The following is a 144,179-nucleotide window of genomic DNA, read 5'->3' as shown; positions in this document are numbered from 1 at the left end:
ACAAAAATATGACGGGTCTAATCAACCAAAAAGTCAACCTAAAAGAAAATATGGCGAAGGGTATCTTGCTCTTGGATTCACGGCAGCGGAGGTGGGGGCAGAGGAGAGACCCCTGTGTGTTCTTTGTCTAAAACGGCTAGCAGCAGACAGCCTGAGACCCAACAAAGCAAAGAGACAACTCGAGACCACACATGATGTCCAATAAATTGTTTTGTTGGGGCGATGGGGGTAGGTGGGCCTTGAGTCTAAAGTGCTGATGACAGAAAAAAAAAAAGTTTGAGAAGCCCTGACCTAATTGTACGGATCTCACTTTAAACGGCAAACCGATCATTTAAATGTTTTCACTTTGAGTATGAAACGAGGAGTAAAATGTACAATATTATCAATTATTTCACAAGGACATGTTTTAAGGATATTGTACAGTATAATTAAATCTAAAATGAATGTGATCACTTTCAGGATCATTTTATTTTTAGCCAGTAAACAACTGTTATGTACTTTTGAATCGGGTTTTCAAAAAAAAAGAAAAAGGGAGGGACAATCAAGGATCAACAATGGCACGACTTTCACTAGCTTGCGTGAGGTCAAAAGACAAGAGATTTTAGACCAATGCTGCTTTGGATCTGTTCCTGCTAAACTAGTAAGCGACTTTCAATGCTCAAATCAGAATAATAATACTAATTTTAGCTACTGGAAATTTGTGTGGTAGCAATAAATACCCACCAGCGCGATACTTTGCAGTTCCACACTGACCAACCACGCAACAAACTCAAAAGAACTGTACAAGGAAAAAACAATGCAGTGACTTCAAACTGCAAATATAAGGTTTGAGTAAAATATGTAGGTTGGTGTGAATGTTGTCCGTCTATCTATGTTGACCCGGCAATGAGGGGGCGACTTGTCCAGGGTGTACACCTCCTTCCACCCGATTGTAGCTGAGATAGGCGCCAGCGACCCCCACGTCCCCAAAAGGGAATAAGTGGTAGAAAACGAATGTAGGTTCCTACTGTGGAAAGTTCAGTAATACAGAATCATTGTGGCATTATCGTGTCAGTTGGACGCTATATGCGCTAGTCCTCATGGTAAATGTGGTTTTCCTTTTGGGAAAACGCCATCGCTTTGGTTCACTGGTGCGGCCAATATAAACCAAAACTGAAAATTCTTAAGTGGGGCTTTAAGTAGAGTTTATAAATCTTGTATCTGTGCCACATATAGCCTTATTTCAGTGTCAACAGTCTCCAGCTTACTTGCTACACATGTTTTGGCTCTGCCCATCCCTGTGCAGTTATTGGACCGACATTTTTAATACTTTGTCTCTTGTTGTAATTACCTACTAGGCCTTCTTTGCCTTTATTTGATGTTGTATCTTTATGTTAGCAATTGGGACTTTTTGAATGAAATTGTCTGTGGCTCCATGTTAACGAAGTTGCCTGTACTATTTGACTGATGCATTTTATTGATTGATTTATTATTTTTCTTTCTTTTTCGTTTTGTCTCCTCAGAAAAAAAATTTGGTAACTTTGTTTGTTTTATAATTTGTGCCAGGATAGCAGTAATTGCACAAAGGCATTCTTCTTCTTTTAGTTTTCTGACAGCACGTAGGCGTTCGCATCAACTTTCGTCTTTTTAACAAATGGGTAAAGGGGGAATGATGTATGCCGTAAAACTAGTTGGCACATTTAATATTTAATAATAATGAATATTGTAAAATTCTATAATTTTTGTTATTTAAAGGGGAAAACCCGATTCAAAAGTACATAACAGTTGTTTACTGGCTAAAAATAAAATGATCCTGAAAGTGATCACATTCATTTTAGATTTAATTATACTGTACAATATCCTTAAAACATGTCCTTGTGAAATAATTGATAATATTGTACATTTTACTCCTCGTTTCATACTCAAAGTGAAAACATTTAAATGATCGGTTTGCCGTTTAAAGTGAGATCCGTACAATTAGGTCAGGGCTTCTCAAACTTTTTTTTTTTCTGTCATCAGCACTTTAGACTCAAGGCCCACCTACCCCCATCGCCCCAACAAAACAATTTATTGGACATCATGTGTGGTCTCGAGTTGTCTCTTTGCTTTGTTGGGTCTCAGGCTGTCTGCTGCTAGCCGTTTTAGACAAAGAACACACAGGGGTCTCTCCTCTGCCCCCACCTCCGCTGCCGTGAATCCAAGAGCAAGATACCCTTCGCCATATTTTCTTTTAGGTTGACTTTTTGGTTGATTAGACCCGTCATATTTTTGTTTCTCCGCAGACCTTTGAGGTGCGAGTTGCAAATGTATCCATTTTGTGTAATTGTGGTTCGCACATTAGCCTGCTACCCATCCGCGCGAAAGTTTGTTCCTCTTAGCCTCGCCTGCAAAAGTTACTGTTGCTATGTCTGTCAAACTTTCGCTCCTGCCGAGAAATTTAAAGCCTACAGGAAAAATAAGTAATTTACATTTATTTATACGGCGGATTTCACAGACAGAATCACAAAGTGATTTACAGTGTGTATAGAAAATGAAAGCATAGTAAAAAAAAATCAAAAATAAAAAATGTCCTCCCTTTCCTCGCGCCCCACCTGTCATGTCTCTATTCCCCACACTTTGAGAAATGCTGAATTAGGTCAACATTTTTCGACCCGTATGTACGGTCACCGTGTGCTCGGAGAAGAGGTAGGATTAAATATAAGTTTTACTTCTTAATATTCCTTTTCAGATTTGTTGAAAGGTGCAAATGGAACCATGTGATGTTACTTGACGTAAACATGTCTGTAACAAATACATCAAAACCATAGCCGCGTGTGTAATGACTAACATTTACATAACATTTTGTAGATGGCATTGCATGTCTTGACTTGTTCTATTCTGTCTTTTGAACGTACAAGTCAATGTCTTGTTTTTAGTGTGAGGTTTAACTGTTGTGTTTATTTTGTGTCATTGTGAAGTTTTTTGTACCTGAAAATCAGATATCCCGGCCCCCCAGACACATTTTTTCCTCTATATCTGCTCCCCAGGTCAAAATAATTGCCGAGTGTGACCGTGTGTGACCGTGTGTGACCCTGTGTGACCGTGTGTCTTGGCTACCACTCTTTACCGCATCTCTCCATGAACCCCGAAAAAAACATCCGACCAGGAGCGTTGGGCTGCAGTGCATTGTGGGTAGGCGAGTCTTGTACATGATCATGTTCTGTCGGTTCATTTGCAAAATAAACCAGAGAGCACAACTCAGCTTTGATACAAAATGAAAGTAAAAATAAGACTGAGAAGATCAAAATAATTGTCAAAGCAGCATCAAAGTTGTTGAAAGAACTATCTTGGTACCGGGTGCAAGCTGTACTACGGAGAGTAGACGTGACGGAGTCATGTCACCACATTCCAACACCCTGTTAATTGTCCGGTGGAATGCCAGAAGTTTGATAGCAACCGAACATGAATTAAAGGGATATATTAAAAATATGAAAACTAAACCACGTATAATTTGTATTCAAGAAACAGGGCTGAAGCCAAAATTAAACTTTATAATAAAAGGATATATAACGATTCGTAAAGATAGGAATGAAGGGTAAAGAGGATGATGTGCCACATTTATCAAAGAAGATGTAGTCACGGGTAAAGAAACAGCAGAACCTTTAGCAAAAACATTTGTTGAAGTGCAAGGTAATGATAATTTGAGAAATGTGGAAAAACAAAAGAGAGAAAAAACAATGAGTTTAAATATTGGGGAAATGATGGAAGACAACGTTAATAGCTTTACCAACACTATGGATATGACATTTTCTTTGAATGAAATGGTTCGAATTTTGAAAAAGGTTAAAAATACGTCACCGGGGAAAGACCTAGCGGGTTATCAAATGATCAAAAACTTAGGTGGCATCGTCAAAGAAGTGGTCTTGAAATGATATGACAGGATATATGAAGAAGGAGAATGACCGGCAGAGGGGAAAATTAGCGGTAACAATTCCAATATGCAAGTCAGGGTAAGACCCGGAAGAGGCAGGAAATTATAAATTTGGGGAAAAGTAACGGAAAAAAAAAAAAGATTAATGAAAGACTAGTATATTATTTAGAGTCAAAAGAAATAATCAAAAAACTAACAAAGTGGTAAATAATGTTCAAGACTGGGGAACGGCTTGAGGTTTAAGATTCTCTGTTGGAAAGACAAAAGTCATACATTTTACAAAGACAAAAGTACCAAACAAGCTCCAAATAAAAACTCTAAGGTGAAAATATAGAAGAGGTACAAGTATTTAAATATTTAGGAATATGGTTTGATAAAAATATGAACTAGTCAACCCACATCAGCAAAATAGATTTGATTAGATTAGATTAGATAGTACTTTATTTATTCCTTCAGGAGTGTTCCTTCCGGAAAATAAAAAAATAGGGGAAAAAGTAAAAAGGTGTTAAATATAATGAGGTCTTTGAGGGGTAATGATTGGGGGGCTGATAGGTTAACGTTGAAAACAATACATGTATATATTTATAACTTTAATTCCATCTGTTATTGATTACGGATGCATTATTTACCAATCTGCTTCAAAAACATGACTTGGGAAAATAGACCGGATCCAGTCACAGGCTTTAAGGTTATGTTGTGGAGCTACTACATCAACCCTAGTGCCAGTATTACAAGTAAAAATGAACGAAAAACCTTTGGACAAGAGGAGAGATCAACTCTCAGCAGTTTATCGGGCAACTTTAAAAGGATCCAAGCAAGGATATCCGACTTGTCCAGTGCTACCAATCTGCCAAGAAAAAGAGAAAACAAAAAAGAATAGTTTTGGGTGGATTATAGGAGACATATGTAATAAAGTTAAAATTGACAATATTAAAGTTAGTCCTACAGTACCAATGCCTGCAATACCACCGTGGATGTTTGATAACCCAAAAGAAAACATGCAATTACTAAAGAATAGAAATTTAAATAGTTACCGGATAGAAAAATGGTTTGAGATATGATATATACGGATGCATCAAAAACTATATAAAAAAAAATAAAGGTAAGAGCTGTAGCAGTTATCCCACAAGGAAACATAGTATTAAATAAAATAATCAGTGATAAACTATCTGTTTTTACGGGGGAATTGGTAGCAATTTATATGGCAGTTAACTGGATAGAGGAAAACAAAGCAAGGAAAGTAGTTGTGTGCTCGCAGTCCAACAGTGCATTGATGAGCATAAAAAACATAGCATCAGAAACAAGACAAGATTTAGTTTATGAAATAGTTCAGGCAATCTATAGAATAAATAAAGCGGGAGGTGTGGTAACATTTCTTTGGGTTCCTTGGAAGATATTGTAGGATGGAATTCACAACACATAGGATATAAAGCATTATACACGTATTTAAAAAACATTGGGTTAAATAAAAGAATATAGAGTAGGGATCCATCTTGATCCACACTCCATTTCAACCAGAAGGTTGCTTGGCGGAAACAACCGCCCACCTCCGGAATCAGTCCCCGCCCATTCCCCTTAGGCGCGAAATTCATTTGAGCGAAAGACATTGGAATGAGAGGAGCTCTTTAAAGCTCCTGAGAATCTTAAAAAGCTTACAGAAAACGAGAAAAACTTACAGCGGGTGCCTGTTGGACATTCACCGTCGTTTTCGATGATTTCCCCACGGAGCAAGGATTCGATGTCTGGAGTCTTTGGCGCAATCAAGCCTTCTCCTCTGCCTGGAATGGCCGTTGACGGATCCTCCAGCGTTAAGGGAGACCAGTGAGCAAGAGATGTAAACGGAAAATCTGTAAGTAAATATATGTATATATGTATCGTATACCGCATGTTTTTTTTTCTTGTAAAAATGAGAATTATTTGACTCACCAGACTGCGATTGTGTTAAAACGATCGCGTTAGGATCTTACGGCAAATCCTCTATGAAACTAAATAATGAATACACATAATATTAAATAATTTGAAGGTTTAAACACACCTCGATAATCATCTTCCAACTTTGTAAGATCGTTTAAGCAAAGTTCATCGTCTTTCACTTCGTCGTCATCGGCTGTAAAAAAAAAAAGGTATTACATCGTCGTACAAGTGCAATGCTTTTAACGTTTAAATGCTTAAATGGAGTTAAACCAATGTCTAATAACATGGTAAAGCAGAGGTAATGGTGTGTGTGTGTGTGTGTGTGTGTGTGTGTGTGCGTGTGTGTGTGTATGTGTGTGTGTGTGTGTGTGTGTGTGCGTGCGTGCGTGCGTGCGTGTGTGCGTGCGTGCGTGTCCTGTTGTTTCAGACGATCGTAAACATTTAAACTGTCAGATGGGAAGTCAGTAAAAACTGAACCCTGCTTTGTCCCCCAAACTGACCTGTTGTTTCAAACGACCGTAAAGACCAGTTGCTACGTGACACTGTGTTCTGCGATAGTTTTTTCCATCTGTTTAAATATGTTTTCGTGAGGTATGGAAGTTGTTTCAGACGATCGTAAACATTTAAACTGTCAGATGGGTGGTCACATGCTGCTCAGATGACATTGCTTTCTTAAAAAACTGAACCCTGCTTTGTTCCCTGTCAGGTCTTAACGATGTGTGCGTACGAATGTGTGTGTGTGTGTGTGTGTGTGTGTGTGTGTGTGTGTGTGTGTGTGTGCGTGTGTGTGTGTGTGCGTGTGTGTGTGTGTGTGTGTGTGCGTGTGTGCGTGTGTGTGCGTGTGTGTGTGTGTGTGTGCGTGTCCACCAATAACTTCCCAATCCACGGTAGATAACGATGAAAATATCGAGAAAGGGCTTCCGTCTCTTCTTTCTTTTAGCTGAAATAAGCAGATATCCCCCATTTCGTATCTGAATACAAATCCAAAAGATCCCTCCATCCCGTACGCTTCCAACTCCCATTTCTCACGCAAAGATTCGGTCGGCGGCATCTGAATACGATTTAGAAACACTCGACTTTTTTGCGGAGCGTCAATGTAAGTTTTATTATTTTTATAAATCGACACAGGCGTTTCACTAATCATGACCGAATCGAACAAAGTCTTTACGCTAACGTATAAAGCTCCAAATAATGACTAAGCCTTACACCGCCCTTTTGTACCCTTCCTCTGCGTGTGTGTGTGTGTGTGTGTGTGTGTGTGAAGTGCGTGCGTGTCCACATCTCCACACGTAACATTCCCAGCCATCAATACATCGAAATCTGGAAGATGTTTCAAACGATCGTAAACATTTAAACTATCAAATATATGGTCACATGCTGCTCAGATGACATTGCTTTCTTAAAAAAACTGAACCCTCCTTTGTTCCCTGTCAGGTCTTAACTCCACCCTCTTCCTGGTTTAACCACTCCCACCGCAGGTCTTAACTCTGCCCTCTTTCTGTTTAAAACTCCACCCTCTTCCTGGTTTAACCACTCCCACCGCAGGTCTTAACTCCACCCTCTTCCGGGTAAGCCACACCCACTTGACCTTGACATTTGAACCTGACCTTTGACTTTGACCTTTGACTTTGACCTTTAACCTTGACCCCTCATAAATCATTAACCTTTGAACTTGAGGGGTCATAAATCATTGACCTTTGACCTTGAGGGTCATAAATCATTGATTTATGGGGGTCATAAATCACTTTTGACTAAAGGTAGGGACTTAAATTCTCTTACATCAACTAAATGATTTGCCTGAGAAGCTGGACAGGACAAAAAAATAAAAATATAAAATAAAATAAAAAAATAAATAACACTGCATATAAAGTTTTCTTTTTGCTTTGTGCTATGTATAAACAAACTATGATGGGTTACGTTTATGAAATCAATGAACGACTGCAGAAAAAATTAAATGAAATTTCTGCATGCAACCAAACGTTTTTAATTCCGAAAAAGACGTCGGTTTGAAGGCTAAGTAAAATACTTAATGTCTATTTAAGTCTTCCTTGTAGTAATGGAAAAACAAAACGCCAAACTTAAATTATTCACTGGCAGAAAACCAAAAATGCCGTCCTCTCTCTCTGTGTCGTCATCCTTTTACTGGCGCCGTGCATCAGCTGCCAACCTAAATGATAAAATGTCTATTTCACTGAACAACTAAAAAATGTGAATATATGCAAAATTATAGGAAATTAAAATATGTATCATACGTAGTCAATGTGATTTCTGCTCCTGAACCGCAGAGCACAGCGTCTCCACTTCCGGGCTGTATGACGTCACCTTTATCTTCACACAGGATTGTAAACTTTCATCTGTGAGGCGTGTGCCATGTTTGTTTTTAATAAAGTTCATGTTGGAGAAAATCTGCTCACATGCATATGTGGATCCAAAGATCGACAGGACTCCAAGTGCATACTTTTTCATGTTCACATAAAAGTCGGAGATAGTGTTCCAAGTTTCGAACACAAGATTGTCTGGTTTGAGGAGGTTTTCAATATCACACTATTTGTGATTCTGGGCAAGAACGGCCTTTTGGCGTGAAACATCTTCAAGGTCCGCTGTCAGGCGCTTTAACTTGGACACCCACATGTCTTTGTCCTGCGGCAGCTGGCGGCTGCTGCAGGACGGAGACGCGCGCGGCCGTGGGCGTGTCCCGAGGTTTGACAAGCACGATGACAAGCTGAGCTGGTCGTGACAAGCTGAGCCGCATCAGAGTGATCAAAGAGCCGCCGGTTGCCAACCCCTGGTCTACGAGTTGTTCCTAAAGATCACTTGCAATGTCGCATATACGTCTCGCAACTGTGGGACAGCTTTTAATTTTGCTGCGCTTGTCTCGTCAAGCATGACTGACACCATGACTATTGCAGCGGGGAGAATCAGCTGCTCGGCAATTGTGTGAGCTTTTTTGCATTGAGCAATTCTGTATGCAACTCTATATGAAGCCAATTTATCCATTTTGTGTAATTGTGGTCCACATATTAGCCTGCTACCCATCCGGACAAAAGTTTGTTCCGCTTAGCCCCGCCCCCATTAGTTACTGTTGCGTCTGTCAAACTTTCGCTTCTACCTAGAAATTTGAAGTCTACAGGAAAAATACGTAATTTACATTAATTTGTATATCGGATTTCACAGACAGAATCACAAAGTGATTTACAGTTTGTATAGAGAATGGGGTTGTAAAAAAAAAAAATCTAAGAATTAAAAAAAAAAAAAAAAAGTTAAATTTCCTCCCGTTCTTCGCGCCCCACCTGTCATGTCTCTATTCCCCACACTTTGAGAAAAGCTGATTTAAACAAAGCTGAGTGCTCTCCTGTCTTAGAGGATGTAGATAACCCTTTAAAAAAAGTAAAGCACTCCTGTCATGTACAGGATATTTGATTAGTGTTCTGGCTGTAGGTATTTAAAACAGCAATTTTCCCCCCGCATGCAGCTGAGATAGCTCCTGTTATATACAGGAGCTTTGACGAGCATTTTTACAGTAGGTATTTATTATTTGATCAAAGCAGAGTGCTCTCCGGTCTTAGAGGATCGTTGACAAGTGTTTTTGCTGTAAACTTGCTAAAAACAGCAAAGCACTCCTGTCATATACAGGATCTTTGATTAGTATTCCTGCTGTAGGTATTAAAAAACTGCTGGGTGCTACTGTCAGAAAATAACTTTGCCTAGCAATTTTTTTGAGTTAAAGTCTTCCTGTTATGTACATGATCTTTGACTGTATAGCAGGAGGTCTGAGTCCAGTCCTCCTACAGTATTTGCCAAAAACAGCAAAACACACCTGTTAGGAGTTCAAGTACCTAGGAGTCTTGTTCACGAGTGAGGGAAGAGTGGATCGTGAGATCGACAGGCGGATCGGTGCGGCGTCTTCAGTAATGCGGACGTTGTACCGATCCGTTGTGAAGAAGGAGCTGAGCCGGAAGGCAAAGCTCTCAATTTACCGATCGATCTACGTTGCCATCTTCACCTATGTTCATGAGCTTTGGGTCATGACCGAAAGGATAAGATCACGGGTACAAGCGGCCAAAATGAGTTTTCTCCGCCGGGTGTCGGGGTTCTCCCTTAGAGATAGGGTGAGAAGCTCTGCCATTCGAGAGAAGCTCAAAGTAAAGCCGCTGCTCCTCCACATTGAGAGGAGCCAGATGAGGTGGTTCGGGCATCTGGTCAGGATGCCACCCGAAAGCCTCCCTAGGGAGGTGTTTAGGGCACGACCAACCGGTAGGAGGCCACGAGGAAAACCCAGGACAGTTGGGAAGACTATGTCTCCAGGCTGGCCTGGGAACGCCTCGGGATCCCCCGGGAAGAGTTAGACGAAGTGGCTGGGGGGAGGGAAGTCTGGGCTTCCCTGCTTAGGCTGCTGCCCCCGTGACCCAAGCTCGGATAAGCGGAGGACGATGGATGGATGGATGGATGGATGGATGGATGGATGGGGTAACATTTTTCCAGTGGGACCTAAAAACTTCAAAGTGCTCCTGTCTTATACAGGATCTTTGACGAGCATTTTTGCAGTAAAGTTCTCACAAACAAAAAAGCGCTCCTTTGATAAAGAGGATCTTTGACTAGCTTTCTTCAAACGGGGTGACTTAGTTCTGGGCTCATGAACAAATCTGTATTGATCATTTTTGCAGTACCATTTTTGCAAGTGTAACAAGAAGTTAACCACTGTATAATGAAATATGTGACTTTTGAGGCCTATTATGAAATATTGCAATGAAAGAGCGCTAACGTGTGCACAGCAGAGCTACAAGTGCAGCAGCAGCTACACGGACGCCAAGTTGTACCATCTTCCCTTCGGGCAGTCCAGCGTGTCGCTGAACGGCACCATGCAGAGCGCCAAGAGCCAGCACAGCTACGTGCCCTTCTTGCTGAGGTCAGGGAGCCATGAAGAGTCCACTCTGTCGCTGCTGCAGGAGCAACCTTAAAGACTCTCCTGCCTTTTTTTAGGGAGGACAGGATGAGCAGCAGCCAGGCGCACATCGCTCTCAACGACCACTCATCGCTCTTCCATGAAGACCCTCAGCACGGCCATGACGGTAAGACACAAAAAAAAAAAAGAGTCCGAGTTTCGTGCTACTTCATTGTTAGCCCATGTGTTTGTTTCCAGACCACGACAGCGACTCTGACAGCGACTTGTCCTTGGAGGACGACCAGAGCGGCTCCTACGCCTCCACACACTCCTCTGACAGCGAGGGCGACGAGGGTCCCTTCCCTCCAGAGGAGTGCTGGGAAAACCTGGGGTCCAACGGCGTCAAGAGGCCGCAGACCCACGGTAGGTCTCTACCCCTGGTCACCATCAATCAATCAATCAATTGTTTATTCAAATAGCCCTAAATCACAAGTGTCTCAAAGGGCTGCACAAGCCACAACCACATCCACATATCACCGCCCAAGGGCAAGGAAAAACTCACAACCCAAAGGGAAGTGGATGAGAATGACTATGAGAAAGCTTATAGAGGACCGCAAATGTGGGTAAGCCCCCCCCCCCCCCCCCCCCCCCCACACACACACCCCTCTAGGGGAGACGGGATGCAATGCAATGATATCCTATTGTGAGAGTCCAGTCCATAGTGGATCTAACATAAAAGTGAGAGTCCAGTCCATAATGGATCTAACATAATAGTGAGAATCCAGTCCATAGTGGATCTAACATAATAGTGAGAGTCCAGTCCATGGACGTTCTAACATAATAGTGAGAGTCCAGTCCATAGTGGATCTAACATAATGGTGAGAGTCCAGTCCATAGTGGATCTAACATAATGGTGAGAGTCCAGTCCATAGTGGATCTAACATAATGGTGAGAGTCCAGTCCATAGTGGATCCAACATAATAGTGAAAGTCCAGTCCATAGTGGATCTAACATAATGGTGAGAGTCCAGTCCATAGTGGATCCAACATAATAGTGAAAGTCCAGTCCATAGTGGATCCAACATAATAGTGAGAGTCCAGTCCATAGTGGTTCTAACATAATAGTGAGAGTACAGTCCATAGTGGATCTAACAGAATAGTGAGAGTCCAGTCCATAGTGGATCTAACATAATAGTGAGAGTCCAGTCCATAGTGGATCTAACATAATAGTGAGAGTCCAGTCCATAGTGGATCCAACATAATAGTGAGAGTCCAGTCCATAGTGGATCTAACATAATAGTGAGAGTCCAGTCCATAGTGGTTTTAACATAATAGTGAGAGTCCAGTCCATAGTGGATCTAACATAATAGTGAGAGTCCAGTCCATAGTGGGTCCAACATAATAGTGAGAGTCCAGTCCATAGTGGATCTAACATGATAGTGAGAGTCCAGTCCATAGTGGATCTAACATAATAGTGAGAGTCCAGCCCATAGTGGTTCTAACATAATAGTGAGAGTACAGTCCATAGTGGATCTAACATAATAGTGAGAGTCCAGTCCATAGTGGGTCTAACATAATAGTGAGAGTCCAGTCCGTAGTGGATCCAACATAATAGTGAGAGTCCAGTCCATAGTGGATCTAACATAATAGTGAGAGTCCAGTCCATAGTGGATCTAACATAATAGTGAAAGTCCAGTCCATAGTGGATCTAACATAATAGTGAGAGTCCAGTCCATAGTGGATCTAACATAATAGTGAGAGTCCAGTCCATAGTGGATCTAACACAGGTGTCGGGAACCTTTTTGGCTGAGAGAGCCATACAAGCCAAATATTTTTAAAAGTATTTCCATGAAAGCCATATAATTTTTTTTTAAACTGAATACAAATAAATGCGTGCATTTTTAAGTAAGACCAACTTTTTTAGAGTATAATAAGTCTCTTATTTTTTTTAACAACATTTTTATTCTGAAGCTAACCAACAATAAATAAAAAAATTCTTACCATTAATGCGACTTCTTGAACAGGTGCGGTAGAAACCGGATGGATGGATTAAATGCATGAGAATGTTTTATATTTTGAACGTTATTTTTGACACTGTGATTACCAGCGGAATTATTCATTACTCACCGTAATAAGCAATGTCCATTACGATTTATCCGAGAGCCAGATTCAGTCATCAAAAGAGCCACATCTGGCTCTCGAGCCATAGGTTCCCTACCCCTGATCTAACATAATAGTGAGAGTCCAGTCCATAGTTGATCTAACATAATAGTGAGAGTCCAGTCCATAGTGGATCTAACATAATAGTGAGAGTCCAGTCCATAGTGGGTCTAACATAATAGTGACAGTCCAGTCCATAGTGGATCTAACATAATAGTGAAAGTCCAGTCCATAGTGGATCTAACATAATAGTGAGAGTCCAGTCCATAGTGGATCTAACATAATAGTGAGAGTCCAGTCCATAGTGGATCCAACATAATAGTGAGAGTCCAGTCCATAGTGGATCTAACATAATAGTGAGAGTCCAGTCCATAGTGGGGCCAGCAGGAGACACCATCCCGAGCAGGGATACTACATTAGGGATACTTTTTTACAACGATATGAAATAAGATAACAAACAATACAATCAACGGCTCATAATCCTTTAAAATTCTTCTCATTTATCCATTTTTCATGAATTAATTGATTTATTTACGCTGTAATTCACGTCCTCCACTTTTCACATTCCATTTTCACGTGGTGGTGCGAGGTTTTGTTCTACCGGAATGCAGAACGGACGGCTCCGGACGACAGCATGTGATAGGAGATGATTTATTGCTCATAAATCATGAATGTACCCAAAGACAGAACAAACAAAAGAAAAGCGTGTTGATTGCACGGGAAGCTAAGGTGACAACTTAGCACAGGAAACACAGGACAGGAATACACCAACATAACAGTTGCATCCCGCAAAACAATCAAGCCACCGCCACTGTGGCGACTAAATAGCTCTCTGTTTAGTGCTCAACAGCAGGCGAACGTGCAGAGCACTAATCAGAGGCAGGTGAAACCAATTAGTACCCATGGAAACCAAAACAAACACCCAAAGTGCACATAACAGGAAATAAAGAAGTCCAAAACTAACAGAACACACTAAACAAAACATGATCCGGATCACGGATCGACATCCATAAGCTGCAGCATTATGAAATCAAAAGCCGTTACTTACATCTGTGATTAAATAAATAGTCATTTAGAATTGTATTTGATCAAATAAATTCAAAAGCCTGAAATAATGTTGGAAAAAAGCAACACAAATATTTGTGAATTAAAAAAATTCTATTGAATAGAAAATAGCATGACATGTTCATACAATAGTTGTTAACTAGATTCACTTTAATAACGCATACATTATATATAATATACAATAATATATTATTTCATATCACATTTCATAAGAAAATAAATGTATTGTTAAAATATTTGAATTAAATATTTAAATAAATTAGTGATTTTATTAATAATTATGTATTTACTGGAATTGAAATAAAAAAGGTCATCTGCAGTTTTTTTTAATCAGAATTATCTTTTTTTAAACTCCCTTTTGCATCTCTTTGACAGCTTACAATGCCATCAATTATGCAAATTGGGCGTTGACGTCATCGAGCGACTTTTAGGACAGCCGATAGCTACTCCCCCTTGCTGGGCAGTTGGCAACACTGATTGCAGCCACTGCTCCGTGATGTCAAGAGAAGACTAAAGCAGGTTGATCCTTCAAAGGCAGCTTCCTTACATCCCCTTGACCAGACCTGGGCAAATTAAGGCCCCCTAAGATTTTCAATCTGGCCCGCCAGACATTCCCAAATATTTTTTTTAGATCTTTAAGATGGAAACTGTAGCTGCCATTATGATGTGCAGTGATGTTTTCAAATGAGCGTAAGTCTTGAACTATACAAAGTATTTCAATGGTTGGAATCTGCGCTTTTGCATGTTATGCTAGTTACTATGGTAATCTAATTAGTTACTATGGTAATCTAATTAGCTACTATGGTAATCTAAGTCACAGCAGCTCAGACGAGGCACCAAGCAGTGTGGGTGGGGAGCGTTTCCACAGAGTGTTTCCAGAGCGGCCAGCCTGAAATGCGGGTGTCAGGGACAGACGTGGAAGAAGATTTTCACAACAAAGTTCTAAAGCTCAGTGATGTATCAGATTGTAGGTGTTTTTTGTGTTTTTTTAACCCTTTGTGTTCATATTTCGCTGTGTTTGTTGCATTTTTGTCGATTTTCACTTGATTGTAAAATATGTTGATGGTGAAGGGGTGTGACGTTCATATGTTGTCAATATTCAGCGTTTTATCGTTCATAGTTAATATTGTAAATCCCTCAATCTTTATTTTCATGTACATTCTGGGTGTCTCATTCAGTAAAAAAAAATTATATTCCGTTGTAAGGCAGTCTTTCATAACGTTTTTAGCTTTCAATAAGACGTTATTGTGAGGTTATGTATTAGTGTTCCCAAAAATCAGAAATACTGGCACCCAGACACATTTTTCTCTGTAAATTTGACCCTCCCGAGTCAAAATAATTGCCCAGGCCTGCCTTTGACACACTCCCAGCCTGTGGGTCTGCCTGCCCTGCATGGGGGTCCCGTCGGTTCAGTGTCTAAGTCAGTGGTTTTTAACCTTGTTGGAGGTATCGAACCCCACCGGTTTCATAAAAGGTCTTGTTGTTTTCAAATTCAAGACAAAGTTGTATGTTTTTGGTACCACTTTAGTATGTGGAACACATTCTAAGTAACACACACTTAATTTAGAGTTATTTGGACACTAGGGGAACATATTCTAAGTAATGAAGACTTAATTTAGAGTTATTTGGTTAGGGTTGGGGTTGGGATTAGAGGGTTAGGGTTATAATAACGCCATGCCGAATAAAGCATTAATAAGTACTTAATAGTTAAGAGCCAATATGTTACTAATTTGCATGTTAAAAAGCAACTAATTAATGTTGAATATCTTCCCCATACTAAAGTGTTACCATGTTTTTTTTACTGGTGCACAAAATGAACCGTGCATGAACATCACCTTGTTCAAACAACAAAACCAACTGTTAACTCACAACTGTTACGACTCGGAGTAAGGAGAGGACCCAGATGCAGAGAAGAAGTTCAAAAAAATAAAGCTTTTATTTTGAAACAACTTTTTACTTCCAACGCAAAAAGTTTTTCACAAGAATAATCAACACTCGGAAAAATAATTCCGAGGATAAACAATTAACTTAAAATCACTCCACAAAAATAAGGAGGAATACTAATCTAAGGAAATTCTAACAAAAAAAGAATATTAATAAGAATAAACGAAAAGCGCTCCAACAGGAGGAAAAAACACCAAAACGACCTATATATAAACACTAACTATAAATAACAAAAAATCACTCAATCAATGAGGCAAAAAATTCGAAATTTGGATAAACAAAAACTCACCAATTAGGAAGACGAAGGATAACCAACGACCCTCAAAGAAAGAAAAAGTAAACTCAAAATTACAGCAAAAACTAGGGTAACTAGGAAAACAGGAGCAAGACAAGGAGCTAATCAAGGACATGGACATGGACGCTAGAAAGGCACGATAGACGAGACGATCTGGCAAAGGACAAACGGAGAAGTGAGCTTAAATAAGATGTGGGAGTGATGGGGAACAGGTGGAAACAATCAGGAATCAGGGATGACGTCAGACTGGTGACACAAGAGGAAGGGCCCGTGGTCTGAAACAAGAGGGTAGCTTTTCAAAATAAAACACGTAAATCACAAGACAGAAAAAACAAAACAAGACTTCCCTCACCGCGGTGTGACAACAACAAATTACACACCTGCAAATCAGTCAGCTGTTGCCGTATCCGTAATACACCGATAGGGAGAAGTTTTTATTTGCCTGATGAGTCAGGTGTGTTTTGACTTCCGCCGAACCCCTGAGCCCGACTCACCGAACACCTAGGGTTTGATCGAACCCAGGTTAAGAACCACTGCTCTAGGTGCCCTCTAAATGCGAAAAAACATGCTTCCATCATCCATCCATCCATTTCCTACCGCTTATTCCCTTTTTTGGGGGGTCGCGGGGGGCGCTGGCGCCTATCTCAGCTACAATCGGGCAGAAGGCGGTGTACACCCTGGACAAGTTGCCACCTCATCCCAGGGCCAACACGGATAGACAGACAACATTCACACTCACATTCACACACTAGGGCCAATTTAGTGTTGCCAATCAACCTATCCCCAGGTGCATGTTTTTGGAAGTGGGAGGAAGCCGGAGTACCCGGAAGGAACCCACGCAGTCACGGGGAGAACATGCAAACTCCACACAGAAAGAGCCCGAGCCTGTTGCTTCCATCTTGCTTTGGCGAAAAACTTTAAATATCCAAAAATGTCAAAATGCACCTCATTAGAGTGCCAAAATGTTTTTGCGATATTTGAAATTTTTTTTCTAAATATGTGTGTTTCCGTTACCAGTTTTTTATTGCAATATTTGGGTTTTGCGCATTCCTAAGGGTAATGGAAACATAGCTACTGTAGTATGACAGCGCTGACTGCTGGTGTGACGGCTGCAGTGATCCTATTTGACCAGCAGATGTCGCCATTTCCCCACTTTGTTGATCTCTTGTCCTCAGATCTGACAGACGCAGGACTCAACCTCCAGGTTGACCAAAGTGTCAGCAGCACGTCAGAGCAGCGCGGGGAAGACGCCGAGGTCTCCATGCTGCTGCCTCACTTCAACACTCATCCTCACAAAGGTGACTGGACGACTTGCCCTTTGACCTCGGCGACACCTTTGACCTCCGCGTCACATTTGTTCCCGGCAGGGATCCTAAAAAAGAAGCAGCTTTCTCCCATTATCGAGAGGAACGGCCTCAACCGCATCCACAACCAGCTCTGTGACGGCGCTCACAACTCGCCGTCCCCTCACGACTCGCCGTCCCCTCAAGACTCGCCGTCCCCTCAAGACTCGCCGTCCCCTCAAGACTCGCCGTCCCCTCAGGCCTCGTCCTGCAATGAGCGGCGAGGAAAATGCATCCCGCCTGAGCAGCTGAACGGCGTCGCCATGAGCATCAAGGCGGGGACAGTGGATGGCGACTCGTCAGGATCCGAGTGAGTGTTGACATGTTGTCTACATGGTCGCTGTCCTTCTCATTTCATGCGTTATGACACACCTTAGGACAATATAATTATCAACACGTCAGCAATTACATTTTGATCATGCTAAATAAATCATTAAGATCCAAATATTACAAGAAAAAAGGTTGACAATCAAAAGTTTTATGTCATTTTACAAGCATACAAGAAAATCATGGAAACTACATTTTTTGATTAAATAACCTAATTCATACAAAAAATGTTATATTTATACAAATAAAAATAAAATGTATCAAATCAGAAAATGCATACAAAACCGCAAAGTTCAAAAGCCAGCATCTGTGATGGTATGGGGGTGCATTAGTGCCCAAGGCATGGGTAACTTACACATCTGTAAAGGCACCATTAATACTTAAAGGTACATACAGGTTTTGGAGCAACATATGTTGCCATCCAAGCAACGTTAGCATGGACGCCCCTGCTTATTTCAGCAAGACAATGCCAAGCCACGTGTTACAACAGTGTGGCTTCATAGTAAAAGAGTGCGGGTACTAGACTGGCCTGCCTGTAGTCCAGACCTGTCTCCCATTGAAAATGTGTGGCGCATTATGAAGTCTAAAATACCACAACAGAGACCCCGGACTGTTGAAGAACTTAAACTGTACATCAAGCAAGAATGTCAAAGAATTCCACCTGAAAAGCCTAAAAAATTGGTCTCCTCAGTTCCCAAACGTTTACTGAGTGTTGTTAAAAGGAAAGGCCATGTAACACAGTGGTAAAAACGCCCCTGTGGAAACTTTTTTGCAATGTGTTGCTGCCTTTAAATTTCTAAGTTAATGATGATTTGCAACAACAAAAATAGTTTCTCAGTTCCAACATGAAATATCTTGTCTTTGCAGTCTATTCAATTGAACATAAGTTGAAAAAAGATTAGCAAATCGTTGTATTCTGTTTTTATTTAACATTAACACAATGTTCCAACTTCACTGGTTTTGGGTTTTGTACATAGGAGCTCATATTGTTTGTTTTTTAAATGCCAATTAAATCCTTCATTAAACCTTTAAAACATTTAATCATTATGAAATGCGGTAGGAAATGGATAGATGGATGGAAATGTACACTATAAACATAAACAAAATATATTGTTTATATTTTCAATGACTCAATCCATGTGAAACCTTTCAAACTTGGATATATAAAGAATGTTTATGGTAGTAGATGACATCATTGTTGGCCCACAAGCTGTGGTACTTAGTTGTAATACACGTTTCCACCACTTGTGGCAGTAATGGCAATTTCAAACTAGCAGGGATGTTTTGTAGTGCAAATATTATGACTAAAGTGGAGAAGCTGAATTTTTTTATTTACACTTTCATTTAGTTTAGGTAACATATTTATTATGAATTTGGTTTATTTTAGCACAGTAATATTATATTATTATTATTATTATTATTATGATGATATGTACATTTATTTGGACTCCCTTCATATTTAGTTAGTACAATACATATTTCCCATCAGCCTGACGTAAGCCTAATGTTTATGTTCATTCTTAGTTATCTCTAATGAATTAAAACTGTCAAGAAGGAGGAAGTTGTCCTTGCAAATTAATAATTGATCATTGGTATTAAAAGTATGTTTTTTTTTGCTGCTAATAAAACTAATCTACCCTTTTTTCTCACTTCTGCGTTTACAAAATATATTAAGATTTGTATGTGTGTGTGTGTGTGTGTGTGTGTGTGTGTGTGTGTCATTGTTTCATATTTGCTTTTACTTTGTTTTTGTGTGTTTCTCATTGTTTCATATTTGCTTTTACTTTGTTTTTGTGTGTGTCTCATTGTTTCATATTTGCTTTTACTTTGTTTTTGTGTGTGTCTCATTGTTTCATATTTGCTTTTACTTTGTTTATTTTGCTTGTCCATGACTCTTGTTTTTTTGTTTTTCCCAGCAGCCACTGCAACACCTCAATGTGAGCCTCCGGCCTTTTCGCTGGGATTTCCTCTTTAAAGACTTTTTTAATGGAATCCCTTAATATCGAAGGTGTGTGTGTGTGTGTGTGTGTCAAATGTGCAGTCTCCCTTTAGAGACATTGTTTCGTTACATACTTGAATTTTTTTTAATTAAAAAAATGCACTTTTTATTTTATTTGCTGTCCTAATTTCATTGATTTGTGATTTTAGTTTTTTTTTAGCGTGTTTGTGTTCTAGCGGTTCCATTTTGTGGAACGATTAAGTTGTCATTCAGGGAAGGTTACGCTAAAACTCCTTTGTAACATGTCTGGACTGCGCTCCGTGTGTGTGTGTGTGTGTGTGTGTGTGTGTGTGTTCTGGCAATGCTTATGTGACAGCCTTCTGTCGTAGGGTTCTTCTCTGGACCAACAAAAGGTGCCAGGGGTTTAGCCAAGTGTACAATTTTTAATTTTGAAGGTGTAAGCAGTCTTTTCTTGCCTCTGGTTTCCTCCTGGCTTTTCAGCCCCGTCTGTGGTCACCAACGCTGCTAATAAAGAGACAGGTGATTAGATAACTCGTTCCAGCTGAGTAATCCACTCACCTGCCATCTGCTTCCAGCCGGCTCCAGGTTACTTAATGGGGACATCGCTCTGTTTACACAGTCACCTTTAGGGGACCTCTGACGGTATGAGGACAAAAAAACAGATCCCCTAAAGGGAAACATTTTCAAATGACAGTCAGATCTATTCTGAAAATGCCAAAGTGATTTTTAAGCTTTGGCCCATAAAACATGTTTATCTAATTTGAACTTTTTTTTTTTTTTTTTTTTTTTTTTTAAATGGTCCTCAGTAGTCACATACAAATGTGTGTGAATTATACAAAATGATTTATATTTGGTCCCTACGAACCTTATTACTTTCCCCAGGGTCCCTAGTAAGAATGATCAGCACAATACATCAATCCAGAGATTTCAAGATGTCAGGCTTGGACAAAGGAATGAACTCAGATGCAGAGTAGGGCTTTTATTTTGACGGGTCTTTCACCTCCAGAGTCAGAGTAATACAATATCTACAAAAAACAAAACCTGTCGGCGAAAAAGGTTCCGAATAACCAAGAATCACTTCTAAAAGAAGGAAAATACAAAAACAAACTATAATTTGTGCCGTATCTGCTATAAAACTTAACATAAAACGCTCCAACAGGATGAAGAAAACAATGTCTATGAACATTTCTACACTTAATTTTAATCTGATAATGGTTAACAAAAAAAACACTCAAAAAATTTGAGTAAAGAAAGAATTGTAGGAAAAAATAACTCACCACTTTGGTTGAAAAAAATAGAGAACAAAATCCCTCTACTGAGGAGGAGAAAAGTCAAACTCAAAATAGCAGCATGGGAATTCAGGATCCAGGAAAACAAGCGTGGGCATGGACATGGAAGCGAGACAGGCACAAAAACTCGAGACAATCTGGCACAGAACAAGGGGAGGGGTGGGCTTATATGACACATGAGGTTAATGGTAAACAGGTGGAAGCAATCAGGGGTCAGGGATGACGTCAGACTGATGACACAAAAGAAAGGGCAAGTGATCTGAAACAAGAGGAGTTACTTTTCAAAATAAAACATGCAATTCACAAGACAAAAGAAACCAAGAAAAGACATCCCTCACCACGGTGTGACAAAAGACGTGTATGAGCTAACTGGGCAGTGGCCATTTTACCTCATTTTTTATGCCTCCACAACCTGTAGAAAGGGTGGTCCCCACAAGTGATGATCAAAAACTTGGTCCGCATTCCAAATTATAACCTGTGTGTGTGTGTGTGTGTGTGTGTGTGTGTGTGTGTGTGTGTGTGTGTGTGTGTGTGTGTGTGTGTGTGTGTGTGTGTGTGTGTGTGTGTGTGTGTGTGTGTGTGTGTGTGTGTGTGTGTGTGTGTGTGCGTCAGCCATCAATCAAGTGAAGGTTATTATCAGTTTGTTTTAATGTCTTAATGAGAGCACATTTTTTGGGACTTGACATGCTCGTCCTTTTTTTTTTGTTTTGAGAGACGAGAGGACACTTATTTCCGTCCCTGAATTAACAGCCGTGTTTTTCTAGATTAGCTGTGCGGCGTTTGTAAAATACTACCCAGGATGAACACTTTGTGTGTACTGTACAGCGTGGCCTGTAAATATGTAAACTTGTTTGTAGAGATGATCACTCATTGAATTTCATCAATTGTGTCATAAAAAAACATTTTGAATTTGAATCCTTGCCTTTTTTTGTCAATATTTTTTCTATGCCAAGGCGAAAATGTGTCAGAATTGCCTGAAAGGGTCAGAGGTCACAGCCATCACGTGGTAATCCGGATGTTTGTCCCTGCAGACGACGCTCCTGTCCAGACTACAAGCCATTTCCCACATGACGTGATCATGAGTTTATGCTCATCATTTCTGAACAACGTCCATCAGCTTCTCCGCTCTCCTCTCACAGGCGACCTTTTGTGCTCATCAAAGCTTTTCTCCAAATTGACGTGACAGGACTTTTTGATTTGTTTTTTCGCTGCAGACAAACCACGTCAGCAAGCAGACAGACGGCATGTAAGAGCCGAAGTATTTGTGTGAACTCCGGCAAAGATCAAACAATCTCATTAGGCACAACATATGATCTTCTGCAAGAATTAAAAATAATTATAATATGGAAAATATGGTGTTGTTTTTTACTGTCTGGTTCCCAATCAAAGTACTAAAAAAGTGAGCTCATTTCAACGTTGCTGTCATAATTGATTATTAAATATATGTATGTACTGTATAATACTACTTTAATAACTTCGGATGAAAAAACTATTCAAATATTTAAAAGCAGTTTTGTTGCCTTCCTGAAGGCTGCATTTTTTTTTATTTTGAAATTCAGAATCCGAATCAAACATAACATTAAAATAAAATAAAATAAAAAAATCGGTCTAAGTCTGGGACCCCTCCTAAAAAATAGCATTTTGAAAAATGACATATACACACAAAAAAGAAATGCTAATAGTTTTGTCTCTGATATTTAATATACATTAATGCAACATAAAAAGTAACTTTTTTTGAGTGTTAGCTTGTCATTTTTCTTTAATGTATTTGTTCAAAGTTTTTATTATAATAGTCATATAAAATGACATCATGTAAAATATTCTGAATAATATACACAAGCGGTAGAAAATGGATGAATTAATATAATGTAACATCCATCCATCCATTTCCTACCGCTTATTCCCTTTTGGGGTCGCCTATCTCAGCTACAATCGGGCAGAAGGCGGAGTACACCCTGGACAAGTCGCCACCTCATCGCAGTATAATGTAACAATATTTTATTATATACTATAAATATAATATATATTTGAATGTATTAATATTATTGTATCATTGATTTAGATTTAAACAAACTTTATTGAACCACAAGGGAAATTGTTCCACACAGTAGCTCAGTTGCAAAGGATGGAAAGGATAATTCAGGTATAAAGTAGACTAAAAATATACCATAGTAGCAGTATAAAATATAACATATATGTAATATTTACATAATATATATACATTATATAATATTTAGTGATAGATTATACTATAATATATATTATAATTGTATATAAAATATACAATATATAACATCCCAATCACCATGTACAATATTACAGTCCATGTAACAACTGCAGCAAAAAAGGGCAGCATAAAATAAAGTAGATCCAGCAGAAAATATAAATTATAAACACAGAGAAGCAGCCAATAATAAATATATTTATAAAATATAATTAATTATAAAATAATAATACAAAAATAAAATCAAAATAAATATATATAATGTTATTTAATGTTATATTATATCACAACATAAAATGTAATATATTTTACAATATATATTATTACATGTAATGTAATGAAATAATATTAACAATACATGTTAACGTATTTTATAACAGTTTTATTATAATCATACATTATATGCATCAATCACTATATATTATTACCTAACATATCTACAATGTGGAAGTATATATATATATATATATATATATATATATATATACACACAGTGGGGCAAAAAAGTATTTAGTCAGCCACCGATTGTGCAAGTTCTCCCACTTAAAATGATGACAGAGGTCTGTAATTTTCATCATAGGTACACTTCAACTGTGAGATACAGAATGTGAAAAAAAAATCCAGGAATTCACATTGTTGGAATTTTAAATAATTTATTTGTAAATTATGATGGAAAATAAGTATTTGGTCACTTCTAACAAGGAAGATCTCTGGCTCTCACAGACCTGTAACTTCTTCTTTAAGAAGCTCTTGTGTCCTCCACTCATTACCTGTATTAATGGAACCTGTTTGAACTCGTTATCTGTATAAAAGACACCTGTCCACAGCCTCAAACAGTCAGACTCCAGATTCCACTATGGCCAAGACCAAAGAGCTGTCGAAGGACACCAGGAAAATAATTGTAGACCTGCACCAGACTGGGAAGAGTGAATCTACAATAGGCAAGCAGCTTGGTGTGAAAAAATCAACTGTGGGAGCAATTATCAGAAAATGGAAGACATACAAGACCACTGATAATCTCTATCGATCTGGGGCTCCACACAAGATCTCATTCCGTGGGGTCAAAATGATCATGAGAACGGTGAGCAAAAATCCCAGAAATACACGGGGGGACCTGGTGAATGATCTGCAGAGAGCTGGGACTAAAGTAACAAAGGTTACCATCAGTAACACACTATGCCGACAGGGAATCAAATCCTGCAGTGCCAGACGTGTCCCCCTGCTTAAGCCAGTGCATGTCCAGGCCCGTCTGAAGTTTGCCAGAGAGCACATGGATGAGACAGCAGAGGATTGGGAGAATGTCATGTGGTCAGATGAAACCAAAATAGAACTTTTTGGTATAAACTCAACTCGTCGTGTTTGGAGGAAGAAGAACACTGAGTTGCATCCCAAGAACACCAAACCTACTGTGAAGCATGGGGGTGGAAACATCATGCTTTGGGGCTGTTTTTCTGCTAAGGGGACAGGACGATTGATCCGTGTTAAGGAAAGAATGAATGGGGCCATGTATCGTGAGATTTTGAGCCAAAACCTCCTTCCATCAGTGAGAGGACACTTATTTGATTTTTGGTTGACCATATACTTATTTTCAACCATAATTTACAAATAAATTCTTTAAAATTCCTATAGTGTGAATTCCTGTTTTTTTTTCACATTCTGTCTCTCACAGTTGAAGTGTACCTATGATGAAAATTACAGACCTCTGTCATCATTTTAAGTGGGAGAACTTGCACAATCGGTGGCTGACTAAATACTTTTTGGCCCCACTGTGTGTATATATATATATATATATATATATATATATATATATATATATATATATAAATAATAACTCTTAATCTTCTTCCCTTTATGCGATTTCAGATTACCGGTACTGAAATCAGCCTCCCCCATTTTGAAGTGTCACTCGTGACATCACGAGTTTGACCAGGCGGTAATACTAAGCATGCGCTAATTAGTTTGCGAAGCGAGTTTGACCCGGCAGTAATTCAAGGCAGGCGCATACTATATGCTCTGCGGCAATTCAAGGAAATATGGTGTGTATGTATATGTGTATATATATATATATATAAACACATGCGCACACACATCCATCCATTTTCTGCCGCTTATTCCCTTTGGGGTCGCGGGGGGCACTGGAGCCTATCTCAGCTACAATCGGGCGGAAGGCGGTGTACACCCTGGACAAGTCGCCACCTCATCGCAGCACACACCTACAGTATATACATATAAAATGGAACCTAAAATAATTTGTTGTGTTACATGGTCACAGTATATGAATATAACCAATTTTAACATTTCTCTTAAAATAATATAAAGTATTATGACAATGTTATGTTTTAATATGTATTATAATACACATGTTATAATTGTGTAAAAACTATGGACATACAAACATTAAGTAGAGCAAATATTTATAAAACTTTTTTCAAGTGTCAAATGTCACCAACTGGGCCAAACAGAATTTGACCTTTGACCCTGAAGCCAGGTTCTCACGCACTTCCAAGGTCATGTGGCCCTCAGCCCACAGCACATGCACATGATGTTATCTTATGTTAAAAAAACATCTTTTTAGAAGAACTAGTGTCAAAGTGAGCTTAATAACTTCAAATTGGTGGAAATTTATATTTATTAAAAAGTTGATTAAGAAAAAAGTGTTGAGAGGCAGCTAAAGGTCAATCACATAACAGCCATGTTGCAAAGTAAAAAAAAAAAAAACTGGGATTTGTTGTAACAGATCATTTTTATTAAAAAAAAAAAAGATGCTTGTATGTAGGCAGACATTAAATACAATCTAAAATATTTGATGAATAGATTTTTTTCATAACACTGGACTTATTTAAAAGTTGCATCTGGTAACGTTTTCTTTAACGAGCACGAGTGCACAACAATAAAACATTTCTTCTTCATAAATTACATCAACGGTGAGTCGGGAGGACGACGGCCCTCCGTTCATAAATACGACAAAAACACTTCGACTGCGTCACCTTCTGTGCGCTTCTTTTACTCTGCGGGGAGTGCTTTTTTGTTTTGTTTTGTTTTGTTTTTTCAGTTCGAGTCCTCCAGACTGCTGCTTTTCAGGTCTGAGTCGTAGCTGCAGAGGCGGACCATGATGCTTTGCAGGCTGGGCTCCACGATGCCCAGCAGGGGCCTCTGTGAAGGGTCGCCGTTCCAGCAGGCCTCCATCAGCTGCCAGCACTCCTCGTCAAACGACGATAAGCGCTCGGGTCGGGCACCTGGGGGGGAACGAGGAGTCAAATACTTCAGAGCAGAGTTTTTCAACCTTTTTTGAGCCATGGCACATTTTTTGCCTTGAAAAAATCCGGAGGCACACCACCAGCAGAAATCGAAACTCAGTTGACAGTAAAAAGTCGTTCTCGGAATTGTTGGATATGACTTTAAACCATCATCAAGCATGCATCACTATAGCTCTTGTCTCAAAGTAGGTGAACTGTCACATCACGCCATTTTTTGCCTTTTTCCTACATGTAGTGTTTTAGTTCTTGTCTTGCGCTCCTATTTTGGTGGCTTTTTCTCTTTTTTTGGGGTATTTTCCTGTATCAGTTTCACGTCTTCCTTTGAGTGATATTTCCCGCATCTACTATGTTTCAGCCATCGAGAATATTTCAATAGTTTTTATCCTATTTTTGTGGGGACATTGTTGATTGTCATGTCATGTGCGGATGTATGTTGTGGACGCCACCTTTGCTCCACAGTAAGTCTTTCTGTCGTCCAGCATTCCGTTTTTGTTTACTTGTTTACTACTATCTATCTACTACTGGTAGATATATATATCTACTATCTATCTATATCTACATGTATCTACATATACAGTGGGGCGAAAAAGTATTTAGTCAACCACCGATTGTGCAAGTTCTCCCACTTAAAATGTTGACAGAGTTCTGTAATTTTCATCATAGGTACACTTCAACTGTGAGAGACAGAATGTGGAAAAAAAATCCAGGAATTCACATTGTTGGAATTTTACAGAATTTATTTGTAAATTATGGTGGAAAATAAGTATTTGGTCAACCATTCAAAGCTCTCACTGATGGAAGGAGGTTTTGGCTCAAAATCTCATGATAGAATAGAATAGAATAGAGTTTTATTGTCATTATTGCAATGAACAGGTTCAAAGAACAACGAAATTGGAGCAGCTCCTCCTAAGGTGCATATACAATATGGTAGTATAAATTTAAAAAAAAAAAAAAAAATAAATAAATAAATAAATAAAAAAATAAATAAAAAAAAAAGATAGAGATGACAGATGTATCTATGTATACATACATAAAACATTATTTCACATTGTAGTCCAAAAAAATAGAAAAACATTTAAACATTACACATGAGGACATGATGGACATATGGACACTCAGTGCCTGTTTAGTGCTACTATGGCTCTTGGGTAAAAGCTATTTTTTAGTCTATTGGTGCTCGCTTTTAGCACCCTGATACATGGCCCCATTCATTCTTTTCTTCACAAGGATCAATCGTCCTGTCCCCTTAGCAGAAAAACAGCCCCAAAGCATGATGTTTCCACCCCCATGTCACAGTAGGTGTGGTGTTCTTGGGATGCAACTCAGTATTCTTCTTCCTCCAAACACGACGAGTTGAGTTTATACCAAAATGGATACATGGATGATACAGAAGAGGATTGGGAGAATGTCATGTGGTCAGATGAAACCAAAATAGAACTTTTTGGTATAAACTCAACTTGTCGTGTTTGGAGGAAGAAGAATACTGAGTTGCATCCCAAAAACACCATACCTACTGTGAAGCATGGGGGTGGAAACATTATGCTTTGGGGCTGTTTTTCTTCTAAGGGGACAGGACGATTGATCCGTGTTAAGGAAAGAATGAATGGGGCCATGTATCGTGAGATTTTGAGCCAAAACCTCCTTCCATCAGTGAGATCTCTGAATGGTTGACGAAATACTTATCTTCCACCATCATTTACAAATAAATTCTTTAGAATTCCTGGATTTTTTTTTCACATTCTGTCTCTCACAGTTGAAGTGTACCTATGATGAAAATTACAGACCTCTGTCATCATTTTAAGTGGGAGAACTTGCACAATCGGTGGCTGACTAAATACTTTTTTGCCCCACTGTATATATACTATCTATCTATATATCTATTATATAGACGGCTAGTAGCTAGTATATTATACAGATACTATCTATATAAATAGATAGTATTTTATATAGATACTATCTATCTATATATCTATATCTAGCTCCTATCTATCTATATCTATCTATGTATATATATATATATATATATATATATATATATATATATATATATATATATATATATATATATATATATCTACTATCTATGTACTACTGGCAGGTGTCAGCTGCCACCTACTGATATGGGAGAGTATTGAATGGTTACTCTGCCGAGCTCCAGACAGCACCGACACTCTACAGCAACACATCATTGGCAGATTATAAATACTGGTTTGCAAAAAATATTTTTATCCCAAATAGGTGAAATTAGATCATCTACCACGGCAGACTAGACTGTATCTCACGGCACACCGGGGGTTGAAAAACACTGCTTTAGAGGAGTCGGCGTGCAGCTTGTAAAACAGCATAGATTTACTATCTGATGAAAATGAGTCAAAAGAAAACACAATTGCAGCGAAACAATATTTGTCCTTGCAGCTATTTGCACAAGACTTCCTGTAAGATGACTCAATGTGAGTGCATAGTAGATCTAAACAAGCTGCACACTGACTACTCTTAAGTGTACTTTGAGCCATGTTTACCTTTCTTGACATTATTCCACAGCTGGTCCTTGCTGGAGCATTTCTCAAAGGCTTCCGGGAGTTTGACGGAGCCGGTGCAGAGGTACCAGAAGAGGATCCCGAAGGCGTAAACGTCGACGGAGTTGTCGTACTTCCCTGTGAGGCGCAGAGCGCTAACGTTAGCAAGGGCGTGGCTTCGGGGTGCGTTTAGGGACGGCGGGAAGAAGTCGAGCTGCGGTACCCGTGAAGAGCTCCGGGGCCATGTGGATGGGGGTCCCGACGATGCTGCCGGACATCATGGCCTCCGGTTTACAGAAGCCCAAGTCGGTGATCTTTGCTCGGTTCTGCTTGTCGAGCTGCAAAAGAGAAAGTGCACACGTGCGCTGACGACAGAGCAGTTGTATCTTCCACAAAAATCCGGAGGAAAACCGCAATGTTTGTTTACTCAACTGCAGAGAGTAGCAGGCATTTACTTGAACACAGGGGAATCCCGGTTAACAAACTCCTCTATATGCAAACTTGTAGGTCAAGCTAAATATGTCTCTTGTACCACGCCTTCATTCAGGCGCCTGCAGGCAAGAAAGCAGGGCGAAACATTTGTGGGGAGATGGAATCATTTACTTAACTTGGGGACGGTGTGGCGCGGTTGGGAGAGTGGCTGTGCCAGCAACCTGAGGGTTCCTGGTTCAATCCCCACCTTCTACCAACCTCGTCATGATTGTTGTGTCCTTGAGCAAGACACGTCACCTTCGTGGTTAGGTCCTTGCATGGCAGCTCTCTCCATCAGTGTGTGAATGTGTGTGTGAATGGGTGAATGTGGAAATAGTGTCAAAGCGCTTTGAGTACCTTGAAGGTAGAAAAGCGTTATACAAGTATAACCCATTTATTTACAATTTAACTTGAAAACTCACGTCTACACTACAGGACGTGTGCCTTTTCTTTGTTTTTCACCTTTTTGACAAGTTTTGTCCATTTTGCCCACAAAAAAGTCTCAAAACCTCAACAGACCAGTGAGGAAAGGAAGAGCGAATCGGTGTGAAGTTATAAAAAAAATTAAAATAAATAAAAAAATAAAATTTATTTACGAGGAGCATATTTGAGGTGAATACAGACAATTAATTTTGTAATAAAAAACACTGATGTAATCATTGTAGTATTGACTATATACAGCTCTTGGACTTGGTATCGTTAGAGTCGATGTCTGTATCATGTGTTTACATATAGGAGTGCTAGCTTGCTAAAATTTAAGCAGTTAGCTATACACTGCAAAAACTGAAATCTAAGTAAAATTAAATATCTCAAATAAGGGTGATATTTGCTTATTTGCTGTCTGATAAGATAATTCTTCTCACTAAGCAGATTTTATGTTAGAGTGTTTTACTTGTTTTAAGGGTTTGGGTCCTAAATGATCTCAGTAAGATATTACAGCTTGTTGCTGAGATGTTATGACCTATATTGAGTAAAACATGCTTGAATAGAATATCGACTGTTGCAAAGCTGTGTCATCAACACTCACAAGTATAAAACTACTTTTTTAAAGTAATGATTTCTTATTTCAAGCATGAAAAGAAAAATCACGACTTTGACACAATTGTCTCTGTTAATTAAAACGGATGACATCCGATGGACTTTGCTTTTTTATTTTCAATGAAACAAGAGAAAATATGTACCGTATTTTTCGGACTATAAGTCACAGTTTTTTTCATAGCTTGGCCAGGGGTGCGACTTATACTCAGGAGCGGCTTATGTGTGAAATTATTTACACATTACCGTAAAATATCAAATAATATTATTTGTCTCATTCACGTAAGAGACTAGACGTATAAGATTTCATGGGATTTAGGGATTAGGAGTGACATATTATTTGGTAAACGTATAGCATGTTCTATATGTTATAGTTATTTGAATGACTCTTACCATAATATCTTACGTTAACATACCAGGCACCTTCTCAGTTGGTTATTAATGCGTCATATAATGTACACTTATTCAGCCTGTTGTTCACTATTCTTTATTTACTTTGAATTGCCTTTCAAATGTCTCATCTTGGTGTTGGATTTTATCAAATAAATTTCCCCCAAGAATTCCAGTGCGACTTGTATATAAATAAATAAATAAATAAATGGGTTGTACTTGTATAGCGCTTTTCTACCTTCAAAGTACTCAAAGCGCTTTGACACTACTTCCACATTTACCCATTCACACACACATTCACACACTGATGGAGGGAGCTGCCATGCAAGGCGCCAACCAGCACCCATCAGGAGCAAGGGTGAAGTGTCTTGCTCAGGACACAACGGTCGTGACGAGGTTGGTACTAGGCGGGATTTGAACCAGAGACGCTCGGGTTGCGCACGGCCACTCTCCCACTGCGCCACGCCGTCCCAATGTTTTTTTCCTTCTTTATTATGTATTTTTGGCAGGTGCGACTTATACTCCGGAACGACTTATACTCCGAAAAATACGGTACTCATATAGTAGTACAGTTGGAACAGTACAGTAAACGGACAGTTAATATTTAAACATTTAACATGTGATATTTCTAACAATTTAGAAAAGGTTCGTGCACATTGTGTGCCAATCATTGGTACTTTAACTTTAACATTCAGAGAAATTCTTCAAAATTACAATTAAAAAAGTTTTAGCCGGGGGCCGGGCTGTATATATGTGCACTAATTAACTGAAAGAGCACGCACTTAGCTTGATGATGTCATGTTGTCGATGGAACAATGCATTTTTAGACCATACGAATTGCCTGAGCGGCTAGGAGACCCCGAGAGTAACAAGCAGTTGCCTTGGTGCCTTTCCATTCAGAACAATAAATTATTTTTTTATTGTAAGTTTGCTGGTTTTAAGAATTCTAATGCTGAGCGCATATCATTATGTCAAAATAATGGCACTGGCATTTACTTAATTTAAGAATATTTTTCAACATATTGAGCAAAAAGTTATCTTTTTTTTCTACCAAGAATAGTGCACTTGTTACTAGTGAGAATATATTTATTTTAAGGTATTTGGGTTCATTGAGGTTAGCTAATTTTACTTGTTTTGGAAAGTTTTGGCAAGCCAATTTTTTTTGTTGTGTTGGCAGATAATTTTGCTTAGTTCAAATAAAATACCCCTCTTTTTTTTTTTTCTTGCTTTTGAACACTGACTTTTTGCAGTGTAGTATCGTCTTACAGTGTGTAGTGAAGCATGTTTAGCAATTCCTTGTCCTGCAGGGATTATATTTGTAAGAAACTCACTTTATTTGTCGCCATGGAGAGAAAAATGAGTGATTTAAAAAGTGCAAAAACATTGCTAACAGCAGATGGACGTTAGCCGCTAGATAACAACCCATGTTTTAAAGCACCTCTTGCTGAGTGGTGCTTCAGCGTTATGGCTTCACCTTTATTGTTAGTTTTTAAGCCAAAATGCAGCCTTTCTGTCCATTCTTACTTTTCTGTCTACACACTGTTTCTGCTTATAAGTACTCTGTCTGTGTGCGTTGCCGAACATGCGCCTCTGCTCGTAAAACAGGACGCAAGGATGGCGCGCCGTCATATCCATAAAATAAAAAAGTACCAGTATTTTTTAGAGGGAGTAGGGTACTGTTTTTAATTCAATAGTACCGTAGTACTTTATTAGTACCAGTATACTGTACAACTGTACTTGGTATAAAAACCCTAACCTATTTATTATTAAAGGAGCCATATGTAATAATTTCATGTCAAGTCATCATTAAATGGCCCTGATATGTCAAAAAGCATTAATAAATCATGTTGTTTTCCAATACCTTTATAACTGATAACGGTAGTTCAGCCATGATATTCTCATTTCCAAATTACATTTACAGCCCCGAAATCTTGTTATTGTTTTCATTTCACTGTTTGACCAATTAGAAAGTCCGTGAGTGTGTTACATCAAGGTTGCCAGTTACGCTACTGCCACTGGTAAAGTTACTAAACATGTCAGACCTTAGTAAATCTAAATGGTGTCGTTACAATTCTCAACTTATTCATGACAAAGTCAGGAACAGAATGAAGATTTGTATCAGGGATGCCTTTCTAAGATGGAGACGATTGAAGGCAGAGAAGTTTTTCAATCTGACGCCAAGCTGATAAAATAATTCCTCACTCATGTTTGCATATTGTGGACTACATGTACCAAATTATATGGCAATCTGAAACATTTGAAACAGTAACCTACAGGCATATCTTGGTAGAATGTCTCCTCTTTAGTTTTGGGCGTACATTAGGCTGCTAAGCATGCTCCACTTACTTTCACCAGTATAACCATTGCTAGCGTTGGTTGTAGTTAGTTTTAATCTTTGTTTTCTGATAGTACTGACAATAACCATATGATTGCCATTTGTTGTGATATTGCATGACGTACTTGTTCCTGATAATAGCCTAATTTCTGTGTAAAATGTGTTGGTTAGAGATTTTTTATTGACTTGTCTATTCAGCTATTATGGTCCTAGCACCTCAACCCCTAGTAAGAGGCATCTTAAGGTTCCAGGGAGTTGCCCAGTAGATTGAGCTGGATTCGGCTGTGTATGTGGCAACCCCAGTCAGGGAGAGGGGGAGGGGATGACAGAATTTTGACCGTGATTGCAGTACCATTTCTGGCCAGATTTTAAAATATCATAAATCAGAATCAGAAATACTTTAAATGGCTCCTATAACTGTCTGGAATGGACTTATGCTGTCTTTAAGTTGAAGTGGAGTGGTAATATGTTTTTTGTGATACCTAGTGGTAACAATAATTCATCAAGTAAGCTCCTGACGCAGTAAGTTGGAGGATGCGGACAGGTTTGTTACTGGATATTTTCTAATACTCTTCTGCATTGTATGTGCATGGAATATGCAACTATAATTCTTTGATACTTGTTTTCATTGACAAATGTGCTATTTTAGGCAGCAATATTGTGCAATTATTGTTAATTTTGTCTAGCTTGCCTGCTAATGTGTGGTTAGCTTTTATGTACCTGCTAGCTCCTAGTAGCCTATAGCCTTGTTGATTGGTTGATTGAAACTTTTATTAGTAGATTGCACAGTACAGTACATATTCCGTACAATTGACCACTAAATAGTAACACCCGAAGAAGTTTTTCAACTTGTTTAAGTTGGGGTCCACGTTAATCAATTCACTACCGTGTTTACTTTTTGTAAATGACTTGATTAAAATATTTTAAAAAGACCAACCTTGTGTGCTTATTTGAGGACATTTACATGTTAACTGTTAGTCCAGCTCAGCCCAAGTAAGCACACGGCAGGACTACTTGTATCGGACATTTTACATCAAGCCGATATCATCCCATACTTGTTTTTTCTGCAATCAATATCAGATCGGGACTCCCCTACTGGATAGTATCGGTATGACAGCCAATGTGGGTCTCTCGAGCAGTCCGAAATCTTATTTGTAGTGCACTTACCAGGACATTCTTGAGCTTAATATCTCTGTGCAGGAGACCTTGACTGTGCAGGAAGCGAATCCCCTCCACCACGTCCAGAGCGATCTGCAGCCTCTCCCGCAGGGACAAACCAGCCTGGCATGCAAACAAACCACAACGTTTGAGTCAACATTTGGGGTGGGATCAACGTGAGCCGCACCTTGAGGCCAGTGTAGAGGTCTTTGTGCAGCCGCTCCATGATGAGCAGCACGGCAATGCTGGAGCCGCCGCCATACGTGTGGTCGATGACGGAGCCGTGCAGGTCAACAAGCCGCTCGTGTTTGGGCAGGGTCCTGCGCACAAAGTGTCACCGCTTGTCAAGAACATCCCATTCCTTGCCTTTGTGACACTTTAGGCAGCCACGTGCTAAGAGTCATTTGTTCGAAGGAAAACGTCAGCAACACAAAATGACAACTCTTAGAAGCTATAGAATATATTTGAAAAATGCTTAATTAGTTTTCGACGCACACAAATGCACGCACACACACTATTGACAATAACAGCTGGCATGGCACTATGAATTGAGGCAAAATGCCTTTATGGTAACCAGAGATGTCCCGATCAACATTTTTGGACTTCGATCCAATTTTTTGGCATCGGATTCGATCAGATTTCAAATCCAGATCTGACACTTTGACAATAGATCATAGACTTAAAAAAATATATACAACCTATACACATATATATACATACACAGATAAATACGTACATGTACATATACACACATAAATACGTACATGTACATATACACACATACATACGTACATGTACATATACACACACACATACGTACATGTACATATACACACACACACATATATATATATATATATATATATATATATATATATATATATATATATATATGTTAGGGCTGCGAATCTTTGGGTGTCCCACGATTCGATTCAATATCGATTCTTGGGGTCCCGACTCAATTATATATTGATTTTTTTGATTGAACACGATTCTCGATTCAAAAACTATTTCTTTTCCGATTCAAAACGATTCTGTATTCATTTAATACATAGGATTTCAGCAGGATCTACCCCAGTCTGCTCACATGCTAGCCGAGTAGTAGATTTCTTAAAAAAAGCTTTTATAATTGTAAAGGACAATGTTTCATCAACTGATTGCAATAATGTAAATTTGTTTTAAATATTAAACGAACCAAAAATATGACTTATTTTATCTTTGTGAAAACATTGGACATAGTGTGTTGTCAAGCTTATGAGATGCGATGCAAGTGTAAGCCACTGTGACACTATTGTTCTTTTTTTTTAATTTTTATAAATGTCTAATGATAATGTCAATGAGGGATTTTTAATCACTGCTATGTTGAAATTATAACTAATATTGATACTGTTGTTGTTAATATTCATTTTTGTTTCACTACTTCTGGTTTGATCTGTGTTGTGTTTGTGTCTTCTCTCAATTGCTCTGTTTATTGCAGTTCTGAGTGTTGCTGGGTCAGGTTTGGTTTTGGAATTGGATTGCATTGTTATGGTAATGCAGTGTATTGTTTTGTTGGATTGATAAAAAAATATATAATTTTTTTAAAAAATCGATTTAAAAAAAAAAAAGAGAAACGATTCTGAATCGCACAACATGGGAATCGCGATTCTTATTCGAATCGATTTTTTCCCACACTTCTAATATATATACATATATATATACATATACATACGTACATATGTGTGTATATATATATATATATATATATACAAATATATATATTTATATATATATATATACATATATATAAATAATATATATGTATTTACACACATACTGTATATACATATCATAAATATACACATATATATAAAAATATACATACACACATATATATATATATATATATACACAGATACACACATATACATATATATAAACATATATACATATATATAAACAGATACACACATATACATATATATAAACATATACACACATATACATATATATATACACACACACATATACATATATATACACACACATATACATACACACATATACATATATATATATATATATACACACACACATATACATATATATACACACACACGCAGATACATATATATACACACACACACACGCAGATATATATATATATATATATATATATATATATATATATATATATATATATATATACGTATATGTGTGTCCAAGATGGCGGCGCCCGGATGGGCGGCGGCGTGGAGAAGCTCTTGGTAGAAATGGAACATATGGCAAAAAATACCAGACAATTCTGCAAATTTCATGGCTGGCTTACAGCGTGGACACTCCATGATCACTTACGACCGCCAGACAATTCTGGATGTGGATAGATCGGGCCGTTTTGGCCTGAAAGACGCGTGTTTGTTGGACCGCATAGCTAGCATGGGAACACTTCGCCGGCTACAATCAGCGGCCTGTGAAGCAGCGGAGTATAGTACCAGGGGGGGCCGTCAACGGAACTGACGCAAGCGGTGTGATCGGAAGCAGAAACGTGGATGCCGAGCGGGTCTAACAACAAAGCAAAAGGCTAATCCCCACAGAACACCGCTTCCCTCAATCCTGAAGCTGGATTCAAATGGAAGACACGAGCCTACTGGTTTAGGTAAGGAGTCAGTTAAGTTAGAACAAGTTTTTTCTGCTATGACTGTTTCAGAGCTGGACATGCGTTCTACTGATGTGGCAAATTATGATGCGTTCAGTTTATCACAGCACCAAGGAAACAATCGGAAAATTCCTGTCATATCAATTCCTAGATATGGTCGTAATTATTTTAAGTGCACTACGCATAATAAACGCAACATTATTAAAATTTTACTACGGATAATTTGATCAAAAACTCCTTAAAACAGCCCACTACCTATAATATAAGCTTTTTAAACATTAGATCATTGTCTCCTAAAATTGTATTAGTTAATGAGGTCATGAGAGACAACAATCTTAACGTCATCGGTCTCAGTGAAACCTGGCTTAAAACAGACGACTTTTTTGCGTTAAATGAGGCATCTCCTCCTAACAATACGTATGCGCATATTGCCCGTCCCCTTAAAGGGGGGGGGGGAATCGCACTAATATACAACTAAAACTTTAACCTTAGTCCTAACATAAATAATAAATATAAATCGTTTGAGGTGCTTACTATGAGGTCTATCGAACCGCTGCCTCTATACCTGACTGTTATCTACCGCCCCCCAGGACCCTATTCGGACTTTAGCAATGAATTATCAGAGTTCGTTGCTGATCTAGTGACGCACGTCGATGATATAATTATAATGTGGGACTTTAATATCCATATGAATACCCCATCGGACCCACCGTGCGTGGCGCTCCAGATTATAATTGATAGCTGTGGTCTTACACAAAAAATAAATGAACCCACGCATCGCAACGGAAATACGATAGACCTAGTGCTTGTCAGGGGTATCACCGTTTCCAAAGTTATGATACTCCCGTATACTAAAGTAATGTCCGATCATTACCTTATAAAATTCGAGGTTCAAACTCATGTTCGGCAAGCTAATAATAATAATAACTGCTATAGCAGCCGCAACATTAATGCTGCCAAAACGACAACTCTTGCTGACCTACTGCCCTTGGTAATGGCACCATTCCCAAAGTATGTGGGCTCTATTGATAAACCATTGATAGTATAGCAACGCTGAAGTTAAAAAAGGCTCCAAAAAGGCATACCTCATGGTTTACAGAAGAAACTACAGCTCATAAATTATCATGTAGAAAGCTGGAACGCAAATGGCGCGCGACTAAACTTGAGGTTTTCCATCAAGCATGGAGTGATAGTTTAATAACTTATAAACGCATGCTTACCTTAGCTAAAGCTTAATATTACTCAAATCTCATCCACTTTAATAAAAACGATCCTAAATTTTTGTTTACTACGGTAACATCGCTAACCCAACAAGGGACTCCTTCCAGTAGCTCCACCCGCTCAGCAGATGACTTTATGAAATTCTTTAATAAGAAAATTGAAGTCATTAGAAAGGAGATTAAAGACAATGCGTGCCAGCTACAACTGGGTTCTATTAACACTGATACGATGGTATATAGGGCGGATACTGCCCTCCAAAATAGTTTCTCTCGTTTTGAGGAAATAACATTAGAAGAATTGTTACAACGTGTTAATGGAATAAAACAAACAATATGTTTACTTGACCCACTTCCTGGGAAACTTATCAAGGAGCTCTTTGTATTATTAGGTCCATCAGTGCTAAATATTATAAACTTATCACTTTCCTCTGGGACTGTTCCCCTAGCATTCAAAAAAGCGGTTATTCATCCTCTCCTTAAAAGACCTAACTTCGATCCTTACCTCATGGTAAACTCACCTTCCCTTTATTTAAAAAATCTTCAAAAAATTTGTTGCAGAGCAGCTAAATGAACACTTAGCGTCTAACAATCTATGTGAAACCTTTTAATCTGGTTTCAGGGCAAATCACTCTACGGCAGTGGTTCTTAACCTTGTTGGAGGTTCCGAACCCCACCAGTTTAATTTGCGCATTCACCGAACACTTCTTTTGTGAAATGTATTTATTTATTTTTCAAATTCAAAACAAATGTATATGTTGTTTTTTTTCCTGATGTACAAAATGAACCGTGCATGAACTCACAACCAATTACACACCTGCAAATCAGTGTGACTTCTGCTGTTGCCGTATCCATGATACGCCGATATGGAGAAGTTTTTATTCACACAATGAGTCAACACTTGCCAACCCTCCCGATTTTTCCGGGAGAATCACGGATTTCAGTGCCCCTCCCGAAAATCTCCCGGGGCAACCATTCTCCTTTAGCGTCCTCTACAACTTACACGACAAGTTGAGTTTATACCAAAATGGATACATGGATGATACAGCAGAGGATTGGGAGAATGTCATGTGGTCAGATGAAACCAAAATAGAACTTTTTGGTATAAACTCAACTCTTTGTGTTTGGAGGAAGAAGAATACTGAGTTGCATCCCAAGAACACCACACCTACTGTGAAGCATGGGGGTGGAAACATGCTTTGGGGCTGTTTTTCTGCTAAGGGGAGAGGACGATTGATCCGTGTTAAGGAAAGAATGAATGGGGCCATGTATCGTGAGATTTTGAGCCAAAACCTCCTTCCATCAGTGAGAGCTTTGAATGGTTGACCAAATACTTATTTTTCACCATAATTTACAAATAAATTCTTAAAACTTCCTACAATGTGAATTCCTGGATTTTTTTTTCACATTCTGTCTCTCACAGTTGAAGTGTACCTATGATGAAAATTACAGACCTCTGTCATCATTTTAAGTGGGAGAATTTGCACAATCGGTGGCTGACTAAATACTTTTTTGCCCTACTGTGTATACATAAATATATGTATGTACAAAAACCCAAAACTACTGAAGTTGGCACGTTGTGTAAATCTGAAAAAAAAAAAAGAATACATTAAATTGCCAATCCTTTTCAATCTATATTCAATTGAATGGACTGCAAAGACAAAATACTTCACGTTCGAATTAGTAAACTTTGTTATTTTTTGCAAATTTGATGCCTGCAACATGTTTTTAAAAAAAGCTGGCACATGTGGCAAAAAAGACCGAGTAGTATTGAGGAATGCTCATCAAACCCTTATTTGGAACATCCCACAAGTGAAAAGGTTAATTGGTGGGTGCCATGATTGGTTATAAAAGCAGCTTCTATGAAATGCTCAGTCATTCACAAACAAGGATGGGGCGAGGGTCACCACTTTGTCAACAAATGAGCAAAGTGAGCAAATTGTCGAACAGTTTGAGAACAACATTTCTCAACGAGCTATTTCAAGGAATTTAAGGACTTCACCATCTACGATCCGTAATATCATCAAAAGGTTTAGAGAATCTGGAGAAATCACTGTACGAGGGACGAAAACCAACATTGAATGCCGTGACCTTCGATCGCTCAGGCGCTACTGCATCAAAAACTGACATCAGTGTGTAAAGGATATCACCACATGGACTCAGGAACACTGCAGAAAACCACTGTCAGTAACTACAGTTCGCTGCTGCATCTGTAAGTGCACGTTAAAACTCTACCGACTTCGCTGGGCCCGAGCTCATTTAAGGTGGACTAATACAAACAGGACAAGTGTTCTGTGGTCTAATAAGTCCACATTTCAAATTGTTTTTGGAAATTGTGAACGTCATGTCCTCATGACCAAAGAGGAAAAGAACCATCCGATTGTTATAGGCGCAAATTTCAAAAGAAACCCCATACCAGGAATTCCGGGAATTCTCAGAATTCCCTTTTTTTCAAACCCTTTTTTATAGAAACTACTCCTCCTACATTCTTCAACTCACTTTAACTGTTCCACCGTCCAAAAATTCTTCCAAATCAGGACAAAAAACTAAATAGTTTTTTTTTAAACTGGAAACATTCCAGGTTTTCCTGGAATTCCTTAATACCATTTCTCAATTACAAATCTTATAACTTCAATATTTCTTGACCGATTTGAAAAATTCCAGCACTAACCATTTCACCTTATTCAGAACATTCAAGTCTTTTAACATTTTCTAAAAAATCCTGCTTTTTCCAAAATTCCCATTGAAATTAATAGGACATTTTTCAAAGTTCCACAATTTCCACATTTTTCCTCCGATTCAAGCCGTTCCAACTTCCAACTATTCAGCCGGTTTAAAATTGTGTGCTCCACTTCAACGGTTAAAACATTTCCATGAATTCCCAGTTTTCAGGGAAGTTTTCCCCATTCTAAATGAATTGTCCATTTTTTAAAACTTCCACAATACGCACATTTTTCAACCTATTGAAACCATTCCAAGATCAACACATTCCACTCATCCAACTAACCCTTTCCCAAATTCCAAACCAAATCCCGTTTTTCCGAAAAATTTTAACTCTTCGACATTCAAACTATTCATTTATTCATTCATACTACATTCTGTCAGCATTTCAGTTCAACTTCAGCGATGGAGGATTCACACACAATTTCTTCAGGATTTGTCTCAGCTAGTTATTTATTGAGTTTATTTATTTTCATTGTTCAATATCAAATGATTTAGATCGATCTAAAATGTTTAAGGATTTTAATTTTTTTTTTTCAAATTTCAGGCATATTGATGCGCTTTAAATCTTTACTGTTACAGACTTAAAAACAAGGTTAATAAAGTTACTCTGCATTGTAAATTAATCTATATTTCCTTTTTTTCCTTTAATATTAATGACAATACGGTGCTACGCAGAGGTGTACTTAAAACAATGGTATAGACAAATGATGCTATTTATAATCACGGAGGAGAGTGGAGATGGGGTGGTGGTGTCCTGAAGTGTTTTCTTCTTTCTGGGAGGCGTCACCTTTCTTTAGCATAGCAATGAGGATTTCTACCTATTCTCCAAGGGTAAGCAGCTTCCTCTGGTCATAGATTCTGTGGTAGAAGCCTTCGAGGGCGCGGAAACATTTGGAAGACATGGTAGGTATTAAAATGAAGACCAATGTTCTCCGCATAAAAAAGCAAAGCAAACGCTACATGGAGCTCAGCGGAAACAAACAGTTGTCTCGATGGAGCTGAGCCAATCAGCAGCCAGGAAAGAGATCACTGTGATTGGTCCACCAATAGCATTGTCACGTGGTCAGCTGCTTCACGACTGAATAGACAGCTGGCAATATAAAATAAATAATATTTGTAAAAATCCCTATTTACTGAGCATGCATAACCCTTTACTGTCCGCTTGTTATAGTTTCTTAATAAGAGAGGTATTTTATAGGGTAACATACATTTATTTGTGGCGGCCCACCACAGTCATGTTTGGAGTTTAAGATACTGAGGGTTTTCAGAGCGTCGGACGTCACAGACTCACCTTGTGTAGTGAAACTCCAAAGCCAGGTCATTCCAGTGTTTATCATCCGGCGGCACCACAGACTTCAGGGCACATGGATAGTGTCCCCCCCAACTGTCACACAAGTACACAACTCCATACTGGCCCCGCCCCAACTCCCGGCCCAGCTTAGGTTTGCCTGTTGGGAAACAAACATGCAGGTTATTAATATGGCAGTAGTGCACTCAGTTGTGCCTAAGCTGCTTCAAAAAATCCTCAATCAACAATCAGCTGACTTTTTAATTGATTACTATGCACGGAAGTTTTTTTTTTTTTGGTGTTGGTTTTTAGCTTTCTTGATGCATACAATCTCCATTTTAAGTCATTTAAAACAGCGGCACGGAGGGAAAATATGTTTTATAAATCACATTTTAACCTTTTTGTTTGAACACATAAAAAGCATATTTTTCATATCACAGTGTAAATTGTCATCTTCCTAAGTGAAGTGAACTATATTTATATAGCGCTTTTTCTCTAGCGACTCAAAGCACTTTACATAGTGAAACCCAATATCTAAGTTACATTTTAAACCAGTGTGGGTGCCACTGGGAGCAGATGGGTAAAGTGTCTTGCCCAAGGACACAACGGCAGTGACTAAAATGGCGGAAGCAGGGATCGAACCTGCAACCCTCAAGTTGCTGGCACGGCCGCCTTACTAACCGAGCTATACCACCCCAAGCAAATTATTTCAAAAGCATGCCTACCGTATATTGTCTCTTGCTTGGATTGATTACTGTTGTTAATGCAACTTTACTCTAGTTTCTGAACAAGTGATGAAGCTTTATTTTCATTTGCATTTTAATTGTATTGACAATTTATTTAAGAAACATACACATTATTATTTATTAGATTAGATAGTACTTTATTTATTCCGTTAGGAGAGTTCCTTCAGGAAAATTACAATTTTCAGCACAATCCCATTTATTATTAATTTAGTAAAATAATAATTATTCATATTATTTGTGTAATTACATAAAACATTTATTTTCATCTATTTTAATAAGTTTATTCTTTTGCAGTATATTTGGTTTGTATTCATTTTGTAATCAGCCTGACCTGAGCCTTAATAATAATCGTTGTGATTAATTAACATTTGCTTTATATATCATTTGACAAGGTTTATCCTGTTAAAATGTAAATGGGTTAAATGTAACTCGGAAATTTCCGCGGAAATTTTGATGGGCCTGCTATCTGTGCCCTGAACCTCTGGCCGGTGGAATGTTAGCATGCTAACATTAGCATGTTAACAATTAGTTTGTGTCACATACCAAGTTATATGACTCTAAGGTGTATGGCTTTGGAATTAGAGAAAAAAGTGTAAAATCAGCTGAAAAAGTTAGCATGCTAGCATGCTAACATTAGAATGCTAAAAGTTAGCATGTGTCATATACCAAGTTATATGACTGTGGAATTAGAGAAAAAAAGTGTAAAAATAATAGAAAAAGTTAGCTTGCTAATGTTAGCATGCTGACATTATAATGCTACCACATGACTGGGTGAGAAGAAATACAGAAATGCAGTATTTGTTGGTGTAAACATATAAATGAACAAACAGCAAGCAAAAAAACTTTAGCCTGCTAACGTTTTTAGAAGTATGCTACAGTTCACATGCTAACAATTACCGTGCTAACAGTAAGTGTCACACCAAGTTACATGACTCTGGGGTAAAAGGCTGCCAAATAAGCTTAAAAGGTTAGCATGCTAATGTTAGCAAGCTAGCATGTTAACGTCAACACGCTAGCATCTGTCATATACCAAGTTACATGACCTAAGGCTGTATGGCTGCAGAATTAGAGAAAACAGTGCAAATATGGCAGAAAAGGTTAGCTTGCTAATGTTAGCATGTCAGCATTACAATGCTAGCACATGAATGGGTGAGAGGTAACACCAAAATGCAGTATTTGTTGGTGTAAACATAGAAAGATGTAAAAAAGCAAGCAAAAAAACGTTACCATATTAGCGTTTATAGAAGTATGCTAACAGTCAATGTACTAACAGTTAATAAGTGTCACATACCAAGTTATATGACTCTGGGATAAACGGTTGCAAAATCAGCTCAAATAGTTAGCATGCTAATGTTAGCATGCTAACAGTTAGCATGTGTCATATACCAAATTATATGACTCTAAGGTGCCAAGCAACACCTATTGGGACAACAACATTGTCGTGGAGAAAATTTAATTAGAGATAACAGTAGTGTGCCAACAGCTGCATTTCATGCAACAAGATAACACTAACTTGAACAAATTCAAATCAAATCAAATCAATTCAAATCAAATTTATTTATGAAGCACATTTGAAATTTACCACAGGGGTAGCCAAAGTGCTGTACAATGGGCAGGTTAAAAGATAATACAAGAACCGAGCAAACAACACAACACAAACAGAACATGATAAAAAATAAATAAAACAAACTTCAGGGAGGAGATGGCTGCATAGAGACAATAGCTCAGATGACATGGACGCTGCTTCAACAGAGCAACAAGTGGTCAATTTTCTGCAATCAAAGGGAATTGATGTTGATATTAATACCATTGATTGGTGCATTTTCCTGAATAGAAGAGGCAACAACAACAACGCCTGTCACCAATGTTAAGGTCGCCAGCAGGAAATGGTATTGCTGACACAGGGAAAAAAGCTGAAGGGCAAAAATGTGTACACGAACGAGAACCTCCCTAATCGCAATGTTGAAATCGCCAAAAAAAGCACGCGACTTGAGGAAACGGGGAAATTCAGGGAACTTGGAGCGCCACCTGCAAAATTTACATAAAGCTGAATGCAAGAGTCCTCGTTGTCAAAGACATTAAGCATCTGTATGAATATCACAACTCCAAGCAACCACAATAATAACAGCAATAAAGTCTGACAGAAAACAAACATTGACATTCGACTACAAAATGACAACTCTCCAAGGGATTAACGAACAAGAAGATCTTTACATTCATCTACAAACCCAAAACCAGTGAAGTTGGCACGTTGTGTAATTCGTAAATAAAAACAGAATACAATGATTTGCAAATCCTTTTCAACTTACATTCAATTGAATAGACTGCAAAAACAAGATATTTCATGTTCGAACTGAGAAACTTCCATCCATTAATTTTCTCCGGCTTAGTCCCTTTGGGGTCGCAGGGGGCACTGGTGCCTATCTCAGCTACAATCGGGCGGAAGGCGGTGTACACCCTAGACAAGTCGCCACCTCATCGCAGGGCCAACACAGATAGACAGACAACATTCACACTCACATTCACACACTAGGGCCAATTTAGTGTTGCCAATCAACCTATCCCCAGGTGCATGTCTTTGGAAGTGGGAGGAAGCTGGAGTACCCGGAGGGAACCCACGCATTCACGGGGACGACATGCAAACTCCACACAGAAAGATCCCAAGCCCGGGGATTGAACCCTGATTACTCAGGACCTTCGTATTGTGAGGCAGACGCACTAACCCCTCTTCCACCGTGAAGACTGAGAAACGTATTTTTGCAAATTATCATTAACTTAGAATTTAATGGCAGCAACTGGGTGTTGTTGATCTTTTGGCTTTTGCTTTGCATAGTAGAGCTTCAACTTGCACTTACAGAAGTAGTGACAAACTGTAGTTACTGACAGTGGTTTTCTGAAGTGTTCCTGAGCCCATGTGGTGATATCCTTTACACACTTACAGTATGTTGGTTTTTGATGCAGTACCGTAGGGATCGAAGGTCACGAACATTCAATGTTGGTTTTCAGCCTTGCTGCTTACATGCAGTGATTGCTCCAGATTCTTTGAACCTTTTGATGATATTACGGACCGTTGAGGTTGAATTCCCTAAATTTCTTGCAATAGTTTGTTGAGAAATTATGTTCTTAAACAATTTGCTCAGGCATTTTTTCACAAAGTGGTGACCCTCAACCCATTTTTGTTTGTGAATAGACTGAGCATTTCATGGAAGCTGCTTTTATGCCCAATCATGGCACCCACATGTTCCCAATTAGCCTGTTCACCTGTAGAATGTTCCAAATAAATGTTTGATGAGCATTCCTCAACTTTCTCAGTCTTTTTTGCCACTTGTGCCAGCTTTTTTGAAACATGTTGCAGGCAACAAATTCCAAATGAGCTAATATTTGAAAAAAATAAAGTTGTCCAGTTCAGACATTAAATAACTTGTCTTTGCAGTCTATTGAATATAGGCTGAAAATGATTTGCAAATCACTGTATTCTGTTATTATTTAAGATTTACACAACGTGCCAACTTCACTGGCTTTGGGTTTTGTACACTTATGGACATTCGTAAAGTAACACAAATGATTGGTGAACAGGAATTTATGGATTTAAAAAATATCAGCAGCATAGATCGCAATAGTCCAGAATTAGATAAGGATATAGATCCCAAAAAAATGGTTTCTTTCACACCAGGAATAATTGATTTTATTGTATAGACGAACAATATAACGGAAATATTAAAGTAGACAACAAACTGTTGATTATTGATTTAAACAGCAGAAGTTTGTAGCTGAGATAGGCACCAGCTCCCCCACAACCCGAAAGGGAATAAGCGGTAGAAAATGGATGGATAAATGGAAGTTTGTATGCAAACTAACACGTGAAGCATTTTTTTTTTTTAACATTTCAACAAACCTTCCAAAGTTATTGCTATCTCAGAAACATGGATGGATGCTAAAAAAGGAATGGATTTTGACCTGGAAGGATATTAACTAAATTGTATCAACCAAACCAACAATAAAGGAGGGGGAGTGATAAAGAACTTAAACTACAAAGTGGTAAAAAATATGTCACTAGCTCTTGATAATATCTTAGAATGTATACCCGTGTACGAAAAAATCAAAAACACACTGATCAGTTGTATATAGGGACGTCGTGACAAATTGGGGAGAGTGGCCGTGCTAGCAATCTGAGGGTTACTGATTCAATCCCCACCTTTTACCATCCTAGTCACGTCCGTTGTGTCCTTTGGCAAAACACTTCACCGAAAAACAATTTAGTAAGAAGCAAAATAAAAACAATCAACCATGGATGACAAAAGGACTGAACAATGTTTGCAACAAGAAGAATATATTATATAGAACTTTTATAACACAGAAAAACTACAGAGCCAAAAAACAAGCACCGTACAAAACATATAAGAACAAGCTGACTGGCATACAATGAACACAGAGGAAAGAGTATTACAGTCAGTTATTGGACCAGAACAAAAACAATATGAAAGTATCATGGAGCATCCTAAATAGCAACATTAAAATGGTGCTAAGAAGTATTATCCTAAATACTTCTCAGATGGAAATGTAAAAAATGACAATATGAACAAAGTAGTTGAAAGCCTCAATAAGTACTTTGCGAACATTGGTGCAAACTTGAAGGAAAATATTCCAGATCCCAAGTCAGTTGAGTACTTGAATGACACTATAGACAGCACTCACAAATTAATGTTCCTCAAAGGTGTGACAAAAGAGGAAATTATCAATATGGTGAAAAAATGTAAATCAAAGACCTTAACTGAGGAAGATTTCAGAACCTTTAACATATATCAGCAACTTGTCATTTCAAACCGGAAAATTCCCAGATAAAATGAAAATAGCAAAAGTCGTACCAATTTATAAGACTGGTGACAAACAGCAGTTTACAAAATAAAGAATAAGCGGTAGAAAATAAATGGATGGATGGGCCTGATTCTCTACTTCCACAATTTTCAAAAATTATTTATGAACTGTTCAAAAGATTGGCCAAATTCATAAATAAAAATTAAACAGTCACAGACAACCAATACGGATACAGAGCCAACATCTCAACATCAATGACATTAATCGAAATAACGGAAGAGATCACAAATGCAATAGATAGTAAAAAATGTGCTCCTGCAGTGTTTATGGATTTAACAAAAGCATTTGACACAATTAATCATAATATCTTAATAAACAAATTAGAAAGGTATGAAACCAAAGAGTCGGTCTTGAACTGGGTAAGAAGATACTTAACCAACAGGAAGCAATACATGAATACAGGCGAACACACTTCCACAGAGGTGAAAATATTTTGAGGTGGACTTCAGGGGTCAATACTTGGACCAAAATTGTTCAATCTTTATAAAAACCACATTTGTAAAGTTACAAAGACTTAAAGTTAGTATTACTATATACCTGGCTGTTATCTACCGCCCCCCAGAGCCCTATTCGGACTTTAGCAATGAATTATCAGAGTTCGTTGCTGATGTAGTGACGCACGCCGATAGTATAATTATAATGGGGAACTTTAATATCCATATGAATACCCCATCGGACCCACCGTGCGTAGCGCTCCAGACTATAATTGATTGCTGTGGTCTTACACAAATAATAAATGAACCCACGCATCGCAACGGTAATACGATAGACCTAGTGCTTGTCAGGGGTATCACCGTTTCCAAAGTTACGATACTCCCGTATACTTAAGTATTGTCCGATCATTACCTTATAAAATTCGAGGTTCAGACGCATGTTCGTCAAACTACTAATAATAATAACTGCTATAGCAGCCGCAACATTAATACGGCCACAACGACAACTCTTGCTGACCTTACTGCCCTCGGTAATGGCACCATTCCCAAAGTATGTGGGCTCTATTGATAACCTCACTAACAACTTTAACGACGCCCTGCGCGAAACCATTGATAACATAGCACCGCTAAAGTTAAAAAAGGCTTCAAAAAAACGTACCCCGTGGTTTACAGAAGAAACTAGGGCTAAAAATTATTATGTAGAAAGCTGGAACGCAAATGGCGCACGACTAAACTTGAGGTGCACCATCAAGCATGGAGTGATGGTTTAATAACGTATGAATGCATGCTTACCTTTGCAAAAGCTAAATATTACTCAAATCTCATCCACCGTAATAAAAACGCTCCTAAATTTTTGTTTAGTACGGAAGCATCGCTAACCCAACAAGGAACCCCTTCCAGTAGCTCCACCCAATCAGCTGATGACTTTATGCAATTCTTTAATAAGAAAATTGAAGTCATTAGAAAGGAGATTAAAGACAATGCTTCCCAGCTACAACTGGGTTCTATTAACACAGATACGATTGTATATACGGCGGATACTGCCCTCCAAAATAGTTTCTCTCGTTTTGAGGAAATAACATTAGAGGAATTGTTACAACGTGTAAATGGAATAAAACAAACAACATGTTTACTTGACCCACTTCCTGGGAAACTTATCAAGGAGCTCTTTGTATTATTAGGTCCATCAGTGCTAAATATTATAAACTTATCACTTTTCTCTGGCACTGTTCCCCTAGCATTCAAAAAAGTGGTTATTCATCCTCTCCTTAAAAGACCTAACCTCAATCCTGACCTCATGGTGAACTACCGACCGGTGTCTCACCTTCCCTTTATTTACAAAATCCTCGAAAAAATTGTTGCGGAGCAGCTAAATGAACACTTAGCGTCTAACAATCGATGTGAAACCTTTCAATCCGGTTTCAGGGCAAATCACTCTACGGAGACAGCCCTCGCAAAAATGACTAATGATCTATTGCTAACGATGGATTCTGATGCGTCATCTCTGTTGCTGCTCCTTGATCTTAGCGCTGCTTTCGATACCGTCGATCATAATATTTTATTAGAACGTATGAAAACACGAATTGGTATGTCAGACTTAGCCCTGTCTTGGTTTAACTCTTATCTTACTGACAGGATGCAGTGCGTCTCCCATAACAATGTGACCTCTGTCTACATTAAGGTAAAGTATGGAGTTCCCCAGGGTTCGGTCCTTGGCCCTGCACTCTTCAGCATCTACATGCTGCCACTAGGTGGCATCATACGCAAATACGGTGTTAGCTTTCACTGTTATGCTGATGACACCCAACTCTACATGCCCCTAAAGCTGACCAACACGCCGGATTGTAGTCGGCTGGAGGCGTGTCTTAATGAAATTAAACAATGGATGTCCGCTAACTTTTTGCAACTCAACGCCAAAAAAACGGAAATGCTGATTATCGGTCCTGCTAGACACCGACCTCTATTTAATAATACAACTTTAACATTTGACAACCAAACAATTAAACAAGGCGACTCGGTAAAGAATCTGGGTATTATCTTCGACCCAACTCACTCCTTTGAGCCACACATTAAAAGCGTTACTAAAACGGCCTTCTTTCATCTCCGTAATATCGCTAAAATTTGCTCCATTTTGTCCACTAAAGACGCTGAGATCATTATCCATGCGTTTGTTACGTCCCGCCTCGATTACTGCAACGTACTATTTTCGGGTCTCCCCATGTCTAGCATTAAAAGATTACAGTTGGTACAAAATGCGGCTGCTAGACTTTTGACAAGAAAAAGAAAATTTGATCATATTACGCCTATACTTGCTCACCTGCACTGGCTTCCTGTGCACTTAAGATGTGACGTTAAGGTTTTACTACTTACGTATAAAATACAACACGGTCTAGCTCCAGCCTATTTTACCGATTGTATTGTACCATATGTCCCGGCAAGAAATCTGCGTTCAAAGGACTCCGGCTTATTAGTGATTCCCAGAGCCCAAAAAAAGTCTGCGGGCTATAGAACGTTTTCATTTCGGGCTCCAGTACTCTGGAATGCCCTCCCGGTAACAGTTCGAGATGCCACCTCAGTAAAAGCATTTAAGTCTCACCTTAAAACTCATGTGTATACTCTAGCCTTTAAATAAATGATAAATGATAAATGGGTTGTACTTGTATAGCGCTTTTCTACCTTCAAGGTACTCAAAGCGCTTTGACACTACTTCCACATTTACCCATTCACACACACATTCACACACTGATGGAGGGAGCTGCCATGCAAGGCGCTAACCAGCACCCATCAGGAGCAAGGGTGAAGTGTCTTGCTCAGGACACAACGGACGTGACGAGGTTGGTACTAGGTGGGATTTGAACCAGGGACACTCGGGTTGCGCACGGCCACTCTCCCACTGCGCCACGCCGTCCCTAAATAGACTCCCTTTTTAGACCAGTTGATCTGCCGTTTCTTTTCTTTTTCTCCTATGTCTCACTTTCCCTTGTGGGGGGGGGTCCGGTCCGATCCGGTGGCCATGGATGACGTACTGGCAGTCCAGAGTCGGGACCCAGGATGAACCGCTTGCCTGTGTATCGGCCTGGGGACATCCCTGCGCTGCTGATCCACCTCCGCTTGGGATGGTTTCCTGCTGGCTCCGCTGTGAACGGGACTCTCGCTGCTGTGTTGGATCCGCTTCGGACTGGACTCTCGCGGCTGTGTTGGATCCATTATAGATTGAACTTTCACAGTATCATGCTAGACCCGCTCGACAGCCATTGCTTTTGTCCTCTCCAAGGTTCTCATAGTCATCATTTTCACCGACGTCCCACTGGGTGTAAGTTTTCCTTGCCCTTATGTGGGCCTACCGAGGATGTCTTAGTGGTTTGTGTTGTGGTTTGTGCAGCCCTTTGAGACACTAGTGATTTAGGGCTATATAAGTAAACATTGATTGATTGATTGATTGAGACGATACAACTAAATTTTGCTCAAGGGAGAACACACAAAAGCTAATACAAAAATTTAAAGAATAAATTAACAAATAAAAGAGATGGTTTGACAAAAACAGACTCTTTGAATCTCAGTAAAACTAAAATAAAGCCATTTGGTAACAGTAGAAGGGAAAGTCAAACACCAATACAAATAGACCAAATAGACAAAGGGTAAAAAAACAAACACATTTTTGGATGTAGTAAGAGTTGATAAAAATGAACTGGAAACGTCATGTAAACAATATATAACAGAAAGTAGCAAGAAACATGTCAGTAATGGATAAAGCCAATTATGTTCTTGACCCAAAAAAAACTTCCTATTCTCTATTGCTCGCTAGTGTTACCATATCTGAGTTATTGTGTAGAAATATGGGTATAATATTTATTGAATCACAAATATTTAAATTCAACGACTTCGTGCATTTGCAAACTGCTAAAATTATGTACAAAGCTAACTATAACCAAGAATGTACAACAATTATTCTCAAAAAAATAAGAAGAGAAGAAATATAACCTTAGAGGAAAATCGAATTCTAAACATTTGTATGCACGTACAACAGTTAAACCCTTCAGCACATCCGTATGTGGAATTTAAATTATGGAATGGATTAAGCAAAGAAAACAAATAAAGCAACAATATGATTCAGTTTAAGAGACCGTTCAAACTACAAGCATACACAAAGTACAAAGAAGAAGAATTATGATGAACATCCTGAACCTTTTTTTTTTTTTTAAGATAATGATTATTGATGTACTTAATGTTTGCTAATTGTTAATCATTTATTCACTGTTCTGTTACAAACAGAGAACAAGGAAATGTAATAAAATTGCAAGGATATGAAAAGGGTTAAGATTAAACAAGCTCTGCTTCTTCCTACTCCTTTTCAGACATGCTGTAATGAAACAATTGGAAATATGTGATGCATTGCATTGTACCGTATGCATGTTTGAAATAAACTGAACTGAACTGAAAATTACCGAGTCGAAAAGTCCATGATTGATTAGTTTTGAAACACACAAAATTAGCTAAACAGCTAGCATACAACGTCAGCATGCTAATGTTCTCACAAGTATGCTAACAGTTAACATGCTCATAATAAACTGTGAAATATCAGGAAGAATAATATGGGCTGCTTACTTTGCACTGTAATATTACTAATTCAGGATTGATATTTGAGTGGGTTCTGGTCTCTTTTTTAATGAAAAAGTTGGGCCCCAGGTCAAAAAGGTTAAAAACTCCTCCTCTACAGTAGTTAATATGTATTGGATATGCTTTGGTATAAATTTTGCTCCACAGTAAGTCACTTTTCTAACCAACTTTTGGAGACTCTCTGCAAAGCGTTTGACTTTGGAGGTGTTCCCAAACTGCGAATGAAACCACACCCCACTCTCTCCAAAAGTATCATGATTTATCTTTCAAAAATGTACACTGTATAAATATTTATCTTGAAGTTGTCCCCGTTATTTTTTTTCCCTAGACACAGTCAAAAATAAACTTCACAAACATTATATAGATTCACCCGGTCACTACATTAAGTACACCTGCATACTCACCAATCGATGTGTCATGAGATATAAATTTAACTATGAAGCTTTAAGGCCTACTGAAACCCACTACTACCGACCACGCAGTCTGATAGTTTATACATCAATGATGAAATATTAACATTGCAACACATGCATTAAAATTGCAATTTTAAATTTTGCGCGGAAGCATCATGCTAAAACGTTGCGGTATGATGACGCGTGCGCGTGACGTCACGCATTGTAGAGGACATTTTGGTTCAGCACCGTTCACCGCTATTAGTCGTCTCTTTTCATCGCATAATTCCACAGTATCATGGACATCTATGTTGCTGAATCTTTTGCAATTTGTTCAATGAATAATGGAGACGTCAAAGAAGAAAGCTGTAGGTGGGAAGCGGTGTATTGAGGACGCCTTTAGCAACACAAACACAACCGGTGTTTCATTGTTTACATTCCCGAAAAATGACGGTGAAGCTTTACTATGGAACAGAGAGGTCAAGCGAACACGGTTGGATTGGACCACACACACAAAGTACGGTGTATTGAGTTGAGTTTGAGTTTATTTCGAACATGCAAGCATACAACATGATACATCACAATTTCCAGTTTCTCTTTTCAACATGTTCGAACATGCTCGATTCAGAAACATCTGTTTTTAGCAGCATTTATGTAACTGCATGTCAATGTGTGCAAGCCAAGATTAGACGATAATAATATTTGATCCTACCTTTTTTGTGTTTTTCCTCGTGGTCAGAAGATGAGAGGGAGAAGCTCCTCCCCCTCAGCTTATTATCTTATCTGATTATAAGTCTCCTTCAAACCACTTGAATGTTAGTGTTTGCAAGTTGGGACATGTGTAATAAACACAAATTAGATATATGACGAGTATGTGTGTGTGTGTGCGTGTGTATGTGCTTGTGAGTGTGTGACGAGAGAATGCATTGATAACTCACCATGTAGCAGCACATCTCGGAGGGACCGGCTCTCCAACGACAGGCGGGCGAGTCGAGGAGCGTGGTCCTTCCTTACGCGCAGCCACAGGTCCTCGGTGCGCTCCAGTCGCCCCGTGTGACCTTCCTCCAGCTGCACACAGTCAGCCCCAGGGTTAACATTCAAGACTTTCATTTATCAAGCAAGTTCTTTTTGGAGCAAAGATGCTGCCATGCTGGTCTGTTCTAAAGCGCTGTAATCACCATAGAAACTGTTGTCAATGGAGACAAGCTTCCATTTTTCAGAGAACAGCATTGACCTCACTGACGTTGCTGTCATTTGTCAAACTAATAAATGTAGACCTCCTCCTCGCAAACACAAACTAAGCCTGTGATGGATGTTATTTTGAGAAGACAACCACCATAAATCCATGTTTGTCCAAGATTTTGCTTCAAAGAACTCTTAGAGATTTTTGCGTTCCCATCAGTCTTGTGGAACAACCTCAAAGTCCGCATGGGAGCGTCCGTGAAGCCAAGTTCACACGGGGATGCACAGAGTTCCTCTTAATACTAAAAAGTGCCCGCTTCAATCAACATCAACTGCTTTTGTCAACAAAGGCATCATTCTATGAATAAGTCAGTTTATGTCGGTTTTTGTAAGCCTCATCATTACAGTTGAATCTAACATGAATACGGTCTGACTACACAGCATTAACATGTGCAAATAGGGACTTCCTGTTCAATGAGCAAGTTTTAAAAATAAAAGCATGGCAGTATTAACCTGGTTATTCCCACTAAATAAGATGAGGCATTCAATTATTTATTGAGTCATAATAAAGATGACAGTATATAAAGGGGGGTGGGGGGGGTTGATGAACTTGGACCCTGACTTAAACAAGTTGAAAAACTTATTGGGGTGTTTGCATTCAGTGGTCAATTGTACGGAATATGTTATGTGCTGTGCAATCTACTAATAAAAGTCTCAATCAATCAATCAAAAAAAGCACTTTATATGTAGAAAGGTTTTGTTAAGAAACCATTCTGAGCCTTATCTTATTTAGTTTTTATTTTATATATGTTGACCACATTAACCTTGGCAATGGACGCTATGTGTATATGTATGTTATGCCATTGTTTACACATTTGGTAAATAAATAACCAAAAAATGTATATTTTGTTGTTCTAACTGTAGCAAAAATTAACCGAACCGTGACCTCTAAATATATATATATATATATATACGTACCGAACCGGAATCTTTGTACCGTTACACACCTTATATATATATATATATATATATATGTATATATATATATATATATATATATACACACACATATACATATATGTACGCACACACACACACGCACACTCTACTCCTTTTCGGACCTGCTGTAATGAAACTGGAAATATGTGATGCAGTATATACATACTGTACATATACACATAAATGGTAAATGGGTTGTTCTTGTATAGCGCTTTTCCACCCCTTTTTAAGGAGCCCAAAGTGCTTTGACACGATTTCCACATTCGCCCATTAACACACTGACGGCGGGAGCTGCCATGCAAGGCACTCACCAGGACCCATCGAGAGCAAGGGTGAAGTGTCTTGCCCAAGGACGCAACAGACGTGACTAGGATGGTAGAAGGTGGGGATTGAACCAGTAACCCTCAGATTGCTGGCACAGCCACTCTACCAACTTCACCACAAGTTCCCCACATATACAGTACAGGCCAAAAGTTTGAACACATAACTCCACCTATTCATTAATGGTTTTGACGCCTTCAGTGACAATCTACAATGTAAATTTACGGGACACAGCTAGAATGTCATCAACATGCATTAACACAACATGATGATATTATTAAAAGCTTTACCGTCCGCCAAATTGCTATCATTTATATTGTATAGATCGTGATACCCTAACAACAAACAAAATACATTTTCATTCTACTCATGTCTGTGGTAAAAGTCATAAGTGAATGGGTAAGCATTAACTAGTATCGTTTATGTCGACAACCACTTATGCAGACTTGAGTCAGCCAGTCTAAGGGGCGTCAAAAATTAAAGGAATAATAATAATTCCACTGTAGAGAAAGATAATAGCGCGTGCATTATCTTAATTATGAAGAAACAAGTCTGTATTTTATGGTTATTTGGTATATGAAAAAGTATTCATGATCAGTTCTAGTGCACTTAAATAAAACTTTTGTTCTAAAAATGGATGATCACGTGTTGGCAAAACAAAGCTGAAATGATATAAAAATGGAATGCAGCATGTCCTTAAAGCTGAGCACAGCTATTCATCTCACTTACAGCACAGCACTGTGATTTACAACACCTTCATGACAACAGACTTTAGCAACTTTCTATTATTCACTTGCTGCTTTTACGGACACGGCCATGACGCCGTCAGGTTACCATCAATGTCACAAATTCAAGTGTCTTGGTCACACGTGCCTGGGCAGCGTGATGTTTCTAGCGAGCCAAACAAGCTCTCATGTGATGATAATATGATGCATGAACTGATTTGAGGCGGTCACAGCTATTTGATTACCTGAGTCAAATCGATTTGAGGACGAGCGATGCGGAAACCGGTGCTGGCGGACAATGATGTGGGATCTTTGTGTACGCTTTTTTCCTGACACAGTAAGATAAGTAAAGAATCCATGTTATGCTTACACAATGTTGTATCGTAACGTGACGATGTGAAGGCCTCGTGCGTACGTTGGAGCAAAACGATTATCCAAATAAGTCTTTTTTACATTTTTGTTGTGGGCTTTGAGGCAATTCCGTCTCCAATAAAAAGATTAAGTAAGTAAGTAAGTGCAGTCTTGAGGTTCTATGGACATTCTGAGGTGCCCATATACAAAGAGATCCGGTTCACTTCCAAAATCAAATTTAATGTTCTCTCTTTCATTTCGGACATTTCCTATCAGTTGAAAAATCTATATTTTATCATTAGAAAAATGGTAGGTAGGTAAGTCTTTATTGTCATTGCACAAGTACAAAGTTTTGTGATGTATTGTTGTTTCAATATTTTTTCCTACCCTTATTTACTTATTATTATTGAAACTCTTCTTATCTAAATAAAATATCAATAAATCAATCAATTAATGATTATTTATATAGCCCTAAATCACTAGTGTCTCAAAGGGCTGCACAAACCACAACACAAACCACTACGACATCCTCGGTAGGGCCCACATAAGGGCAAGCAAAACTCACAACCGGTGGGATGTCGGTGACAATGATGACTATGAGAAACCTTGGAGAGGACCGCATATGTGGGCACTAATTTTTAAAATTTAAAAATTGCAATGTAAATACTTTTTGTTGTAATACTGTTTTCTGTGGAGTTAAAAACATGTGACTTATTTTTTTAAATATTATTATGTCTATTTTACCTTGATTGTGAAATTTTGACTATTTGTTCAGGCTTTCTGGCATCATTTTAATACCGGTCTGTGTCTTGGGGCCGTGCAGCGTTCACATTTGAGATCAAGTCAACCGATCTGCTTCTTCCAACTCCTTTTCAGACATGTTGAAAAATGATATTCCTGATTCCAACTTAGTAAGTATATTCAAAACCAACTAAACCATTAGCATTTTTTGCCTACCAGGGGTCATCACAGTGAGTCAGTTGCATGAATGGTTTTGGCTTTGTTTTTACTTACTGTATACAACCCAGGCAGGGAATCATACCCTCATGATGTCATTATCGGCACACAAAAGTGTGCAGTTACATCAGCATGAGGAAAAGTGAGTGAACATTTTTAAATAATGTTAACCTGGCGTAAAGATGCAGCAAAGGCCTCGTGGGAGCTGTTGAGACGGGTTCTGAACTGGGAGCAGATGCTTCGGGCCAGTTTGGCAGCGCTGAGACTTTCAATGGCATCCTGGGCTACTTTGCGCTTCCATTCTGGCGAGATGGCGGGAGGATTCACGAACGTTATCCTGTGGATGATCTGGGAGAGACGCGTGACACGTTAGCTGCGTGGTGTCCAAATTTCAGCACGAGATCAGCAAATTGTACACCTGTTTGATTTGTTCCCAGACGAGTCGTGTAACCGAAGATCCCGAATGGAAGGTTACTTCCACGTGGTAGGCGGCGTTCAATAGCTGCAGGAAGGAAACAAACATCGTTATACTACAAGTTTGCAAAGCGACGCCAAGGAGACAGAAGGTGTGCTCGCCTGTTTCAGGTGATTGGAGGTGATGTTGTGCACGGACGAGTCGTTGTGGGACTTCTCCAGACTGCTGAGACATCGCTCCAATGTGCCGACAAAGCTTTCTCTCAAGTAGTCCACGGAGCTGATGAGCTTGTTGGCCACAGCCTGATTCAAACGCACCACAATCAGCTCCTGGATCTGATGGATGCAGGACTTGATCTCTTTCGATGTCACTGCATCGCCACTGGTCGTTACGATGACGTCTGCAGTCAAAGGAGCTTGATGTTAGTTAGCATTCTCATGACTGATTAAAACAGCAGGCTTCCAGATTTTACAAGCAGCTGCGAGCATTAAGTACAGTGTTCTCTGGATTATCGCTGAGGTTATTAGGTTACACACATTTTGCTATTTCCATCCATCCATCCATTTTCTACCGCTTATTCCCTTTCGGGGGCGCGGGGGGCGCTGGCGCCTATCTCAGCTACAATCGGGCGGAAGGCAGGGTACACCCTGGACAAGTCGCAACCTCATCGCAGGACCAACACAGATAGACAGACAACATTCACACTCACATTCACACACTAGGGCCAATTTAGTGTTGCCAATCAACCTATCCCCAGGTGTATGTCTTTGGAAGTGGGAGGAAGCCGGAGTACCCGGAGGGAACCCACGCATTCACGGGGAGAACATGCAAACTCCACACAGAAAGATCCCGAGCCTGGATTTGAACCCAGGACTGCAGGAACTTCGTATTGTGAGGCAGACGCACTAACCCCTCTGCCACCGTGAAGCCCATTTTGCTATTTACTTTACGATATTCATGAATATTGTATGCATTTAAGGTCTTTGTAAAACCTCAACACTAGGGCTGTACCAGTATTACGCATTATACTGGTATATTTTATATAAAGGTATGCATTTGAGACAATATCACCATACCGATATATGTAATCCTTAATGTTTTGACGCAGAGGTCTCTCTGCTCATTCTGTCAGTGCTGCGTGATGTGTCCCACCTCAGCCACGCACAAAGTGAGGCGTGGTAGGAGCCTTACTCGACACAAACTTGACAAACTCTAGTAAGGGGAGTATGTATCTATCAACCTTCCCTTTAAAACCGGCAAATCATGTATTTTGTCCTACTTTCCCAGCATTTTGCCGATCCCATTTTTCCCCGGACTTTGCTCTTAATGAAAAAAATATCCTGAGCAGTGTTGTTGCCAGCAATTGGGTCCGTTTGACTCTAGCCTTAGCATCACTTGGGTCAACACACGTTTATGACAGCAGCATGGAGAGTTGCAATTTACGTGATTCTATCAAATCAACGATGCGAGATATGGTTGCACTTGACAACGTTGGAAAATACATTTTAGCCATACATAAACATTGTGTATATGGATGTTCATAAATGCAACGGTGTGAAAAAAACAGATCTAAAAAGCAGCCAGAAATCATTATTTTTTTACATGACATTCCCAGTGGCGACGACTTTGCTAAAGAAGCACTGACACACAACAAATGAATACACAATCTGAAAGTTTAACTCCATCCATCCATCCATCCATCCATCCATCATCTTCCGCTTATCCGGGGTCGGGTTGCGGGGGCAGCAGCCTAAGCAGGGAAGCCCAGACTTCCCTCTCCCCAGCCACTTCGTCTAGCTCTTCCCAGGGGATCCCGAGGCGTTCCCAGGCCAGCCGGGAGACATAGTCTTCCCAATATGTCCTGGGTCTTCTCCGTGGCCTCTACCGATTGGACGTACCCTAAACACCTCCTTAGGGAGGCGTTTGGGTGGCATCCTGACCAGATGCCCGAGCCACCTCATCTGGCTCCTCTTGATGTGGAGGAGCAGCGGCTTTACTTTGAGTTCTCCCCGGATGGCAGAGTTTCTCACCCTATCTCTAAGGGAGAGTCCCGCCACCCGGCGGAGGAAACTCATTTCGGCCGCTTGTACCCGTGATCTTATCCTTTCGGTCATGACCCAAAGCTCATGACCATAGGTGAGGATGGGAACGTAGATCGACCGGTAAATTGAGAGCTTTGCCTTCCGGCTCAGCTCCTTCTTCACCACAACGGATCGATACAACGTCCGCATTACTGAAGACGCCGCACCGATCCGCCTGTCGATCTCACGATCCACTCTTTCCCCGCTCGTGAACAAGACTCCTAGGTACTTGAACTCCTCCACTTGGAGCAGGGTCTCCTCCCCGACCCGGAGATGGCACTCCACCCTTTTCCGGGCGAGAACCATGGACTCGGACTTGGAGATGCTGATTCTCATTCCGGTCGCTTAACTGTTTAACAGTTTAACTGCAGTGCCAATATTGTCAGCTGCCACAGAGCATCCTGCAGTTGCAGGTTGGTGTTTCCAGCTTAAATGTTTTAAGGGGAACAGAAGTTTTCTAAAATTTTAAGTAAAAAAAACAACGAAAATTGTTAAAGGTAGATTATTTTCATGTTGCTACTGATGCTTGAAATGTCCTCTAAAACCAGGGATTTATTCTATATTTTGTTCTTTTGTGTTTTGTTATTAGATGAGGAGTTCAGCATAGCTAAAGGTTTGTTTTAATGAAGATTATACTTTACAATTCTCATATTTTCAAGGCGTTTTAACATTTTCATGTACATTTTTCTACGCATAAAACTTTAACATTTCCAGAAATGTACCCGTGTTAAGTTTGTTTCAATAAAACAACTTGGCAAACATATTTGGCTTTGATTTTGTCTAAATAAAAAATATTGGGATATACTGTATATCGAAGGTGGCACGGTGGAACAGGGGTTAGTGCATGTGCCTCACACCTCCCACCTCCAAAGACATGCACCCTGGGAAAGATTGATTGGCAACACTAAATTGGCCTAGTGTGTGAATGTGAGTGTGAATGTTGTCTGTCTATCTGTGTTGGCCCTGTGATGAGGTGGCGTCTTGTCCTGGGTGTATTCGAATGCAGCACCCCCCGCAACTCCGAAAGGGAATATCGGTAAAAAATGGATGGATGCATGGATGGATAACTATCGCATATCTGGATTCGCCGATCCCTACTCCACACTGTTATTAACCCTTCACAGACTTAGAAACCCTTTCTACACACTTATGTAATTGGAACATACAAAATATTAGTGGTCCCAAATGATGAAACTAAAGAATTAGCTGCGTGTTGTCAATGTTTCAAACATCCTTGTATTCGTTCTTTCTTTCTTATGTAGAATCCAAGGATTCGTTGATCTTGTAATGGCAGAAAAAATATATTAGTTCATAGCTAAGCGACCTTCTTCTAGGATAGCAATGGAGAAGCTTGCCCTTTTCTCCAATAGTTTTTTCTGGGGCTCAGAGTGTTCCAGAAGCCTTAGAACGTTTGGACGACCCCAAATGTTCTCTGCAAAACTAATGTGGAGGTCAGCTGTAGCAAACAGGAGGCTTGAGGCTGAGTCAATCAGCTGCCATGACAGAGAAACCAAAGTCTTTGGGTTCCGGGGGGAGTATGGTTGCAAAGCTGAAACTTAAAGGAATTGACGGAAGGGCACCACCAGGAGTGGAGCCTGCGGCTTAATTTGACTCAACACGGGGAACCTTACCTGGCCCAGACACGGAAAGGATTGACAGATTTTTGGTAGAGGACCGCATATGTGGGCACTAATATTATAGTGGGCCGTTTACAGCATTCACTACAGAATAAAAAACCTTGGAGGATGCAGAACGTTTAGTCAGCATTGTTGGGATTAAAATAAATACATATTTTTATCTGATAAAGTAGCAGAGCCAACATGAAGGTTGGCTGTAGCAAACAGATGGCTTGATGTGGTTGAGCCAGTCTGCTGCCAGGACATAAAACCCAATACACAGTGCTCTAATTTGGTCCAACCAATAGTGTGCCATGTACTGATTTTACTATTCAATAGAGGGGTTGTTAATATCAAATACTGTACATGTTATAATACATCCATCCATCCATCCACCCATCCCTCCATTTTCTACCGCTTGTCCCTTTTGGGATTTGGTCTAACCAATAGTGTGCCATGTACTGCTTTTACTATTCAATTGAACGGTTGTTAATATCAAATACATGTTATAATACATCCATCCATCCATTTCCTACCGCTTGTCCCTTTAGGGGTCGCGGGGGTCACTGGAGCCTATCTCAGCTGCATTCGGGGTACACCCTGGACAAGTCACCACCTCATCGCAGGTCCAACACAGATAGACAGACAACATTCACACTCACATTCACAAACCAGGGTCAATTTAGTGTTGCCAATCAACCTATCCCCAGTTGCATGTTTTTGGAGGTGGGAGGAAGCCGGAGTACCCGGAGGGAACCCACGCAGTCACGGGGAGAACATGCAAACTCCACACAGAAAGATCCCGAGTCCGCGAATGAACCCAGAACTACTCAGGTCCTTCTTATTGTGAGGCCGATGCAGTAGCCCCTTCACCACCGTTCTACCGTTATAATACATGTTTCTAAAAAAATACCTATTTAAAAAAATAAATAAAATCGAAACAGTGGTAATTCAGTAATCAACACAAATTTCACAAATGTCACAAACGACGAACAACTTCCACTCATTATGTCTGAACACAAAAATGCATATTTTCACCTTGTCAAAAATTCAAAAACCGAATCAAACAAAAACCAAGGTGCCGTTGCATATTTTGAAACACAACCTGACTGACCTGTGAATTCCAAGTTGGCAGCATCCTCCAGCAACTGATCTTTCATGCTGCCGAGGGTCTCCACAATCATTTCCTTCATTTCCTCCTGTTTGCGGTTGGCGATGGCCATAAGCGACGTGAACAATTCCGTCTCTTTCTCACGGGTGTATTCCAGCCTGCGGGGGGTTATCTGCAGGTCTCGCTGCATGTCAAAGGCCTGCAAGGGAAGAGGATGAACCAGAGAGGACAAAAGCAATATGTGTTTTGTTGACTGACGATGAGCATTAGAACGGTCACATGAGAAGGGTGAGGAGGAAAACTATCCCAACCTGATTGATGAAAAGATCTAAACAGCGGCAGTGGAGTCCATTCAGCAGGTTGGCAGCCTCCACCTGTTGGTTTTGAAGCACCTGGCGCGTAAAGGGCACCAGCAGCCTGTGGAGTCTGTCGAAAGCCTCGCCCAGCATGCTCTGTGGCTTGGCACCCGGGGTGGGCATCTGCGTGGGGGCTCCGCAGGAGCAGTTTCCCATGGGGGTACTGAGGAGCCCGAGGGAGAGAAGCTGCTTGTGGAGGGGGCTCTTCTCACGCTCTTTTTCCTTCTCCCCGCGGCGACTGGGCTCCGGCGAGGCTGTGGGCATGGTGTTGGGGATGCGGACAAAACAAATGGAATAAGGGAGCATCTCTTTGACCTTCCAGAGCTCTGCCACCTGCTCCGCGTTTAGGGAGTCCTCCTTGATAGCGTACAGTACGATTGGGATGACGTTCCTTGTGAAGTCGTCCAGGGCCTCCTCTATGGGCTGGACGCTCGCACAAGGCACCACCATGACCTTTGCTTCCTGACGGGGAACAACAAATATTTCAGCCCAATACAGACGTCTTCCAAATGTAAAATATTGAACTTTGTCATTAGTATCCATGTATTTTTCACCAAGAAACAAAGGCAAAGTGTGTGTGTGTAGGGGGGACTACTCCTGGAATAGCTTCAAAATGTTTGAAGGAAATCGTTTAAGTCGTTTTTACGTAATCTGCTCACAGACAAAGCACAATGAGAACTTAACCTCATTGGCTGAGGTAATTACTGTCCATGCAAACAGATTCCAGATTAGTTCTGCTATGCTTTTTCATCTTTTGTGGACTTCTGTAGGATGTGAAGTAGGCAGGGAGTTCACAATGAAATAATAAAGAAGCGATGTGATGATACACTCGCTGATTTTGGGTTCACAATAACGGAACAAGATTTTATAGTAGTCAAAAGTATTTTATAACTTTGCATGCATGACCCACACGTAAGCTTTTAAAGGGGCCCTATTAAGGATGTAACAATATGAAAATGTCACATCACGGTTCTCGTCACCAAAATGATTACGGTTATCATCACTGTATTGTGAAAGGTGGGGATTGAACCAGGAACCCTTAGATTGCTGGCTCAGCCACTCTCCCAACTTTGCCACGCCGTCCCCTACTTTAAAAGCCAACCGGATAATGTATTTTGTGTTTGTGCATGACTTCCTGTCAAATTGTAGCGAAATTGAATGGATTTGTTGTAGCGTCCAACAAATATTGAAACTCTACGTATATTTAGCGCTGGAATGCCGAACGTTAACGGCATGCCGGTGATGTTCAGCAGGCGGTGGAAACTGACACATTGACTTGAATAAAAAGGGAAAGAGTCTCCCACCAAGCAGGTGTCATTCCATGGCTGTTTTGTATCCAGTGGAGATATGGGGTGACAGTTCAGCAGTATCTGCTCAGACATACACGCGGCGCTTTGGCAATAGTATTCAAATGAAGGAAAATCAGGTTAGCTATGTTTGTTAGCTCTTGATTTGTTGTGTGTGTGAAGCATTTAATCCAGATGGATATACTTCTAACAATGTTTTTTTTTTTTATTTTAACTGTGTCCTTACCAGCTTTTCTCTAAACGAGAAATATCATGTTTTAATTTTGCGACTCAAAAGCTTGTCACACCCCCATGTGGGTTTCCACGACATGTAATTGTTCATGGTGCACCGCCGCGGTAAAAATAAAAGCTGCCACACCCTAAAATTGAAGGTCTTTCATGTGAAAACAAATTTGAGTAATATTGTATGAACTATCATTCAGGCACTGAACGGATCACAACTAGACTGTTCAGCTTGTCTTAGAAGACATCTTTCCTCTCATCCAAGGCCTATGTCTGAGGTAGGGCTGGGCGATATAGCCTTCTTTTAATATCTCGATATTTTTAGGCCATATCACGATACATGATATATATTGCGATATTTTCCCTTAGCCATGAATGAACACTTGATGCATAGAATCACAGCAGTTTGATGATTCTATGTGTCTACATTAAAACAATCTTGTTCATACTGCATTAATGTATGCTTATTTTAAACTTTCATGCAGAGAGGGAAATCACAACTAAGTCAATTGACCAAAACTTTATTTAATAAACAGTTATTAAGCAGTGGCGCAAACATTTATGTCATTTTCAAAACAGAAAGTGCAAGATTGTCAGAGACTTTTTCAAACAAGCTATTAGTGCACTTTTGTGCATGATGTCACTAAGATGACATATCAAAACAACACTAAATTAAAGTGTACTCTTTGTACAGTACGCAACTACCATAGTTTAAAACAAATAAAGTGCCCTTTTGTGCAAGATGTCACACAAGATATTTCAATAACTGTCAAATAAAAATTAGCTGTATAATAGGAAATCAAATAGCTACGTGGTAGGTTACTGCGGACGTTATCTCCTTATGTTGTTCTTTATTTTTTTCATACGGTGTTGATGTGGAAATGGTTGCCTCAGCATTTTGTTGGTGAGGCACCGAACGGAGATGTTGACATGCGGAGTAAGCGCTCTTCATTCTCTGGCAGGTGACTTTTGAAATGATGCTACATATTAGCAGAAATGCTACTTTTTGTAGAAACGCTTTTGCACCACACTTGACAAATCACGGTTGTCTGTCATATTCCCACTTGAAGTCAAACCCCCGCCAGATGATGGACCCCCTGCTGTTTTTCTTGGGAATTAATTATTCCTCCATTTGTTACCAGATTCGCACCTTCTTCCTCTCGTATTACCACTCGCACCACAGCTAACTTTACCCGTGCTGCTATCTCTCTGCTCCGCGAGGGCATATACGTATGTGACGTAGGTAAGAAGGTTCACTTGCCGTCTGTGAGAAGAATAGACAACAAAGAGTGGGAAGAGCATGTAGTGTAATGCCAACAGCTAATAGCAACTGCATGAGAATGTATACTCGAATATCTCGATATAAATCATTTTCTATATCGCGAAGAGACAAACCAGCGATATATCGAGTATATCGATATATTGCCTAGCCCTAGTCTGAGGTTATTGTTTTTTATAGAACAAACTGTGGATCCTGCACCATCCCCTCAGACTACAGCAGTCTTATCTAGTTTTTATTCATGATATGATGAAGTTTGCTCAAATGAGAGGCAAAAGGTTTCCCAAGACCACTTTGAACTGTCCTACTGCGATTATTCAACACCATAAGCATAGAAGCCAATGTACTAACTTAAAATGCTGAATGGAAATCATTTTAGTTTTTATAAAGTTCATGGAAACTACAAGAGTGAATGTTTCCTAAAGTGTGAATGTTTCCTGATCAGATGGGCAAGAAAAGCACAAAAGGTGACAATAAAATTCTCTACAAAACTGCGTGTATAAACCTACCAGAAAAGACGAAAGAAATTAATTTCTCAGTGTGATACACCCACATTAGACATTTTAGCTCATAGCTTTAAGAAACATCCAATTCGTGTTTTGAAATATCAAAACACAAATTGGTATGTCAGACTTAGCCCTGTCTTGGTTTAACTCTTATCTTACTGACAGGATGCAGTGCGTTTCCCATAACAATGTGACCTTGGACTATGTTAAGGTAACGTGTGGAGTTTCCCAGGCCCTGCACTCTTCAGCATCTACATGCTGCCGCTAGGTGACATCATACGCAAATAAGGTGTTAGCTTTCACTGTTATGCTGATGACACCCAACTCGATATGCCCCTAAAGCTGAGCAACACGCCGGATTGTAGTCAGCTGGAGGCGTGTCTTAATGAAAGTAAACAATGGATGTCCGCCAACTTTTTGCAACTCAATGCCAAAAAAACGGAAATGCTGATTATCGGTCCTGCTGGACACCGACCTCTATTTAATAATACAACTTTAACATTTGATAGCCAAACAATTAAACAAGGCGACTCGGTAAAGAATCTGGGTATTATCTTCGACCCAACTCTCTCGTTTGAGTCACACATTAAAAGAGTTACTAAAACTGCCTTCTTTCATCTTTGTAATATCGCTAAAATTCGCTCCATTTTGTCCACTATCGACGCTGAGATCATTATCCATGCGTTTGTCTCGTCTTGATTACTGCAACGTATTATTTTCGGTTCTCCCCATGTCTAGCATTAAAAGATTACAGTTGGTACAAAATGCGGCTGCTAGACTTTTGACAAGAACAAGAAAGTTTGATCATTATAGCAAGATAGCAAGATGGCGGCGCCCTGCAATTCTTTAGTAAGAAAATTGAAGTCATTAGAAAGGAGATTAAAGACAATGCGTCCCAGCTACAACGGGGTTCTATTAACACTGACACGATTGTATATACGGCGGATACTGCCCTCCAAAATAGTTTCTCTCGTTTTGAGGAAATAACATTAGAGGAATTGTTACAACTTGTAAATGGAATAAAACAAACAACATGTTTACTTGACCCTCTTCCTGGGAAACTGATCAAGGAGCTCTTTGTATTATTAGGTCCATCAGTGCTAAATATTATAAACTTATCACTTTCCTCGATCACTGTTCCCCTAGCATTCAAAAAAGCGGTTATTCATCCTCTTCTTAAAAGACCTAACCTCGATCTTGACCTCATGGTAAACTACCGACCGGTGTCTCACCTTCCCTTTATTTCAAAAATCCTCGAAAAAATTGTTGCGGAGCAGTTAAATGAGCACTTAGCGTCTAACAATCTATGTGAAACCTTTCAATCCGGTTTCAGGGCAAATCACTCCACGGAGACAGCCCTCGCAAAAATGACTAATGATCTATTGCTAACGATGGATTCTGATGCGTCATCTATGTTGCTGCTCCTCGATCTTAGCGCTGCTTTCGATACTGTCGATCATAATATTTTATTAGAACGTATCAAAACACGAATTGGTATGTCCGACTTAGCCCTGTCTTGGTTTAACTCTTATCTTACTGATAGGATGCAGTGTGTCTCCCATAACAATGTGACCTCGGACTACGTTAAGGTAACGTGTGGAGTTCCCCAGGGTTCGGTCCTTGGCCCTGCACTCTTCAGCATCTACATGCTGCCGCTAGGTGACATCATACGCAAATACGGTGTTAGCTTTCACTGTTATGCTGATGACACCCAACTCTACATGCCCCTAAAGCTGACCAACATGCCGGATTGTAGTCAGCTGGAGGCGTGTCTTAATGAAATTAAACAATGGATGTCCGCTAACTTTTTGCAACTCAACGCCAAAAAAACGGAAATGCTGATTATCGGTCATGCTAGACACCGAACTCTATTTAATAATACAACTCTAACATTTGACAACCAAACAATTAAACAAGGCGACACGGTAAAGAATCTGGGTGTTATCTTCGACCCAACTCTCTCCTTTGAGGCACACATTAAAAGCGTTACTAAAACGGCCTTCTTTCATCTCCGCAATATCGCTAAAATTCGCTCCATTCTGTCCACTAAAGACGCTGAGATCATTATCCATGCGTTTGTTACGTCTCGTCTCGATTACTGTAACGTATTATTTTCGGGTCTCCCCATGTCTAGCATTAAAAGATTACAGTTGGTACAAAATGCGGCTGCTAGACTTTTGACAAGAACAAGAAAGTTTGATCATATTACGCCTGTACTGGCTCACCTGCAATGGCTTCCTGTGCACTTAAGATGTGACTTTAAGGTTTTACTACTTACGTATAAAATACTACACGGTCTAGCTCCATCCTATCTTGCCGAATGTATTGTACCATATGTCCCGGCAAGAAATCTGCGTTCAAAGGACTCCGGCTTATTAGTGATTCCCAAAGCCCAAAAAAAGTCTGCGGGCTATAGAGCTTTTTCAGTTCGGGCTCCAGTACTCTGGAATGCCCTCCCGGTAACAGTTCGAGATGTCACCTCAGTAGAAGCATTTAAGTCTCACCTTAAAACTCATTTGTATACTCTAGCCTTTAAATAGACTCCCTTTTTAGACCAGTTGATCTGCCGTTTCTTTTCTTTTTCTTCTATGTCCCACTCTCCTTTGTGGAGGGAGTCCGGTACGATCCGGTGGCCATGTACTGCTCGCCTGTGTATCGGCTGGGGACATCTCTGCGCTGCTGATCCGCCTCCGCTTGGGATGGTTTCCTGCTGGCTCCGCTGTGAACGGAACTCTTGCTGCTGTGTTGGATCCGCTTTGGACTGGACTCTCGCGACTGTGTTGGATCCATTATGGATTGAACTTTCACAGTATCATGTTAGACCCGCTCGACATCCATTGCTTTCCTCCTCTGCAAGGTTCTCATAGTCATCATTGTCACCGACGTCCCACTGGGTCATTATTGTCACGATGTCCCACTGGGTGTGAGTTTTCCTTGCCCTTATGTGGGCCTACCGAGGATGTCGTAGTGGTTTGTGCAGCCCTTTGAGACACTAGTGATTTAGGGCTATATAAGTAAACATTGATTGATTGATTGATCATATTACGCCTATACTGGCTCACCTGCACTGGCTTCCTGTGCACTTAATATGTGACTTTAAGGTTTTACTACTTACGTATAAAATACTACACGGTCTAGCTCCAGCCTATCGTGCCGATTGTATTGTACCATATATCCCGGCAAGAAATCTGCATTCAAAGGACTCCGGCTTATTAGTGATTCCCAAAGCCCAACAAAAGTCTGCGGGCTATAGAGCGTTTTCCGTTCGGGCTCCACTACTCTGGAATGCCCTCCCGGTAACAGTTCGAGATGCTACCTCTGTAGAAGCATTTAAGTCTCATCTTTAAACTCATTTGTATACTCTAGCCCAGGGGTCAAGAACCTTTTTGGCTGAGAGAGCCATACAAGCCAAATATTTTTAAAAGTATTTTTGTGAGAGCCATATAATAAATTTTTTTAACACTGTATATGTACCCCGCCTTCCGCCCGATTGTAGCTGAGATAGGCGCCAGCGCCCCCCGCGACCCCAAAAAGGGAATAATCGGTAGAAAATGGATGGATGGATGGATGTATACAACTATATGCGTGCATTTTTAAGAAAGACCAACATTTGTAGAGTATAATAAGTCTCTTATTCTTTTTAATAACATTGTTATTCTGAGGCTAACCAAAAATAAATAAAATACTTCTTACCATTAATGCGACTTCTTGAACAGGTGCGGTAGAAACCGGATGGATGGATGAAAATGCATGAGAATGTTTTATATTTTGAACTTTATTTTTGACACTGTGATTACCAACAGAATTATTCATTACTTATCGTGTTAAGCAATTTCAGCTAAAATTTATCTGAGAGCCAGGTGCAGTCATCAAATGAGCCACATCTGGCTCTAGAGCCATAGGTTCCCTACCCCTGCTCTAGCCTATAGACCCCCTTTTTAGACCAGTTGATCTGCCGTTTTTTTCCATTTTCTCCTATGTCCCCCCGTCCCTTGTGGAGGGGGTCCGGTCCGGTGGCCATGGATGAAGTACTGGCTGTCCAGAGTCGGGACCCAGGATGGACCGCTCGTCCAGAGTCGGGACCCAGGATGGACCGCTCGCCTGTGTATCGGCTGGGGACATCTCTGCGCTGCTGATCCGCCTCCACCTGGGATAGTTTCCTGCTGGCTCAACTTTGGACGGGACTAGATTAGATTAGATAGTACTTTATTTATTCCGTCAGGAATAAATAAAGTACTATCTTTGCTACTACATTGGATCCACTTTGGAGTGGATTCTCACGGTTACGTTGGATCCATTATGGATTGGACTTTTACAATATCATGTTATATCCACATATGCGGTCCTCTCCAAGGTTTCTCATAGTCATCATTGTCGACGTCCCACTGGGGGGAGTTTTTCCTTGCCCTTATGTGGGCTCTACCGAAGATGTCGTTGTGGTTTGTGTAGCCCTTTGAGACACTTGTGATTTAGGGCTATATAAATAAACATTGATTGATTGATTGATTGAAGATGACTCACCGTCTTTACCCAAGCTGTTTGACGTTAGGCAGCTATTTGAAAGACGGCTTTATACAAAGACGCTGTTGGAAAACACACAGCTCTGCAACAAGATTATGTCCTTTGGCAGTTAGTAAAGACAAAAACAAAATACTTTCAGGACCTAGAATGCACATATGACTTTGGAAAATATTTTAAGTGAATTACTGAAAAGTCCCCAATTCTGCAAAACGGGCTACTGTGTAAATCGGAAGTGTGAACGGTTGTCTATTAATATTCGTTGGCCCTGCAATAAGATGCCAGCTTTTCAAAGGTGTACCCTGCCTTCCGCCCGGGTGCAGCTGGGATAGACTGCGGCCCCCTGCAGCCCTGAGAAGGGGGAAAGTGGTAAAAAAATGGATGGATTGATGGGTATTTCAATAATGATGTAACTGTACTGCGTGTTCCTAAAGCCTGTTTATGACTTGTTTTCCCCACTTTTAAGAGAGGGGCGCGCAAACGCTCACTTTTGAAGTTGCAGTTTTTCATGACATCATCAAAAGAAACCCTCTCTAGCTATATGAGCCTCTGTAAATGCAGACTGTATGCAGTGCATCTCCCATAACAATGTGACCACGGAGTATGTTAAGGGAACATGCGAAGTTCCACAAGGTTCAGTTATTGGTCCTGCACTCTTCTACATGCTGCCACTAAGTGGCATCATACGCAAATACGGTGTTAGCTTTCACTGTTACGCTGATGATACCCAACTCTACATGCCCCTAAAGCTGACCAACACTCTAGATCATGGGTGCCAAACTCTGGCCCGAGGGCCAAATTTGGCCCGCCGTGTAATTTCACTTGGCCCTTGAGGCAATATCAAATTAACATTAGAGCTGGCCCGCCGCTGTAACACCGCATTCACCGCTAACACTCTTACTTACCAACCATCTCGATTTTCCCGGGAGACTCCCGAAGATCAGCCCCTCCCGAATTTCATCCCGGACAACAATATTTGGGGCGGGCTTTAAAGGCACTGCCTTTGGCGTTCTCTACAACCTGTCTCCACGTCCGCTTTTCCTCTATACTTACACACACACACACACAAGTGAATGCAATGCATACTTGGTCAACAGCCATACAGGTCACACTGAGGGTGGCCGTATAAATAACTTACACACTGTTACAAATATGCGCCACACTGTGAACCCACACCAAACAGATTTCGGGAGAACATCCGCACCGTAACACAACATAAAAACAACAGAACATATACCCAGAACGCCTTGCAGCACTAACTCTTCCGGGATGCTACAATATACACCCCCCGCTATTACCAAACCCCGTCCACCTCAACCCCACCGCCGAAAAGAGGCATTCAATTTTTATTTAAATTTTATTTGATATGCCATTGATTTTTTAAATTATTATTATTATTTCAAACTCGATTTTGCATGTCACTATAAAGTTATTTAAGCCTCGCTTGTTCAATATTCAATGCAAAACTTGTTTGGGTCCCTATTAAAAGGTTCATTTGTTCCACCTCGGCCCGCGGCTTTGTTCGGTTTTAAATTTTGGCCCACTGTGTATTTGAGTTTGACACCCCTGCTCTAGATTGTAGTCACCTGGAGGTGTGTCTATCCAGCAACTTTTTGCATCTTAACACTAAGAAAACGGAAATGCTGATTATCGGTCCTGATAGACACCGGCACCTATTTAATAATATCAGCTTAACATTTTGACAACAAAACAATTATACAAAGTGACTCAGTAAAGAATCTCTGTATTGTCTTTGACGCAACTCTCTCGTTTGAGTCACACATTAAGAGCGTTACTAAAACAGCCTTCTTTCATCTCCGTAATATCCCTAAAATTCATCCCATTTTGTCCACCACCGATGCAGAGATCATTATTCATGCGTTTCTTACGTCTCATCTCGATCCCTGTAACATATTTATTTGCGTGTCTCCCTATGTCTAGCATTAAAAGATTACAGTTGGTACAAAATGCGGCTGCTAAACTTTTGACAAGAACAAGAAAGTTTGATCATATTACGCCTATACTGGCTCACTTATACTGGCTTCCCGTGCACTTAAGATGTGACTTTAAGGTTTTACTACTTGCGTATAAAATACTAAACGGTCTAGATTCATCCTATCTTGCTGATTGTATTGTAACATATGTTCCGACCAGAAATCTGCGTTCAAAGAGCCAAAAAAAAAAGTCCGCGGGCTTCAGAGCTTTTTCTATTCGGGCTCCAGTACTCTGGAATGCCCTACCAGTAACAGTTATATGCTACCTTAGTAGATGCGTATAAGTCCCATCTTAAAACTCATTTGTGTACTCTTTAAATAGACCCCTTTTTAGACGAGTTGATCTACTGTCTCTCTTTTCTGCTCTGCCCTCCTCTCCTTTGTGGAGAGGTTACCAGGTGACCACGTATCAGCGCTAGCTGTTCAAATTCAGGAGCCAAAACGGACCACACCTCTTTGGATTATTGGGCGAAGTCTCTGCGCCCCGACGTGTCTACATGTAAGTGGATCCCCTGCTGGCCCCACTATGGACTGAACTCTCACATTATTAACTGTATCCACTCAGCATCCATTGCACCAGTCACCCAGGGGGGAACAACACATCTGCGGTCCTTTCTAAGATTTCTCATTGTTCCCATTGGTTTGGGTTTTTCTTGCCCGGATGTTAGATCTGAGCCGAGGATGTCGTAGTGGCTTGTGCAGCCCTTTGAGACATTTGTGATTAAGGGTTATACAGGTAAACTTTGATTAAATGATTGACTAATATCACTCAGTAACAGATGTGGAACCTGTAAGTTTGTTTTTTTGTTTCTCTTCAGAGAATAGGCTTACCTAGCATGATGTTGCTGTTAAAATATGAGCAGAAGTGCTGTCAAATGATTGATTTTTAAAAATCAGATGTATCACACTTTTAAATTTAGAATAACGTAATTTAAATTAACTTGAAAAAAATAGCCTAATATTTGGACAGATATGGAACTTCATTGTCAGGAAAGTCAGACAGGAAATTTTTAAAAATGTTTTACTTGAATTCACGTAAAAGTATTTGCTCAAAACATGGTAAATATTTTTTTAAATCCTATCAAGGTGTATTTTGAAGAGAAATTTGCGACAATGGTAGTCTCCTCACTCAGCTTAACACTGATGTATGATCAGTGACCGTATAACAACCTGTTCTGACTTTCAGGTAATCATCAGCGGTTGAGGTAAAGGAGCATGTACGGTCAAAATAACTTGCATGATTAATCTGCGTTGATACATGAGTCGTCCTCTACCACTCCTTTAAAGGGGAATTGCACTTTCTTTGGAATTTTGCCTGTCATTTGCAATCCTTATGTAAGACAAGCACACATATGTTTATTTTGTTTATGCACTAACTAGTAAATAAATGCCAGCCAAATTCCGCATTACAATGGACCCCATGGGAGCTGCTCTATTCTCCCTATAAATCGCTTTAAAAACATCCAAACACTTCCATCCAAGTAATATATACACACTATATGTAACGTAATCCACGTGATATATTTGTGAGCATAATGTTAGCACGAGTGCTGTCAAATGATTGATTTTTAAAAATCAGATGTATCACACTTTTAAATTTAGAATAACGTAATTTAAATGAACTTGAAAAAAGAGCCTAATATTTGGACAGATATGCAACTTCATTGTCAGGAAAGTCAGACAGGAATTTTTATTTAAATGTTTTACTTGAATCCACGTAATATATTTACTCAAAACTTGGTAAACATTTTTTGAAATCCTATCAAGGTGTATTTTGAAGATACATTTTCGACAGTGGTAGTCTCCTCACTCAGCTTAGCACTGATGTATGATCAGTGACCGTATAACAACCTGTTCTGACTTTCAGGTAATCATCAGCGGTTGAGGTAAAGGAGCATGTACAGTCAAAATAACTTGCATGATTAATCTGCGTTGATACATGAATCGTCCTCTACCACTCCTTTAAAGGGGAATTGCACTTTCTTTGGAATTTTGCCTGTAATTTGCAATCCTTATGTAAGACAAGCACACATATGTTTATTTTGTTTACGTTTAAATAAATGCCAGCCAAATTCCACATTACAATGGACCCCATGAGAACCGCTCTATTCTGCCTATAAATCGCTTTAAAAACATCCAAACACTTCCATCCAAGTTTTATATACACACTATATGTAATGTAGTCACAGGCACAACTACAAAACCCAAAACCAGTGAAGTTGGCACGTTGTGTAAATCGTAGATAAAAACAAAATACAATGATTTGATAATCCTTTTCAATTTATATTCATTGAACAGATTGCAAAGACAAGATATTTAAATGTTCGAGCTGACAATTTTTTTTTTTTTTGCAAATAATGATTAACTTAAAATTTAATCGCAGCAACACAATGCAAAAAAGTTGGCACAGGGGCATTTTTACCAGTGTGTTACAATGCCTTTTTTTAACAACACTCAGTAATCGTTTGGGAACTGAGAAGACCAATTTTTTAAGCTTTTCAGGTGGAATTCTTTCCCATTCTTGGTTGATGTACAGGTTAAGTTGTTCAACAGTCCGCGGTCTCTGTTTTCGTATTTTATGTTTCATAATGCGGCACACATATTTTTAATGAGAGACAGGTCTGGACTACAGGCAGGCCAGTCTAGTACCTGCACTCTTTTACTACGAAACCACGCTGTTATAACATGTGCAGAATGTGGCTTAGCATTGTCTTGCTGAAACATATTTTACTCCAAAACCTGTATGTACCTTTCAGCATTAATGGTGCCTTCACTGATGTGTAAGTTACCCATGCCTTGGGCACTAATACCCACCCCACCCCCTCCATACCATCACAGATGCTGGCTTTTGAACTTGGCGCCTAGAACAATCCGAATGGTTATTTTCCTCTTTGGACCTGAGAACACAACGCCCGCAGTTTTCAAAAAAAAAATTGAAATGTGGATTCGTCAGACTACAGAACATTTTTCCACTTTGCATTAGTCGATCTTAGATGAGCACGGGCCCTGCGAAGCCGGCGACGTTTCTGGGTGTTGTTGATAAATGGCTTTCGCTTTGCATAGTACAGTTTTAACTTGCACTTACAGATGGAGTGACAAACTGTAGTTACTGACAGTGGTTTTCTGAAGTGTTCCTGAGCCCATGTGGTGATATCCTCTACACACTAATGTCGGTTTTTGATGCAGTACTGCCTGAGGGATCAAAGGTCACGGCGTTCAATGTTTGTTTTCGGCTTTGCTGCTTTTGAGTAAAAATATATGATCAAAATAATATATATCTCACAAAGATTCCAGGGCCCTTTTGTGGCGATAATGAGCATGAGCAGTAACGTGATCCGTGACGCACGGCATAATCGTGAGCGACAACAACAACAACAACAAACACCTACTCAGTAGCCTAGTGGTTAGGGTGTCTGCCCTGAAATTGATAAGTTGTGAGTTCTAACCCCGGCCGAGTCATACCAAAGACTATAAAAATAGGACCTATTAACTGCCTGCTTGGCACTTAGCATCAAGGGTTGGAAATGGGGGTTAAATCACCAAAATGATTCCCGTGCGCGGCTACCGCTGCTGCTCATTGCTCCCCCTCACCACCCAGGGGATGAACAAGAGGATGGGTCAAATCCAGGGGACAAATTTCCCCACACCTAGTGTGTGTGTGACAATCATTGGTACTTTAACTTTAACATAATTACTTTGGGACAAATTATAATCCAAAACCTTATACTTTTTAACCTAAATATAAGGAAGATGAGCAACAAGTTCTAGACTGTGTGCTAAATAGATTAAACTTAAACACTAAGCAGCAATATTGCTAAGTGCTAAACAGGAAATACAATCTACAAACATAATAAAACAATCACTTACTGTACAGTGTCTGCTCTCCCTGGGATGCCGACCAATTGGAAATGATCTTAATCCTGTTTAAATGAAGAATATATCATAATCCTCACGAAGGGTTAAAAAGTTAGAAGTGAAAGTTCACCAACTTCTCCGTTTATTGCTGCAACCTTCTACTATCTATGTGAGAGGCATGATTTATAATCTAGAATTTACTTTTACAAGTTTAGAAGTGGGCAGCACGGTGGTAGAGAGGGTTTGTGGGGGCCGGCCTCACAATACGAATGTCCTGAGTAGTCCGAAGTTCTATCCCGGGCTCGGGATCTTTCTGTGTAGAATTTGCATGTCCTCCCCGTGACTCCGTGGGTTCCCTCCGGGTACTCCGGCTTCCTCCCACCTCCAAAGACATGCACCTGGGGATAAGTTGACTGGCAACACTAAATTGGCCCTAGTGTGTGAATGTGAGTGTGAATGTTGTCTGTCTATCCGTGTTAGCCCTGCGATGAGGTGGAGACTTGTCCAAGGTGCACCCCGCCTTCCGCCCGAATGCAGTTGAGACCCCCCGCAACTCTAAAATTGACAAGTGGTAGAAAATGAATGGATGGATGGAAGTTTAGAAGCAATGCACCACAAGCAGCAGGACATCAGCCGGCTCAGTATGTCTGCAGCTGCACAAGCTAGTTACCTCTCTGTGATCAATGCACCACTCAAAGTGGGTCCTTAACGTTAATGCTTAACAATATGGCTTAAACTTTGTTTGTTTGTTTAAATGTCATCGTGGGCGTAATAGAGTTTGCTGACTTTTTTATTTTGAATTTATAATGCATAAAACAAAAAAAAAACATGTATTCTTGTCTTACATAGTGATTGTGAATTATTAACAGCACATCTTTCCCATTTTTGCATATTTCCAGTATGACTGATCTGCTGATATGATCAGTGTGCAGAGAAGTTGCCACCATGGAGTCATCATATCCCGGACGTATGGAAATTGCCAAAGGCATTTGGAACGGAATATTCTGAATGGCCGTCTGAAAATGTGGCATTTGGTGGATGTTTAGACAATATTTTCCGAAAAGTTGCAGATTGGTAACATAATTGGCTATGGTTTAACCGCAGATAAAATGAAGAAATTCAATCAATCAAGAGCATTTATTTGTAGATTATACTGGTCCTCCTCCTTTCCCTTCCCACACACACCATTTAAGAAGCACCCCCCCGCCTCACTATTTGAGAAGCACAGGCTTAGGAAGGGCGTCTTTGCACTGTGTTTAGATACACAATTAGCTAATAACTTGTCAGTCGGGGCACTAAAATTAATAGTTTCCGCCAGAGGGGATCAGCATTTGTAATCAGCATTGAAAATAATTATTCAGCAATGGCGATAACGTAATTTTTCATGAAAATCGGCCAATCGATCGGCACATTGGACATCATTGCCATGGACATCATTGCCATGGCAAGATCCTGCAGCATCCCCTCTGACTAGATCTGTCCTAACTAGACAATGACCTGCATGAATGAAAATATTCAAAGGCATACTACACAATATCTCTATAGCTTGATAGAAATAATTTTGAAAATGTTTAAATTATATCATCTAACCCTTACAGTGTCTGTTGAGAAAAATAACTTTGGCCCTTGGACAAATGTTATTGAGGACCTACACTTGCCTAACTCTTGAATTAATCTAAAAAATTAAAAAAAACAAGGCAAGAAGAAGTGCTGGGGAGCAAATAGCGACACAAAGGAGACAGTCAGTGCCATCCCCAAGAAATACGAGCAGAGCCGCTTCTCTGGAACAAAGATAGCCTTCAAATATTGCAATAAATACGCCGTTTGAAAAAAGAGCCAAGAGAAGCTCTGTTGTGATAGTTTTTTTTTTCAAGTCGACAACTGTGCTATTTTCTTTCAATATGAATTGGAGAATGATTTTTCTTCTTTGCACTGCCATGTTTTGTAAGAATGGCCATTGAACTTGTGTTTGTTTGTTAACAGACTGCAAGGCCTAAATTGGTGAAAGCCCCAGAAACGATATGTACCTTACAAAATAAAATATGTAGAAGGACATGGGTCCTTTGCCCTTTGGCTTGCAGCGCTAAATTAGACTAGGAGGACTAATTAGTGTCTCCTCGTCTTCAGGGGGGCTGAGGCTCATGTGGTAGGAGAGTGTGAATACCACAGCCAGCAGAGAGATTCCGACCCAACCGCGCTAATCTCTCATTCATTGGGTAGAAACCTCAGGCTGGTCTTAGTGCCTAAGAAGGAACATGTGCACGTTAACCAGCGCATTGAAACCTTTCCCGTCTTCTGGAAAGAAAACATTTGTCATTTCACCCAGTGTCTGATGACGAGTGTATTCCTTTGTCTTTTCCATTGTTACGATATTAAAAAGCAATATGCAAATAACCACACACTAACTCACAAACAAACACAAACAATAATTGAATCTTTTTTTAGCTCTTTGGCTGCATAACTGTATTTTTTCAAAGAGTCTAAGGATTCAGTTATAACTATGGCAACGTCATCATAGCAAAGGGGTTTGAGATGGGTTTTTTTCCAACATGACCTGGTCATGTGAATCGCACCAGACTAACAGCATTACGTAAGGGGGTTGGGTGAGGGGGCGGCCCCGAAGCAATGCCGGGGTCTGGTGTCCTGGAATTGGATAGAAAAGCTCATTTTCTAAGCCAAAAATAATTATCCTTTGACCACCCTAAAGATCAGCTTGCTGCAAGAAATTATGATTTTCACCACTGATTGGATGTGGTTGTAAAACCTTGTATTTTCTAATGTTTCCCCCACATTTAATGATAAAAAGGAGCAAAAGAGTGTATTGCGCAAACAGAAACATTTGTTAAGGATGCTGGGAATAATTTGCGCTGTTCAGTAATCTATTTGGAAACATAAAATACCTTAAAGTTAAATGTACAGAGGCTGGAAACAATAAGTAATAATATTAAACCTTTTTAACGATATTTTTTTTCAAGCCGATACCGACACATATAAAATCTTGCTTCTCAAAAACAATAGCTAACTGTAAACATATGCTAACCGATACGGTTAACTTATTTATATCCATTACTGGTCTTTTTCATCCTGGTTGTAGAACTGTGGACTATTACTTTCGGCTTTGTGGACTTTGAGAAGGCATTTGGCCCGTGGCCGTAACTACTTTTGAGGACACAGAGGTCATGTCCTGTGTATTTTTAATCAGTGATAAAAAGAAGATGATAGGACTCACACAATATATACTTTGTGTGGGACGTCACATGCATTGCACATCACAATGCGTCAGCTGAACCCGCTACAACCCAAAACAACGTAACACAAAGAAGTCTACTTTTACTTTAAAGGGGAACATTATCACAATTTCAAAAGGGTTAAAAACAATAAAAATCAGTTCCCAGTGGCTTGTTGTATTTTTTGAAGTTTTTTTCAAAATTTTACCGGTCCCGGAATATCCCTAAATAAAGCTTTAAAGTGGCTTATTTTCGCTATCTTCGAAACCACTATCCATGACGTCATACAGGGCTGCCAATACAAACAACATGGCGGTTACCACAGGAGGATATAGCGACATTAGCTCGGATTCAGACTCGGATTTCAGCGGCTCAAGCGATTCAACAGATTACGCATGTATTGAAACAGATGGTCGGAGTATGGAGGCAGATAGCGAAAACGAAATTGAAGAAGAAATCGAAGCTATTGAGCGAATAGCTATTGACGCTATCCGGCCAAAGCATGGGTGTACCTAATAAAGTGGCCCACAGCATGGCTGCCTTATTAGCATCGCCGGTAAAATGTGCGGACCAAACGCTCAGGACTTTCGCATCTTGTGACACTGGAGCAACTTAAATCCGTCGATTGGTAAGTGTTTGTTTTGCATTAAATGTGGGTATCTAGTTTCAAATGTACATACAGCTAGCGTGAATAGCATGTTAACATCGATTAGCGTAGCATGTTAGCATCGATTAGCTGGCAGTCATGCCGTGACCAAATATGTCTGATTAGCACATAAGTCAACAACATCAACAAAACTCACCTTTGTGATTTCGTTGACTTAATCGTTGCAAATGCATCTGCAGGTTATCCATACATCTCTGTGCCATGTCTGTCTTAGCATCGCCGGTCAAATGTGCAGACACTCTGGTACATTCAATGGGGGTCTGGCGGCAGATTTCTTGCCAGTGGTGCAACTTGAATCCCTCCCTGTTAGTGTTGTTACACCCTCCGACAACACACCGACGAGGCATGATGTCTCCAAAGTTCCAAAAAATAGTCGAAAAAACGGAAAATAACAGAGCTGAGACCCGGTGTTTGTAATGTGAAAATGAATATGGCGGGTGTGTTACCTCGGTGACGTCACGTTCTGACGTCATCGCTAAAAGACCGATAAACAGAAAGGCGTTTAATTTGCCAAAATGGACCCATTTAGAGTTCGGAAATCGGTTAAAAAAATACATGGTCTTTTTTCTGCAACATCAAGGTATATATTGACGCTTGCATAGGTTTGGTGATAATGTTCCCCTTTAAATATCAATTCATCCGAAATGTTCTTTCAACATAACGTTAACTTTAAACTATGAGGTTGACTTCTCCCACATGAAATTGATGTAAAAGACTGTCGGTATAATACTGTCACGTCAGTCAGGTGCCGCCCCGCCCTAAACATAGAACACGTGCTGTGCGCGTCACTATCCGTGTTTGAATAAGCGCGTGTCAAAGGTAAATGATTGAAAATGAAATTCTACTCCAAACTATTCCTGGACACATCATGTTATGTCACTGATCAGAAATGTCTCCCTTCACTTCCGGTTACCCTTGTGGCGCGTGTGACTAAAACAGGAATTCCAAACCAGGAGATCGTGAGTTCTAGTACATGCCGGAGTTGTGTTAAAATTTTCAAGCGTATGTTTTATGATGTTAAATTGTTTAATGACCTTACTTCAGCATAGGGGCGGCATAGCTCGGTTGGTAGAGTGGCCGTGCCAGCAACTTGAGGGTTGCAGGTTCGATCCCCACTTCCGCCATCCTAGTCACTGCCGTTGTGTCCTTGGGCAAGGCACTTTACCCACCTGCTCCCAGTGCCACCCACAATGGTTTAAATGTAACGTAGATATTGGGTTTCACATGTAAAAGCGCTTTGAGTCACTAGAGAAAAGCGCTATATAAATATAATTCAGTTCACTTCACTTCACATAGTAATTTTAAAAAGAGGATTGTTCATTGTGTTGCTCAAGATAATATTATTTACTGTATATAGTGCTGGGAAAGCCCATGATTTTAGCCTTTCAAATTCCATCCTGGACCACCATTTTTTTGTCAAATCCTGGTTACGACTGTGTCCCTCAGGAAAATGTTTCGCAGGCTTTATCGCAGGGGTCGGGAACCTTTTTGGTTGAGAGAGCCATGAAAGCCAAATATTTCAAAATGTATTTCCGTGAGAGTCGTATAATATTTTTTAAACACTGAATACAACTAAATGCGTGCATTTTTAAGTAAGACCTGTCATTTCTTTGTGATCATGTTCTGTTTAGTTATGTTCTGTTTTGTTTTTGACTCCATTAGTTCCTGTTTTTGCGCACCCTGGTTTGTTTTTGTCTCCATGACTACCAATCAGTTCACCTGTTTTCACGACTCACACACATGATTCACTTGAACTCATGTACCCGTTGTCAATCACCACGTCACGATTAAAGCCTGCAGTTGCCAGGCAGTCAGCCTGGCGACATCACCTTCTACTCACCCTCTATCACCTTTTACACACCTATGTTATTCATGCCGATGATCCATGCTGTTTCTCGGTCCAAGTAAGTTTTTCATGCCATAGTTTGTAAGTTTTATTTTATGTTCATAGTTCTCCCATTAGCCTTCACGGTGGCAGAGGGGTTAGTGCGTCTGCCTCACAATACGAAGGTCCTGCAGTCCTGAGTTCAAATCCAGGCTCGGGATCTTTTTGTGTGGAGTTTGCATGTCCTCCCCGTGAATGCGTGGGTTCCCTCCGGGTACTCCGGCTTCCTCCCACTTCCAAAGACATGCACCTGGGGATAGGTTGATTGGCAACACTAAATTGGCCCTAGTGTGTGAATGTGAGTGTGAATGTTGTCTGTCTATCTGTGTTGGCCCTGCGATGAGTTGGCGACTTGTCCAGGGCGTACCCCGCCTTCCGCCCGATTGTAGCTGAGATAGGCGCCAGCGCCCCACGTGACCCCAAAAGGGAATAAGCGGTAGACAATGGAGATGGAGTTCTTCCATTGTGCGAGTTTTAGTTTTCATAGGCAAGTTTTTAACCTCCACTGAGAACGCCTTTTGTTTATACCCTTTGTTTTTGTAATATTTTTGAATTAAGATTAAAGATGTCATTACCTTCACACCATGTCCGTTCCAATCGCTTTGCACCACGGGAAAACAAACCACACCATAGCCCAGGTCTTGACAAGACCAACATTTTTAGTGTATAATAAGTCTTTTATTCTTTTTAATAACATTGTTATTTTAAATTTAACCAATAATAAATGTTATAGTTCTTACTATTAATGCAACATCTTGGACATGTGCAATAGAAAACGGATGGTTGGATTAAAATGCATGAGAATGTTTTATAATTTGAACGTTATTTTTAACACTGTGATTACCATCGTAATTATTAATTACTTAACTTGTTAAGCAATGTCAGCTAAGATTTATCTGAGAGCCAGATGTAGTCATCAAAAGAGCCACATCGGGCTCTAGAGCCATAGGTTCCCTACCCCTGCTTTATCGGTTCATGCTTACAGACTTAGATACAGTAGGACAGCTCTCGTCTAGTCTGAATCTGGAAGTTATCAAAAGCTCTAAAAAAATTGCCATCATTTATATGGTATATCGTCGATACTGCCAGTCTAGGGTAAAACAGGTTTTTGTTTAAAAAAACGGTTACCAGTGTATCAATTCTTTGGAATCGCTTGCCAATTTTTCAAACGACTGCCCTAGTGATGTCAGTGGTAAGGAATGACGTCATTATGAATTGTGCGGCGTGACGTCCGACAGCAAAATAGCAGCACTTGGGTGGAAAAAATGCTGTAAAGTTACATTTTACAAGAAAAGATTGCAACAGCGCTACTTGTAATAATTGCAAGATTGCCAATTCTTCCAGAGGAGGACAAACAGGCAATATACTAAAACATTTGAACAAATAGCATGCGGTTATTGAAAAAAGAAAGCCACGTTTTTTTTAACCGAGCTAATCTTATCCCTGCAGCAGTAACGCTAGCATGTCATATTTTGTAAATACAACAGGTACTAACTCACTGCAAATCATTTTTTGCACTATTATACGTTAAATTTCAATAAAAGCCTTCTCATTTAGATAAGCAAGACGAGAGACAGATTCTGACTGGCTACAAGGCGGGCAATACTAACTCTAGTTCACATCCACGGTACTGTTCTACTTTCACCGTGACAAAAGAGTACACGTATTGACACCAGACAGACAAGCTGTGAATAAGATTGTGGTCAAAAGCTTGCAACCCTTTGCCACAGTGTGTCTGATTTTCAATAGGTGAACGTTGAATTATAGTTGGAGAAAATATGATGAAACTCATCAAATTTGTATATTGTGTAAAAGTCCATTCATATCAGCGATTCAACTTCCAATGTGAAACTAATATGTGATATAAACTCATGTAAAATAACATATGTCTTATGTTCTAATAATGTTGATGAAAATAGCTCGGGGTGGGGGAAATAACCAATTTTTAGATGCATCACAATTCAGACATGGACAATTATAAAACTGATTAGGAAACATCACTAAATAATTAGTGATGTGTATTAGGAAATTAGGAAACATCATAATCGATTTATTGTTAGTGCATGTGCCTCACAATACAAAGGTCCTAAATAGTCCTGGGTTCAATCCCGGGCTCGGGATCTTTCTTTGTGGAGTTCGCATGTTCTCCCCGTGACTGCGTGGGTTCACTCCGGGTAGTCCGGCTTCCTCCCACCTCTAAAGACATGCACCTGGGGATAAGTTGATTGGCAACACTAAATTGGCCCTAGTGTGTGAATGTGAATGTTGTCTGTCAATGTGTGTTGGCCCTGTGATGAGGTGGAGACTTGTCCAGGGTGTACCCGCCTTCCACCCAAATGCAGCTGAGATAAGCTCCAGCACCCCCAGAACACCGAAAGGGACAAGCGGTAAAAAATGGATGGATGGATGGATTTATTTATCGTAAATATAGTAATGCAGAAAGTTCTGAAATTTGGCAGACTGCAGCGAGCCACCTCACGGAGAGACCCGACCAGATCCTATAATTTAAGGCACATATGTTCCAGTTTTGCACACATTTCCATTAAGGATTAATTTAACTGTTTCTATTTTTTTGTAGGTATGTTCCAGTTTTGCACACATTTATAATTAGAAACAGTTAAATCAATACTCAATGGAAATGTGTGCAAAACTTGAACATAAGCGCCCTAAAAACTGCATTAATATACATATATTAAAGATGCATCAACAATCGATTTTGAATCGAAAAGTAGATTCTGAATTGTAATCGTAATCGAATGGTGAAGTGCCCAAACATTCCCCCCTCTAATCATAGCTAGGCCTGGGCAATAAAATAAAATCTCAGATATTTTTTCCCAAAAAATTTGATTCATGTTTTTCCCCCTATTTTTTAAATAAACTAGTGAATACAAATGACAGAGATGATTCAAAACAATTTTTTTGTTTATTTGATCAAAAATTAGTAGATTGAAATGACACTGCATGTTACGCTTAGCAAATGGGTATAATGTTGTTCTTTTTAGACCAGATATCAAAGTTTATTTATATAACCCTTAATCACATGTGTCTCAAAGGGCTGCACAAGCCACAATGACATCCTCGGCTCAGATCCCACATCAGGGCAAGACAGAACTCAACCCAATGGGATACAATGAGAAACCTTGAAATGGATTGGGTGGAATAATGTGAAAGTAAATTGTACTTTTTATGGAATAATTTTCACAGAACTAAATTAAGAGCTTCCGTCCGTCCGTCATCCATCCATCCATTTCCTACCGCTTATTCCCTTTGGGGTTGCTGGCATAAAATTAAAATACTTATGTTAACAAAAAATAGTATTGCACATTGCATACAAATAAATAATAGTCCCCACCATTGAGATCAATAAAGTACAGACCTAAAACTTCTGTATTTCATAAAATACAAACATAGTATTATACATCGTATGCAAATAAAAATTCAAGTAAACATTAGAGCAGGGGTAGAGAACCTGTGGCTCTTTTGATGATTGCATCTGGCTCTCAGATAAATCTTAGCTGACATTGCTTAACACGATAAGTAATGAATAATTCCGCTGGTAATCACAGTGTTAAAAATAACGTTCAAATTATAAAACATTCTCATGCATTTTAATCCAACCATCCGTTTTCTATCGCACCTGTTCAAGATGTTGCATTAATGGTAAAAAGTATTGTATTTATTATTGGTTAACTTTAGAATAACAATGTTATTAAAAAGAATAAGAGACTTATTATACTCTAAAAAGGTTGGTCTTACTTAAAAATACACGCATTTATTTGTATTCAGTGTTAAAAAATATTATATGGCTCTCACGGAAATACATTTTGAAATATTTGGCTTTCATGGTTCTCTCAGCCATAAAGGTTCCCGATGTCTGCGTTAGAGGATTATAATAGTTTGTTTCAGTTATTGGATGAACGGAGACTTTTTTATTCACACTTCTTGGTGGTGTGCAGGGCGACTGCTTTAGTGATCGCTTAATGCAGTGGTTCTCAACCTTCTTTCAGTGATGTATCCCCTGTGAACATTTTTTTAATTCAAGTACCCCCTAATCAGAGCAAAGCATTTTTGGTTGAAAAAAAGAGATGAAGTAAAATACAGCACTATGTCATCAGTTTCTGACTTATTAAATTGTATAAGAGTGCAAAATATTGCTCATTTGTAGTGGTCTTTCTTGAATATTTGAAAAAAAAAGATATAAAAGTAACAATAAACAAGTGATTCAATTATAAATAAATATTTTTACACATAGAAGTAATCATCAACTTAAAGTGCCCTCTTTGGGGATTGTAATAGAGATCCATCTGGATTCATGAACTTAGATCTAAACATTCCTTCACAAAAAAAGAAATCTTTAACATCAATATTTATAGAACATGTCCACAAAAAATCTAGTTGTCAACACTGAATATTGCATTGTTGCATTTCTTTTCACAGTTTATGAACTTACATTCATATTTTGTTGAAGTATTATTCAATAAATATATTTATAAAGGATTTTTGAATTGTTGCTATTTTTAGAATATTTATTTAAAATGTCACGTACCACTTGGCATACCTTCAAGTACCCCCAGGGCTACCAAAACCCCCATTTGAGAACCTCTGGCCTAATGCATTGTACGTCTTTCTCATCATACATGGTATCCTCAAATATACCTTGGGTAAATGATCCCACCATTGTAAGCTGCTTTTTAAGCCCTAAGTATGTTTGTTGATGTAAGCCCTAATCATCAAAATGATATCAAAAGAAGGCCTTGAAATATATTGAGTTGCATGTTATTGTTTGATAGTTTTACCTTGTGAATCTAAACAAAACATTCTAATATTTTGAGATTTACCTGTATATTTTCAAGGGAAATGAAAAAATATTCTTAAAAGTTCTTAAAATGTCACTAAATGTTACATTCTTGCGTTATTGCCACGTATGTTTTATTTTGTTAAATACTCCAAAACAATATGTGTTTATTGCATTTATTTTCAAAAGTTTTTTTCTATGCTATGTGCCTCTTAAGACCTCACTGTAAGCTGTTTAGGTCATGTTACCTCTAGTGGTTAGGGTGTCCGCCCTGAGATCGGTAGGTTGTAAATTCAAACCCCGGCCGAGTAATACCAAAGACTGAAAAAATGGGACCCAATACCTCCCTGCTTGGCACTAAGCATCAAGGGGTTGGAATTGGGAGTTATATCATCAAAAATGATTCCCTGGCGCGGCCACCACTGCTGCTCACTGCTCCCCTCACCTCTCAGGGGGTGATCAAGGGTGATGGGTCAAACGCAGCGAATAATTTCACCACACTTACTGTGTGTGTGACAATCACTGGTACTTTAACTTAACTAAACTATTGTATTTTCCAGGTTATTGGGGGCAATTAAAATCCGTTTTTTCCCCCTCAAAACTCGACAGTGCGCCTTATAACTGGTGCGCCTAATGTACAAACTAATTCTGGTTTTGCTTGCCGATGGCGGCGCCCGGACGGGCTGCGCTCTCGAGGAGCTCCTGCTAAAGATGGAACATTTGGCAGAAATACCGGACAATTCCACAAACTTTATGGCTGGCTCACATCGTGGTCACTCCGTGATCACGTACGACCGCCAGACACTTCTGGATGTGGACATGTCGGGCCGTTTTGGACCGATAGACGCGTGCGTGCTAAACGTGCTAACTAGCATGGGAATACATCGGCGGCTACATCCAGCGGCCTGTGAAGCAGGGGAGTCTAGTAGCAGCGGGGGCCGTCTACGGAGCAGACGCCAGCGGTGTGATCGGAAACGCGGATGCCGAGCGGGGCTAAAAACAAAGCAGAAGGCTAATCCCCACAGAACACCACTTTCCTCCATCCCGAAGACGGATTTAGATGAAAGATGCGAGACTACTGGTCTGGGTAAGGAGTCAGTTAAATTAGAACAATTTTTTTCTGCTTTGAGTGTTTCAGAGTTGGACATGTGTCTTACTGTGGTGGCTAACTATGATGCGTGCAGTTTATCAAAGCAACAAACAAACAATCGGAAAATCCCCGTTACTGAGGTGGCTAACTATGATGTGTGCAGTTTATCAAAGCAACAAACAAACAATCGGAAAATCCCCGTTACTGAGGTGGCTAACCATGATGCGTGCAGTTTATCAAAGCAACAATCAAACAATCGGAAAATTCCTGTCGTATCAATTCCTAGATATGGTCGTAACTATACTAAATGCACTGGGCATAATAAACACAACATTATTAATATTGCTACTACGGATAATTTGATCAAAAATTCCCTGAAACAGCCCACTACCTATAATATAGGTTTTTTAAACATAAGATCATTGTCTCCTAAAACGTTGTTAGTTAATGATATTATCAGAGACAACAATCTTAACGTCATCGGTCTCAGCGAAACCTGGCTTAAACCAAACGACTTTTTTGCGCTAAATGAGGCATGTCCTCCTAACTTTACACATGCGCATATTGCCCGTCCGCTCAAAAGGGGTGGGGGGGTCGCACTAATATACAACGAAAACTTTAACCTTAGTCCTAACATAAATAATAAATATAAATCGTTTGAGGTGCTTACTATGAGGTCTGTCACACCGCTGCCTCTACACCTGGCTGTTATCTACCGCCCCCCAGGGCCCTATTCGGACTTTATTAATGAATTCTCAGAGTTCGTTGCTGATCTAGTGACACACGCCGATAATATAATCATAATGGGAGACTTTAATATCCATATGAATACCCCATCGGACCCACCGTGCGTAGCGCTCCAGACTGTAATTGATAGCTGTGGTCTCACACAAATAATAAATGAACCCACGCATTGCAACGGTAATACGATAGACCTAGTGCTTGTCAGGGGCATCACCGTTTCCAAAGTTACGATACTCCCGTATACTAAAGTATTGTCCGATCATTACCTTATAAAATTCGAGGTTCAGACGCATGTTCGTCAAACTAATAATAATAATAACTGCTATAGCAGCCGCAACATTAATACAGCCACAACGACAACTCTTGCTGACCTACTGCCCTCAGTAATGGCACCATTCCCAAAGTATGTGGGCTCTATTGATAACCTCACTAACAACTTTAACGACGCCCTGCGCGAAACCATTGATAACATAGCACCGCTAAAGTTAAAAAAGGCTCCAAAAAAGCGCACCCCGTGGTTTACAGAAGAAACTAGCGCTCAGAAATTATTATGTAGAAAGCTGGAACGCAAATGGCGCACGACTAAACTTGAGGTGCACCATCAAGCATGGAGTGATGGTTTAATAACTTATAAACGCATGCTTACCTTAGCTAAAGCTAAATATTACTCAAATCTCATCCACCGTAATAAAAACGATCCTAAATTTTTGTTTAGTACGGTAGCATCGCTAACCCAACAAGGGACTCCTTCCAGTAGCTCAACCCACTCAGCTGATGACTTTATGCAATTCTTTAGTAAGAAAATTGAAGTCATTAGAAAGGAGATTAAAGACAATGCGTCCCAGCTACAACGGGGTTCTATTAACACTGACACGATTGTATATACGGCGGATACTGCCCTCCAAAATAGTTTCTCTCGTTTTGAGGAAATAACATTAGAGGAATTGTTACAACGTGTAAATGGAATAAAACAGACAACATGTTTACTTGACCCTCTTCCTGGGAAACTGATCAAGGAGCTCTTTGTATTATTAGGTCCATCAGTGCTAAATATTATAAACGTATCACTCTCCTCGGGCACTGTTCCCCTAGCATTCAAAAAAGTGGTTATTCATCCTCTTCTTAAAAGACCTAACCTCGATCCTGACCTCATGGTAAATTACCGACCGGTGTCTCACCTTCCCTTTATTTCAAAAATCCTTGAAAAAATTCTTGCGGAGCAGTTAAATGAACACTTAGCGTCTAACAATCTATGTGAAACCTTTCAATCCGGTTTCAGGGCAAATCACTCCACGGAGACAGCCCTCGCAAAAATGACTAATGATCTATTGCTAACGATGGATTCTGATGCGTCATCTATGTTGCTGCTCCTCGATCTTAGCGCTGCTTTCGATACCGTCGATCATAATATTTTATTAGAACGTATCAAAACACGAATTGGTATGTCAGACTTAGCCCTGTCTTCGTTTAACTCTTATCTTACTGATAGGATGCAGTGTGTCTCCCATAACAATGTGACCTCGGACTACGTTAAGGTAACGTGTGGAGTTCCCCAGGGTTCGGTCCTTGGCCCTGCACTCTTCAGCATCTACATGCTGCCGCTAGGTGACATCATACGCAAATACGGTATTAGCTTTCACTGTTATGCTGATGATACCCAACTCTACATGCCCCTAAAGCTGACCAACACGCCGGATTGTAGTCAGCTGGAGGCGTGTCTTAATGAAATTAAACAATGGATGTCCGCTAACTTTTTGCAACTCAACGCCAAAAAAACGGAAATGCTGATTATCGGTCCTGCTAGACACCGAACTCTATTTAATAATACAACTCTAACATTTGACAACCAAACAATTAAACAAGGCGACACGGTAAAGAATCTGGGTATTATCTTCGACCCAACTCTCTCCTTTGAGGCACACATTAAAAGCGTTACTAAAACGGCCTTCTTTCATCTCCGTAACATCGCTAAAATTCGCTCCATTCTGTCCACTAAAGACGCTGAGATCATTATCCATGCGTTTGTTACGTCTCGCCTCGACTACTGTAACGTATTATTTTCGGGTCTCCCCATGTCTAGCATTAAAAGATTACAGTTGGTACAAAATGCGGCTGCTAGACTTTTGACAAGAACAAGAAAATTTGATCACATTACGCCTGTACTGGCTCACCTGCACTGGCTTCCTGTGCACTTAAGATGTGACTTTAAGGTTTTACTACTTACGTATAAAATACTACACGGTCTAGCTCCATCTTATCTTGCCGATTGTATTGTACCATATGTCCCGGCAAGAAATCTGCGTTCAAAGGACTCCGGCTTATTAGTGATTCCCAAAGCCCAAAAAAAGTCTGCGGGCTATAGAGCATTTTCCGTTCGGGCTCCAGTACTCTGGAATACCCTCCCGGTAACAGTTCGCGATGCCACCTCAGTAGAAGCATTTAAGTCTCACCTTAAAACTCATTTGTATACTCTAGCCTTTAAATAGACTCCCTTTTTAGACCAGTTGATCTGCCGTTTCTTTTCTTTTTCTTCTATGTCCCACTCTCCCGTGTGGAGGGGGTCCGGTCCGATCCGGTGGCCATGTACTGCTCGCCTGTGTATCGGCTGGGGACATCTCTGCGCTGCTGGTCCGCCTACGCTTGGGATGGTTTCCTGCTGGCTCCGCTGTGAACGGGACTCTCGCTGCTGTGTCTTGGATCCTCTTTGGACTGGACTCTCGCAACTGTGTTGTATCCATTGTGGATTGAACTTTCACAGTATCCTGTTAGACCCGCTCGACATCCATTGCTTTCCTCCTCTCTAAGGTTCTCATAGTCATCATTGTCACCGACGTCCCACTGGGTCATTATTGTCACCAATGTCCCACTGGGTGTGAGTTTTCCTTGCCCTTATGTGGGCCTACCGAGGATGTCGTGGTGGTTTGTGCAGCCCTTTGAGACACTAGTGATTTAGGGCTATATAAGTAAACATTGATTGATTGATTGATTGACCTCGAATCAATTTTATTTGGTACATGATAAGTACCAAATGATAAGTGTGACCAGTCAAACATAAGAGATACTTGTAGACTGCAATATAATGGCAATATGACTCAAGTAGACAACACCGACATTTTATATGTTCCATTGAAAGTGTAGAACATTACACACGGTGCTCAAAAATCTATCAAAATGTTTTAATACGACTTTGGTAAGCTATAAAGCCGCACTGCTTGATGGATTGTACTGTGCTTCGACATACCAGTATTATTATGGTATGTTCACAATATAATGCAAAAGCAACTTTTCTTACCTTCTGGTACCGGCTGATCTGTTTTTGGGATCTGCATAAATCCTGAAAAATTGCGCAAATCCGGCTTTGCAGTCGGTGCCGATGCCGTAGTTGATAAGCTTCTTCTTTTTTTCTATCTTATTGTTATGGGACATTTATCCTCTGCTGTTGCCATTTTTTAATATAAAGTAGTGTAAAGTTCTTACTTATATCTGTCAGTAAACTCGCCATTAAAGCGCTAAAAAATACCGGTGAAGTGGGTTTACATTATTCACCTTAGGAACCTTTGTCTATAGAGAGTTCCGGTCGGACGTTTTTTCACAAGATACATATCCGGTGTTGTTGTTTCCGGATGAGGAGATGCTGCGCCGTTGTTAATTTAAGTAAAGTCTGAATGTCATTAAAACAGTTAGCTCCACATTTTGACACTTCTTCCACTCCCGTCCTTGCTCGCCACACCGCTACAACTAAGATGACGGGGAGAATACGCTGTCAAAGATGAGCCATGTAAATAAGACCACTCATAAAACGCTGCATCTGAAAGCGACTGTCAGAGAGTGGCTTGAAGATGATCTGTAAAACATAATCTATGCAAAATTTTAACCAAAGAACCTAGACCACACGGAAGTGTTTTCAGTTTAGAAAAAAATAATAATTGTATGACTCCTTTAATGCGCCCTATAATCCGGTGAGCCTCATATATGAAAAAATATCAAAAATAGACCATTCATCAGCAGTGCGCCTTATAATCCTGTGCGTCCTATGGTAAGGGGAATACGGTAAACAAAATTGATGCTAATCCACTTTTAAGTTTGTTTTTTTTTTGTTTTTTTTTTACAAATAATCGACAGGAGAACAAATAAGAAACCGAATTCTTCAGAAAAACCGAAAGTGGAATCAGAATCGCAAAAATCTTATCAATTCACACCCCTAGTCCAGGGTGTACCTACTCAGTGGCCTAGTTGTCAGAGTGTCCCCTGAGATCGATAGGTTGTGAGTTCAAACCCCGGCCGAGTCATACCAAAGACTATAAAAATGGGACCCATTGCCTCCCTGCTTGGCACTCAGCATCAAGGGTTGGAATTGGGGGTCAAATCACCAAAAATGATTCCCGGGCGCAGCCATTACTACTGCTCACTCCTCCCCTCACCTCCAAGGTGGTGAACAAAGGGATGGGTCATATGCTTAGGACCGATTTCACCACACCTAGTGTGTGGTGACAATCATTGGTACTTTAACTTTAACCACATCTCACACAAAGTCAGCTGGGATGTGGACAAGGGTTACAAACTGGTAAAACAACATGTACAAATCCCTGTAATTCATCAACTGTTCAAACATCAAACACATGTTTGAGTTTCATGCATTTGCAAAATTCCAAAAACTCCGCACAGCAAACTTAGGCTGTCGGAAGTCTCACTCTTGGATAAATAAAAGGCATTGTGTGAGGAACGCTACCTGAAGTAGAGGGTGATGCAGGGTGATCTCCAGTTCAGCCAGCCTGTGCGCCGGGTCCTCGCACTCTTCGTGGATCTCCAGGTCCTCCCGGGGCACCGTGTCCCAGCGGCCGCGGTTGGCCGCCAGCTGGTGCACCAGTTCGTACTGGCCGGGCAGCGCCAGGCTGAGCCGCGTCTGCCTTCCGTGGGTGAAACACAGCTTTCGCCTCTTGCACGCCGTTCCCTGGTTTCCTCCGCAAGCCTCACCGGCCTCGGGCCCCAACGGGAGCAGTCTCTCTCCCAGCAGGCCGTTAAGCAGCTGATAGCGAGCCGTGCAGTTCTGGCCCAGCACCAGGATGTACGGGGCAGCGCCTACGGTGTTGCGTAGGAACTCTTCTTCGTGGCTGGGGAAGGCGATGCAGCTCAGTTGCCCTGAAGGAGACCGAAAATACCAATAACCCAATTAGACATGTATTGACTGAGACAGCTAGAGATACCGTATTTTTCGGATTATAAATCGCTCTTTAGTATAAATCGCACCGGCCGAAAATGCATAATAAAGAAGGAAAAAAACATAAATAAGTCGCACTATAGCAGTCGTCTGCAACCTGCGGCTCCAGAGCCGCATGCGGCTCTTCAGCGCTGCCCTAGTGGCTCCCTGGAGCTTTTTCAAAAATGTATGACAGTAGAAAAAGATTGGGAAAAAATATGTTTTTGTTTTAATAGGGTTTCTGTAGGAGAACAGCATGACACAAACCTCCATAATTGTTAGAAATCCCACTGTTTGTATTAAATACGATTCTCTGAGAGCACTGTTTTGTCCTACTAATTTTGGCGGTCCTTGAACTCAACGTAGTGTGTTACCATGCATAACTTTCTTCAACGATGCCAGAGAAAGACATATTTTATGCCACTCATTCTTTGTCTCATTTTGTCCACCAAACTGTTTATGCTTTGTTGATGTTATTGATCAAACATATCAAGTCAGTGCATGACTGCAAGCTAATCGATGCTAACATGCTATTTAGGCTAGCTGTATATACATATTGCATCAATATGCCTCACTTGTAGGTATAATGGAGTTTATTTAATTTCCTTTACTCATGTCCTCTGTGTATTTAATTTAAATCTACATTTCTCATGACATATCTGTATGTAATATTGGCTGCATGTCTGATAGTTGTTAGTGCGCTGTGTTGTTCCAGACCAGAGCAAACGTAACCCAGCTTGCAAAGATTGTTATAATTCCATTAGAAGAAGACAGTTTACCGTTTACTTTAAGTTGGACACACACATCTATACCTTTGGCTATTCTAAGCTTATCATGTTTTCATATGTTCTCATAGTCATCAGTATCATCAGTATCACAGTATCATGTTCTCATAGTCATCATTGTCACCGACGTCCCACTGGGTCATTATTGTCACCGATGTCCCACTGGGTGTGAGTTTTCCTTGCCCTTATGTGGGCCTACCGAGGATGTCGTAGTGGTTTGTGCAGCCCTTTGAGACACTAGTGATTTAGGGCTATATAAGTAAACATTGATTGATTGATTGATTGATTGATTTAGAGGAGTTATCTCACCCTCTGAGAAGCCTGCGTTTTAATAATATTCTCCAATGTTGAAAAAATGTGTAGAATAAATTTTACATTTCATCATATCTATCAACGAAGATTTGTGTCAGAGACACGTGGTCATTTTGATAGTAGGCTAATATAGACACTTATATCATGTGTTGACTTCATTATATCACTTATAGAAAGCTTTTGATTTTTTGCGGCTCCAGACAGAGTTTATTTTTTAGTTTTTTTTTGGTCCAATACGGCTCTTTCATCATTTTGGATGGCCAACCCCTGCATTAGACTATAAATCGTATTTTGGGGGGAAATTTATTTGATAAAATCCAACACCGAGAATAGGCATCCATCCATCCATCCATTTTCTACCGCTTAATCCCTTTGCGGTTTGAAAGGCAATTTAAAATAAACTAAAGAATAGTGAACAACAGGCTGAATAAGTGTATGTAATATGACGTATAAATAAAGAACTGAGAACGTGCATGGTATGTTAACGTGACATATTATGGTACAGACGCAACTGTACGATTGACAAGCCTCTCCCGGCAGCACGTTGTTCAAGCATCCTTTTGTGAATTTGTTCTTCGAGCTTTGGCCACCTAGCTTTTAGCCCGCGATTAGCTTTTTTTAGTTTTCTTAATTTAAATAAGAGTAGCCTCCGCTTTTCACCAGTCCCTTACAAGTTTCTCGCTTACTCCAAACTTTCTTTCTTCTGCTCGATTGCCGTTTTCTGCTGCATATTTCACTACTTCCAGCTTGTAACCTGCAATATATGATTTCCTTTTCGGTGCCATTTTTGTCCAGCTCTCCTCAGTTTTTCTAAGTTACCGCCAATGTTGAAATTATTCATTTTCATAGGTACAGAAGTAGTAGCAGGTGGCATCTTTTTTTCACTATTCACATCTGCCATGACCCGCCCCCGCCATATTTTTATTGGTTGACGTGTGTGTCGATTGCTGATATACGTCTAGTCTCTTACGTGAATGAGATAAATAATATTATTTGATATTTTACGGTAATGTGTTAATAATTTCACACATAAGTCGCTCCAAAGTACAAGTTGCACCCCCGGCCAAATTATGAAAGAAACTGCGATTTATTCATAATCCGAAAAATATGGTCACTAGATGGAAGGGTAATTAATAGGTAGACAATGTAGATTAGGGGTCTTAAACATTTCCCAGGCCAATGACCCCAAAACTGATGGAGAGATGTTTAATTGTGTGTAGGCATGATATTTGTTAAGAAATTATCGATGTCGATGCCATTATCGAATCCTCTTAACGAACCGATTACTTGTCGAATCTCTTATCGAATCCAAATAGGTTGTTATGTGTGCGCTGAGATCCAAAAGCCGTACATGTTATGTGACTGGGCCGTCACGCTGTTTATATGGAGGAAAGGCGGAAGTGACTGTTAAATTGTGAAGGTTTCAGGTGAGAGAAGACACTAAAGGCACACCCCCAGTGATATAGTGTTGCTAATAGGGCTAGGTGATATGGCCTTTTTTAATATCTCGATATTTTTAAGCCATGTCACGATACACGATATATATTTCGATATTTTGCCTTAGCCTTGAATTAACACTTGTTGCATATATTCACAGCAGTCTGAGGATTCTATGTGTCTACATTAAAACATTCTTCTTCATACTGCATTAATATACCGGTATGCTCATTTTAAACTTTTATGCAGAGAAGGAAATCATAACTTAGTCAATTGACCAAAATTGTATTTATTAAACAGTTATTAAGCAATTGCACAAACATTAATTTCATTTCCAAAACAGAAAGTGCAAGATTGTCAGAGACATTTCAAAACAAGCTATTAGTGCACTTTTGTGCATGATGTAACTAAGATGACATATCAAAACAAAACTAAATTAAAGTGCACTTTTTGTACAGAACGCCACTACAATATTTTAAAACAAATAAAGTGCACTTTTGTGCATGATGTCACACAAGATATGTCATCCATCCATCCATTTCCTACCGCTTATTCCCTTGTGGAGTTGCGGGGGCGCTGGCGCCTATCTCAGCTACAATCGAGCGGTAGGCGGGATACACCCTGGACAAGTCGCCACCTCATCGCAGGGCCAACACAGATAGACAGACAACATTCACACTCACATTCACACACTAGGGACCATTTAGTGTTGCCAATCAACTTATCCCCAGGTGCATGTCTTTGGAGGTGGGAGGAAGCCGGAGTACCCGGAGGGAACCCACGCATTAACGGGGAGAACATGCAAACTCCACACAGAAAGATCCCGAGCCTGGGATTGAACCCAGGACTGTAGGACCTTCGTATTGTGAGGCAGACACACTAACCCCTCTGCCACCGTGAAGCCACAAGATATTTCAATAACTGTCAAATAAAAATGAGCTGCATAATTGGAAATCAAATAGTGTATGTCCTTCGCTATGTGGAAGGTTACTGCGGACGTTATTTCCTTCTGTTGTTGACTATCTTTTTAATACGTGTTGATCTGGAGATGGTTGCCTCTGCATTTTGTTGGTGTGGCACCGAACGGAGATGTTGACATGCGGGGTTTCAAACACTCTTCATTCTCTAGCGGGTGACTTTTCAAATGATGCTACATATTAGCAGGAATGATACTTTTTGTAGCAACGCTTTTGCCCCACACTTGACAAATTAAAGTTGTCTGTTCGACATATTCCCACTTGAAGCAAAAGCACCGCCAGACGATGACCCCGTGCTGTTTTTCTTGGGAATTAATTCTTCCTTCATTTGATACTAGATTGGCACCTTCTTTCTCTCATATTAACACTCGCACCGCAGCTAACATTACCATGCCGCTACCTCTCTGCTCCGCGAGGGCGTATACGTGACGTATGTAAGAAAGTGCGCTTGTTTTACGTCTCAGTGAGAAGGAGAGACAAATAAAGAGTGAGAAGAGCCTGTAGCGTAATGCCCGTAGCTAAAAGCAACTGCGTAAGAACATATACTCGAATATCACGATATAGTCATTTTCTATATCGCACAGAGACAAACCCGCGATATATCGAGTAAATCGATATATCGCCCAGCCCTAGCTGGAATGTGCGTTGTAAATAAAAAAATTGCCGACAAAAACATCACCAACATGGACGAGGTGCTGCTCACTTTCGACATCTCGGTGAAACACACTGTGTAGAAGAAGGGCACAGGCACGGTAGCAAATCCATACGCACAACGTGGCAAGAGAAGTCGGCTTTTACTGTTGTGCTAGCTTGCTATGCTAATGGACAGAAACTGCCACCTATGGTGATTTTAGAGATGTCCGATAATATCGGACCACTGATATTATCGGCCGATAAATGCTTTAAAGTGTAATATAGGAAATTATCGGTATTGGGTTCAAAAAGTGAAATTTTGGACTTTTTAAAACGCCGCAGTGCACACGGACATAGGCGAGAAGTACAGAGCCCCAATAAACCTTAAAGGCACTGCCTTTGCGTGCCGGCACATAATATGTACGGCTTTTCACACACACGAGTGAATGCAATTCATACTTGGTCAACAGCCATACAGGTCACACTGAGGGTGTGACACTGTAACAAATATGCGCCACACTGTGAACCCACACCAAACAAGAATGACAAACACATTTTGGGAGAACATCCGCACCGTAACACAACATAAACACAACAGAACAAATACTCAGAACCCCTTACAGCACTAACTCTTCCGGGAAGCTACAATATACACCCCCGCTACACCAAACCTCACCCCCACCTCAACCCCGCCCACTTCAACCTCCTCATGCTCTCTCAGGGAGAGCATGTCCCAAATTTCAAGCTGTTGTTTTGAGGCATGTTAAAAAAAAATAATGCACTTTGTGACTTCAATAATGAATATGGCAGTGCCATATTTGCATTTTTTTCCATAATTTGAGTTGATTTATTTTGGAAAACATTGTTACATTGTTTAATGCATCCAGCGTGGCATCATAAAAAAATTAGGCATAATAATGTGTTAATTCCACGACTGTATATATCGGTATCGGTTGATATCGAAGCCCTGCGATGGATGAGGTGGCGACTTGTCTAAGGTGTACCCCGCCTTCCGCCCGATTGTAGCTGAGATAGGCACCAGCGCCCACCGCGACCCCAAAGGGAATAAGCGGTAGAAAACGAATGGATGGATGGGTTGTTATCGAAATCAGTAATTAAGTTGGACATTATCAGAATATCGTATATCGGCAAAAAAGCCATTATCGGACATGTCTAGTGATTTTCAAGGGGAACACTCTGCCGAAAGAAAAGTTTCTGCACCTGGAGTCATCATTAAGGCATGACGAAGGAACTCCAACTACTGGACATGGGTGAAAACAGGGTGTTCAAAGTGAAGTTGTGAGTGTCACGGGAGCGATGGATTACAGAGGAACACAGCTTCACCAGAACTGGGAGGTAGCGTCGGGCGAGCTATGCCACAATTTGTGAATGGATCGTGGATGCTTGAGCTAACGTGTCCGCTTGCACTGTTGTTCTGGCTTTCGCAAAAGCTGGCATATTTTCTGAGGAGCCCCACGGCAACGAGACTGACTTTGAAAATGAGGAAAGGGGACCTGGCGTGTTTGATGAAGATCTTGCCCAGCTGTTCATTTCGGACACAGAAGATGAGGACGTTGATGGAATTGTGGATGGGGATTGATCAAAAAAATAATGTGAGTACATAAATACTTTAATAAAGTACAACCGAACTAGGGCTGGGCGATATATCGATATATCGCGGGTATGTCTCTGTCCGATATAGAAAATGGCTATATCGTGATATTCGAGTATACGTTCTCACGCAGTTGCTTTTAGCTGCTGGCATTACACTGCATGCATTTCCCACTCTTTCTTGTCTCTCCTTCTCACAAAGACTTAAACCAAGCGCACCGTCTTACATATGTCATGTGTGCAACGTCACACAGGTAGCGGAGCAGACGGGTAGCGACATGGTAACGTTAGCTGTCATGCTAGCAGAGTGGTGCGAGTCGTAATACGAGAGAAAGAATGTGCCAATCTGGTAACAAATGAAGGAAGAATGAATTCCCAAGAAAAACAGCAGGGAGTCCATCGTACGGCGGTGGTTTGGCTTCAAGCGGTAATAGTAGCATTATTTGAAAAGTCGTTAGAGAATGAGGAGTGCTCGAAACTGCATGTCAACATCTCCGTTAGGTGCCACACCAACAAAATGCTGAAGCAACTATTTTCACATCAACACTGTATGAAAAAAAAGACAACAACTAAAGGTGATAACTTCCACAGGAACCAATTATGCAGCTCATTTTTATTAGGAGATAATGTCAGCAGGAACCTACCACATAGCGGAGGACGAACCCCATTTGATTTCCTATTATGCAGCTCATTCTTATTTGACACGTATTGAAATATCTTGTGTGACATCATACACAAAAGTGCACTTTATTTGTTTTAAAACTATTATAGTGGCGTTCTATACAAAAAGTGCACTTTAATTTAGTGTTGTTTTGATATGTCATCTTAGTGACATAATGCACAAAAGTGCACTAATAGTTTGTTTTAAAATGTCTCTGACAATCTTGCACTTTCCGTTTCGGAAATGACATGAATGTTTGTGCCACTGCTCAATAACCGTTTAATAAATACAGTTTTGGTCAATTGACTTAGTTGTGGTTTACCAGATCTCTGCATGAGTAGCATATATTATTGCAGTATGAACAAGAATGTTTTAATGTAGACACATAGAATTATCATACTGCTCTGATTATATGCATCAAGTGTTCATTCAAGGCTTAGGCAAAATATCGAGATGTATATTGTGTATCGCGATATGGCCTAAAAATATCGAGATATTGATAAAAGGCCATATTGCCCAGCCCTAGTTCCTATCTATTGTTTCCATGTGCCCGAATAGGGAACAGACACTGGAGGAGATAGACAGAAAAAGAAAGAGAAACCGGGTACTTTGTGGTACTTTTGCAAGGAAGACAAAAAAAACAACTATCTTCTAAACAACTCAACTGTAACCCGCCTGTAACCCACAGCCGTCGAAGTTGGTGAGGGACCAAATATTAGGGTTACACTGGTAAATAGCGCACTAAAGGCTAGCGGCAACTAAAGTGCTAATGAATAGCAGCTAAACTGCTCATGGCTAGCTGACAAACAGCGTGCTAATGGCTAGCTGGAAACTACAGCACTAATGGATAAATGGCAACTGAACTGCTCATGGCTAGCTGGCAATAACAGAGCTAATCGCGAGCTGGTAAATAGCGCGTTATTTGTCAGCTGGCAACTCGAGCACCAATGAGCGCTAATGGCTAACTGGCAAGTAGAGCGCTAATGGCTAGCTGGCAACTAGAGTGCTATATGAATAACTGGCAACTAGAGTGCTAATGGCTAGCTGGCAACTAGAATACTATATAGATAATGGGCAACAACAGGGCTAATGGCTAACTAGCAACAACTGGGCTAATGGATAGCTGGCAACAAGAGCACTAATGCTAGCTAGAAACTAGAATGAAGAAAGAAAGAAGGATGCTTGAAAGACAGATAAGATGCATAGGACGCAGAGCGCTAATGGCTAGCTAGCAACTACAGCGGTAATGGCTAGCTGGCAACTACAGCGCTATATGGATAACTGGCAACTACTGGCCTAATGGCTAACTAGCAACAACAGGGCTAATGGCTAATTAGCAACAACAGCGTTAATGGATAAATGGCAACTAGAGCGCTAGATGGATAACTGGTAACAACAGGGCTAATGGCCAACTAGCAACAACAGCGATAATGGATAAAAGGAAACTAGAGCGCTAGATGGTTAACTGGTAACTAAAGGGCTAATGGCTAACTAGCAACAACAGGGCTAATGCTGACTAGCAACAACAAGGCTAATTGCTAACTAGCAACAACAGGGCTAATGACTAGCTAGCAACAACAAGGCTAATGGCTAAATAGCAAAAACAGGGCTAATGGCTAGCTAGCAACTACAGCCGTAATGGCTAGCTAGCAACTAGAGCGCTAGATGGATAACTGGCAAATACATGGCTAATGGCTATTTAGCAACAACAGGGCTAATGGCTAACTAGTAACAACAGGGCTAATGACTAGCTAGCAACTACGGCGGTAATGGATAAATGGCAACTAGAGCGCTAGATGGATAACTGGTAACTACAGGGCTAATGGCTAGCCAGCAACTACAGCGGTAATGGCTAGCTGGCAACTAGCACGCTAGATGGATAACTGGCAACTACATGGCTAATGGCTAACTGGCAACAACAGGGCTAATGGCTAGCTAGCAACTACAGCTGTAATGGATAAATGGCAACTAGAGCGCTAGATGGATAACTGGTAACTACAGGGCTAATGGCTAACTAACAACAGGGCTAATGGCTAACTAGCAACAACATGGCTAATGCTAACTAGCAACAATGAGGCTAATGACTAGCTAGCAACAACAGGGCTAATAGCTAGCTAGCAACAACAAGGTTAATGGCTAACTAGCAACAATAAGGCTAATGGCTAACTGGCAACAACCGGGCTAATGGCTAACTAGCAACAACAAGGCTAATGGCTAATGGCTTAACGTGGACCCCGACTTAAACAAGTTGAAAAACTTATTCGGGTGTTACCATTTAGTGGTCAATTGTACGGAATATGTACCGAACTGTGCAATCTACTAATAAAACTATGAATCAATCAATCAATCAATCAATCAATCAAAGGCTAACTAGCAACAATATGGTTATTGCTAACTAGCAATAAAAGGCTAATGCTAACTAGCAACAAAAAGGCTAATGGCTAACAAGCATCAACAGGGCTAATGTGAACTAACAACAACAGGGCTAATGGCTAGCTAGCAACATAAGGGCTAATGGCTAGCTAGCAACAACAAGGCTAATGCTAACTAGCAACAACAGGGCTAATGGCTAACTAGCAACAACAAGGTTAATGGCTAACTAGCAACAATGAGGCTAATGGCTAACTAGCAACGACAGGGCTAATGTTAACTAGCAACAACAGGGCTAATGGTTGACTAGCAACAATAAGGCTAATGGCTAACTAGCAATAACAGGGCTAATGATAACTAGCAACAACAGGGCTAAATGCTAACTAGCAACAACAAGGTTAATATCTAACTAGCAACAACAAGGCTAATGGCTAACTAGCAACAACATGGCTAATGCTAACTAGCAACAAAAGGCTAATGGCTAACTAGCAACAAAAAGGCTAATGGCTGACTAGCATCAACAGGGCTAATGCTTTATTTTGATTGATTGATACTTTAATTAGTAGATTGCACAGTTAAGTACATAATCCGTACAATTGACCACTAAATGGTAACACCCAAATAAGTTTTTCAACTTGTTTAAGTCGGGGTCCACGTTAATCAATTCATGGTACAAATATATACTATCATCATAATACAGTCATCACACAGGTTAATCATCATAGTATATACATTGAATTATTTACATTATTTACAGTCCGGGGGATGGGATGATGAGCTTTGGTTGATATCAGTACTTCAGTCATCAACAATTGCATCAACAGAGAAATGGACATTAAAACAGTGTAGGTCTTACTTAGTAGGATATGTACAGCCAGCAGGGAACATAGTGAGTTCAGATAGCATAAGAACAAGTATATACATTAGAAGTACATTTGAATATTTACATTAGGTTATTTATAATCCGAGGACATGGGATGTGAATGGAGGAGGGTAATAGTAAAGGGTTGAAGTTGCCTGGAGGTGTTGTTTTAGAGCGGTTTTGAATCACTCAATCAATCAATGTTTATTTATATAGCCCTAAATCACAAATGTCTCAAAGGACTGTACAAACCATTACAAATACGACATCCTCGGAAGAACCCATATAAGGGCAAGAAAAACTCACACCCAGTGGGCAGGGCGAATTCACACCCAGTGGGACGCCAGTGACAATGATGACTATGAGAAACCTTAGAGAGAAATTCCCAGGGGACCGAAAGCAATGGATGTCGAGCGGGTTTTGAAAGAATATAGAAATGCACTTACTTTTACACCTGTTGGGAGTGCATTCCACATTGATATGGCATAGAAAGAGAATGAGTTAAGACCTTTGTTAGATCGGAATCTGGGTTTAACGTGGTTTGTGGAGCTCCCCCTGGTGTTGTGGTTATGGCGGTCATTTACGTTAAGGAAGTAGTTTGACATGTACTTCGGTATCAGGGAGGTGTAGCTGATTTTATAGACTAGGCTTAGTGCAAGTTGTTTGACTCTGTCCTCCACCCTGAGCCAGCCCACTTTGGAGAAGTGGGTTGGAGTGAGGTGTGATCTGGGGTGGAGGTCTAAAAGTAACCGTACTAGCTTGTTCTGGGATGTTTGGAGTCTAGATTTGAGAGTTTTGGAGGTGCTGGGGTACCAGGAGGTGCTACCTAGCAACAACAAAGCTAATGGCTAACTAGCAACAACAGAGCTAATGACTAACTTGCAACAAGGCTAATGGACGGAAGGACAGATAGAAGCATGGGACAGAGAGGTAATAGATAAAAGAAAAAAATAGAAGGATTGACAGCTACAAGATGAATAGTTAGCTAGATGACCTTAAATCAATACATATTCAAATTACAATTATTGTTTATTGTAATAATGAATAAAATTGATAATTCTATAATTGATTTTGATTTTAAAAAACACAATCACCACGATGACCCACCGTGCGTATATATATCATAGCAAGCTACGACATACATGTACGTATAGTAGGTCACAGATGGATTGATGGACAGAGAGATGATTTGTTTTGGTTGAGGAGTGGGACAAAGTTATTGTTGAAGACTATGTGCCACAATCCAAGTGTTGCTGAGTCAGCGTGTGAAACATTTATGTAAGCAAGGACCGACACTACATTGCCACAGCATCCATACATACACGATTACATTTTTAATCAACGTTAGGGAGAAGATGGTGTGCAGCGGGTTCAAATTGGGTAAAGCAAGCGAGTAAAAAGGCCCACAAGTGCAGAACAATCGCTTGCCATCATTTGATGCAAATTCTTGTCAAGTTTTACTAAGGGAGGGCACATGCTCGCCTGCTGTCCTGAAAGGAAAAAGTATCCTCGTGTTTGCTGTTGATTGTGACTCATCTAACGTTTTAACACTGTTTTAACACATTTATAACCAGAATACCAGTGTGATTCTTTTGTGAACTTGTTGTTATATTAGAATAATGAATCTCATTGATAATTTTCTTGGCAGCACAGTGTCACAGGGGTTAGTGCATGTGCCTCACAATACGAAGGTCCTGAATAGTCCTGGGTTCAAACCCGGGCTCGCGACCTTTCTGTGTGGAGTTTGCATGTTCTCCCCGTGACTGCGTGGGTTCCCTTCGGGTACTCCAGCTTCCTCCCACCTCCAAAAACATGCACCTGGGGATAGGTTGACTGGCAACACTAAATTGGCCCTAGTGTGTGAATGTGAGTGTGAATGTTGTCTGTCCATTTGTGTTGGCCCTGCGATGAGGTGGCGACATTTCCAGGGTGTACCCCGCCTTCCGCCCGAATGCAGCTGAGATAGGCACCAGTACCTGCCGTGACCCCAAAAGGGACAAGCGGTAGAAAATGTATGGATGAATGGATGGATAATTTTGTTATTTACTCTACAATATAACACAATTCAAGCCAGACTTCAGTATAGGTATGAGTCACTTGCATTTTCTGTTACGCCTCTCTTTGTCTTTCTTGGGTAGAGTCTAAAGAAACAGAAAGTGAAAGTGTGTGTGTTTTTGTCACACACATCTCGTTACTGGCACCTCTTCTCATCATCGAAACTCGGAAGTAATGAATAACGTGTGTGTGTGTGTGTGTTAGTGTGTGTGTGTGTGTTCAAAGAAATAAACTGGGTGGACACATTGTGTTAGGTATAGAGATGGCCGATATTATCGGTCGATAAATGATTTAAAATGTAATATTGGAAATAGGGCTGCAACTAACGATTAATTTGCTAATCGATTAATCTGTCGATAATTACCTTGATTAATCAATTAATAATCCGATAAAAGAGACAAACTACATTTCTATCCTTTCCAATACTTTATTTTAAAAAACAGCATACTGGCCCCATGTCCTTTCGACTTGCAAAATAAAACAAGGCAAGTGTTACAAAAATGTTTTTTTGTTTTTTTTAAGTGCACCATTGTCTTGAACAATAGCAATAATTTTGCTTAGGGGAATTTCAAACCGTGGCATGGTCGTAAGGGAGATTGACTTCATGTTCTATTCGTCGCCAATGTAATGGCATGTATTGCCAATGTAGGCTACACTTGTCCACACATCAGTAGTGAGAGCAATTTGCTCTGGGTGGCTTTTATGTCAGTCTACACAGCATGGAATGTCTGCTCGTAATTCCTCTCCATCAGTTTGGTAAAATGGGTCCTCGAGAGAAGAGTGTAACCAGGGTTGAGGACGTGAATCATTAGTCCAAAACCTTCATCCTCCATCATTGATAGTGGCCTCATGTCAGTTAGCAACATATTCAGGTAGCATCAGTGAATGCAGCCGTTCGCCATGGTGTGCACACCTTCTTTTGTACCAAGTCGCTAATACTGCCTTGTTTCTTTCTGAAATGAGAAAAAACATATTATGAACGTACATAGTAGCATCATTTACATGTAACTCAATACACACTCAGTTGGTTTTATTAATAATTTCTGACGTAAAAGGCAAATACGCCACCACATTAAAAGAAACAGCTAAATTACATAAATGGACATTGGAGTTGCAGAACACACCAAAAATAACACAGAAATGTAACTCATCAGATCAGAACTGAGTCAGACACTGTACACGCTTCTGTTGTGAATAATAAAGGATTCATTTTAGGCTACATCTGAATAACAGCATGAAATATTCCAGCACCGTCATGACGTTTAGTTATACTAAAGCGTCACTCAAGTCTAAATAGATTTATATGGCTTTTTGGGGCCCGGCTACATTGATCCATTATGAAACGAAGCTGAGATATTTCTGTCCGTTATGTTTATTTCCAAATTGGTAAGTCAAATGTGCCGGAGACACATTATCAGCCCCGCGTTGCATGAATGGGATAACTTTAACGTTATTCAGAAAAAAAGAGCTGCAGTGCTTAACTCATGAATGCCTGTTGCCTCTCATATCAACACAGAAATGAAGTCGTCGACTCTCCAACACGTTCCTAACGCTCTGAAAGTTAATACACAACAGTTGCTGCAGCGCTGCCTTAAAAAAATCTTCTCGTTAACAAAAGAGAAAAAACACACAATGACGGACACAACGGATCAATTTATTCTTAAAGTTACGTACCGTGAGTTTTTCCCTTCATCCATGGCTCCCACATGTCTCTGCTTCAGGTGCTCCCGAAGCAATGTTGTCCTACCGTGGCACGCGATGTCCATGCTGCACATTTTGCAGGAAACTGTCTTCTTTGAAGTCTTTAAAGTAAAGTGTTCCGAAACTTTTGACGACTTAGGTCGTACACTTTTCTCCATTGAAGCAATAACCTCAAGATGTTTCTCCGCTGAACTATCGCTCCTGTTTTCCTCTGCCATTTTTCGAATGTTTCCAGGCAAAGGAGACGGCGTGGTCACGTGAGCTGCACATGACACATCATTGGCTGGCTTACTGCCACCTCATGAGACGTAGCCTCAGCGCCGCCCTGATGCTTATTTGTACTGTTTTTGTACTTATTTTGATTGTTGTTTCTCAGCTGTTTGTAAATGTTGCAGTTTATAAATAAAGGTTTTGGGGGGGGGGGGAGAGCCTCAGCGCATGCGCAGTGCATACATCCAACAAATCGATGACTAAATTAATCTGCAACTATTTTTATAATCGATTTTAATCGATTTAATCGATTAGTTGTTGCAGCCCTAATCTGAAATTATCTGTGTCTGTTTAAAAAAGTGAAATTCATGACTTTTTAAAACGCTGCTGTGTACACAGACATAGGGAGAATTACAGAGTGCCATTGATTGATTGATTGAAACTTTTATTAGTAGATTGCACAGTACAGTACATATTTCGTACAATTGACCACTAAATGGTAACACCCGAATAAGTTTTTCAAGTTGTTTAAGTCGGGGTCCACGTTAATCAACTCATGGTAAATAAACGAATAAACCTTAAAAGGCATTGCCTTTGCGTGCCGGCCCAATCACATAATATCTACGGCTTTTCGCACACACAAGTGAATGCAAGGCATACTTAGTCAACAGCCATACAGGTCACACTGAGGGTGGCCGTATAAACAACTTTAACACTGTTACAAATATGCACCACACTGTGAACCCACACCAAACAAGAATGACAAACACATTTCGGGAGAACATCTGCACCGTAACACAACATAAACACAACACAACACAACAAATACCCAGAACCTCTTGCAGCACTAACTCTTCCGGGACGCTACAATATACACCCCCCCACCTTGGAGTCTCTCAGGGAGAGCATGTCCCAAATTCCAAGCAGCTGTTTTTAAGGCATGTTAAAAAAAATAATGCACTTTGTGACTTCAATAATAAATATTTTTTTCCATAATTTGAGTTGATTTATTTTGGAAACCCTTGTTACATTGTTTAATGCATCCAGCGGGGCATCACAACAAAATTATGCATTATAATTTAATGTTAATTCCAAGACTGTATATATCGGTATCGGTTGATATCGGAATCGGTAAGTAAGAGTTGGACAATATCGGAATATGGGCAAAAAAGGCTTTATCAGACATCTCTAGTTATATATCCATCTTTTTTCTACCGCTTATTTGCTTTGGAGTTGCAGGGGGCGATGGTGCCTATCTCAGCTACAATCGGGCGGAAGGCGGACACCCTGGACAAGTCGCTACCTCATCGCATGGCCAACACAGACAGACAGACAACATTCACACTCACATTCACACACTAGGGCCAATTTAGTCTTGCCAATCAACCTATCCCCTGGTGCATGTCTTTGGAGGTGGGAGGAAGCCGGAGTGCCCGGAGGGAACCCACGCAGTCACGGGGAGAACATGCAAACTCCACACAGAAAGATCCCGAGCCCGGGATTGACCCCAGACTACTCAGGACCTTCGTATAGCGAGGCAGATGTACTAACCCCTTTTACACCGTGCTGCCCTGTTTAAATCTTGAAAACAATAATAATAAATCATATATTTTAGATCAGTGGATTACATACTTTTTTCACCAAGTACCTCCTTAAAAAGAACTTTTCAAGTATCACCACAATGACCAAAATTAAAATACAGCAGGCCTAAGTATCCATTAAAAACAGGGCAGATGTTTTATTAAATAAATATATTTAATATTGTAAGATTTCACACACAGTTTAAATATAGGTAAATAATGCAGCTGAGCTCCAGCATCCCCACCCCCCCTGCCCCCGACCTCGAACGGGACAAGTGGTAGAAAATGGATGGATGGAAAACACTGTGCTTTAGTCAAGTGATTATTTGGCATAGCACTAGATGGAGTCCACCACAGTTTGAGGATCTATGTATTCAATAATTACATACCGCGAAATGAATTGAATAGTCTGCTTAACCTATCAAAGCAAACTACAACAATAACAACTAGCGTATCGTTCAATAATTTATCTTTGCAAAAGCTGAGTTATTAGAGGATAACCTGTGTACCTAAAGATTTGTCCTGTGAATGCATGTGCCTTTCCATTCAGCATCTACACTAATTGCAAATATTTATTTAATGGCATCAACACCAAAGGTACTTTATAAGCGTGTGTGTCTTTGTTGTGTTGTTTATATTGGTACAATACAGATTGTTCAATCCGTGGATAACACACCTTTGGGAATATAAGTGTATTAATTTACACCAGACCTGGGCAAACTACAGCCCGCGACCCACATGCGGCCCATTAAGATTTTCAGCACGGCCCGCCGGACGTTCGACATAATTTTATATAGACCTTTAACATCAAAACTGTAGCTTCCCTTATGATGTACGGTGCTGTTTTTAAATAACCGTAAATCCATCCATCCATCCATTTTTCTACCGCTTACTCCCTTTGGGGTTGCGGGGGGCGCTGGTGCCTATCTCAGCTACAATCGGGCGGAAGGCGGAGTACACCCTGGACAAGTCGCCCCCTCATCGCAGGACCGTAAGTCTTGAACTATAGAAAGTATTTCAATGGTTGAAATCTGCGTTTTTGAGTGTTATACGAGTTATTACGGTAGTCTACGTCACAGCAGCTCAGACAAGGAACAAAGCAGAGTGAATGGGGTTTGTTTTCAGAGCAGCCAGCACGAAACGCATGTGTCAATAACAGATGCAGAAGCAAATTTGTACAAAAAACATTTGCATAAAATTGATAATACATCATATTGTAGGTGTTTATTACCCTTGTTTGTTTGTTACATTTGTGTTGTGTTTTGCTTGATTGTAAAAGATGTCTATCGAGGAGCTGGTCTAAGAAGTAAAAGAGGAACGATGTTCATATGTTGTAAAAAGTTCTGTGTTTTATTGTTCATAGTTAATATTGTAAATTCTACTTTCTTTATTTTCATGTACATTTTGGGTGTCCCATCCAGCCATCCATTTTCTTCCGCTTATTCCCTTTGGGGTCGCGGGCGGCGCTGGTGCCTATCTCAGCAACAATTGGGCGGAAGGCGGGGTACACCCTGGACAAGTCACCACCTCATCGCAGGACTGTAAGTCTTGAACTATAGAAAGTATTTCAATGGTTGAAATCTGCGTTTTTTTAGTGTTATACGAGTTATTACGGTAGTCTACGTCACAGCAGCTCAGATGAGGACCAAAGCAGAGTGAATGGGGTTTGTTTTCAGAGCAGCCAGCCCAAAACGCATGAGTCAAGAACAGATGCAGAAGCAAATTTGTACAAAAACATTTGCATAAAAGTGATAATATATCATATTGTAGGTGTGTATCAACTTTGTTTGTTTGTTACATTTGTGTTGTGTTTTGCTTGATTGTAAAAGATGTCTATCAAGGAGCCGGTCTGAGAAGTAAAAGAGGAGCGATGTTCATATGTTGTAAAAAGTTCTGTTTTATTGTTCATAGTTAATATTGTAAATTGTACTTTCTTTATTTTCATGTACATTTTGGGTGTCCCATTCAGTAAAAAACTGTAAAATTCTATTCATTTTTTTTAGGTTGTCTGTCATAACTTTTAAGATTTTTGGTATTAGTGTTCCTGAAAAAAAAGGGACCCAAACACACATTGAGACACTAGTGATTTAGGGCTATATAAGTAAACATTGATTGATTGATACTGTACATCAGATTCATACAAACATACACAATGCCCCCCCCCCCCCCCCCTCCCCAGACACATTTTTTCTCTCCATGTGGCCCCCGAGTCAAAATATTTTCCCAGTTCTGATCTACACTACAGTGTTCACACATTTGGTGAGATCTTTGGTTTTTGGTGCTCTGGCGAGACCTTCTCCCCATTGAATTTATTCACCTCTTGCATCTGCGAATGTGTATAATCCCAAGGGATGTACAAATGTAAATTTGACAAGCGTACAATCGATACTAAATTGTTTTTATTTTGTCATTCACTTTGCATGTTTTACGCTACAAACGTTTTAAACAATCTAAAGCATGGGTGTCAAACTCTGGCCCGTGGGCCAAATTTGGCCCGTCGTGTAATTTCATTTGGCCCTTGAGGTAATATCAAATTAAGATTACAGATGGCCCGCCGGAATTATACAGCGGCGATGCCTCTGTAACACTGCATTCACCACTGATACCCATACTTGCCAACCCTCACGATTTTCCCGGGAGACTCCTAAAGTTCAGTGCCCCTCCCAAATATCTCCCTGGGCAACCATTCTTCCGAATTTCTCCCGATTTCCACCCGGACAACAATATTGGGGGCGTGCCTTGAAGGCACTACTTTTAGCGTCCTCTACAGCCTGTCGTCACGTCCGCTTTTCCGCCATACAAACAACGTGCCAGCCCAGTCACATAAAACATGCGGCTTTAACACACACAAGTGAATGCAAGGCATACTTGATCAACAGCCATACTGGTCACACTGAGGGTGGCCGTATAAACAACTTTAACATTTTTACAAATATGCGCCACACTGTGAATCTACACCAAACAAGAATGACAAACACATTTTGGGAGAACATCCGCACCATAGCACAACATAAACACAACAGAAGAAATACCCAGAACCCCTTGCAGCACTAACTCTTCCGGGACACTACAATATACATCCCCGCTACCACCAAACCCCGCCCTCCCCAATTTTTATTTAAATTTTATTTGATATGCCATTGATATTTTTTAATCATTGTTATTATAATCTGAAAATCGATTTTGCATGTGACTATAAAGTTATAGAAGCCTTGCTTGTTTAATATTCAATGCAAAACTTGTTTGGGTCCCTATTAAAAGGTTAATTTGTTCAACTTTGGCCCGCCCCTTTGTTCAGTTTTAAATTTTGGCCCACTCTGTTTTTGAGTTTGACACCCCTGATCTAAAGAATGATTTATTCAGGTATGGGGTTTTTTTGCTGGAAAAATTAAAGGGCTTTCAGCATACCTTGCAGCATTTGATATTTGCATTTTTCACATGAAACTAGGATTGTAGGGTATACCGGTATTGGTATAGTACCGCGATAAATAATGACTCATATTCGGTACTATACTGCCTCTAAAAAGTCTTGGTCCCCCACCCCGTCGTCATGTCGTGTCATTGCTGGTTTACGAGCAGAGGAGCATGTTCGGCAGTGCACAATCACGGAGTACTTACAGGCAGACAATGTGTGTAGACAGAAACGGGAGAACGGACGCATTTTGGCTTGAAAACTAACGATAAAGGTGAGGATATAACACGGAAACGCCACCCAGCAAGAGGTGCTTTAAGACATAGCTAGCTAGCTAGCAGCTAAAGTCCATCCACAGTCAGCAGTGTTTTAGCTACTTCTAAATCACTAATCCTCGCCTGCATGGCGACAAACAAAGTAAGTTTCTTACAAGTATCATCCCTGCAGGACGAAGAATAGCTAAACATGTTTCACCACACACTGCAGCTCACCGGTGTCACATTGTAAACAAACGCCATGGGTGAATCTACACCTAACATCCACTGTAATGATACCAAACACAGGAGGGAATCTAGTTGATACTACTATGATTACACAGATATTTTTTAGCATCACAAAATCTTCTTGTTTTTTTAAATTTTATTTATGTTTATAAACTCAAGAAATATGAGGACTTTGAATATGACCAATGTATGATCCTGTAACTACTTGGTATCAGATTGATACCTAAATGTGTGGGGTCATCCAAAACTAATGTATATCATCCAAACAAAAGAAGAATAAGTGGTTATTACATTTTAACAGAAAAGTAGATAGAACATGTTAAAAGAGAAAGTAAGCAGATATCAACAGTAAATGAAAAAGTAGATTGGTAATTCATTTCCTACCACTTGTCCCTCATAATTTTGACAAAATAAATAGAATGATAAATGACACAATATGTCACTTCATATGTCAGCAGCTAAATTAGGAGCCTTTGTTATACTTAATACTAAAAGAAAATGTATTTTATGTTCACTTTTTAATTAAATGACAATCTTGCCATAAGAAACATATATTTAATGTACTGTAAGATTTCTTGTTAAAATAAAGCCAATAATGTCATTTTTTGTGCTTCCCCTTGTTTACAAAAGAACCAAAACTTAGCGAATAGTATTGAAAAACATTTTGGTACTGGTACCAAAATATTGGTATCGGGACAACACTACATGAAACCATAACCTAATACATTGTGCAACCGTTTGGAGTGTGAAATATATATTAAATGCCAAAATAAAAAAAATATGGCGTTAATTAGTTTAACAATTGTAGTCACATGAAAGATCCATCCACTAATCAGAGGTCGGGTCGCGGGGCAGCAGCCTAAGCAGGGAAGCCCAGACTTCCCTCTCCCCAGCCACTTCGTCTAACTCCTCCCCAGGGATCCCAAGGAGTTCCCAGGCCAGCCGGAAGAGATAGTCTTCCCAACGTGTCCTGGGTTTTCCCCGTGGCCTCCTACTGGTTGGACATGCCCGAAACACCTCCCTAGGCAGGTGCTCGGGTGGCATCCTGACCAGATTCCAGAACCACCTCATCTGGCTCCTCTCGATGTGGAGGAGCAGCAGCTTTACTTTGAGCTCCTCCCGGATGGCAGAGCTTCTCACCCTATCTCTAAGGGAGAGCCTAGCCACCCGGCGGAGGAAACTCATTTCGGCCGCTTGTACCCGTGATCTCGTCCTTTCGGTCATAACCCAAAGCCCATGACCGTAGGTAAGGATGGGACCGTAGATAGACCGGTAAATTGAGAGCTTTGCCATCCGGCTAAGCTCCTTCTTCACCACAACGGATCGATACAGCGTCCGCATTATTGAATACGCCGCACCGATTCGCCTGTCGATCTCACGATCCACTCTTCCCTCACACGTGAACAAGACTCCGAGGTACTTGAACTCCTCCAGTTAGGGCAAGATCTCCTCCCCGACCCGAAGATGACACTCCACCCTTGAAATATCCCTTCCTTTAAGTCATACACATGCAAGGGGGTGCATGACTTTCAATGAGAGCATGTCTCGCCAGAACATCATGTGGAATTTCAGAATAAATCTGAAACAAACCTGATTTAACCGTATTTAATCTTTTGAATGAAGGTCCAAGTGTTCAAAGTTTTAGGACTTTTTACTAGGGCTGGTAACGTGTGATTAAATATGCATATGTGTCAGAATATCCGGGTCTTTTTTAAAGTGAATTTGAATTAGGCACACAAATAATGCATTGCAATTAATAAAAATGAAGAAGTCTGATTAATCCAATGTTTAAAGATTATCCTTTGAAAGGACTATTTTTTTACACAGCCTGAATGCACCTGTAGTGAGAAAAACCTGCACAGGTGTATCTAAAGACATGTCTTGTGAGTACATATAAATGGGCTGTACTTGTTTAGCGCTTTTCTACCTTCAAGGTACTCAAAGCGCTTTGACACTACTTCCACATTTACCCATTCACACACACATTCACACACTGATGGAGGGAGCTGCCATGCAAGGCGCCAACCAGCACCCATCAGGAGCAAGGGTGAAGTGTCTTGCTCAGGACACAACGGACGTGACGAGGTTGGTACTAGGTGGGATTTGAACCAGGGACCCTCGGGTTGCGCACGGCCACTCTCCCATTGTGCCACGCCGTCCCATATGCTTTATTCTTTTTATCTGCAGAAATTCCTTTGCAGTGTTAACACTGCATATTTGCTACACTGAGTCAGGAGTTTTAATCTCTTCGCCTTCAATGTGTTGCGTTTTTTTTTTTTGGGTCAAATCCTCAGTACATGTGCAGCTGTGCGAATGTACAACACCCTGGGAAAAAAAGGACGAAATCTGCACACTTGGAGGATGTTAATTCAGTTGTTTCATTTTGTACAAAAAAAGACATAAAAATATAGACAATTTAAATGACAACTTTTTGGCTTTAGGAAAGACTAAAATAAATAAAGAAAATAGATTGTGGTAGTCCATAACAGTTTCATTTTTAGACCAAGCAGAGTGAAAAATACAACTATGGAATCCCTCAATTCTGAGAGAAAATTATGGAATAATCAAAAACAAAAACACATAAGTACTTTGTTGCACCACCTACTTCTAACAGTTTGGATTTAACAAGTGACAAACAGTACTCCATAATTCGTGCTGCAACTTTCTCTGATTGCGGTTGTCAGATCAGATTTGCAGTCTTGTCATGGACCATTTTTGGTTCATTTCCACCACACAATTTTAATTAGATTGAGATGCAGTCCATGACATTGACCTCATGCAGCTTTCTTTAAAGTTTTTTTTTATACTTTCGGCTCTTATGCCAAGATGCATTATCATCTTGAAATTGATGTCATCGTCCCAGAACATCCTTTCCTTTGATAGAATTAGAAAAGTGTCCAAAGTGTTGATGTAAACGTGGGCATTTATTAAAGATGTAACTCCCCAGTTCCATTATGTGCGTGTGGAAATGTCCATGTTTTCTTCAGGCAATCTTCATAAATCTAATTGGCACACCACCAAACAAAGGTTCCACCATCATGACCTCGCCAAATACAGATTCACCATACATCACTGAATATGACTTTCATCCACGCTTCCATAGTCCACCGTTGTTTTTCCTTAACCCCTCATAACCTTGCTTTTTATGTTTAGCTGTTAATGGCGACTTTTGTTGAGCCTTTCTGTATTTAAATCCCATTTCCTCTAAGCACTTTCTTACAGTACGCTCACAGACTCGCTAGGCTCCAGTTTCCACCCATAAGTTTTACATTTGTTTTTCTGCATTTTCTGTTTTGAAGCCATTTACAACCTTGCCAGGTTGATTGTACTTGGTCCAGATTTTAGACAACAGTCAAAATCTTTACAACTTAATGTCATGATTTGAATTCCAAAAGAACTTTGATGATTACTTCCTTTGTCTCTTGTTTTGGAGTTTGTGTCAATCCACATGGTGCTGCAGCTCTCCAAGGTGTGAACATTCCTATTTGACTGGAGACCAGGGGTGTCAAACCTACGGCCCGCGTGATGAATTTCCCAAGCATTAAAATGAGCTACATTTTGTTTGTTTTTTTAATGAAAGAAACTGCTGTTCTAAATGTGTCCACTGGATGTCACAATAGCAATTCTATTAGGACTAGCAAGAGGCACAAGATAAAGCGTGGCTGCAGCTCCTCTCCTCGACCCAAATGAAACTTGAAACCGGCCGTTTTACGTCTTCTGCTTCGAACACATTGTTATTTGGCACCATTACTTTCCTATAACGTCTCTGTCAAAAACAAAACTTTACCCCTTTGAATAGTTCTTACTAGGGTTGGGCAATATATCGATATACTCGATATATCACGGGTATGTCTCTGTGAGATGTACAAAATGACTATATCATGATATTCGAGTATACATTCTCACGCAGATGCTTTTAGCTGCGGGTATTACACTACAGGATCTTCTCACTCTTTGTTGATTCTCCTTCTGACTGAGAAATAAAACAAGCGCATTTTCTTACATACGTCACATACGTATATGCCCTCACGGAGTAAAATTAGCTGTGGTGCGAGTGGTAATATGAGAGAAAGAAGGTGCAAATCTGGTAACAAATGAAGGAAGAATTAATTCCCAAGAAAAACAGCAGGGGGTCCATCGTCTGGCGGTGGTTTGGCTTCAAGTGGGAATATGTTGGACAGACAACCATAATTTGTCAATTGTGGGGCGAAAGCGTTGCTACAAAAAGTAGCATTACTGCTAATATGTAGCATCATTTGAAAAGTCACCCGCCAGAGAATGAAGAGTGTTTGAAACTCAGCATGTCAACATCTCCGTTCGGTGCCACACCAAAAAAATGCCGAGGCAACCATTTCCACATCAACACCGTATGAAAAAAATAGTCAACAACAAAAGGAGATACGTCCGCAGGAACCTACAACATCGTGAAGGACATACACAATTTGATTTCCTATGATGCAGCTCATTTTTATTTGACAGTTATTGAAATATCTTGTGTGACATCATGCACAAACGTGCATTTTATTTGTTTTTAACTATTGTGGTGGCGTTCTGCACAAAAAGTGCACTTTAATTTAGTGATGTTTTGATGTTATCTCAGTGACATCATGCACAAAAGTGCACTCATAGCTTGTTTTAAAATGTCTCTGACAATCTTGCATTTTCTGTTTCGAAATGACATGAATGTTGGTGCCATTGCTTAATAACTGTTTAATAAATACAGTTTTGGTCAGTTGACTAAGTTATGATTTCCTTCTCTGCATGAAAGTTTAAAAGTAGCATATATTAATGCAGTACGAAGAAGAATGTTTTAATGTAGACACATAGAATCACCATACTAGTGTGATTATATTCATCAAGTGTTCATTCAAGGCTAAGGCAAAATATCGAGATACAGTATATATCGTGTATCGTGACATGCCTTAAAAATATCGAGATAATAAAAAAAGGCCATATCGCCCAGCCCTAGTTCTTACCTCCGTTTCTTACGGTTTGTTTAATTATTTTGTTGATACGTGGACATGACAAAGCAGGTATTTGATACCTTGAAGAGTTTACATATTGTGTCTTTTGTTCAATCCCAGAAAGATGGTGACTTAAAGTTTAATCCTGGCTTTGTAGATACACTGACACAAAGTCTAAACTCATTGTGTTTTTTTAAACTGCACCAATTTTCAACAAAATTTAAGTGTTTTGTTCAGAAGATTATTTGTGATTTGTACGTTTTCACAGTGGTGTGCCATCAGGGCCAGCAATGCCCTAATGGCATAAAGCATAAAGTGATAGACAGTTGCGATAGCCAATCAGATCACGCGTTGTTGTCAGTAAGGAATTCTAGATGGCCTAAGGCAGATATATAGTGATTTTATGAGCTAGGTCAGTGGTTCTCAAATGGGGGTAGGCGTATCCCTGGGGGTACTTGAAGGTATGCCAAGGGGTACGTGAGATTTTTTCAAAATATTCTAAAAATAGCAACAATTCAAAAATCCTTTATTTTTTTAATAATACTTCAACAAAATATGAATGTAAGTTCATAAACTGTGAAAACAAATGCAACAATGCAATTTTCAGTGTTGACAGCTAGATTTTTTGTGGACATGTTCCATAAATATTGATGTTTGTGTGAAGAAATATTTACATTTAAGTCCATGAAACCAGATGGATCTCTATTACAATCCCCAAACTGGGCACTTTAAGTTGATGATTACTTCTATTTAGTTTTTACTTATTTTTATATCTTTTTTCAAAATAGTTCAAGAAAGACCACTCCAAATGAGCAATAATTTGCACTGTTTTACAATTTTATAAATCAGAAACTGATGACATAGTGCTGTATTTTACTTCATCTCTTTTTTTTCAACCAAAAATGCTTTGCTCTGATCAGGGGGTACTTGAATTAAAAACATGTTCACAGGGGGTACATGACTGAAAAAAGGTTGAGAACCACTGAGCTATCGTAACATAAGAACTCCATAACCCAGCATGCTACAGTAGGGAAGCACATGCGCAGAAGCCCCGTTTCGGTTGTTTAATGTAGACATGCCAGCAGCTGGATGTTTTTGATGAGCACGCTGTAAACTTTAAGAACTCAGCCAACTCGCCTTGTCTGCATCTTTTATATGATTAGACAAGACAACATATATATTTGCAAGGCCATTTTCAAGAAGGATATTTAAAGAGAATATTGTAAGACCAACTCGGCCAACCCCGGAAGCCAGCTTAGCTGTCGATGAAATGTGAGTTCATATATTTTATTTCGTTATTTGTTGACGTTTAAAATGTTTTCTGCAATTTAAATTTTGACAGTACCACATAAGATATTGGTGCGGTTGACGGCCCAGAGACGGAGGAAGACAGCTCAGCGGCAGACGGCGTAATGGCTCTTGACGACACCCTGGCCGCCATTAAAGTCGGCAGTGCGGAGGTCCTCCTAACATCTCCCGAAAACCTGAGGGTCATCGCCGCGTCACCTGGACCCCCACGGCCTACACAGGTTTCCAGGGACTCTTCGTGGATCCCTGGTCATTGTTCTCCACCTCACCAAAATCCGCGAAAACCACATCAACCTCCACCACTCCTACCTGGCCCCCTCCCCCTCTTCAACCACGCCCCTCCCCCATCACCTGGACGACGAACAATGGGCCCCTCTCCCTCTACTCCAAGTCTTGCCACAGAAACCTCAATAACAACCAACATCCCCCCATCTTCTGGACAGTACCTCCCCCCAACGGACTCTGATGGGTTTTTTTTGGTTCCGGTGGGCTATACATCATCCATCTTAATGTGAACAGCCTCTCTGGAAATAAACTCGACCAAATCAGAGAAATATTCCACAACAATAGGGTAAAAATCCTGTGTTTCTCCGAAACTAAATTAGATGAAAGTGTTTCTGACTCTGAAATAGAGATAAAAACTTCTCGGTCATCAGAAAGGACAGGAATAAACATGGTGGTGGTGTTTGTATGTATATTCACCAGGATATTAAATACATAACTCGCTCTGATCTCAACCACAATGCCCTTGAATCTTTGTGGGCAGAAATCAAATTCACAAACGATAGGGACTGTATACAGACCCCCTAATCAGAGTGATTTCTATGGTGCTCTTGAAGAGTGCTTATTTGGTGTAGACAATGTGGAGAAAATTATAACTGGAGATCTGAACACAGATATTCAACGCAGAGATGTGCCTGTCTTCAAATCTTACAGCAAATTCTGTAATCTGTACGCACTTTCCCAGCTAATAACACTCCCCACACAGGTGTGTGATTCCACCCAATCAACCATAGATCTCATCCTCACATCAGACCGGCATAATATAAAAAATAGTGGGGTCATGATCTGTGGTCTTAGCGACCACTATATAACCAGCGACCACTATATAACCTTGTGCACGCGCAAAATAAGTAAACCCAAAACCAATAGCCACATAACAGCCATATAACAGCTCAATCCAGATCCCTTAAAACATACAGTGATAATTTCAACCTCAAATTAGGTGAGTGGGACTGGTGCCCTGTGCTCACGAGCAACCTGGTTGAACATGCTTGGGATCGCTTCAAAACAGCCTTCCTAGAGATACTAAATGATTTGGCTCCCGTGAGAACTGTCAGGATCAAAGCCCGCTCTGAACCATGGATCAACCCAGACCTATTAGCTGCCATAAAAGACAGAGACAGAAAATACTTTGAATACCAAAAGTGTAAAACCGAAGTAAATAAATAACACAATAATAATAACCTCAAATCACTCCTTTCAACGCTCAAAAAGCAATGCAATAAATTAAGAAATAAGACAAACAACCTGACTAAATCCTTAAAAAAAATTATATCAATGACAAGATAGAGGAAAACACAAATAAGCCACGTGAGCTCTGGAAAATTCTCAACAACCAGCTTCCTGGATGCAGCCACAAACTTAAAACCAGACTCACCAACATCAACATCAAGGAGGGTGACTCCCTCATTACAGACAAAATGGAGGTAGCCAGCAGACTTAACACCTTTTTCACAAGCATAGCCACAACTCTCGTTAACAAGCTGTCCCATCACTCTGGTCGCTTTGGTGTAGAAAACATTAAAGCCATCTACGGAAAGCTAGGAGTAATCAACAACAATTTCAAATTAGAAATGGTCTCAGCTGACGAGGTGCTTAATAAATTGAGCGCGCTCCACCCAAATAAGGCCACCGGCCTCATTGACTCAGCCACCACCATGCCCCAATAATCACACATATAATAAACCTCTCAATCAAACAAGGCCAAGTACCCAAGGATTTCAAGATAGCAAGAATAACCCCCCTTTATAAAAAAGGAAGCAAATTAGAACCTGTTAACTACCGACCTGTTTCTATTCTCAGTTCCATTTCGAAAGTAATGGAAAATATAGTTTATGAACAGGTTGATAGATACCTTGCTATTAATAAACTAACGTACAAATTCCAATCCGGCTTCAGAACTAACCACTCCACTGACACATGCCTTCTCTATCTGACCGACCACATCAAACATGAGGTGGACGCGGGCAAATACTGCGGCGTGGTCTTGCTGGACATTCAGAAGGCCTTTGACATCGTTAACCACGCTATACTGTTGGATAAGCTCAGAGCAATCGGATTCGATAAAACCTCATCGAGCTGGATGTAATCTTACTTGGAGGGGAAGAAACGGGTGGTAGAGGTGAACGGCACCGTGTCCCCTCCCCTCTCAGTAAGCTCTGGAGTCCCCCAAGGCAGTATACTAGGACCTTTACTGTTCCTAATATACGTAAATGACATGCCATCAGCATGCCACTGTGAATTGTTCCGGTTGGCGGATGATTCGGCACAAATCCTCAGTGCTGAACTCCTTAATATTTGCACCTGGCTTGCTGACAACAAGCTATCCATACACTTAGGTAAAACGGAATCCATCCTATTTGGGTCCCATATCAACCTTAAGAAAGTCAGTAACTTCACTATAAAAGTGGGTGACATTGTTATCACCAGGAAAGATGAGATCACCTACCTAGGTTCCATTCTAAAGGCTAATCTTTCCTGTGATAAAATGGCAACCAAGGTAATCAAAAAGGTCAACCAAAGAACGAGATTCCTCTACAGCAGTGGTCCTCAACCACCGGGCCGCGGCCGTGGCTCGATTGATACCGGTCCGCAGAAGAATTTTTTATTCATTAAAAAAAATAAAAAATTAAAAAAAGTTTTTATTTTTTTATTTTATTAAATCAACATAAAAAACACAAAATACACTTACAATTAGTGCACCAACCCAAAAAAACTCCCTTTTTCATGACAAAAAAAAAAAAACTATTTATAAAAAATATAACATAAATTTCGCCGGTCCCACCAAACACACCAATAAGCTTGATCATAGATGTATTACACAGCTCTTGATTCGAAGTCCATCCATCCATCCATTTTCTACTGCTTATTCCCTTTGGGGTCGCTGGTGCCTATCTCAACTACAATCGGGCCGCCATTTGCTATATTTGTTACATCTTTGTACCATGGCACAATGCACACTAATAAACATATAAAATAAAAAGGTACCAAATCGTAGCCAAAAGCTAGGTTGCATCTGCAGTCCGCAGCTGGTTGATGAACTAAGATCAGGGCAGATCAGGGACAAAGTGACCATAGTAGTTAATCTGCAGATGGAAAAGTGCTAAATAGTTGCATATAATAATTGTGCTGAAGGAAAAAAATACACATCTCCTTTGGCCTAGTAAGTTAAAGTGCTGGTTTTATTGCACATAGTCCTAATATACAAGTAGTTAGCAATAACAGATGTATTTACGCATGGAAATTTGTACCAAAAAAAGATAACATTAGGGTATCTACGTATGAAATATTGCAAATAAAAATGGAAATAAAAATCCACAGAAATATATTGGATCTAATAAATGATAAATGGGTTGTACTTGTATAGCGCTTTTCTACCTTCAAGGTACTCAAAGCGCTTTGACACTACTTCCACATTTACCCATTCATACACACATTCACACACTGATGGAGGGAGCTGCCATGCAAGGCGCCAACCAGCACCCATCAGGAGCAAGGGTGAAGTGTCTTGCTCAGGACACAACGGACGTGACGAGGTTGGTTCTAGGTGGGATTTGAACCAGTGACCCTCGGGTTGCGCACGGCCACTCTCCCACTGCGCCACGTCGTCCCCTAGCAAGTATTTCTAGCTTGATTATATATCCATGTTTTTGTCCTTGAATGTGAAGTATCACCTATAACCCATCAGCCCAAAAAGAGCCTACTACGAGCAAAAAGTAGTAAAAAAAACAAAAGTCTATGGAGAGCTTTTTTGCAGAGGGAAAAGGCCAGGGGCTCCCACTAATTCCACTACTTAGCTGTTCATGTATTCATTTTTCATGCACTTATTTGCTATATTTATCTGCCACACACGGAAGGCTGGTACGTGAAAACAATGCCTACATTAAACGGGTCCCTGGTGCAAAAAAAAGGTTGGGGACCCCTGGACTAATGAACATAAAGAACCTGTTCAGTGGCCTTGTGGTTAAAGATTGGTAGGTCGTAAGTTCAAACCACTATAAAAATGGGACCCATTACTAGGGCTGGGCGATACATCAATATACTCGATATATCGCAGGTTTGTCTCTGTGCAATATATAAATGACTATATCATGATATTCGAGTATACGTTCTCACGCAATTGATTTTAGCTGCGGGCATTACGCTGCATGCATTTCCCACTATTTCTTGTCTTTCCTTCTCACAGAGACGTAAAACAAGCGCGTGCAACGTCATACACTCGTTGAGTAGACAGGTAGCGACATGGTAACGTTAGCTGTGATGCTAACCATGCGGTGTGGGCGGTAAAACGACAGAGAGAAGGTGCAAATCAGGTAACAAATGAAGGAAGAATTAATTCCCAGGAAAAACAGCTAAGGGTCCATCGTCTGGCGGTGGTTTGGCTTCAAGCGGAAAAATGTTGAACAATTATGCGGAAAAAGCAATGCTACAAAAAGTGTCAGCAATGCTAATGTAGCATCATTTGAAAAGTCACCCGCTAGAGAATGAAGAGTGCTTGAAACTCTGCATGTCAACATCTCCATTCTGTGCCACACCAACAAATCGCCAAAGCAACCATTTCCACATCAACACCGTATGAAAAAAAAAGTCAACAACAGAAGGAGATAACGTCCGCAGTAACCTACCACATAGCGAAGGACATACAATATTTGATTTCCTATTATGAAGCTCATTTTTATTTGACACTTATTGAAATATCTTGTGCGACATCATGCACAAAAGTGCACTTTATTTGTTTTAAACTATTGTAGTGGCGTTATGTACAAAAAGTGCACTTTCATTAAGTGTTGTTTTGATATGTCATCTTAGTGACATCATGCACAAAAGTGCACTCTTAGCTTGTTTTAAAATGTCTGACAATCTGGCACTTTCTGTTTTGGAAGTGACATGAATGTTTGTGCTAGGGCTGGGCGATATATCGATATACAAAATGACTATATCGTGATATTCGAGTATACGTTCTCACGCAGTTGCTTTTAGCTGCGGGCATTACATTACAGGCTCATACGTATACGCCCTCGCAGAGCAGAGAGGTAGCAGCATGGGTAACGTTAGCTGTGATGCTAGCAGAGCCGTGCGAGTGGTAATACAAGAGAAAGGAGGTGCGAATTAAGGTAGAATTAATTCCAAAGAAAAACAGCAGGGGGTCCATCAACTGGCAGTAGTTTGGCTTCAAGTGGGAATATGTTGAACAGACAATTGTAATTTGTCAAGTGTGGACCAAAAGTGTTGCTACCGAAAGTAGCATTACTGCTAATATGTAGCATAATTTGAAAAGTCACCTGCTAGAGAATAAAGAGTGCTTGAAACTCCGCATGTCAACATCTCCATTCGGTGCAACACCAACAATATGCCGAGGAAACTATTTCCACATCAACACCGTATGAAAAATATAGTCAACAACAGAATTGAATAACGTTTGTAGTAACCTATCACGTAGCGAAGGCCAAACACTATTTGATTTCCTATTATGCAGCTCATTTTTATTTGACACTTAAAATGTTTCTGACAATCTTGATTGATTGATTGATTGATTGATACTTTTATTAGTAGATTGCACAGTACAGTACATATTCCGTACAATTGACCACTAAATGGTAACACCCGAATAAGTTTTTCAACTTGTTTAAGTCGGGGTTGCACTTTCTGTTTTGGAAATGACATGAACGTTTGTGCCATTGCTTAATAACTGTTTAATAAATAAAGTGTCCGTCAATTAACTTAGTTGGGATTTCCCTCTCTGCATGAAAGTTTAAAATTAGCATATATTAATGCAGTATGAAGAAAAAATCCTTTAATGTAGACACAGAATCATCATACTGCTGTGATTATAAGTATCAAGTGTTAATTCAAGGTCAAGGCAAAATATCAAGATATTTATCATGTATCGTGACATGTCCTAAAAATATCGAGATATTAAAAAATGGCCAAATCGCCCAGCCCTAGTTTGTGCCACTGCTTAATAAATACTTTTGGTAAATTGACTTAGTTGTGATTTACATCTCTGCATGAAAGTTTAAAATAAGCATTATTAATGAAGTATGAACAAGAATGTTTTAATGTAGACACATAGAATCATCATACTGCTGTGATTATATGCATCAAGTGTTCATTCAAGGTTAAGGCAAAATATCGAGATATATATGGTGTATTGTGACATTGCCCAAAAATATCGACTCATTACCTCCAAGCTTGGCACTCAGAGTTGGAATTGGGGGTTAAATCACCAAAAATGATTCCTGGGCGCGGCCACAGGCTGCTGCACACTGCTCCCCTCACCTCCCAGGGGGTGAACAAGGGGATGGGTCAAATGCTGAGTACAAATTTCACCACACCTAGTGTGCGTGTGACAATCATCTGTACTTTTTCTTGATTTATTTTTTAATGTATTCTTCAAGCTAGAGAGTTGCCATTTGAAATGATAATAGTGTTGTGATGTCTGTCATCTGCTTTCTTTCTACAAACCCCGTTTCCATATGAGTTGGGATATTGTGTTAGATGTAAATATAAACGGAATACAATGCTTTGCAAATCATTTTCAACTCATATTCAGTTGAATATGCTACAAAGACAACATATTTGATGTTCAAACTGATAAACATTTTTTTTTTTTTTGCAAATGATCATTAACTTTAGAATTTGATGCCAGCAACACGTGACAAAGAAGTTGGGAAAGGTGGCAATAAATACTGATAAAGTTAAGGAATGCTCATCAAACATTTATATGGAACATCCCACAGGTGAGCAGGCTAATTGAGAACAGTTGGGTGCCATGATTGGGTATAAAAACAGCTTCCATGAAATGCTAAGTAATTCACAAACAAGGATGGGGCGAGGGTCACCACTTTGTAAGCAAATTGTCGAACAGTTTTAGATCAACATTTCTCAACGAGCTTTGCAAGGAATTTAGGGATTTTACCATCTACGGTCCATAAAATCATCAAAAAGTTCAGAGAATCTGGAGAAATCCCTGCACGTAAGCGATGATATTACGGACTTTTGATCTATCAAGCGGTACTGCATCAAAAACCGACATCAGTATGTAAAGGATATCACCACATGGGCTCAGGAACACTTCATAAAACCACTGTCAGTAACTACAGTTGGTCGCTACATCTGTAAGTGCAAGTTAAAACTCTATTATGCAAAGCCAAACCCATTTATCAACAATATCCTGAAACTCCGCCGGCTTGGCTGGGCCCGAGCTCACCTAAGATGAACTGATGCAAAGTGGAAAGGTGTTCTGTGGTCTGACGAGTCCACATTTCAAATTATATTTGGAAACAGAGGACGTAGTGTCCTCCAGAACAAAGAGGAAAATAACCATTCGGATTGTTATAAGCGCAAAGTTCAAAAGCCAGCATCTGTGATGGTATGGGGGTGTATTAGTGCCCAAGGCATGGGTAACTTACACATCTGTGAAGGCACCATTAATGCTGAAAGGCACATACAGGTTTTGGAGCAACATATGTTGTCATCCAAGCAACGTTATCATGGATGCCCCTGCTTATTTCAGCAAGACAAGTGTTACAACAGCATGGCTTTGTAAAAAAAAGAGTGTGGGTACTTTCCTGGTCCGCCTGCAGTCCAGACCTGTCTCCCATCGAAAATGTGTCGCGCATTATGAAGCGTAAAATACTACAGCGTAGACCCAGGACTGTTGAACGACTGAAGCTCTACATAAAACAAAAATGGGAAAGAATTCCACTTTCAAAGCTCCAACAATTAGTTTTCTCAGTTCCCAAACGTTTATTGAGTGTTGTTAAAAGAAAAGGAGATGTAACACAGTGGTGAATATGCCCTTTCCCAACTACTTTGGCACGCGTTGCAGCCATGAAATTCGAAGTTAATTATTATTTGCAAAAGAAAAATAAAGTTTATGAGTTTGAACATCAAATATCTTGTCTTTGTAGTGCATTCAATTGAATATGGGTTGAAAATGATCTTCAAATCATTGTATGCAGTTTATATTTACATCTAACACAATTTCCCAACTCACATGGAAACGGAGTTTGTAGAAAATGAAACCTCCTCCACGTTTCCAGTGCGTGTGCGTGCATGCCAGGGATGCTGCAGAAAACCCACCTGCCTCCAGGGAAGCGGACTCGGAGCTCATGGCAGATGCGCAAGCATTGCTGTAGTTTTGCCTGATTTCCCGGAAGAACACATTGGTCTCCTTCAGGTTCTTTTTGAGCAGAATGGAGTGTTTGTTGTAGCTGCTGAATATCCGCGTCAGGTCCCGCGCGAGCGGAGTTGTTTTCTGTTGCACATTTCCCTCCATTGCTTGCTTGTTGTCTTCTAACACTCTTCTTGTTGTTGTTGTTGTTGGGGGGGCGACTTGCTAACTAGCTAGTGGCCTGCTTACGGTGTCAAGGCTGCATGGTCGTCTCCTACACCGACCTGGCTACAATCGGTGTTATATATCCTTACAGGAACAAAAAAAATGGAGGAATAAGCTAAATGACTCCAGAAAGTTGTAGTTTTTTTTCCCAAGCGTTTTTTTTTAGCCAGTCGGCATCGCCTGTCCGCCCTCGTTTCGGTCAGGCAAAGCACTCATAGCCCTCAGCGTCGTGCAAGTGACAGCCGGACAGCCATGCAGCTGGCTGGTAGTCGATCGTGATCGATGAAGGGAAGGGAAAAAACGCACAAAAAGTAGGAGCGGGAGCCTCGCCAGTCAAAGTATCTTCCTAAAGTGGCGGACGGATGTTCATCTTCACACCTTTTCTTTTCTTTTTCTTAAAGCAGCGGATTTTTAAAGTTATGTTTCCCGGAGGTGGAAAAAAAAGGTTGGAAGTGTTGCAAGGAAGAAGGAGCAAAAGTAGTGAGGTGTTCCTTAACGAGCAGCCAAATCACAGCAGAAACACGAAAATCACTCACACTCAAGTTATGGAGAGAGCAGGGCGGGGCCAATGCGCAGAAGTGCATGGTGGGAAATTGAGTCCGTTTTTTTCTACAGTGGCCGAAAGAACAGAACTCGTCCAAAACCAATAAAACGTAAAGTAAAGTAAATGTGTACAACAGATATGGGCATATACATCAACAATATGATTTGCCTGGACAAAATAAATAAAATAAAATAAAAAAACAATAAACGAAACACAGGCGAGCGCACACATTCCTGAGGGACGTTCGGAAGAAAGTTCGCGGACTGAAAAGGTACATTTTCATTTATGTCTTTGTTAATTTAAATAATTGGTTGCTCTTTAATACGGTAAAATACTCGATCCTGACAAAACAGCCTTAGCTTTTAAATTTTGTTTTCTACATTCCCATTGCTTTTCTATTATTTATTATTCATCTTTAATCTGTTCATGTATATTGTGTCTATGTTTTTGTATTCATTTTATGCTTTTCTAATGTATTGCTATATCTGTTTTAGTTTGTATTTGTTAACACTATTTGAAGAGCTCGACAACCTACTCAGTGGCCTAGTGCAGCGGTTCTCAAATGTGGGTACGCGTACCCCTGGGGGTACTTAAAGCTATGCCAAGGGGTACGTGAGATTTTTTTTTAAATATTCTAAAAATAGCAAAAATCAAAAATCCTTCATAAATATATTTATTGAAAAATACTTCAACAAAATATGAATGTAATTTCATAAACTGGAAAAAATATATAACAATGCAATATTCAGTGTTGATAGCTAGATTTTTTGTGGACATGTTCCATAAATATTGATGTTAAAGATGTATTTTTTGTGAAGAAGTCTTTAGAATTAAGTTCATAAATCCAGATGGATCTCTATTAGAATCCCCAAAGAGGGCACTTTAAGTTGATGATTACTTCTATGTGTAGAAATTGTTTATTTATAATTGAATCACTTGTTTATTTTTTAACAAGTTTTTAATTATTTTTATATCTTTTTTTCCAAATAGTTCAAGAAAGAACACTACAAATGAGCAATATATTGCACTGTTATACAATTTAATGAATCAGAAACTGATGACATAGTGCTGTATTTTACTTCTTTATCTTTTTTTTTCAACCAAAAATGCTTTGCTCTGATTAGGGGGTACTTGAATTTAAAAAAGTTCACAGGGAGTACATCACTGAAAAAAGGTTGAGAACCACTGGCCTAGTGGTTAGAGCAGGGGTGTCAAACTCATTTTAGATCGAGGGCCACATGTAGAAAAATCTACTCGTAAGTGGGCCAAAGGGGTAAAATCACGTCATGATAACCTAAAAATAAAGACGACTACAGATTGTTTCCTTTGTTAAAAATATAACAAACACAATCTGAAAATATACAAATTATGTTTTTTTACACTTACATGTTGCAGTTAATAGTATTCTGTCTTTATTTGTCATTATTTATACTTTCTGAATAAATTACGTGATAATGTTCATCAGTCAACTCATTGGTGTTAATTTTCAATCCATCAAGAAAAAAAATAATATCAAAATCAAACTATAGGATTTTATTTATGTAGTTTGCTCATTTTCCTCGACTGGTGCACTAACATATTGTGGTTTATTTTGTAGCATAATCTACAAAGATACAAATCATTTCTATTGGGACATCTAGTGGACACATTTAGAACTGTTTATTTCATTCAAAAATTCTGGCTCATTTTTATGCTTAGCAAACTCATCCGCTAGGCTGGATAAAACCTGTTCGGGGGCCTGATCCGGCCCGCGGGCCGTACGTTTGACACCCCTGGGTTAGAATGTCCGCCCTGAGATTGGTTGGTTGGGAGTTCAAACCCTGGCCGAGTCATACCAAAGACCAGGGGCGTCGCCAGACAGATTTCACTGGGGCACGTGCCCCACTGTTTATCTGCAGTGCCCCAGTAAAAATTTCACCAATAAAAAAAAACGCTTCAGAGTTTTAAGTCTACATAACATAGACAACAGAGCACAAAGTACTTAGTATGGTAATTGACTGCTACTCTATTCACTCCACGTAACAATGAGCACATGGCTAATTAATATGGTAATTTATTCACGTGTGAATCAGACTTCAGTTGAGAGAGAGAGAGAGAGAGAGAGAGAATGAGAATCACTGCATGAGGTAGGTAACGTTAGCCAACAACAATTTGTTAATTACATTATTTTGATTTTGATTTGACTCAAACTGTAACTCCTAGATGGATATCAGGAAGTTATTCGCCCGCATCAGGGAAGAAGTAGCAGGAATGAGAGATGTAAGTGAAGTCCTAGCTAGCTAGGCAACATCATTGTCTTAAGTTCATGTTAAGTTAGCTAACGTTTTTCCTTGTATCAAGACAAACATATTCATTTGCTGTACGAGCTGTCGGGGGAATTTCCAATGAACGTGTTGGCCCTGTGATGAGGTGGCGACTTGTCCAGGGTGTACCCCGCCTTCCGCCCGATTGTAGCTGAGATAGGCGACCCCAAAAAAAGGGAAGAAGCGGTAGGAAATGGATGGATGGATGAAACATAATGTTGGTTATTGTCTGCTGGTTCTGCATCAGATGATTTGGAGTAAGCATTTGTGAGTTGAGTGCTTCTCAAATGGTTTATCTTCAGGAAGAAAAACATTTTTCCATATCATCACGTCGTGAGCCAAATTTTTAAATCATTCAAGTTTATTTCAGAGAAAAATAGCACAGTAGACTTGTCTTGTTAATCGGTGTGACTTTGACTAAAATAATCTTGTTTTGTCACCAGAAAAATGGCTACAGCTAAAGCATCTGGTTTTGTTTCCAGTAAAAATAGTAACATTTCTGTATTTATTTTCAGAAAGATGGCTGAAAATATCGGGTTTTGTTGCCCCATTTAGATTTAAAAAAAATATATATTTCCATGTCTGTCCTGAGTCCTCCTCCAACTTGTTAGTCGGTTTGCCTTTTGCTAAAATACTCACTAATAGTTACTAGAAAAATGGCTAAAAATATCTGGTTTTGTTGCCACAATTAGATTTTTTTCTCCCTAAACTTTTTTTTTTTTCATGCACACATCTGACTGCGACTCACTGAAAATGACACACAATCCACTTTTATGTCACGACCCACCAGTTGGGAACCACTGGTCAACTGTATAACAGTTACTGTAATATTTCCATGTCTGTCCAGAGTGATTAACCACTTTGCAAAAATGAAAACAAGACGTTACAGTTTACTTCTCAGAAAATTATTCCCTGAACAGACACACAACAGTTGTTCATTTATTCTACTACTGTGGCTTTATTGTTTTGTGTATATTTTATAGTTTTGTGTATCTGAAATAGGATTCGCCACATTGCCATAAATGGAAATTAAATAATATAAGAACCCAGAGATGTATGGGTGCTTTATATTTTGTTTTACTTTTGTAGATGTTAAATTTGCAGATGATTACTGCAATAAATATTTCAAAAAGATTCATTGCTCTTCCTTTGTGCTTTTACCAGTAGCAGTTTAGAAGTCTGAAGAAAAAAAGTGCACAAGTAGGTCAAATGCATTAGTTAATTTCAGGTGGTTAATCAAAGATCCATACAACATAATCTGATATGATTTCATAGTTTAAAGCACTATTTATGTATTTTTTATGATAAATACGTGCTAAAAATGTCTTTGCTTGCACACTTTGCACGCTCACATGAATTATTTGTGCCCCAGGTGTGCCCCAGTACAGTATTAGGTCTAGTGACGCCCCTGCCAAAGACTATAAAAAAATGGGACCCATTTCCTCCCTGCTTGGCACTCAGCATCAAGGGTTGGAATTGGGGGTTAGATTACCATAAATGATTCCCAGGCGTGGCGCCGCTGCTGCCCACTGCTTCCCTCACTTCAAGGGGATGGGTCAAATGCAGAGGACACATTTCACCACACCTAGTGTGTGTGTGACAATCATTGGTACTTTGACTTTAACTTTTTCCTTCCTCACTGCATTTGTTATCTATTGCTTCACAGTAAGAGTGACTGTATCCTTTGCTGCTCTCTGGTGGTTAAGAGCCAACATGGCACAACTATTGATGTCTGTCCTGCATGGTATCAGTGGACGGTGGACGGATCGTTCCAAAAAATATCATTATTGTCAATACCAGTGTCGAGTAATTATTGGATTGGTCATTTTTGTCTTCTGATGTCTGGTTTACCAAATGTATGTGCTTTTCTAATATATTAGGTATATTTTTTATGCATTGTTGTTGATATTTACAAACCTAGATAATACATTTTTAGGGGAATGATTTACCTAGGAGTCTTGGTAACAAGTAAGGGAAGAGTGGATCGCGAGATCGACAGGCGGATTGGTGCGGCGTCTTCAGTAATGCGGACGCTGTATCGATCCGTTGTGGTGAAGAAGAAGCTGAGCCGGGAGGCAAAGCTCTCAATTTACCGGCTGATCTACGTTCCCATCCTCACCCATCGTCACCAAGGACAAGATCACGGGTACAAGCGGCCGAAATGAGTTTCCTCAGCCGGGTGGCGGGGCTCTCCCTTAGAGATAGGGTGAGAAGCTCTGTCATCCAGGAGGAATACAGAGTAAAGCCGCTGCTCCTCCACATCGAGAGGAGCCAGATGAGGTGGTTCGGGCATCTGGTCAGGATGCAACCTGAACGCCTCCCCAGAGATGTGTTTAGGGCACGTCCAACCGGTAGGAGGCCACGGGGAAGACCCAGGACACGTTGGGAAGACTATGTCTCCCGGCTGGCCTGTGACGAAGTGGCTGGGGAAAGGGAAGTCTGGGCTTCCCTGCTTAGACTGCTGCCCCCGCGACCCAACCTCGGATAAGTGGAAAAAGATGGATGGATGGATCGATGGGAATGATTTGAATGAGAGCCCATAATAGGATTCGCCTTTGTTTTAATTAGTTTGCACTATTGACTTAATTTAGCTCAAACAATTAAAGGAAATCCTTCTATTAATTTCTTATTATTCTTATAGTGTCTTATATTGTTGTATTAAATGGTATACATTAGAAATATATATAAATCTACTGTAAGTGTAAGCTACAAAATTCTATACATTATACAACACTGTGATTATGTTCTCCTTACGCTATGAGCACGTTTTGTATGCATTGAATATTCTATTTTTTATTTAAATTTTTCTATACTTGTTATATTTTAAGCATATGTCTTTTATCATCCTAAACGTGTTAGTGGAGCCACCAAACCCACTGTTGTAGCATTTTGTGTACAATGACAATAAAACATTGTTCAAAAATAGGTAATTTGATCCTAACTGATCTTAATTTTTTTTTTATTGAGACTATTCAAAATGAAAGAGTGTGATTATTCTGATTCAAACATTTAATCATTTGAGAGAACACAGACAGATTTATACTTGTTAAACGTTGTTCAATTGATCCAAAATAAGCGTGATGATACTATCAATCAATCAATCAATCAATGTTTACTTATATAGCCCTAAATCACTAGTGTCTCAAAGGGCTGCACAAACCACTACGACGTCCTCAGTAGGCCCACATAAGGGCAAGGGAAACTCACACCCAGTGGGACGTCGGTGACAATGATGACTATGAGAACCTTGGAGAGGACCACATATGTGGGCAAACACCCCCCCATTTACCCAGGGGAACGAAAGCAATGGATGTCGAGCGTGTTTAACATGATACTGTGAAAAGTTCAGTCCATAGTGGATCCAACACAGCCGCGACAGTCCAGTCCAAAGCGGATCCAACACAGCAGCGAGAGTCCCGTCCACAGCGGAGCCAGCAGGAAACCATCCCAAGCGGAGGCGGATCAGCAGCGCAGAGATGTCCCCAGCCAATACACAGGCAAGCGGTCCATCCTGGGTCCCGACTCTAGACGAGTGGTCCATCCTGGGTCCCGACTCTGGACAGCCAGAACTTCATCCATAGACATCGGACCGGACACCCTCCACAAGGGAAAGTGGGACATAGGAGAAAAAGAAAAGAAACGGCAGATCAACTGGTCTAAAAAGGGAGTCTATTTGAAGGCTAGAGTATACAAATGAGTTTTAAGATGAGACTTAAATGTTTCTACTGAGGTGGCATCTTGAACTGTTACCGGGAGGGCATTCCAGAGTACTGGAGCCCGAACAGAAAACGCTCTATAGCCCGCAGATGTTTTTTGGGCTTTGGGAATCACTAATAAGCCGGAGTACTTTGAACGCAGATTTCTTGCTGGCACATCTGGTACAATACAATCGGTAAAATAGGCTGGAGCTAGACCGTGTAGTATTTTATACGTAAGTAGTAAAACCTTAAAGTCACATCTTAAGTGCATAGGAAGCCAGTGCAGGTGAGCCAGTACAGGCGTAATATGATCAAACTTTCTTGTTCTTGTCAAAATTCTAGTAGCCACATTTTGTACCAACTGCAATCTTTTAATGCTTTTCGGGGAGACCCGAAAATAATACGTTACAGTAGTCGAGGCGAGATGCAACCAACGCATGGATAATAATCTCAGTGTCTTTTGTGGACAAAATGGAGCGAATTTTAGCGATATCACAGAGATGAAAGAAGGTCGTTTTAGTAACGCTTTTAATGTGTGACTCAAAGGAGAGAGTTGGGTCGAAGATAATACCCAGATTTTTTACCGAGTTGCTTTGTTTAATTGTTTGGTTGTCAAATATTACAGTTGTATTATTAAATAGAGGTCGGTGTCTAGCAGGACCGATTGTCAGTATTTCCGTTTTTTTGGCGTTGAGTTGCAAAAAGTTAGCGGACATCCATTGTTTAATTTCATTAAGACACGCTTCCAGCTGACTACAATCCGGCGTGTTGGTCAGCTTTAGGGGCATGTAGAGTTGGGTGTCATCAGCATAACAGTGAAAGCTAACACCGTATTTGCGTATGATGTCACCTAGCGGCAGCATGTAGATGCTGAAGAGTGCAGGGCCAAAGACCGAACCCTGGGGAACTCCACACGTTACCTTAACATAATCCGAGGTCATATTGTTATGGGAGACGCACTGCATCCTATCAGTAAGATAAGAGTTAAACCAAGACAGGGCTAAGTCGGACATACCAATTTGTGTTTTGATACGCTCTAATAAAATATTATGATCGACGGTATCGAAAGCAGCGCTAAGATCGAGGAGCAGCAACATAGATGACGCATCAGAATCCATCGTTAGCAATAGATCATTAGTCATTTTTGCGAGGGCTGTCTCCGTGGAGTGATTTGCCCTGAAACCGGATTGAAAGGTTTCACATAGATTATTAGACGCTAAGTGTTCATTTAGCTGCTCTGCGACAATTTTTTTGAGGATTTTTTTAAATAAAAGGAAGGTGAGACACCGGTCGGTAATTTACCATGAGGTCAGGATCGAGGTTAGGTCTTTTAAGGAGAGGATAAACAACCACTTTTTTGAATGCTAGGCGAACAGTGCCAGAGGAAAGTGATAAGTTTATAATATTTAGCACTGATGGACCTAATAATACAAAGAGCTCATTGATAAGTTTCCCAGGAATTGGGTCAAGTAAACATGTTGTTTGTTTTATTCCATTTACACGTTGTAACAATTCCTCTAATGTTATTTCCTCAAAACGAGAGAAACTATTTTGGAGGGCAGTATCCGCCGTATATACAATCGTATCTGTGTTAATAGCAGAGGTGGGACCAAGTCATTGTTTTGCATGTCACAAGTAAGTCTCAAGTCTTTGCCCTCAAGTCTCGAGTCAAGTCCCGAGTCAAGACAGGCAAGTCCCGAGTCAAGTCCAAAGTCAATACTGGGAAGTCTCAAGTCAAATCCCAAGTCCTGCATTTAGAGTTTCGAGTCATTTCAAGTCTTTTTAACCACAGACTAATATATGTACACAGATTGTGTATGCTTTTAAAACGCTGTATGTATATATTATAAAAAAAACAGTGCTGACACTGCACTTCATAATAGCACTATTAACCAGTTATTCTAAACATTTAACTTATTCCTTTACAGTATAAACACATTTTAAAAAACAAGTGCAACTGTACTTATTTGCACAAAAGTGTTAACATTGTATTTCCATGGAATATTGCATTGTAACTAGTTCCACAGCAGTTTCTATCCTGTTCTTACCTTATCTCATTGATCTCATCTCACACTATATGTGTGTTTATGTGTGCGTACACATAAAAAACATAACAAATACATGAACATAACAATGAACAGTGCTGTACTTTTTAGATGTCTGGGCCCTATGGAATATGTAAATATATTCTTAATATAGTATACATTTTAACTGACCTTTATTTGACTACGTTTGTCTTTTTGTAGGTGGCTAAAATATGCGGTGCTGCTGACCGCCGTCTAACGTTACGTTACTTTGTGTGATACATTCACTAACGTAACCTTATGTGTACGTACAACATGCAACCCTGCTTAAAAAAAATCACTTGACAAAAAGTATGAATAAGGTAGCGAACTGCAGTGGACGCAACAGATTGCCGTGTTTGCAATGAAGTTATAACCATAGACGTCTTATAAGTAGACGCAGTATTGGCTGCTGTGACGCAAGCAATTTGGCCGCCATCTTGAAGTGGTGATGAGGAGCCGGCAAGCGGCCTAAACTGACAGTTGACAAGTAGAAAACAAAGATGCTGGGCTGGTATTCAGCGTTTTCCTGCTCAAATGAGCGGACTGTTGAAAATAGGAATTGGGGGATTACTTTTCACAAGTAAGATTTAACATACTATTGGTTGTATTTTGTAAAAAGAATATTACCACAGAGTTAAGCAGGATCAAAGAACTACAATATTTGTATGTGAAAATCACAAAGAAAACTTCTGGGGGAGGATGACCCCCCTACAGGTATGTGGTTTACAAACTTTCAGGCCCACCTAAAACAAAATTCACCAGCCACTACCGATTATGATGCATTCTGATTTTATTGTAACCACAGATAAGTCTTCAAGTAACAATATTCAAATACTAACTTTGTTGGGTAAGACAGAATTTGGTTTTATTCTGAATCCAGTGAAACAGATTGGTGGTTTTAGCTGAAATAAAGACTTTCAGGTGTTTATATATGTTTAAGTATTTGGCAGACACTTTCATCCAAAGCAACATACATGAAAAATACATAAAAAACAATCACTGTAAACATGATCATTTAAGGGAATAATGTAATAGAAAATATCAATACAAAGTGTCAAGACAGAATAAACTCTCTGCTGTTGCAGCAACAGAGTACAAGTCTATAACAGTGGTTCTCAACCTTTTTTCAGTGATGTACCCCCTGTGAACATTTTTTTAATTCAAGTACCCCCTAATCAGAGCTAAGCATTTTTTGGTTGAAAAAAGAGATAAAGAAGTAAAATACAGCACTATGTCATCAGTTTCTGATTCATTAAATTGTATAACTGCAAAATATTGCTCATTTGTAGTAGTCTTTCTTGAACTATTTGAAAAAAAAAGATGTAAAAATAACTAAAAACTTGTTGAAAAATAAACAAGTGATTCAATTTTAAATAAAGATTTCTACACATAAAAGTAATCAACTTAAAGTGCCCTCTTTGGAGATTGTAATAGAGATCCATCTGGATTCATGAACTTCATTCTAAACATTTCTTCACAAAAAAGAAATCTTTAACATCAATATTTATGGAACATGTCCACAAAAAATCTAGCTGTCAACACTGAATATTGCATTGTTGCATTTCTTTTCACACCTTATGAACTGACATTCATATTTTGTTGAAGTATTATTCAGTAAATATATTTATAAAGGATTTTGAATTATTGCTATTTTTAGAATATTTAAAAAATATATCATGTATATACCCTTTGGCATACCTCCAAGTACCCCCATTTGAGAACCACTGGTCTATAGGTCCATAAGATATATAGATATCTAATGTATTCATACATTGTTTATGTAGGATATACGCATGTATATATAACCTAATCATATTGTTTCTTTAACTTAGAAATAGCTGACTGTTTTTCCCCCCCCTTCTCTGGGATTATATTCCCAGTTTTGATCTCAGACGTCTGGTCACTTATAGTATATAAGAATATTCTATTACTGTTAAGCAAATTATGAACACGCCAAGACATGTGTCCTTTATCATAATTACACGTATGACAAAAAACGCGTGAGTATCAGTGGTATTCAGCAAAGGTGGGACCAAGTCATTGTTTTGCAAGTCACAAGTAAGTCTCAAGTCTTTGCCCTCAAGTCCGAGTCAAGTCTCGAGTCAAGACAGGCAAGTCCCGAGTCAAGTCCAAAGTCAAGACTGGAAAGTCTCAAGTCAAGTCCCAAGTCCTGCATTTTGAGGTTCGAGTCCTTTCAAGTCTTTTTAACCACAGACTAATATATTAACACAGAATGTGTCTGCTTTTCAAACGCTGCATTTATTTATTAAAACAAGTGCATTTTAAATTGCAGAAAAGAAAATTGTGCTGACATTGCACTTTATATTAGCACTATTAACCAGTCATTTTAAACATTTGACCCATTCCTTTACAGAATAAACACATTTGAAAAATAAAGTGCAGCTGTACTTATTTGTACAAACGTGTTAACATTGAAAAAAACATGACATATATGTGAACATAAAAAAAAAGTTGTACTTTTTATATGTCAGGACCCTATGCTGCATTGCATTTGCAAAAGACCAAATTGGCCAAGAGTTTGTCAGTCATTTGTGCACGATGGGGGCGTAGTATGATGCCACCATGGCTGAAAACTCGCTCCACTGGAGCACTGGAGGCCGGCACTGCCAAGACTCTCATGGCCACTCGGAACAGTGAAGGAAGAGTCTTCATGTTCAATGCCCAGAACAAAAGGCCATTCTGTCCTTCAGCTATGTCAAGGTAGTGACTTAGCTGTAGTGCTGGACTAGTCCCAACATCCTTCTTCTGTCTCTTGTGGTAGGCAGCAAACAGCCCTTCTCCTTCTCCAAGGTCCCTTTGCTCTTCTTCATCAACAAGAGGGGCAGGTTGCTCAGTCTCTGCAGCATCTTGCAGGATCAATTCTGGTAAACATGTAAACACAATAGCAGAAACAAAAGAGACCTTATCATTACCATGTGTTAGTGATGCAGTGTGCTAGACTGAAATACTTAGTTATTGCTGCAGTCAGTTAGCTCAGATTATGAGGGAAAAAGTTACATTAGACTCAGTTACATTTACCTTTAACCTGTTGTGCCACCTCTGCCTTGACGTCACGACTGACCAGCACATTGGGGCTCCACCCACAACAGCGAAAAGGCTGGATCCAAGGCAGCAGCTTTGAGGTAGACTGGATCTGAAAAGGGAGCAGTGATCCCATCTTGTGTCCTGGCCATTTTCACATTGATGAAAATTCCAAGAAATCTTTTGTTCAGGGATGTCTGGAGACTTCTGACCAGGCCGCTCAGGAAACAGACCTGAGGCTTCAGTTTCTCAAGGTGGTAGTTGAGGGACAAGATGGATGGAACAACAGCACTGATTGTGATGACCTTCTCCCCCTGTGTCAAATCAGTTGCTTCTCCAAATGGCTTCAAGATGTCCACCAAATCTTTCAACAGATTCCATTCCCATGCTGTGAATGACAACTCCCTGTGCCCAGCCTTTTCTACAACAGCACAGAGCCTTACATGATCGCACTGGAGAACAGCCTTCACTTGCCTCAGTGTTGAGTTCCATCTTGTGTTGACTGCAGTAGGGATGCCTTTATGTTCCCCATATTCAGCATCAAACACATCTTTGAATGTTGTGCTTGTGTGCAGCAGTGAGCTGAGTTTAGATAACTTCGAAAGAGAAGGAGATACCACTTTTGTTTCTTTCAAACCATCTCCCACCACCAGCTGAAGAGTGTGCGCAAAACATTGCAAGCGCTTTTTCTTTGCCATAGCAACATCTACCGTTTGCTGATCTTCCACGGTTAAATCACACCAGAGCTCAGGGTCATCAAGATGATCTCCATCATCGTCATCCTCTTGTTCACTGGGGAAGCACACAGTGAATGCTTTTCGCATGTTAGCAGCGTTGTCACTAATAATGTAGTCCAGTTTAGCTTTAATGTTGTATTCATCACATATTGCCTCAAATTTGTCACAGATTCGTTCAGCTGTATGTGAGCTTTTGAAGCGCTCACAAGCCAAGAGATTGGACTTGAGCTGTATCCTCTCTGCCTCTTTGTCCATCCAGTGCACAGTGACACCGAGGAATCCCCTCATCTTTCGGTCAGACCAAATGTCCACAGTCACTAAAACATGGTCAGTGTGGCTCAATTTGAGTTTTTAATTTTGATCACCTTTCTTCAGCGAGGTTCTCTGTTTTTGATGTCAGTGTTCTGCGACACACTGGGCTGTACTTGCTGTCAAGTACTGTCAGAGAGTGGCGAAAACTCTTGTTTTCCACAATAGACAAGGGCAAGTTGCAATCAATAATCAAGTCAGACAGTATTGCATTGGTGATAGCTTTCTGCTGTGGATGAGTCATACTGTAATGCCCGAAACGATTGTCCAGGAACTGCGAGATTGAAGGCTGTTGTGGTTTATTTGCGATACTTTTGTTCATCAGGTATTCTTGAAATCTGTAAGCATATTAAACATGTGACAGAAAATCCCTTATAGCCACATATGAAAAGTACTGAAACTACTCTTTATTACTCATATTATTAATATCTATCTTAACAGTGTGTGTGTGTGTGTGTGGCAAACATTAGGTTACAGTTGCTGCACTAGTCATGTATTTTAAAACTTATTTCGAGTTGAAGGGATAGTTCGGGATTTGTGAAGTGGGGTTGTATGAGGGACTACACGGAAAATGGCGGGCAACCCACTCTCAATAGAAAGAAGCAGACAGGGTACCAGCACACGACTTAGGTTTCACATTGCTGTGGACGGGGTCAGCAACTATTGATTGATTGAAACTTTTATTAGTGGATTGCAGAGTTCAGTACATATTCCGTACAATTGACCACTAAATGGTAACACCCAAATACGTTTTTTCAACTTGTTTAAGTCGGGGTCCAGGTTAATCAATTCATGGTACAAATATATACTATCAGCATAATACAGTCAGCACACAAGTTAATCATCATAGTATATACATTGAATTATTTACATTATGTAAAAAAAAATTTTTTTGTCAAAAAGAAATACAATCATGTGTGCTTACAGACTGTATCCCTGCAGACTGTATTGATCTATATTGATGGATAATGTAGGAACCAGAAATATTAATAACAGAAATAAACAACCCTTTTGTGCGAATGAGTGTGAATAAGTGTAAATGGGGAGGGAGGTTTTTGGGGTTATTGCACTAATTGTAAGTGTAGCTTGTATTTTTTATGTTGATTTAATAAAAAAAAAATTGATATATTTTTTTAATTTCTTGTGCAGCCCGGTACCAATCGATCCACGGACTGGTACCAGGCCGCGGCCCGGTTGTTGAGGACCACTGAGGTAAACAACCAGCAGTATGTTGGAAAGCTATAGCTAAAACGGTACACATATTCATAATATAGTATACATTTTAACTGACCTTTATTTTACAATTTTTTTCTTTTATTGGGTGGCTAAAATACGTGGTGCTGCTGACCGCCGTCTAACGTTACGTTATTTTGTGTGATATATTGACAAACGTAACCCTGCTTAAAAAAATCACTGAACAAAAAGTATGAATAAGGTAGTGAACTGAAACAGATTACCGTATTTGCAATAACGTTGTAATGTTAGCAGTGAGTTTACAGCCTCACTGATTTGACTACACAGCTAATAAAAGTCACGTTACTCAGCCAATAAACGTTAGCTTACATTCAAAACTTACCGTTCTTTGTGCAACTTCAAATGTCGGACGAAGTTGGAAGTTGTTGCCTCTCCATCAGTAATTTTCGAGCCGCATGTGCTGCATACTGCAAACCGTTTTGTGTTGACCACCTGGTAATTTTTATACCCAAACGAAATTATTTTAAATATCTTTTTTTTTTTTGTTCACTAGCGTGTGGTTTGGACATTCTTCTTCGTTGGTGTACCTGCAATTTGATTGGATGAAAGGCTGTGGGATGAAAATAACGTAGATATAATTTGATTGGCTGTTGTACTGACAGCGCACACGCAGACACACGCAACGCTGATAGACAGGTACACAATGAAAACTACGAAGCGCTCCCGAATAACTTTTTAATCTTTGGGTTTTAGGGAAAGCAGCAAGTCACGTCAAGTCATGTCAATTCAAAAGGCTCAAGTCCAAGTCAAGTCACAAGTCATTGATGTTAAAGTCTAAGTCGATTCGCAAGTCTTTTTACATTTTGTCAAGTCGAGTCTAAAGTCATCAAATTCATGACTCGAGTCTGACTCGAGTCCAAGTCATGTGACTCGAGTCCACACCTCTGGTATTCAGTGAGGTAATATGAATTAAATGTGGTGACAGTTAATTGCTCCTGCCAAATGAATTGCCCAGAGGAGCGGATCACCACTCCAAGATGGCGGCCCCGCGTCACGTCTGCGCCAGTAGGCAGTAGCGCTCGATGCTGCGTACCATTATAAGATGTCAATGGTTATTACGTTAGCAGTGAGTTTACAGCCTCGCTGATTTAACTACACAACAAATAAAAGTTACGTTACTCAGCCAATAAACAATAGCTTACACTCAAAACGTACCCTTCTTTGTGCAACTTCAAATGTCGAACGAAGATGGAAGTTGTTGCGTCTCCGTCTGTTATCTTCCAACCGCATGATTTGCATACGGCAATTCCTGTTTTGTTGACCAAGTTGTAGTTTTAATACCCGAACGAAACACTTCATGGCATAACTTTCCTCACTTATTCTTCTGTTGTTTGAGAACAGTTCTGCTTGGTTTCCCTGCAATTTGATTGGATGAATGCTGTGTGACGAAAATAACGTGGATGTAATTTGATTGGCTGTTGTACTGTCAGGTAGCGCATAA

At 40.0% G+C, this 144,179-nt stretch overlaps 3 protein-coding genes across 5 annotated transcripts in view; 1 reads left to right on the top strand and 2 right to left on the bottom strand.

Moving 5' to 3' along the window:
• The window catches only part of celsr2 (cadherin, EGF LAG seven-pass G-type receptor 2), a 269,713-nt gene extending 247,731 nt beyond the window's left edge, over positions 1-21,982 (top strand). Inside the window, exons 29-34 of the mRNA XM_061874218.1 lie at positions 10,579-10,709; positions 10,784-10,872; positions 10,944-11,108; positions 17,324-17,446; positions 17,516-17,801; positions 19,735-21,982. Of these exons, the coding sequence (XP_061730202.1) occupies positions 10,579-10,709; positions 10,784-10,872; positions 10,944-11,108; positions 17,324-17,446; positions 17,516-17,801; positions 19,735-19,759 (819 nt within the window). The 3' untranslated portion in view covers positions 19,760-21,982. The remainder of the gene's footprint in view (positions 1-10,578; positions 10,710-10,783; positions 10,873-10,943; positions 11,109-17,323; positions 17,447-17,515; positions 17,802-19,734) is intronic.
• Positions 21,983-26,015: 4,033 nt separating this feature from the next.
• Positions 26,016-129,346, bottom strand: dstyk (dual serine/threonine and tyrosine protein kinase). Its single transcript, XM_061874214.1, has 14 exons — positions 128,530-129,346; positions 94,314-94,723; positions 63,451-63,957; positions 63,143-63,338; positions 58,493-58,731; positions 58,335-58,418; positions 58,088-58,264; positions 54,320-54,449; positions 42,321-42,477; positions 34,641-34,773; positions 34,463-34,576; positions 29,288-29,402; positions 29,068-29,202; positions 26,016-26,527 (listed from the first exon to the last, which is right to left on the bottom strand). Exons 1-14 carry the CDS (start codon positions 128,723-128,725, stop codon positions 26,340-26,342), a joined length of 2,781 nt encoding a protein of 926 aa, XP_061730198.1. The 5' UTR covers positions 128,726-129,346; the 3' UTR covers positions 26,016-26,339.
• Positions 129,347-138,168: 8,822 nt separating this feature from the next.
• LOC133534901 (zinc finger BED domain-containing protein 4-like) overlaps positions 138,169-144,179 on the bottom strand; it is a 6,312-nt gene continuing 301 nt past the window's right edge. Inside the window, exons 1-3 of one of the 3 annotated variants that reach the window (XM_061874216.1) lie at positions 143,894-144,179; positions 140,436-141,822; positions 138,169-140,278 (exon numbers count right to left, since the gene is read on the bottom strand). The exon at positions 143,894-144,179 is cut by the window's right edge and continues 301 nt beyond it. In XM_061874216.1, the coding sequence (XP_061730200.1) occupies positions 140,468-141,463 (996 nt within the window). In that variant the 5' untranslated portion in view covers positions 141,464-141,822; positions 143,894-144,179 and the 3' untranslated portion in view covers positions 138,169-140,278; positions 140,436-140,467. The other 2 variants (XM_061874217.1, XM_061874215.1) reach the window with 2 other exon arrangements.

Source organism: Nerophis ophidion, linkage group LG16 (genome assembly GCF_033978795.1).
Source record: "Nerophis ophidion isolate RoL-2023_Sa linkage group LG16, RoL_Noph_v1.0, whole genome shotgun sequence".
Taxonomy (NCBI): domain Eukaryota; kingdom Metazoa; phylum Chordata; class Actinopteri; order Syngnathiformes; family Syngnathidae; genus Nerophis; species Nerophis ophidion.
This window is presented reverse-complemented; position numbering and strand designations above follow the sequence as displayed.

Bases quoted from the DNA above. Each gene is read 5' to 3' on its own strand.
- dstyk (XM_061874214.1), bottom strand. From the start codon at position 128,725: ATGGAGGGAAATGTGCAACAGAAAACAACTCCGCTCGCGCGGGACCTG. The intron at 63,339-63,450 runs GTTGGGATAGTT...CTTCCCTTGCAG, and splicing joins TAGATCTTTTCATCAATCAG to GCCTTTGACATGCAGCGAGA. The intron at 58,265-58,334 runs GTGTACAATTTG...CGTCTCTCCCAG, and splicing joins TCTGGGAACAAATCAAACAG to ATCATCCACAGGATAACGTT.